The 144,179-nt window shown below is 41.0% G+C and overlaps 3 protein-coding genes across 3 annotated transcripts in view; 2 read left to right on the top strand and 1 right to left on the bottom strand.

The window, feature by feature from the left end:
- The window catches only part of Ncapg (non-SMC condensin I complex subunit G), a 39,684-nt gene extending 25,544 nt beyond the window's left edge, over nucleotides 1-14,140 (bottom strand). Inside the window, exons 1-11 of the mRNA XM_005068794.4 lie at nucleotides 13,908-14,140; nucleotides 12,782-12,982; nucleotides 12,202-12,430; nucleotides 10,276-10,421; nucleotides 9,264-9,348; nucleotides 8,377-8,569; nucleotides 7,757-7,906; nucleotides 6,199-6,339; nucleotides 4,326-4,449; nucleotides 3,149-3,232; nucleotides 2,703-2,882 (exon numbers count right to left, since the gene is read on the bottom strand). Of these exons, the coding sequence (XP_005068851.2) occupies nucleotides 2,703-2,882; nucleotides 3,149-3,232; nucleotides 4,326-4,449; nucleotides 6,199-6,339; nucleotides 7,757-7,906; nucleotides 8,377-8,569; nucleotides 9,264-9,348; nucleotides 10,276-10,421; nucleotides 12,202-12,430; nucleotides 12,782-12,982; nucleotides 13,908-14,018 (1,644 nt within the window). The 5' untranslated portion in view covers nucleotides 14,019-14,140. The remainder of the gene's footprint in view (nucleotides 1-2,702; nucleotides 2,883-3,148; nucleotides 3,233-4,325; nucleotides 4,450-6,198; nucleotides 6,340-7,756; nucleotides 7,907-8,376; nucleotides 8,570-9,263; nucleotides 9,349-10,275; nucleotides 10,422-12,201; nucleotides 12,431-12,781; nucleotides 12,983-13,907) is intronic.
- Nucleotides 14,141-18,755: 4,615 nt separating this feature from the next.
- Dcaf16 (DDB1 and CUL4 associated factor 16) lies at nucleotides 18,756-19,171 on the top strand. The gene is given in 3 exon segments (XM_021226527.1): nucleotides 18,756-19,052; nucleotides 19,054-19,088; nucleotides 19,090-19,171. Coding segments are annotated over 3 exon segments (414 nt in total).
- Nucleotides 19,172-37,672: 18,501 nt separating this feature from the next.
- On the top strand, nucleotides 37,673-140,040 carry Fam184b (family with sequence similarity 184 member B). The gene is made up of 16 exons (XM_040747055.1): nucleotides 37,673-37,973; nucleotides 77,886-78,644; nucleotides 79,476-79,611; nucleotides 80,666-80,793; nucleotides 81,432-81,635; nucleotides 88,568-88,678; nucleotides 107,764-107,867; nucleotides 109,279-109,408; nucleotides 117,811-117,961; nucleotides 119,379-119,542; nucleotides 120,833-120,987; nucleotides 130,235-130,381; nucleotides 133,815-133,932; nucleotides 135,790-135,894; nucleotides 136,939-137,138; nucleotides 138,945-140,040. Exons 1-16 carry the CDS (start codon nucleotides 37,827-37,829, stop codon nucleotides 139,036-139,038), a joined length of 2,853 nt encoding a protein of 950 aa, XP_040602989.1. The 5' UTR covers nucleotides 37,673-37,826; the 3' UTR covers nucleotides 139,039-140,040.
- The last annotated feature ends 4,139 nt before the right edge of the window (nucleotides 140,041-144,179 follow it).

The raw sequence follows: 144,179 nt of genomic DNA, 5'->3' as shown, positions 1-144,179 counted from the left end.
ACAGTGCCATTATCTCAAGCTATCCTTCTAACAATCTGCTAAGAATTATGACTATCTAGGCTTTTATCACTTTCTCATCTATTTTCAAATACTAACCATTCTAAAGACAAATACTCATCCTACTCTTTAAATATTCCTGAATCCACCATCATCTCTGAATAAGGTAGATTCTTTAATATTGACTAGCTAAGGCATTACATTTACTTGGCCCTTAACATTTTCTGACTCATCTATTACCAATCCAATTCTCTCTCCATGTAAACCTCAAGTTTTAAAGCACAAGCACCCTTTTTTAAACCCTGGGACATCACACATACAATTACAACATCTGTATTTCCTTAACTACTCATTAAGACAACACAAAGTGCTTTTAAAAGCATAAATTTTATAGTAACTATTTAGTTTGAAAGACCAGTAGAATTTAGGGGCAATAAGAATAATGAATGCATATTTGTAAAGTTCTTGAAGGGGTAATCACCTGACTAGCCTACCCCTAAATTAGGAGAGACAAATCAACCATCCTTACACTTGTTAGGTTGTACTATGTGTGATGGTTAATCCTGTAACAACTTGATTGGAATGAGAATCAGCTAGTGAACAATAGTAAAGCATACCACTGGATGTGTCTGTTAGGGTATTTCCAAAGGCAATTAAAGAAGGAAGGGAAGACCCACTCTGAATACAAGTAGCACCATCCCACAGGCTGGAGGTCTGAAGAAGAACACAAGGCAGGCAAGGAAAAAACAGCGTAGTAGTACTTCTTTTCCCTGCCTGTCAGGACGGGAGCCCTTCTACCATACCCTCTCAACCCTAATGTGCAGAAACCTCTGAAACTATGAGCCCAAACAAACACTCCTGCCCTTCCAACTTAACTAGTATCCCATAACAATGAAAAGTCTAACACATTAATGTTATTCACATCTCATGTTAATCTCTGAGGAACCCAGTAGCATTCTACATAGATTACATACCTCTCAATAAAAGTTCTAGTTTCCTAATCACATTGTTACATTAGAATTAAAATAGTTAAGGCCCCCAAAGAGGACAAAAAGACACTCAATGTTCAAAGGAAGTCAAGAGATTATTAATCAGACTATTAATCAGGTAGATTATCTTTACAAATGTTTTCCTTACCTTTTGGGGAAGGAGGGACAGACAGAGCTAAGAATCAAACCTAGGGCCTTGCATATACTAAGCAGGCACTTTCATACTGAGCTACATCTCCATTCTTTAGATTTTTGAAACAGGGCCTATGTAACCCAAGATGGCCTTGATCCAGATCTTCTTCCTCTAACTCAAAGCACTAACACTACAGAAACACACCATGACACTTGTCCAAATAGTTTCTTAATTTTAATTTTTTTGTTGTTGTTCCTCAAATCTGATAGGCTAAGATAAGCCACTGATTGCAAATAAGCTACTAACTATAAAAATAAATGAGTCATTCTCACTGGGAAAGTGAGGTGTTATGTTAGGATATATTTATGGCTAAAAAGTTTAAGGATACATGATTAATTCTAAAACACTCTTATATATGGTAAGCTTTCCTATTCAGCACTGCCTTAAGCACTCCCCAAATCAAAGTGCAATAGTAGGTACACTCAATACAAAGACAAGATCTTTAAAAATACAAAATATATAAATGGATACATTCTATCATATGCTAAAATAAATTCATGACCAAAGACACAATCCTTTTAAGAGATAATTTGTTAAATGGCTAAGTTAGAAAACAGAAAAACTTCAAATATTACTAAATGTCAAGTGTTTCATTAAAAATAAGTAACAAAGCTGTGACTGGAAAAAGGGTTATGTGATTTTAAGTACTTGGTGTTCTCATAGAAAACCAGATCCTGTTCCTAGTACCACATAGCAGCTCGTAACCATCTGAAGCTCAAGTTTCTAAACATCTGATGCTCTCTTCTGACCTCCAAGAGCACCCGGCACACATATAATATACACACGCACGCACGCACGCAAGTAAAACACTCATATAGATAGTTTTAAAAAATATACATAAATTAATTTTAAAACACAAATAAATGAACTTTAAAAAAATAACAAAGCTGTTTGATTTTTTTCTAACCATGTAAATGTACATTTACCTAAGAAGATACCAAATCTCAGTTAAAGTATTTCTTTACCAAAGATTCTTTTTTAGCAATAAAAAGGTCATGGACCTTTCACAAAAGGGAAAGATGGATACAATTCCTTTAGACCATTCCAGAAAAATAAGTAAATGAATAAAACATCTACGTAAATCACTAGAAGACTAGTGATTTAATAAAGCATTAAAATTCCAGGAATCAGCATAACAAGGGAACAAGTTCTAGATATACAAATTAAAGGTTATTTTTCAAAGTCCAAAAATGTTAGGCCTGGTGTGGTGGCATACCACTTTAATCCCAGCACTAGGGAGGTAGAGGCATAGACAAGTAGATCTCCATTAATTCAAGGCTAGCTTGGTCTACACATCGAGTTACAGGCCAGTCAGGTCTACAGAATGAGACTGTCTCAAACATTACAAGTATAAAAATGCAATAAAGAAATTTCAAAACTAAGGTTTCTTTCTTCATTTTAATTCATGGTATTGTCACAACTCCTTCCAAAGTAAATACACTGTCGTAGTTTAATGAATTAAAGAAATTAAGGTGTATTGATATAATAGTTAAAATTTACTATGAAAAATTACATACATATACCTTTTCTGTGTGGACTTCTTTAATTTCAAATTGCTCCATTTCTTTTAAAAGGTTTATTCTAGCATCTTCCAATGTTTTTATCTCTTCTTTTAATTTTGATGCCTGATCAAAATCCTGTATGGCAATGCAATTTTCCAAAGCTTCTTTAGTCTCAATAAGCCTAACTTTTATTTCAGCCATCTAAAGAAAGATAGAAATTGATCATCTACACAAAAACTAACATGAAAATGTGTCACAATATCTCAAAGACTCAGGATTGAAGCAGTCATATAGAAGATTTTGTTTTCCTAAAACAGAGATCAGCAAATGTTATGAACTGGTAACGATTTGCATACTTTTAGAGTGCAACACTTAATGACTTGACTTGATGAGAACATTTCTGAGCAGTCCAGCAGAAGGCAGCCATGACATCACTAAGGCATGTCCTTGAATTAGAAGAGACTTACCTTGAGTTCCTTCTTTCTTGTATCAGATGGATCAACATGAACATTAACGATGGGTGCACGAATCTCTGAGATCATTTCTGTAACCTGATAAAATTTTAATTTAAAATACAAGCTGTAATTCATGTTTTACATCAGTAAATAATAAACTGTTATATCAAATTCCAAGCAAATGTCATCTTTGAAGGCAACAAACACAGAATTATCTAAAAGTCATACATTCATTTGTTATACAATCTTAAGTAAAGATCGTGTTGGTTCATCTTTATTGTCCATTTGATTGGACTTGGAGTCATCAGAGGGTGTTTTCAGATAACTCGCCAAGAGGGGGACTCTTTCCAATGGACAGTCCTGTAATAAAAGATGTAGTGAAAAAGCAATACTGCCTGCCTGGAACAATTGATTTTAAAATGGTTGTGCTTAGGAAGTCATGGCTTGTAAAGGCTAATCTACATTGCCAACCTGGCTGGACCCCAGGTAGGATGTTTTTGAAGAAGTTTAACTGAGGAGAAGACACAATCTAAATATGGGCATTACCATCCCACTTTCCTGTCAGAGTCACTTGGAGTTCACTAGTCCAGAAAAGGGGTGGCTCCCATCTGAGAATAAGCAAATTATAGGTAACCACTAATTAGGAATGGTATAGAAAGGATGAATATGTAAGGAGAGGTTTGGACAAACTAATTTTGAATTAGCCATGCAAGCAAACAGCTTGGTTTTATTAATCAATACAAACCTACTTATTTTTGCTAACCCACCCCCAACGAGGTAGATCTTATTTCTGGAACTACTATAGCACATTTATTCATTTGACTTTTCTATCTATCAATGACTTTATGAGCATTAGTAAAAGGTTACATTAGTGTTTTGCAGGTGAGTAAAATAGGCTAAAAACTTGCCCAAAGCCACAACCAAGGTATACATAACTTAGTCTTCCTTTAACACACTAGTTTCCAATAGTATGAATAAAACCTCATCCAACCTGTCCTTCCTCCCATGTCTGCTGCACTGACTCAACAAATTCACAGCATGCTAATAAAGGAAGGTGTTTTAAACTGTGAGTATAGAACATGTTGGACAACACTAATACAATCAAAGACAAGGGTACTAAAGGGAAATTCAGACTCTTGGATTTCACTGATCAAAGCTTCTTAACTGTATCACAATGAAAGGCACTTACAATCTGTATCCTTCTGTTATCGTCTAAGATGATCTGGAGGAGTCTCTCAACAATAAAAGAAACTAAGGATATTGGGGTTGTAGGCAGAATTAGAGCCTCCTGCAAAATAGCCAGCAGTCGTTTCCTGTAATCAAAAAATCTTTTTTAACTTAACTATCACTATGACAAAATACATTATATACATTTTTAAACATTTTTTTTCTTTATTTTCTGGCACACTCATGCCAGGAAATGAAAGTGGAAACCAGAGAAGAAATTGCAGGAGTTAGTTTTCCTCTTCTACTCTGAGGGTTCCAAGGATAAAATGAAAGTCATTGGATTTGACAGCAAGTCCCCTTACCCCCTACCCTGACCCGCCTTGCCAACTGAGAATACATTTTTTTAACATTTCCCTTTATATTTGTTTTAGTTTTTACTTGTTTGTAACTATAGGTACGAAACTCCATACATACAAACTTTAGGGGGAAAACAACAACAAAAAAAAACCCTTCATATTCTACAAACTTATTTAGAAATATACATATAAGTTGTATTTTCATACCCTGATCTTAAAATAACAAAACACAGGGAAAAAATTAAAGGTGAATTAAATATATATAATAGATAGCACTACTTGCTCTCTCTGCAATAAATATTTTAAATAAAAAAATCAGAAATTAGTTATTCTGAGGTAATTATACTAGGATTATACTAGAAACATGCATACATATGCAATCATGTGCCACATAATGTTAGACCACATATCTGGTGGAAGTACCAAAAAATCGTAATGGAGCTAGAAAATATCTAATAGTTAATGATATCATAGCTCTAGCAATGCTGTATTTCAATTCATTCCTCTGATGATGCTGGTATAAACATACATTGTCACACATATAAGAGTGCGATTATATACCACATGCAATCATACATACTTAATGTTAAATGACTGTTACTGGTTTATGTAACTATCACAATGTATTTTTTACCATTACTGTAGAGTTTACTCAGTATACTACTACTTACTATGAAAATCGTATTTACTACAGCCTCATACATATTGTCATCTAATTATACTGAAAGACCACAAGAACAATTAACCTGTAACATCTAAATTTATACATAATACTTGCACACCAACAAAATCACCTAACAACACATTTTTCAGAATATACCCTAACATTAATTAACTATATATGTGTAAATATGTTTCAATATACAGAAAGGGGAAAGAAAATTTAATAGCACTTCTAGGCTACACATATCTAATCATATTGTAACAAAACTGTATTTAATATAGGGAATTAGCCAGAGGATCAGGAAGGAGTGATAATGCTGCCCTCTAGACAAGACTTGGCTGTTACACTCAGGAACTCACTGCCAACTATGGTTACCTGCACAAGCCCAGTCAGTCAACATTCCTGTATGGATGGGATAGGGACTCCTGAGGCTCTACCCCCACCAGCTGAGAAGCAACTGGCAGTTGATAGCTACTAAAGGAGGGAGAATCATTTTTCTTTTGGGGTGTAGCTGGTGGTATGCTGCCAATGATCTGATGGATGGCCACATAACCATGCACATGATTGGGCTCAGTAAGTTAAAAAAAAAAAAAAAAGGGTTAGGGTTAGGGTTGGGGAGAGGCAGGGTCTCAAGGTAGAAGATGTTCCCTGAGGATTAAAAAGAGTAGTAACAGTCTTGAGATGGATATAATCAAGACACATCATAAAATAAAAATTATTCTTTAAAAAACTCTAATTAATCAGAGGACATATCTTCACCATGCATAATCATTCTAAAATTAAAACCAGAATTACCTTTTAAAAATTAAACAAGATAGGTTACTAAATAAATGTAATTATAAGGAATTATATCTAATGTTAACATTTAGACATACCTTCCTCCTTCTTCACTGGTATCCAAAGATTTTATAATTAGAATCAATTGCTGACCTATAAATTCTCTTGTCATCAAATTTTCAATGTAGGAAAAATCACCTCTCTGTTCTTCATTAACTACTGGAAAGCTCTGGATGTAACTAAAATAATTAGAATAAAGTAGATGTAACTCAGTAGAAGAGCACTTACACAGCACACACAAGGCACTACAAAATAGTAGAATATTACGTACCAACTAATGATATATACAGGTCAAAGAAAACAAAAATCAGAAGCCAGTACATATATGCTATATTTTCAAAAAGAAACTTACTTGTGCATTTAAAACATGTAGAGAAAGAGATCTGAAAATGCACAGGCTAATTACTGAGCTGTTAACTCTACAATGATTGGTGGGATTGGGGAAGCAAAGAATAAATTTACCTCTACATTTGAATTCTGACAAGAGTAAGTATTTTTTTAATGTAAGCTTACAGTGAAGAAGTAGAAATTATATTGTCTCAGTTGATTTTCTAAAGGTTTCTTGAAGAGAAAATGGTTTATTTCCTATTTTATATTATATATAGTTCATCACTGAAAGAACTCATATCAATAACTCAAACAGGGCAAGATCTAAAGGCAGGAGCTGATGCAGAGGCCATGGAGGAATGTTGCTTACTTGCTTGTTCCCCATGGCTTGCTCAGCTTGCTTTCTTTAAGAATCCAGGACCGGCCGGGCGGTGGTGGCGCACGCCTTTACTCCCAGCACTCGGGAGGCAGAGGCAGGAGGATCTCTGTGAGTTCGAGGCCAGGCTAGACCGACAGCCTCCAAAATAATACAGAGAAACCCTGTCTTGTAAAACAAAAACAAAACAAAAAAAAAAGAATCCAGGACCACCAGCCCAGGGATGTCACCACCCACAGTGAGTTATGCCTTTCCAAATCAACCATCAATCAAGGAAATGTACCACAGGCTTGCCCATAGACCAATCTAGTGGGAGCATTTTCCCAGTTGAGGTTTTCTATTCCAAAATGACTTTAGCTGGTGTCAAGTTGACATACAACTAGCATAGGACATATAGTAAGACAGATAATTAAGGAAAATAAAACTCTGAAGTTATATAAGTTGTTTCATTTTATTTTTAGTTTTGTTATTAATCAAAAAGGACTTAAATTATACTAAAACTGGCTATACATCTCTACCCTATGATTCTGAAACTAGTTCAATGTGTCAAATATAATCATCATACCTGTTTTTGTACAGCTTACAAAGAATGATCTTAAAAATTTTTATTATATAAATTAGATAAAATTCAAGAAAAAGTTTTATCAGGGAAAATCACACTAATTAGCTGCTGATGTTGAGTCATTGTGACAGGGATAGTAAGACCCTGACTCTACACATTCAGTACACTAACCACACAAATTCTTTAGCAACATTCAATGAACACACCCATTTACACCTACTTGAACAACAATAGTTTTTAACTTGTTTCCAACAATGACTTTAAATACAGTAGCTATGAGATTGGCACGTGAGCAGCATAAGTATAGTTCAAACCAAAAGAAAAATTTTACCTCAGCAAATACTCTGCATATACTACAGGCTCTGGCAAAATCTGATCTAAAAACTCTTCACCTTCATCTCCTTTTGACTTCAAATATTCACAAAGGGTACACCAGTACAAAGCAAGTTCAGGAGTTAATGTTTCCACTGGGATCAACTTCCTTCGTTTAGAAGAAAATAAGACAGCATTATCTTTACATGCAGTTGAAAAGCAAAACAAGAATGGAAATTAGATATAGATTTCTTTTAATTACTACGTCTTTTAATTACTAAGTCATTAACTGACCTACTCAAAAAGTAATGAAAAGAAGAAAAAACTTACACTAAGGAAATGCAAAAAAGAAAGAACGCTTCAAATGTGCTAACATGGCAAGAATGCATATCTGAGGATGTTTTCACAATAAACATATGCAAAAATAAAATTACAAAATGAAAGGGCACAAATGAAGTAATATCTGATAAAAATAATGAGTCTTATACCAGATGGGGAAAAAGACATTCATTAAAGAAATGAAACAGATAAAAGGTACTGATGGAATAATCTCAAAGTATTGGGAGGGAAAACTAACTTTAATTTTGGAAGTTCAATTTAAATACGCTGTACAATTTAAATAATGAATTCATTCTATACCTGCCATCATCGTTTTTACAGATTCCAACCAGCTCATTGAGAGGAGTCACTGAGAATAAGGAATTGAGAACAGAGACTGCCACCTCAGAGGAATTTTCCACATCTAACCGATGAAGCAACTCCAAGATATTCCCTTCGGTGAAGCGCAGCCAGCCTTGAAGAAGATGCTTCTGCACTGCTTGTCTCACAGCATCTGGTGAGTCATTTAAAGCAGGTGAACAATGTACACTCTAGACTTTCCCCCTCTGCTATCCCGTTATAATGAGCCTTCATTGAGTCAATGTTCACATTGATATTTACAATAGATTATAGGTAGAACAAACCATGCCAACAAAAAAGATTCAGTTTTACTAAGTTATGATAATGCTTATTTCAAAATACAAATGGGAGTGCAGCAGTAAAAACCTAACTCCTGCATAGCCTAATGAAAAAGTTCTTTATACTGTCTCCTCATTGAACATCAAGCACCAGAATAAGCGAAGTCTACTATCACTTGCTGACAGACTTCTTCTATTACAAAAATTCTATTTGCATATTAAAATCACAACATACTTTACTAAACACTTTATTTCTATCATTTAAGGCAGTGGGGGCATTATATAGGTCTGGTCATTCTTAATTGTTTCTGACCCACAGAAAACATATATGTTGTATAGAAAAGCACAATAGTAATGTCTAAGAAAGATGGGATAAAAAGAAAGATTCTGTCAGACTTCTGGAAACAACTACACAGAATTTAGCACAGGCAGTCTAAAAGAAATGCCTTTCTCCTTCAAAATACCAAAGCCTTTAATCCCAAAATGTTTCATCAAATTTATGGAAATGATAGTTTTATTAACTTCAAGTCCAACTTCAAAATCCAGTATTTACAAAGATGTGTGTCTTACCTGACCTGTCATTAAGACCTTGTTGAAGAAGCTGTACTCTCTGAGCAATGGACATAGCTCTCATATGAACTTTTTCAGCTAACACCTTAAAAAGTATAAGATAGCCATTAATCCCAATAGCAATGTCTTATTTATGAATATTGCATTCTTTTTTTATTTTTCTTTATTTTATTTTTTTTTCAGTTTAAATTTAGATAAGAAACAAGGTTGCTTCACAACTCAGTTCCAGGTCCCTCTCCCTTTCCCTCCCCTCCTCCCGTGCCCTCCCCCCAACCCCCCAATATCCCCTCATTCCCCCAGGGAGGGTGAGGCCCTCCATGGGGGTGTCCATAGTCTGTCATTTCATATAGGGCAGGGCCTAGACCCTTCCCCAAGAGTTCAGGGTGAGAGTGCCTCTCACATTGTTGGGAGTCCAAAGTCCGTGTGTATACTTGGGATGGGTACTGATCTGCTGCCCGAGGCTCAATAGATTACCTAGGCCTCCTCACTGACACTCACATTCAGGGGGTCTTGATCAGTCCCATGCTGGATTCCCAGGCTGATGCCTGGGATTCAAGAGTTAACCTTTGTCAGGTCAGCTGTTTCTGGGGGTTAAACCAGCCCAGTCTTAATCCCTCTGGTCATCAGTCCTCCCTCTCTGTTACTGGATTTCTTGAGTTCAGCTCAGTACTTAACCGAGGGAGTCTGCCTCTTCTTTGATCAGCCACTGAATGAAGTTTCTGTTTCCCAGACTCTCTGGCCATGGGATTGTAGGCTGGCACTCCCCAGATCTATGTCTAAAATCCATATATGAGAGAGTACATGCCATGTTTCTCTATTGCATTCTTCTGTAAGTTAACCCAAATGTTTTGTCTGTTAATACGTGTAATACAATAATTCTCTAACTAAATTACCTATTTTCTTCTAAAGTCCTAACTGGAAAAAAAAAATCATTGTTACCAAGATTTTACCAAAATACCATAAATTGGCTCAACTTTCAAAAACATGCCTACTGAAAATATTAACTATTTACCTGATAAGCCAGCTTTCTGACAGCCTCCTTTACATCCTTTGTACGTTCTACAATTTTTGGCAAAGTCTTTGCTGATGGTGCAATACAGGATAACACTGCACGCCTAACTTCTGAATTTGAATCATTTTCGATCAAAGTAACATATGCTAAAAATAAAGCAACACATTTTAATATTAAAATTGCTATTTCATTTTTTAATAACAGAAATACCATGTACTACTCTTACATATTCACTGTTAGTAAAACAAAAAACAAACAAAAAAAATTAACAACTTTCCTTCTGAAAATGGAACTAAAAATTAGTGACTGGAGAGTAAAAATGAACACAGTCCCAAAAGTCAGGAGATGATTAGAGTAGGCAGTTTAATGGTTTTCTATAAGGATTTGTTAATTTGATTTATTTTAAACATTATTATAAAGTTACCCCCCCCCCAAAAAAATCACACACCAAAATTAACCAAACCCAATGACTATACAACTCAATGAACTTCTACAGTTAGGAAGGGAAGCTGTCAAGGTTCACATTTGACTTTACACTTTGAACCTTGAGAATAAGTGGCTCTTGTAAATTAATGTGTTTAATATACTTTTGCATTGTTTGAGTGCACTCGTATTAAAAAAAAAAAGTTGACTATGTAAGAGTATGCAAGATATACCAGCAGTAGTCTCATATAAGTTTAGTGCAACTTCTGAACTGCACCAAAAGTCAGAGTGAGTTACTCAACTTTACAATCCATTTGTCCAAGCACACTCTATGATGTTTAACATTACAAAAATCACCTAATATAACACTTCTCAAATTGTTCCACCATCCTTAAGCAACTCATGAAGATTGGTAACAATAACATACTAGATAGAGCATCAAATTTTAAAATGGGCTGAAACTAAAGAGGATATAGGTCAATGCAAACTTTTATGCCCCATTACTGAGAGTATTAATAGCTTTTTAGAATACTTTACCTACTATAATAAAGTGGAACCTATATAAGTCTATCTCTAAGTATAACTTGACAAAACTCTTTAATCTATGCACCAAAGTTTGTTTTTTCAAGACAGGGTTTCTCTGTGTAGCCATGGCTGTCCTGGAACTCATTCCATAGACTAGTCTAGCCTCAAATTCAAGAGATCTCCTGTCTCAATGTACTAGGGTTAAAGGAATGGCACTACCACACCCAACTTCTAACACTGTTTTTAAAGCAAAGTAATTGCAAACTAGAGGGGCCATTAACATGCAAAATAAACTCCATAGAACAAAACATTAAAATAGAAAAGAAATAAATATATACCATTCTAAATGAATGCTAAAATTAGAAATAATTTTGAAGGAAAAAAAACAAAAATATAGTATGATTCACCAAAAAAAAAAAAAAGGGCAGACACTGAAACAAATGTGTGATTGTTTAAAGTTTTTCAGGTGAATAAGGCAATTAACCCAATTTCGCTGTCATTATTACTGTCTCTGGAAGAAAGGGACACAACTGGAGTAGGAGCAAGGCAGAGTTATAATATTCCCTTGTTTTAAGTTGTTGGGTTGATACTTCCACAATAGAGACATGTGTAATTAAGCAAAAGTTCAATGCTAGGTTGGGGAAATGGATCTATTGGTGCAGTAGTTGCAGCACAAGGAAGCTTGATGTTCTAAAGCACAGAACCCACATAAGAACCAGGCATAGTGCACCTATCATCTTAGCACTGGGAATAAGGAGACAGGATTCCTGGGGCTTGCTGGCCAATGAGTCAGAGCAGAGGAGCTCTAGATTTAATGACAGATGCTGTCCCAAAAAATAGTGTGGAGAGCAACTGAAGATTATCTGACTCCAACTTCTGGCTTCCATATGAATGTACACACCTATACACACACACCCCAAATACTGAAAAATTAACCAAGTCAACATAATAAAACAAGATTTAGGAAACCATACATACCATCAACTACTGGGCAGTCATCATTCTTGGGATCTTGGAGTCGAGAAAGAGCCAAAACTGCTTGTATCCTTACATTTGGAATCTTATCTTTCAGTCTAAGAAGCATGGCCTCATTAATTTTATCAAACAAGTCATCATCGATTTGGGCATTTTCTGGCATACTCCCCAGAAGTTTATTAATGAGCTGGCATACTCTAAATCTGACTGCACTGCTGTTTGCTTCATGAGACTACACAAAAACAAATTTAAAAAGTTATTCCTAGAAACAATCCATTCTTAAATAGGCAATATAATCTCAAGTGCTCTGAAAAAAAAATTTGTTATATAAAAAATAAGCATAATCTTCTCTGTAGGAATTTCCTGCTTCAAGGCAGAAAACATTTCAAACAAACAGATTCTAAATAGGCAGTTAAAATTCAATACTGGAGTTATCCTTTAATCTTAATGACAGTTAAATTTTCCTATAAAAGACTTATTCACATACATTTTCTCTATCACTAATATTTCACTGTTGAAAATGACAAACATCATGCTGAAATTGTCTTCATTACTTCCCACAAAGTACCAGTTTTCACAGTACCTTTAAAAGAAAAGTAAACAAATAATTTAAAATGCCACCATCTTCCTCTTCCTCTTCTTCCTCCTCAGTTTGATGAAATGAAGTGACAAACTTGGCTGCGAAGTCTATGACCCTCTCCACAGCAGGTTCACGTTTATATACCACCATAGCATACTTAAGGTAATGAACAAACTCTTCCTGAAAAGCTGTTTTATTGTCCATCTGAAAGACAGAATTAACGCCTCCATAAACTGCATTAATAAAAATTCTTTATTCCTAACACTACCATAACACTCCTGAAAGCTTTAGCCTTAGGTCAAACTAAAATCTCTTTTAGTAAATTCTCAATTATCCAAACCAAGAAAAGGGTTAATAAATCTGCACAAACTTCTCTTCAGCATATAATTTCACTTCTAAGAAAGTACAAAGCATAAATCTGGACAATGAAAAAGTCATTGTTTTTCTTTCCACCCAATTGGACTCTCGATGCTTTTCTTACCCTATTAATGCAAAATAAGCTTCGGCAAGAATAACTCAAAAAATAAAGACTGGTTTTTGTATTTATCTTATTTGGGCTTTCCTAATATGCAACAATTTCCTTTGCGTATAACTTCCACAGATTCCATATCCTCAATCACGTTTATATTTACTCAACTTTTTTTTCCCCAACCTCAAAATAATTCATCTTCCTCAAACTCGTTGTCCTACATACAATCTGCCCACGGCTCCACTCGATGCACTTTTAGTATAAATAGGAAAGGCTAGTTACTGATGATTTGGCTATTCGGTGAAGTTAATTTGATTTAAGCTTAGGAGTTGGTTGAAATAACTTGACCGGATTTCCTACGATGAACTAGAGACCCCTCCCCCCCCCAAAGGAAAGAAGGGCGTCTGAGATGCACTTCGCAGCCTAACACTTGTCTCCAAGTCACTGCTAAACTAAAGATAACGGATCCGGGGGCCCGGGGAGACGGGTGGAGGAAACTGACGTGGACGACGCCCGGGGTCGAGATCGGGGGCTGAGGCCAGGAGGCCTCGGAGCACCTGTCCCTCGGGTCACTGCGACCCGGGTCGCGCAAGGGCCGAAGGCTGAGCCCGGGAGCGGCCGCCTGCGAGGGAGCGCGGGCGCGGAGTCCAGGCCGCTTACCGCGCCGTACGAGCGGCTCAGCGCCACCACCAGCTTCGCCTGGTTCTGGTGCGCCTGCTGCGCCAGCTGGAAAGCCTCCCTCACTGAAAGCCGCTTCTTCTCCGCTGCCATGGCTCCGGGACGAGAGCTGCGCGAGGGCGACTGGCTGCAGCCCGCAGGGACTCAGTTCCGCTCCGCTCCCCGCACACCCGCCGGCGAGCGCCCGGGCCCGCCAGAGCTTTCAAACGACTCGCGCGGGAGGACGAGATCCCGCGGGATTTTCGCGAGAGGCGGGACCCGGAAGCCGAGAGAGAGAGAGAGAGAGACCCGACCAGTCAGCCTGCTCGCACGCATGCGCCGGGGGTGTGGCCGGCTGGTTTCCCCAGGAGGAAAAGGTGTTTGTGGGAAGAGTCGGGGCGGGGGGCGTGACCGGAAGTGGTGTGGAGGAGGCGGTCGGGAGCGGGCGTTCAACTTTCTGGCCTCGGGTGTCCCGCTTGCGGGGCGTGGGGCGAGGAAGGGGAGAAGGCCGGCTGAGAGCATGGTCTCCGCTCCTGCTACCTGCCTGACGGAGGAGTCCGAGCGAAGGCGACGCCTGAGAGTCACGGAGGGCCGCTTGGAGACGCCCCAGCCTCCCGGGTCGGCTTCCCAAAGCTGCGGGACGACTCTTCGGAGCAGAGGAGAGCGCAGAGCATGCCAAAGGGCTTGGGGTCCCGGCTGAGGCCGCGCACTGAGATTACTTCAGAACGAATGCCTCAGCTGGGGCTTAGGACGCGCCTTTCCAAAACTCGAAACTTGTTGTCGCCGGGTAATTTTGCAACGCTGCAGGCACCTCTCCCGTATGCGTTGGGAGACTACGTTGGTGACGTTTATCGGGAGGAGGTCTGCCCCGGACGAACTTCTCACCGGGAGACCTCACTTTTCTTCCCTTTGCTTAACTTGGGTCACACACATTGCAGCTACGAGTGGGGCGCATGCCTCGGCTATCTGGTCTCCTCTTGCTTGTTCACCGGCCGTCCTACGTCCGTGTTTTATCGTCCTTGCGGCTAGCTTTATAGCAACCTATTCAAAATTCAAACAACTTCCCCTGCATGACAGCATCTTCTGCGAAGATGGGACATTGTTCCATTTTCGCAGAGAACTCGAACATTCCAAAGCCTCTTGGATACCTTTCGAGTTACTCCCTTCCCCTACCACAAGTAACCTGAGTGCTAGAATGTGTTTCATTTTTACCACCCAGATTTTTACTTATATCCACACGAATATTTATGAATATGAGTGAATGAATGATTGTATCCACTGGTTTTGACCATCCATTGTATAAATACCCATAAATATCAACTGGCCTTTTTTAGTGCATACTGTTTCTGAGCTTTATCCTTATATGCTAATACTAACAAACTTTATTGACTCCTTGCATGTGACAGACACATTCTAAATGCTTTACTTCATGTAATCCTTTCTGTCTCCTTTTGAGACGAATAAACTGAGACACAGAGTGCATGATATTTCATCCTAGGAATGTGCTATAATTATTCGCGTTTCATTCCTAGTTTCAGAAAATTCATAGGTACACAATTTGCTGGTTAAAGTGATGAATGTGGTGGTGGTAAGTGCCTGTAATTTGAAATTAACAACATGTCCAGCTTGAGAAACTTACTCCAGGTTGATCCCTGGGAGCAAAAACAACTCAAGAATGTGTGTTCTGAGAACGAGAAACAGGAAAAGAACACCTAGAAACTAGTTTTTAAATCAAATATACAAAATCACTAGACATATAATCAATATACATTATTAAAAAGATAACTTACATTCTTTTTTTAATCTTACTAAAACTTTGCATCTTTGGGTGTTATTTTGCCCGAGTTCCACTTCAAATGATTAGTAGGTTCATGTGGCTGGTGAACATACAAAACTGTTTTTCCGGATCAGTAGAGAAGCTGGGGAGATGGGTCAGTGGGTAAAGTGCTTGCTGAACAAGCAGAAGGAACAGAATTCATACACCCAGCAACCTAATAAAAATCAGATGTTTGCCCATCTGTCACTCCAGCACTTGGGAGTTCGAGAGACAACGGATCCCAGGGGTTCTCTGGCCAGCCAGTCTGCCAGAATAACAAGCTCCAGACTGACTGAAAGCCTGCCATAAAGTAAGATCTAATCGCTGAAAGCTTATACTGACAGTCTCTGGCATGCACGTATCACACAAAATAACTTAAATTTTAAATAAATGATAATGAAATAAGAGCCTGTGTGTGTATGTATCATTTGTTTTCAATGTAAAATAAACTGAAAAACTAAAATTTAGAACATACAACTATTTTTGACAACTTGTGGCTTTTAAATGCCTCTATGTTTTAGATGCTTGTTTATTTCTTTGTTGATAAAAATGTCTTGCATATCTTCACAGTATTTTATCTGGCTCATTCATTGTCAGTGAAATACAGGGAGTCTGGCCACTAGAGGTCAGTATGACAATGTTTTGTTTATAGAGTTGTAGGTTTTAGTAATGAATGCTATATGGGTTTCATATGTTTTTAGTGCTATAATTGGAGAATTTTTTCCAGTATGCTATATTAAATTCTAGCACCATAGTATCATTGTAAATCTTACAAAGGTCTTGACTCTTTTATTCGATGAGAAAAGAACAAATACAGACAAATTTGACAAATTTTAGTTTAAATAATAACAAAAACTAAACAATATATGTATTTTAGATCAGTCATTTTTGAAAACTAAATTATACATGAAAATGTTTAGAATATATGAGGTTAATTTGTTTTGATAAGGAAATATATTCAGAGACTATAAAAGAAAAATAGCAGTGGGATTGCTGTTTATGTAAAGAGTTTATGTCTTCTAAAGCACCTCTTTTGTTGCTTATTTAAAAATAGGGGGTTGAGTTAGCCTTTTGAAGAGTACTTTGAGAAATCTTATGAATGCAAACTATTTGAAATGAAAACAACAAAAACATGAAAGGACAGGACAATTAAAAGCCAGCCCCTCCTATCTCAATAAAATACAGGCTTAAGGTATATAACAAAATAATCTTTTCAGAATCAAGTAGACAACGTAAACTAGGTTTGAGAGCATGTTCATGTGTGTTTCTTAAAAGTAAAGTCATAAGTATTTTGCCTTGTTTTGCTGTGGCAAGTGTTCCCTTTACTCTTCTGGTAACAGAAATTTGGTGTCTTTGTAATACTATTTATTCTATCTGACAGCATGAAGTGTCTGACCTGTGTCTTTTTACATATATGTTACACATTGGTTCCTGTTTCCTTTACATGTATAGAATTTTGTTTTCTTAGTGTGAAATTATTATAATTTATTTAAAACGTTGACTAAGATTTCCAGTAGTATGTCAGACTGTCAATCATGAAGATCTTGGTTAGCCTTACTAATTGCAAAGAAGTTACAGTTCTTTCTTAGATAACCCTTACTTGATAATAACATTGTTTTACTTCTGTTAAGTAGTATTTAGAGGTTTGTAAGTAAAGTGAGTATTCCTTTATTTGATTTGCATCAAGATTTACATTTAATATGTTTTCCTTATAGAAGGAACTAATGAACATTATGCTTCCCCCAGACACTAACAGATTATACAAAATTGATCTTATGACTACTTCCTCAGAGGTTACTACAAGAATCTTGACCCCTAACATCCCAACTACTAGGACAGACCCCCCCCCAAAACATCCCAACAGACACATCTAAAGGTAAAAAGATAGAGTCTTTATGTAGAGTTTAGGGCATAGTAGATGTGCGCTTACACAAGTAACCTTGGGGATGAAAACAAACTGGTTCAGTTATATATTAACAAAGGAATAAAATGGCCCAAACCCTTGGCCAATTTTGTGACTAAAAGAGCTATTCACAACAGCAAAATTGCCCTTGGTCTGTAGGATAGAAATGGGGCCCTTGTATAGTGGCACTCACCTTTGATCCTAGCACTTCAGAGGCAGAGTCAGGTAAATCTCTGAATTTGAAGGCAGCCTATTCTGCATAGTGAGTTCTAGGTCTGTCAGGGCAACATAGGGAGACTTGGTCTCAAAAAAAAAAAAAAAAGATGAGATCATCTATAAGCCTTGTTCCGCATCCATTCTCTTGAAAGTCCTGAAATTACATAGATAGTAATATTAGTACATTCAGTCCTTAACATCATACCTCTAGTCTTTTTCACAGATTGAGGCTACGATTCTCGATAGTCCAATTACTGAGACACCATTTCAAAGGTGAATTGCCTATAGAAAACATCAGATCTTTGGCAGACAACCAAGACAGCTAATGATCTTTAATTACTAAGTAGATAACATTGTCACTTCAAACAAAACCAAGTACACAAAGTGTTTCTCCATAGTATCATTACCAGTTGAGACTACTGAGAATCAGTTTGCCTGGAGGAGAACTCTTATCTTCTTGAGCCAGGTGTGAAGGAAATTGACTGGTAAGTGACTAACACTTTTACACATTGAACTGGTCCTGGAGACTAGCATATCTTTGTTGTGCACAGCATAATCTTCAAGGACTGCACAGTGTGGGCCTGAGGCATACCTTATATATACAATGGACAGAGAGTCAATTTAAAATTCATGAAGAGATTTTTTTCTACTTACCAGTGTTAAAGGTCTGCATTCTTCTGCCTTAAAATTGTCATCTTTTTCTGGTTCTGTGCTATTTTCTTCTAAAGCAGTGGATCTCAACCTTCCTAGTGCTGCAACCCTTTAATACAGTTCCTCATGTTGTGAACCCCCATACCCATGAAATTATGTTTATTGCTACTTTATAACTGTAATTTTGTTATTGTTATGAATCAGTGTAACTAGAGATTTTTCCAAAGGGGTTGTTGCTACACACAGTTTGAAAACCACTGTTCTAATGGGTCTCAAAATTTCATCTCCCGATCACTTAACAGAATCAGAGAGTGAAGAAGATAGAATGGTCTATCTGTGTAGTAGCGTTAGAGAATGATGGGAATTCTCTGAAGAAGACTACCCCATAATGCCCAACCTAACACCTCTTGAGAGCCTTTACTGCTAGGTTAAGGACCTTTTAAAATATTCTAAAACTTGGAAACCTTTAGGTCCTAACTCCGGGTTGTATCATGCTGAACTCTTAGAACAAAACAATGCAGTCTACAAACTTCAAGAGACAGGTCTAAGACTCTCCTATTGTTTTCCATTGTGTCCCCAAACTGGATCCAATTCCTGAATGACCCTCTGGTTTCTTGTGAGGTCCCACGCTTTCAAATGCCTCTTAAAAGTCCCAGCCAGCAGGCTGAGCATTGGTGGTGAATGCCTTTAATCCCAGCACTCGGGAGGCAGAGGCAGGCTGATCTCTGAGTTCGAGATCAGTCTGGTCTACAGAGTGAGTGCCAGAATAGGCTTCAAAGCTACACAGAGAAACCCTGTCTTGGAAAAAAAAAAAGTCCCAGCCAACACTCTAGACATCATCCAGTACTCTAAATGGAGCACTGCAGATTCCTAAGCCAAATATTGAGTAGTGCCATTGCCAAAGACAGATATGTAAATCATTTGCCTGACTCTTCTTGTTGCTGTGACTGCCTGACAAAGGGAGTTAAACAGCTGCACTGAATTTTTTGACACTATTTCCTACACTAGTGTCCGGAAGTCAGTTAACAGACTCTTAACTACTTCATGACAACAGTTAGCATTTGCTTTGGTACTGGTGTTACTTATATAGAAAAGGGTACGGTATAACGGGCTAGAGACTTGGCTCTGCGTTTAAGAGCTCTTGTTATTTCAGAGACTCAGGTTCAATTCCCAGCAGCCACATGGTGGCTTAAAACTGTCCAGTTCCAGAGGATCCAGAACTCTTATGATTAACCTGGGTACCAGGAATGCATGTGCTACGTATGCAGGCAGAACACCTAACATGCAAATAAAGCCCCCCAAAAATTTAAGGACTATAAAGTAAATCACACAATATATATATATATATATATATATATATATATATATATATTTGGAAAAATGATGATGTTTTACCAAATAATATTTCTTGACAAACTGAAATACTACCTACTATTTAATGACTCAAAAATCTTGTCATCCAACTAAAGAAAATGTAGCATTTCAGCATGCCCTCTCAGAAATTATTTTTAGGGAGGAAATTGAATTATACAGTGATATGACACCTTTTAAAGGTTCTTACTGTGTTTGGTGGCAGCAGTGGCTAGGGTGGGAAATGTGGCTTCAAACCTACCCTATCCTACCCCAAGCCTAATGAAGGTAGCTCCAGTTTTGGGAGCACTGTATGTTAGGCCTCCACCAGGTTCTCTGGCTAATTTGGCCTGTAAGATCATGTCCTAGATTTAAACAGACTTCTGTAAGGAATATGTTTCTTAAATCTTGGCATAAAAACATTTGGGGGGGGTTGAGATTGGGTTTCTCTGTATTGTTTTGGAACTTGTCCTGGAACTCACTCGGTAGACCAGGCTGGTCTCAAACTCACAGAAATCCACCTGCCTCTGCCTCCTGAGTGCTGGGATTAAAGGGGTGGGCCACCAACGCCCTGCTTAGGCATCAAGACTTTTTTTTCCAAGAGCAAATAAACGTATTCAAATATTGGAAAGAGCCAATGATCACCAGAACTTGTGTTTTCAGCATTAATTGCAAAACATTCAAATATTTTACCTGTATTAATATCCTGGAACAGAAATCTATGTTTGTATCAATTACAAACATTTCACAAATCCTCTAATTATAAAAAAACCTACAAAACTATCCTGATTTGAAATTTTTATTAGCAGTATGGTTTTCTAAGTAGTAAGTTTTCTATTTTGGGGGGGGATGAATAAGGATGGTCTCTGCCCCCTGTAAATTTTCCTGCTATGTTTGTTTGAGTCAAAACAGATGTTATCATAAAGAAAATAGGACTGTTAAATCTTTTTACATACACTAAAATAGTAAAATTTATGTGTAATCCTAGATAACTGAGCATCTAAATGGAATCAGAAAACAGGTTATTAAAAATATATCATTTATCTTCTTTTGGTTTTGCTTTTTTATATGATATAGCATGAATTCTAACTGTTCTTAATAATAAAACCCAGAGTCAGATTTTGTTGTATGTATTGAAAGAAGAGAGAAGTAAAGGAGTCAGCCACTAGATAGACTTATTACCTCTACTGAATCCTCAAACCAAATAGGTAATCTTGTCTGTAGGAATCCTCAGACTGAATGCAATGAGCTCCTGTCTCCTCCCTCCTTATATTTGTCTCGCTGCCCAGCCATATCCCTCCTGTGTCTACCTCCCTAGTGCTGGAATTAAAAGCATGTGACTCCCAAATACTGGGATTAAAGGTGTGAGCCACCACTGCCTGGCTCTGTTTCTCTTGTAGACTGGATCAGTCACGTATAGCCCAGGGTGGCCTTGAACTCACAGAGATCTATCTGCCTCTGAGTGCTGGTATTAAAGGTGTGTAACACCACTGTCTGGCCCAACTTTGCACTCTGATCTTCAGGTAAGCTTTATTTGTTACATAATAAACAAAATAATCACATTTCCCCTTTTTCTGTCTAAGAAATAGAATGACATTATAACTAATACAAGAAAGACTATGCAATAAATACAATTACTATTTACAGGCAATAAATACATCAACAATATCTACTTCATTTGCATTTGACAAATTCAGAAAAATATACTATATCTATTCTATCTTGGTAAGTCCATAAAGTTGTACCTAATTCATTTTCTATCTTGAAACCTTATACACTTTATAGTTCTTAGTGAATTTCTTTTCTGAATCTGGTAACAAGGCAAACTATAACTATAACTAAAATGTCTTCAACTCAATCAGACCTGAGAAGGAAATAATATTACTTGCGTAAGCAGGAAGGGCAAGCAAGCAACTTCCAAAAAATGAGAAATGACAGAAACAGCCAGCTGCCTGGACAGTCACCCAGCATTCCTCTGGAATGTTGGGAGAATCCATCTTCGGCCTATAGGCTTAGCATATCTGACAGCTTTTGTGTGAAGTAGGATATTCTGAAAGGGTGTGTTACCTTGTCTTGGCAAAGTTCCCCAGTCCTTTCTTTTGTGTCTTGCTTGTCCAATTAGTATAGCATACTATCAGCATTCAAGGCAAGGATGATTTCTTGCCCAGTGGCTTACTTTTGCCAAAAAGTAAACTCCATGTGACATTTCTTCAATGCCTATCATCTTCTCCGAAGTAAATTGGTGCTGCCAGGAACAGACATGTCTCATTGTCATTAAAAAGAAGAAGAACCTATGTTACTAAAACATCTTAAATGCTATATTCTGTAGCTCTCTGAAGTATTTGAAGACAACATGTCTATTTAAGCTAACTCTTTTGACCTTGAAAACACACCTAATATGACTACAAATCTAATTGTAATAGGAGTCTAATTACTAACCTACATTTCCTTACTATCCTAAATAGTTGGTAATAACTTTCAAGGACTAGAAATTTGCATTACATTGTTAAATAAGCTGTATAGGCACAATACTTCATACAAGAGTAGAAATGTATATACATTATGTCCAAATTTTTGTCAATATACCAAAGTTGCATACACTATACAAAAGTTCAATCCAATGTAAAATATTTAAAACTAGTAGTTGCATTTTAAAAGTAGATTCAATAATCTATCTTTTTATCTTATCTATATCCTCCCTTTTTTATTTTCAGAGTAGATTCAATAATCTACCCTCTTACCTTATCATATCTGTATTCCCTTTTTTCTTTTCAAAATAAGAACCCTGAATCTAATATCCTTTGGTTAGCTTTTTTTCTGACCACGACCAATAACAACTTGCAACCAATCCCCCTAAACAATGAGAAATATCCATAACCCACTGAATAACCAAAACCATCCAGCCCACCTCTTTGGAATGTGTTCTTAAATTTACTTCCTGCTGTCTGGTGGTAATCTTTAGGGGATCCTGAAAAGAAAAACAAATGGGTTAATTGTCAAGTTCTGGGAGAGGTAGCAGTATCATTTATTGTCCAGTGTCTAGATTAATGGGACAGTTCAGGGCTTGTCTCAAGTCCTGGCTAGAGTAGTTTGTGAGACTGGATCATCTCAGCTAACCACCTTGAAATTGTTCTGAGCAGTTTGTAGTTCAAAGCCGATCTTTAGTGGTATGACCATAGTCCTGATGGAATCATTGTTGTGGGGTTCCATCTTCTTTTTAGAGACTTCAGAGATCGCATTAGGTCAGATTATTCCTTTTCTGGGTAATTTTTCCCCAATAGTTCTCCCTTCTACTTTGGATTTTTATTTGTATACACAGTTCTGTCTGCATGTATGCCTGCAGACAAGAATAGGAAACCAATTCTCATTACAGGTGGTTGTGAGCCACCATGCGGTTACTGGGAATTGAACTCAGGACATCTGGAAGAGCAACCAGTGAGTGATCCTAACTGCTGAGCCATCTCTCCAGTCCTCATGTTTCCCATTTTTAAATGTGGGAAAAAACTCTCTTTTAACTAATTTCTCCCTTTAAGGATTCCCAATTTTCTCACCAAATCTGCCTTTGATGATGATGAAGATATGAGGCTGACTGCTGCTGTATAGAACAGTAACGCCTGACTCATCTTCAAGGCAGTTATCTAGTTTGGTAGCATCCCAAAAAGGGGGTCCAGGGAAATCCCACCAGGAAAGAAAAAAGGAAAATGTAGCCAGTGGGCCAGTGCTCTGGAAGCTAAGCTCATTTGGTTTTCACAGCAGAAAAAGTCTACAAGGGCAAGAGAAATGGCCCCATGGCAAGGGCACTCTTGCAGAGGACCTGTGTTCAGTTCACCACACACCTCAAGTGACTAACAGCCTCCTATAAACTCTTATCTCCAAGGGTTCCCATATCCTCTTGTTCAGATACACAAACACAGTTTAAAAATCACAAAATTAAATGTGTAGAAAGAAGAAAAGGTCTGCAAATTTAGAAAGTGGTTGCTGCTTTCCAGACTATTCAAGGGAGTAATATCCTTGAAGGTGGAGGTGAGAAGCAAAATTGAAAGGAAGGGAATCTTTTCTAAGTCTATTTTTTGCCTATGTTTAGCCAGACCAGTGAACTCCTCTAGCAAAATAGAGAAGGTATATTTTCCTGAGATAAAGAACCAAACAAAATTTAGAACTGAATGGCAGTACCAAAGGTAGTCATGTGCTATACTGAAGAAAGATCACTGAGAATGCCACTATTGAGAACATTGTGGTCCTGCATACATCCTCTACCTGGCTATTATGGGCTTATATATGCACACACGCCAAACTCATCCAGAAAAGATGGTAGGGGTGCACAACCTTAATCCCAGCACTTTGGAAGCAGCAGAGGCAGGCAGATTTCTGTGAGTTTGAGGCCTATTTCTCTGGGCTACACAGAGAAACCCTTTCTCAAAAAAAAAATTACTTGAACTTGATGCTTGGAGATCTGCAACAGTGAGACCCAAAATCTACAAACTGTTCATCCAGACATACCATATACTTACTTGAACTCAATGTAAACTGATGACTAAGAATGACTAGACTTTTGAGGAAACTCCAACATTAAAACTGCCAAAGAATATAGGATGTTCTCAGATACATAGGAGAGTGTACCAGGTTTTTTCTTTTGGGCCACCAACCAGCTCCCAAATCATGGCACAGAGACTAATTTTGTGTAGACGGAAGTTACTGTCCAGCCGGCCCTGCAGCCATTCAGTCTTAAACATACAGAAACTTATATTAATTATAAACTGTTTGGCCTATTGCTCAGGCTTATTACAAATAAACTCTTGTGCCAACATCATCCAGCTAGCATTCTAAATCTTAATGTAAATAGTTGCACACTTTTTAGAAAGTAGAGCATGAAAGCAGGGATGTTGTAAAAAAGAAATTGTATCAGAATAAAATACTCCATCTGTCTAGTGGCTTCCAAAATGCTAACAGGAAGGACATTTGTCTTAGTTGGGATTTCTGTTGCTGTGATAAAACATCCTTAACAAAAAGCAAATTGGAGAGAAAAAGGGTTTATTTCATAAAAGACTTTCAAGTCACACTGCATCACTAAGGAAGATCAGAAAGGAATTCAAGGCAGGAACTGAGGCAGAAGCCATAGAGCAACCCCATGGCTTGCTCAGCCTGCTCCTATAACCCAAGACCACCTACCAGGGATGGAGGCTGGGCCCTCCCTACATCAATCAATAATCAAGAAAACGCCTGACAGAGTTGACTATAGGCCAGTCTTCTGGAGGCATTTTCTCAATTGAGAGTCCTTCTTCCCAGATGACTAGTTTTTGTCAAGTTGACATAAAACTAAGCAAGGACAGACATGAAGGAGAAAATTAAGGTTTCCTAAAACTGGCTCATTACTCTCTTAAAGATCTTATAAATTGCCTAGTACAACAGATTTTTTATTCTTTATTATTTGTCTTAGTTTTTTTCAGTTGCTGTGACAAAACAACATGACCAAGGCATCTTTAATAACCAAAGCATGTAATTTGGGGCTCATGGTTCTAGAGGGTTAGAATCCATAGACATCATTGTGGTGAACATGGCAGCAGTGTCTGAGAGCTTACATCTGATCCACAAGCAGTAGGGGGTGTTACTCCTGCTCCTATAAGGCCCACCAACTAGGGACCAAGTATTCACATATATGAGACTGTTCTCATTCAAGCCACCACATTATTATATTCAGACTGCTAGACTTAAAGAAGCTACTAAAAGATCTCAAAGAGGGAAGAAAAAACATTATTTCCAATCTAGAATTCTGTGCTCAGACAAAATCTAGCCAGGCAAGAAGCTGAAGTAACTGTGTCATTAACTTACATGGTCTTGATTTTTTTTAACTCCCATCTGTCCTTCCTTAGAAACTGGATGATGTGTTTCACCAAACAAGGGAGAGTAGTCTAAGAAGCTGGGGGGTCATTGAACCTTCACTGCACAGAAACACAGGAAAGAGCAATTATGGAGGGTCTCAGGGTAACTACTGTGAGGAGTTAGTAGAATGGGAGTCCAAGAAGAGGTCTTTAGGAAACTTAAAGTGTCTCAGTATATGGAACATGTAAAGAGTAGAATAGATGTTGGAACATAAAGAAAAGAGATGAGCACATGGGAAACTACGTGACACATTTAAAATATGCTAAATATGTATTTCAGATGACTGTCCCCGTCAGAAGAATAAATCTGAAGTTGTAATTTTTCAGAAGTATGATGTTTGTTTAATCATCAGATTCTGGAATTTTGTCATTAAAATACAATAATATATTTGTTGTTAATTTCTAGATTGATTTTTTCAGACATCTTATTCTACAATTGCATTCAGTGATATGCACACTGTAGAAGCTGTTTTCAAAAACAAAAATTTGCAGGAGGTTGCTAACAAAAGGAAGTTTGCACCTTGCTTAAGAAAATCTTTTTAACTTTCAGGAATAATGGTAAGTTTTAGTGTCTATAATCAAAAGAATTAAGAAATATCTCCACTTTTTGGATTGGCATGGATGAGACAATATCACTGATATCTCCAAGACATTTAAGGGATGTTGGATTTTGTCAAACATCTACTGAGATGATGATGTGGTTTTCCTTTTTTAGTTTGTTTACATGGTGGATTACATTGATGGATTTTTTTAATGTTGAACCCTCCCTGCATCTCTGGGATGAAGCCTACTTGATCATGGTGGATGATTTTTCTAATGTGTTCTTAGATTCAATTTTCCAGTGTTTTATTGAGTATTTTTGCATCAATATTCATGATGGGATACTGGTCTGTAGTTCTCTTTCTTAGTTGTGTCTTTGTGTGGTTTGGGTACCAGGGTAATTGTAGCCTCATAAAAAGACTTTGGCAATGGCCCTTCTGCTTCTATTGTGTGGAAAAATTTGAGGAGTGTAAGGTACATTCTTCCCACCAGTCTGATTCCAGAGCCACATAAGTCCCAAATGAACACTATATTGATTATGAAGCTGTTGACCATTTGTTATGGTTTCTTGTTGGCTATCTCTGACTTAATTATTAACCCATAAATGCTAATATGATTATTTCCACGTGGTCTTCTCTTACCAGAGAAAGGGTACAGACCTCTTACTTCTCTTGTGTCCTACATGGTGACTGACTGTGCCTCTGTTTCCCAGAATCCTCCTTGAATCCTAGTCTTACCTATCTTGCTTCCCTATTGGCCAACAGTGCATTATTTATTAACTAATAAGACAAATGTATACACAAAAGGGCTTCTCCTATCAGAGGAGTGTTGGTATTAACTCTTCTTTGAATTTCTGGTAGAATTTTGCACTGAAACCATCTGGCCCTGAGCTTTTTTTTTTTTTCGGTTAGGAGACTTTTGATGACTGCTTCTACTTCATTAGGGGCTATAGGTCTATTTAAATTGCTTGTCTGTTCTTGATTAAATTTGATGGGTGATATCTATCCAGAAAATTGTCTATTTCCCATAATTTTTCAAATTTTGTGGAGTACAGGTTTTCAAAGTATGACCTGATGATTCTCTGGATATCCTCAGTGTCTGTTGTTATGTCCCCCTTTTCATTTCTGATTTTCTTAATTTGCATGTTCTCTCTCTGCATTTTGGTTAGTTTGGATAAGGGTTTATCTATCTTGTTGATTTTCTTGAAGACCCAACTCTTTGTGTCATTGATTCTTTGTATTGTTTTCTTTGTTTCTGCTTTATTGATTTCAGCCCTCAATTTGATTATTTCCTGGCACCTACTCCTCCTGGGTGAGTTTGCTCCTTTTGTTCTAGAGCTTTCAGTTGTGCTGCCTATTCTCTAGTGTGGCTATTCTCCAGTTTCTTCATGTGAGAACTTGGTACTGTGAACTTCCCTCTTAGCATTACTTTCAAGTGTTTCATGATTTGAGGTATGTTTTGTCTTCATTTTCATTTAATTATAGGAAGTCTTTAATTTCTTTTTTTCTTCCTTGACCCAGGAGTGATGCAATTGAGCATTGTTCAATCTCCATGAGTTTGTAGGCTTTCTGCACTTTGTGTTTTTGTTGAATTCCAACTTTAAAGTGTGGTGATATGATAAGATACAGGTGGTTATCCCAATTTTTTTGTATCTGTTGAGGTTTGCTTTGTTGCAGAGTATGTGTTAAATTTTAGAGAAGGTTCCATGTGATGCTGAGAGGAAGGTATATTCTTTTGTGTTTAGATAAAATGTTCTATAGATGTCTGGTAAATCCAATTGGGTCATAACTTTTGTTAGTTCCTTTTTTTTTGTTAACTTTCTATGTGGTAGTCCTGTCCAGTGGTGAGATTGGGCTGTTGACGTGTCCCACTATAAGTGTGTGGGGTTTTATGTGTGATTTGAGATTTAGTAGTATTTCTTTTACAAATGTGGGTGCTTTAATATTTGGGGCATAGATGCTCATAATTGAGACTTCATCTTGATGGACTTTTCCTATGATGGATATGAAATGACCTTCTTCTCTTTTGATTAATTTTAGTTGGAATTCTAACTTGTTAGATACTAGAATAGCTACACCAGCTTGTTTCCTAGGACCGTTTGATTGGAAAATCTTTTCAAAACACTTTACTCTGAGGTAATGTCTGTTTTTGGAGTTGAGGTGTGTTTCTTGTATGCAAGAGAAGAATGGATTCTGTCTTCATATTCATTCTGCTAGCCTGTGTCTTTTCATAGGTGAGTTAAGACTATTGATATTGAGGGATATTAATGACCATTAATTGTTGACTCCTGTTTCTTTTTTGTTTTTGGTGGTGGTATTGTGTGTGAACTTCCCTTCTTGTTTGTTTTTGGCTGTTGGTAAAGTGGGATTATCTATTGCTTATGTTTTTGTGGATATAGTTAACTTCCTTGAGTTGGAGTTTCCCTTCCAATATTTTCTGAAGGACTGGATTTGTGGATATGTATTGTATAAATCTGGCTTTGTCATGGAATATCTTGTTTTCTCCATCTATAGTGATAGAAATCTTTGCTGGATATAGTAGTCTAGGCTGACATCCATGGTCTCTTAGTGTTTGAAGAACATCTATCTAGGACCTTCTAGCTTTCAGTATTTCCAGGGAGAAGTCAGGTGCAATTCTGATAGGTCTGCCCTCACATGTTACTTGATCTTTTCCCTTAATATTCTTTCTTCATTCTGTATGTTTGATGTTTTGATTATTATGTGGTGAGGGTTTTTTTGTTGTTGTTGTCCACTCTATTTGGTGTTCTGTAAGCTTCTTGTACTTTCATAGGCATGACCTTCTTTAATTTGGGAAAGTTTTCTTCTAAGATTTTGTTGAATATGTTTTCTGCACCTTTGAGCTGCGCTTCTTCACCTTCTTCTATACCTATTGTTCTTAGATTTAGTCTTTTCATGGTGTTCCCTATTTCCTGGATATTTTGTGTTAAGGATTTATTGGTCTTCAGATTTTCTTTGATCGACGAATCTATTTCCTCTAGTTTATCTTCAGCACATGATATTCTCTCTCCCATCTCTTGTATTTTGTTGGTTGTGTTTGCATCTGTAGTTCCTGATCATTTACCCAGATTTTCTATTTTCAGAATTCCCTCGGTTTGTGTTTTCTTTATTGTCTCTATTTCAATTTTCAGGTCTTGAACTGTTTGAATTGTTTCCTTTATCTGTTTGAGTTTTTTTCTTGGCTTTCCTTGCTTTCTTTAAGATATTTGTTGGTTACTTATAATTTTTGGTTTGTTTTTTCTTCCCTTTTTAAAGGTATTTTCTCTTTTCCTCTTTGGGAGTCTGTATCATCTGCTTTGGGATGTTCAGGTCTTGCTGGTGTAGAATTTCTAGACTCTGGTGGTTTTGTATTAGTTTTTATGTTGTTTAATGTGTCTGCAGTCTTCCCATTGCTTCTTCCAATGGGTGCATGTGGGGGGTCTCTCCCTTTTCTGGAGGATATGGGTCCAAGGCCCTCTCCAGGTGAATGCAGGTGGATCCAAGACTCAAATTGCAGCAGATGCTAGATGGCTTTCTCTTCTAGTGAGTGCCAGTCCAAGATAGGAATGGCAGCAGATGCTGGATGTCTGGCGTTTGCCTCCTGGTCTCTCACTTCCAGTGGGTCCAGGTCCAAGACTGGGATGGCAGCAAATGCTGGCTGGCTGGGTCTGCCTCCAGGTCTCTTTGGGGGTTTGGTGGTGGAACGGGACTGGGGGACATGTTTCAGGGGACTCAAGCAGGGGAAACTGGCAGGAAAAGGCCAGGCACTCACCTCTTCCTGTGTATGCTGGTCCAAGATTGGCATGCTGATGGCGGCAGATGCTGGATGGCTAGGTCTGTTTCTAGGTCTCTGGGGGTTTGGTGGTGGGACAGGACTGGGGGCTGCATTTCAGGGGACTCAAACAGGGAAAACTGGGCAGGAAATGTCCCAACACTCACCTCTTCCAGTAGGTGCGGGTCCAAGACTGGGATGGAGGTAGATGCTGGTTGGCTGGGTCTACCTCCAGGTCTCTCTGGGGGTTCCGTGACAGGACTGCACTGGGGGCCACGTTTTAGGGGACTCAAGCAGTGGAAGCTTGGCAGGAAACAGCCCAGTACTCACCTCTTCCTGTGTGTACCAGTCCAAGACTGATATGGTGATCAGGCTTGCCACTTACTATGTTGATCCTACCTATCCAAGAGAATGGGAGATCTTTCCATTTTTCTGATATCTTCTTCAATTTCATCTTTAAAGACTTGAAGGGGGAATGAGAACACAAGGGAGCAGGATGGTCAAGTGCAGGAGGGATGCAGTGGAGGAGCAATGAAAGAGATATCTTAATAGAGAGAGCCACTATGGGATTTGGGAGAAACCTAGTGCTAGAGCAATTCCCAAGAATCCAGAAGGATGGCCCCAGCCTGAACTGTAATCAGATTGGTTAATACTCCAACATAGAGCATTCTTCCAGTAATTGATGGAACCAGATACGGAGATTCACAACCAAGCACCAGGCCAAGCTCTGGGAATACAGTCGAAGAGAGTCGTAGTATATGAGCAAGGGAGGTCAAGATCAAGATGGAGAAATCTACAGAGACAGCTGAACCAAGCTTGTGGAAACTCATGAAATCTAGACCAACAGCTGTGGAGACTCCACGGGACTGAAGTAGGCTCTCCATATGTGGGAGACAATTGTGAAGCTTGGACTATCTGAGGGGCCTCTGGCAATAGAACCATGATACAAACCTGGTACATGAGGTAGCTTGTAGGAGCCCATTCCCTGTGGTGGCATGCCATGCTCATCTTAATGCATGGGAGAGAGGCTTGGCCCTGCCCCAACCTATTGTGTCAAACTTTCTTGATACCTTTTGAGAGCCCTTACCCATGAGGAGGAGAGGACTGGAGGTGAGCTGGGGGAGGAAAAGGGGGCCAGGAGGGGGTAGGAGAGAGAACTATGGTTGGAATGTAAAATGAAATTTAAAAGAATAAATAATAAAAAAGTTTTTCCATTCGGCATGTTACTATTGTTTAAAGTGAACATTTAAATATCAGCAATCAGGCTAAATTATTTGCCACAGTTGTATGTCTATCAAAAATATGTGCTTCTCCTTCTGGAGTAGAATTATGAGAAATTGCCACCCAACAGGAATTCTATTTCTCAGACTTCATAACAGCTAGGGAGTACTTGTGATAATTTATTCTCAGTGGGACATCAGTCAGTAGACTTACAGAACAAATTATTTTAGTATTTTTACACTTACACATTTGTGTGTCTGAGTCTGTTTGTGCGAACATGTGCTAGGCAGAGGACTACCTGCAGGAACTGGTTCTTTCCTTCCACCATGTGGGTTCCATGGATCAAATACAGGTCATCAGTGTTGGAAGCAAGCGCCTTTACTGGCTTAGCTGTCTTGCCAGACCAAGAGCTTTATCTGTGACTGGATCTTTATCCTCATTTGTTTTGTCATTTCTTTTTCTGATTCAGTACAGATGATCACAATTCCTGAGTGATGTGGAGTCATAAAATGGAAGGGGACAGGCCTTCATTTATTTAGCTAGGAAAGCAGGCCCCTAGGACTAGAGACTAGGGCTTTATTGTGAGCAAAAATACACTACCATGTTAAACTGCTAAACTATAGGGTATAGTTTAGCAATTAGAACTACCTTAATTTAGTATACTCACCTTGCTAACATGGCAGGTTTGTTTATCACCTTAAATATTTATCGAATGACTAACAAAATGAATATTCTTGTATCAAGAAGTGGTATTTTCAATATCAGCATATGAATAGCTAATAAGCATATAAAATGTGCTTAACATTTCCAACCATGGAAATGTAAATTAAAGCCACAATAAGATGCTAGTGTAATAGACTGCATAAAATAAAGGGCAAATATAAAAAGTGTTTGCAAATATGTATACCAAAATGAGCATCCATGTATTACTGATGGAAGAGTAAAATGATAGTCACTAAATGTGATGTTTATATAACACAGAACCATTGCTGTTGATATTTTACAACCATAGGAGTGTCAGAATAAGAAAAGGTGGTAGCTACTGTTTAGCGTGCAAAGGCCAAAGCCAGTGCCTCAGGGTAGTGTTAGATCCCGATGCCAACCCAGATCCAGACTTCACTGCAACTATAGCTATTGTAGAGTTCTTTAAAAATATGAAGTCAGCGGGTTGAACAGATGACTCAGGGGTTAAGAGCACCATTTGCTCTTCCAGAGGATCTAGATTCAATTCCCAGCATCTACATGATAGGGCACAACTGTCTGTAACTCCAGTCTTAGGAATGCAACACACACATGGTATACAGACACACATGTAGGCAGAACATCCATTCACACAAAATAAAAATACAATGTTAAAAAAACATGTTTTTTAAAAAAAACACCTTAAACGGCTGGGCAGTGGTGGCACATGCCTTTAATCCCAGCACTTAGGAAGCAGAGGCAGAAAGATCTCTGTGAGTTTGAGACCAGCCTGATCTACAGAGAGAGTTTCAGGACATACTCCAAAACTACACAGAAAAACCCTGTCTTGGAAAACCAAAAACAAAAATCATAAATAAAGAGGTTATATAACTAGAAGGAATAACTGTTGGTACTCTTATGTTCATGATTCCTACAATCCCTAGTGAAATTCTAATCAAATAAGGCAAATGAATGGGAGGTTATATGGATAGGAGAACCGTGTTCTTCCTCATTCAGTGTGATATTTAAGCACACAGTGGTTCCAAATCTTGCTTTAAATGTCCAGGTGTGGTTGCCTGTAGGAGAGAAAGCTGAAGATAAAAAAAAGAGTTTTGAAGGAGACTTCATTTGTTCATGTTTGAATATTGTACCTTAGGAACATATTACTTATTACAAAAATGTTTTTAAATGCAACAATTTATGAATAACTCCTAAGAATTGATTAGCCAAGGAAGGCAAAACTACTGAGTTTGAACAAAATTGCTACAAAGTCACTCACACAAATTGGTGAATCTGGTTGCATACTTGATTATTTAACTTAGGAAGTATTTGTTATAAAATCCTTCCCTTGAGCTTATGAATTTTTATAGATGTTTAAGTTATAACAATTATTAAATTCAGTGTTGAGATGAAACTGAACTAAAGCCTAGACTTCTGAATCACAAATTTCAAAATGCACAACTAATTTTAAAATAAGTTTCTTTTGATTCATTTAAGATATCAGAGTAGTAATCATAATACATTAGTAAAATAGGATATTCCAAAAGTTTCAACAAATGACTACTACTGTGAGAGCACAAAGATCTCTGCCTGGCATAGTCAGTCCAGTGCTATCTAGGTTTCAGGAATTGTATTTTGAGTCAGAGTTTGAAGTCTAATGGAACTGGAATAGGAGAAGGGATGAGAGAAACATTACGAAGCAGGAAAACATAGAGTGAACTGCTAAGGCTTGCTTGTGTCATTAAAGCAATATTCAAATTAGTGTTTGCAGTGCTCAACAGCAGTGTAACAGAAATAATTGTTTGTCTTGTTTGTAATTGTTTGTTTAGAACTAAGAAATCAAAGTTTCTGACATAGAGAGCCACAGTACTCATTTAATCAAGTTCCTGATGATTTGAGGATTTACTGAGAGTTGAGAATTTCCAGCTCCATGTAAATGCCCTTGGTGATTTGTGTGTGTGTGTGTGTGTGTGTGTGTGTGTGTGTGTGTGTGTCTGTGTGTATTACATTGACACTATAAAATGATTAAAATAAGGCAGTGGTCAGATCTAGAAAGAGAAACTAAGAAATAACAATTTCAGGGCTGGAGAGTGACTCAGTGGCTGTTGCACAGGACCAGGGTTCAATTCCCAGCACTCACACAACAGCACCCAACTCCCTTCTTGCCTCTGCAGGCACCAGGAATGCTATGTGGTTCATAAACATACATAGGCAAAAACCCATACATATAGAATTTATTTTAAAAGATGAAACTGTATATTAACTGCATTACTAATACTTAGTTTCATTTAAATATTTGCTTTCCATTCACTGAGGAACATTTGTCACAAATGTAACTAGAAAGTTTCAGGTTATTTCCCCTTTGAGTATTGGAGAGTGCCATTTATTTGAATTCTACAAAAAGAACAGAAATGAAACTATGGTATGCCAGATTCATTCCTCCCCGTGTACTCTAATGTCAAGTATACTTTGCAAACATTTTCTGTACTGAAAAGGTGTTTCTGCCAGTGCACCTGCCTCTCTTCTTTGTTCAGTGGGCTCCACACCTGTTGCCAATAGCACAATTTCAAGGCAGGAAGCTGGAAACAATATTACAAAGTACTTGCATGCAGTTGTTTCCAAAACAAATTGTGGTGTTCCTAATAATCATATTAATATTTTATATAACCTGATTGTATTTTTGCCTCAACATATTTTACTCCAAAATGCCATACTCTATGCTACTATATGAATATGCCTAGTGAAATCACAGTGCAAATGTTGTCATTCTGTGACAAGGTGTCTTGTTTTTGTATCTCCCTTGGGATAGAAGATTGAGAAACTATGCTTCTGGCTCAGACTGCTTGGATTTGAGGAGTTTGCCACCTTACGCAGCCCCAACACATATTTTAAAATTGGTTTAACTTCTCAACATTAATGCAAAGAAGAAATGAAAGGGATGAAATTACAGTTGGATAATATGTATGATTAATTTTATTCCAATGCAGTACTCAGGTGTCTGCACATGTTAGGAGACTCACCAGGAATGTGGCCATTGTGGAACATGTGTGTTCACCCAAATGCAATGAGTCACAGGGCTATTTTAGGAAGACAGGTCATCTTCAGACACTTCAGAAATCTACAGAATATGGCATTTAAGATGTTTTAATAACATAGGGGATTATATTATAACAATGAGACATGTCTGCTCCTGGCAGTACCAATCTACTACAGAGACGATGATGGGCATGGAAGAAATTCCACATGGCAAACATAGTCAGTGGGCTACTTTGTGGCAAAAGTAGCCAGTGAGCAAGAAAGTGTCTTTGTCTCCATTGATGACAGTATGCTGTCCAAACTGAACAAGCAGGACACAAAAGAGAGTGACTGCAAAACCTTGCCAAGACAAGGCAGGACAGTCATTCAAAAATCCTAGTTCACAGAAAAGTCTGTCAGGTATCCTAGGCCTATAGGCTAAATATGGATGCCCCAACATTGTAGAAGAACCTTGGACAACTGTCCAGGCAGCCAGCTGTTTTAGCCATTTCCCATATTTTTTGGAAGTTGCTTGCTCACACTTCCTGCTTACTCAATTAATATTAATTCCTTCTCAGGTCTCTGAGGGAGTTGAAGACTAGATATTATAGTTATAGTTTTCCTTGTTTACCAGACTCAGAAAAGAAACTCACTAAAGAGGTATAGAGTATAAAAGTTTGAGTGACATTAGCAGATAATTTTATAATGCAAATTAGAATAGAAAGTGAATTAGCTACAACACTTTGGACTCACCAAGACAGGATAGATAGCGGAGTATTTTCTCTGAATTTGTCAAAATGCAAATGGACTAGATATTGTTGATGTATTTATTGCCTGTATATATTGTATATAGTTATTGTACTTATTGTATATGATTTTTCTTATATTAGTTATAGCCTTCTCTTTTATATTAGACAAAAAGGGGGGATTATGGTGATATATTGTTTATGATCTAATAAAGCCACAGAATATAAGAATACAAAACTAGACACAGCCAAGAAGCTGGGCAATAGTGGCACGCACCTTTAATCCTAGCACTCAAGAGACAGAGGCAGATGGATCTCTGTGAGTTCAAGACCACCCTGGGCTATGTAAGAGTGAATCAGTCTAAAAGAGCAACAGAGCTCACATCTTTAATCCCAGCACTAGATGGGTATATAAGGAAGAAGCAAAGAGTCTTCTGGCAATTAGTCTCCAGCTACGTTGAGACTAGGAATGCCCCAGCCATGTTAGAAATAAGAACTCTCTGGTAGCTTGGCTGCTTTGCTTCCCTGATCTTTAGTTTGAACCCCAATATCTGTCTCTGAGTTTTTATTATCCGTGCTACACAGGGCTACTGATGTGATAATCCAAAACGATAAATAATTTTTGGTTCAGTGTTCTGGTTGCATGAAGGCTTATTTTCCTCTCATTTACTCAGTGGTTGAGTTCCTGTAAAAGTTGGTGTATTATTAAGATCCTACAGATGTCATTCTATACAACTTGGAATTAAACAGGGAGCTTGTTTTTAACTCATGGACTCCTGGCCCTGATTGCCAGAGATTTTTGTCCCAAGGAATTCTAGGATAAGGCCGAATTGTGGGTCCTATGAATGCCTGGGGAAGTGGGTATGAATCCACAATAGTAGTATCAGCGTCTCTATTTCACACCCAACTGTTAATTTACCTCACTTATAAAAATGAGTATTGTCACCTCCAGTGTGTAGGATCAGACAATTTGCAAAATAAAATATATTAGCCATGCAAATTCATAATGATGACACTATTTACACCAGAAAAATCTGACCAGGATTATGTCATGTTTTACAAAGTACATTGTTTAAAACCAAAGAAAGCCCGAAAGGATTTTTATTGTTTTGTTCGCTTGCTGCCCATCTCCTTCCCAAACGAGAGGCAGCAACTTCAACATGTGGCAGGATTCATCCTCAGGTCTGTCGGAGGTAATGGCACAGTTTGATGGGCCACTTCACTTTAAGTCCATAAACTTGGCTTTTCAGCCCCATCTGATGCTCCTTGTGCCTTCCTTTCCTACACCAGCTACCACTGTCTCTACGTTCCCGAATGAATTTTACTCTGTGTTGCTTAACCTTTGCCTACTATAAGTTGCCCGAGGCCTTGACGTTACTGGAGATCTCCAGCATACTACACTGAGCAGGCTCCTGTCCAAGCTCGGGGGTTGGGGAGGGGTGTTCCCAGTTAGTCCTACTCTGTGGTTCTGAGGCTCCAGTGCTGTCCAGTGTTCAGCTCGCATTCCAATCTCCTTGAATCAGAGTGATTAGCCCCCTATTCCCAACCCTTGCCCCTAAGCATCCCGCCTCATATCTTCACCATGGCTGCAGGTATTGGACCCGCTGTCTCACCTGTCCCATCTACTACCAATTTTCAGGAGTTTAGGGTATTTTCATTCTGACTCGCCAGTCTGCTAGGGACTAAGGCCAGCATTTTTTCCTATTAGCCTGGGCAATCCACTTGGGCTAGATCATTCCTAGCAGAGTTGGAAGCCCTGGTGCCACCCGGTTGCCCACAAAAACTACCTATCCAGGGCAAGACCCCTCAGAAGCTGTCCTCTTGCAGGTGTAACCCGTACTCTGGGAAGCATCCGCAGATCGTGAGCCCCACGTGCAGGGCTCCAGCGCCACGCTGCAGGGTGCGGGTGCCCGTGAGCCAGCTAGCCCGGGAACGAGCACGAGCAGAGGGAGGTGGGTGCGCGAGTGAGCCCGGGAGGGAGACACCTCCGGAAAAGGGAGCCACGCGGCTGTGCTGGCAGGACCGCAGTGCCACCTCTCTGGAGAAAGCCCTCACGCCCGCGCTCGCATGCACGTGCACATCCGCCGGCAGGGAGAGTGAGAGCCAGAGCTTTTCAGCGCAGGGCACCTTAAAGCGATGGCATCTGCCCTGAACAGCAAAATCCACCCGCCAGGAACCTGCACGAGCTCTAAAGCCGACGCCCGCGCTGGCTCTGGCTGGAGAATGGACTGTGATCCCGAGATGCACGTGAAAATGTGCAAGAAAATTGCTCAGCTCACCAAGGTAAGGCGGGGCGCTGCGGGAGGACCAGCTGTGTGCCAGGGGCACCCAGAGTAGGGGTGTGAGTGCGGACGCACCCCAGGGGAGACCCGCACTGAATCTCGACAAACTTTGTCTCCTCTTGGAGACCAAGGGAAGCTGTCCTATATCTGGGTGAAGTGACCTTCTGGAGATAGCATTTGGAAGCAGCAGGCAGAATCCTTGCCAAGGAAACTCCTGCAGCCTGCTTGCTGAGCAGGTAGGCTGTGCTTTCCCAAGGTTAGAGTGTGTGTGTGTGTGTGTGTGTGTGTGTGTGTGTGTGTGTGTGTGTGTGTTCGTGTGTGTGTTCATGCTGCCTCCAGTCCTCTATGCTCTACAGCTGAGGAGATCACATGAGCCCTATTTAAACACGATTCATTCAACAAATATTTGAGTCATTTGTTGAGTGCTAGCAGCCTTGTGTGGCATCCTACTAAATCTGGAAGACAGCCCAGGGGACTTACTATCAAACTGACTGCAGGCATGTGTACAAGCATAAATGGGGAAAGGTAGGATTCAGTGTATAACTGTGGGAATAGAAAAGACCTTGGGAGGTCAGCCAGGCCATCTCCCTACTTCCTCTCAGGGTCCTGGTTGAATATATCCAGGCTGTGTGTCTGAGATGTTACCAATGCAGTTAGTTGATCCCTTGCAATTTCCCAATTAGAAACAATTCCTCACAGATTCCCTCCACATTTCTGGAAATGAAAAACATCCTTCTCTGGCTTTTCCTATAGAGTTTGAGTGGGTTAAATTTGTTGTTTACTTGGGATTTTCCTTTTGGCCTCAAACTCCTAACACAATGTCTCCCAGTAGAAGAGCAACTCCAAGTTTTGTCCAGAGTACAGTGAAGGGCATGTTCTGCTTTCTTTCCTAAACATCTTCCTCTCACTTCCCATACCTGCTCTTTTGCAGGATGGATAGGCATCCTTACCACACTGCTTTGCCAGAAGGAGTACAACACAGGCTTGAAACAGAACACCAGTAGCTGTCTTCTCCTGCCCTGCCATTAAACTTCTTCATATTCTTTTCCAATGAGCCTGTCTCCAAATAGTCGCTCCTTGGAAGCCTTGGCTTGTACCGCTATGTGTAATCCATACTTACCTGGTAGCATCAATAATAATACTTAAGTTTATTAAATAAATTTTTAAGTACCTGGAAAGGCAATTAGAGTATAAGGCACCTTCCCTGTCTTCAAAATGTTAAAATGTTTTTGAAAGGGAGCAAGATTTGAAATAGCAAGGGAAATTTAAAACATATAACAATTGCTACATGTGATAGTTCAAATTATGAGTTCTATGAAAGTAGAAGTGTCGAGTATGCCACTGTTTGCAGAAACCAGGAAAATTTATGAAAGAAATTATCCTTGAAGTGTGACAGTCATGATTTCTATCCCACTAGGAGTGTATTTAAAAATATTTGCTCTTTAAAATATTTCTATTATATTTACATACATGTACATGTGTATCTGTATATATACTCCATTGGGTGGGTGCCCATGGAAGTTAGAAGAACATCTGGGCTCCCAAGGATCTGGAGTTACAGGTGACTGTGAGCTACCCAATGTGGTTGCTGGGAATCAAACACAGATCCTCTGGAAAAACAGCAAGTGCTTTTAACCACTGAGTCATCTGTCCAGTCCCATATACTGAACATTCATGCCACAAACCTAAGCACTTCCCACCCTGGCTAATAGAGTCATTTTGGAAAGTGTCTCCATAAGATTTCCCTGTAGGCAAGTCTGTAATCAATTTTTAATTACAGTTGGAGGGCCCAGCTGATTGTGGGTGGTGCCATTCCTGGGCAGATGGTCATGGGTACTATAAGAAAGCAGTCTGGACAAACCAGTAAACATTCCTCCATGGCCTCTGCTTTAGTTTCTGCCTCCAAGTTCTTCCCCTGACTTCTTTGGATGATGGACTACCAACTGTTAAGGTGAAATAAACCCTTTCTTCTTCAAGTTGCTCATGTGATAGTGTTTTATCACAGCAATAAAACCCCTAAGATACAGCCCTTTCCTCTGTAGTATGTCAAACACACAAACAGATCATTTCACTATGATTTGGTAATGATTCTATTCAGTAATTTATGGAATACCTATTATTTGCTAAGTCATGAAGACCCAGCAGTATAGAAAGCAGACACTATCCCTGGTACATAATTAACAATATTTCTTAGAGTATATTCTCCATTACAATCTCTTGATTCTTGCTGTGTAGTGCCTCTCATTACCGCTTTTCATGCTAATTGTTTAAAGTAAAATTTTTGTTTCAAAAAAACCATTCTTCTTCTGTCTACTATTTTTACTGTGTGTATTTTCCACAACTACACATTTAACATCTCTATGGGTTTTTCTTCAATAGGTGAATTTAATCCAGGTGATTATTGATATTCTTCACCATAAATTGTAGTTTTCCTTTACCACTTTTCTCTTTGCTTCCTTAGTCTCTATCCCCATGTTCTGTAAGCTTGGTGAAATGATTTATATTCTACTACTGGTCTGAGTTCTTGGGGCTTTATTAACTTAGTCTCAGAATTGTCTTTAATATTTCAACATAGTTACTTAACTATGATGTTTTCTACTAAAGTTGCCTAAGTGGATTTTCCAACAAAAAAAAAACCTTTCTTCACCTGTTAGTGAAATTCAACATATTTTTTTAGTCCATGATCCATAAGCCAAGTCTACTTGGAGAAAGTCCATTTCTTAGGCACCTTTGAAGTTAGTTCCTATTCACACCCCTTCACTAAGCAACCTTTCATTTTTTCCTGTCCTTTTCCAAAAGATTTACTTACATAATTATTCATTTACATATGTGTTGGAGTAAGTATATACACACGTTTTGTGTGCAAATGTTGGTGGCCAGAAGAAAATGTCAGGTGTCCTTCTTTATCACTTCCTGCCTATTCTGATGAGGCAAGGTCTTTTCCTGAACCAAGAGGCTATAGTTTTCACACGTAGGCTAGCATCCAGCAAATCTCAGTTATCCGTTTATCTCTACCCATTTCAGAGTTTGTGTTACAGCTCGTTGTATGGGTGCTGGAATTTGAATTCTGGTTCTCAGGTTGTTCAACAATCACTCTTAGCTACTGAGCCATCTTTCCAGCCCAAATTTCCAGGTTTGTCTCTTCTGGGCATTTCATATAAATGAAATCATACAGTATTTAATCCTTTATTTCTGACTTTTCCTTTGAGGACCATAATGTTCTATCTTATCATGTATTCATACCTTTTTATTGTTTATGTATGTATCTCTTGTATAGTTATCTCATGATTTATTTATCCTTTTCGCCAACTGATAATTTTAGAGTTCAATTTTGTGGTTATCATAAGCTGTATGGCTATGAACATTGTATATTCTTATGCAAGCCATTATGTGCCTTTGGATACAAACTTAAGAGTAAAATTGCTCATGTCTACACAAATTTCTGTTTAGCTTTCTAGGAAACTAGAAAGTTTCCCAAAGTTACTGTACAATTTCTACATTTTCCAGTTCACTTTTTCAGCAAAGTTTCCTGCTCCACACCCCTATTCCAAATTCTGAAATGACAGTAAAGTACAACTCCAGGCTTCACTTTATACTTACCTTTTATTCTTAATGCTTATTTTTAAATATTTAATTGATGCATAAAATCTGTATGTATTTGTGAGACACAGTTTGATGGTTCAAGGATGCAATATGTAATGGCTGTCTCAGGATAACTGGTGTCTCCATCACCCTGTTTCTTTGTGGTGAGATTATGCAAACTCTGTTCTAGCTCATTTCAAAGACGCGATTATTGTCCACCATGGCTTCCCTGTGGTTCTCTGGAACATTAGAAGGCAGTCTACCTACCCCAACTTTACCTTTATATTTAGTAACCAGCCCTCTCCTTCCTCCTTATTCCTCTTAGCCTCTGGTAACTACTGTTATACTTTCCACCTTCATGAAATCAGTTATTTTAGCTGCTGCATTTAAGAACATGCAGTATTCATCTTTCTGTGCCTAACTTACTTCAGTTACAGTAATGCCTCCCAGCTCCATTCCTGATGCAGCAAATGACAGGATCTTATTCTGTTTTATGAATGGATAGTACACTGTTGTGTATAGATAACACACTTTCATCCATCAGTGGGCATCTAGGTGTATTTCATGTCTTGGCTTCTTTTGTGAATACACATTCATCCTTCTGTTTTCCTCGTTTCCTTTCTTGAAATGGCTTTGTCTGTAAAAATTGGATCACATTCATCTTTTAAGTTCCCCTTCCTCTAAAAAAAAGCCTTAGAAAACCTTTTGATTTTAAATGTGCTTATTATATGGTAATTCATTTTTCTTATCCATCTGTTTCTCTAGCAGTTGACATAGTAACTGGTGCAAAATAGAACCTTATTAAGTTTGTTAAATTCTATTAAAAGCTCCTCCACATATAGGGCTGGGGAGATGGCTCAGCAGTTAAGAACACTGTTCTTCAGAGGACCCTTGGTTAATTTCCAGACCCACATGGCAGCTCACAGCTATCTATAACACCAGTTCCAGGGAATCTTACATCTTCTTCTGGCCTCTGAGAGTACTCCTCACATGTGGTACACATATTTATGTACAGGGAAAACAGCCACGTTTATTTAGAAGAAGTTCTTCCCGTGCATTTGGTTATGATTTCTTTCATTATGCTGATTCTTCATACATACATACATACATACATACATACATACATACATACATACACAAACCTTTATCCTAAAACAATAAAATCCTTAATTTTATGTATGGTAGCATAATGGTTGTATTCTACTAAGTAAATAATCAAGTGATTCAAAATCCAAAATGCACATGAAAACCACTTGGAAAGCTTCTAACAACATAGCCATTTGTTGGGTATTATAGCACATATCTATAATCCCAGTTACTTGAGAGGCCAGGGTGAGGCAAAGGCATTGCAAGTTCAAAGCTTGCCGCTGCTACATAATGAGTTACCTAGGCAACTTAGTTATCCTTGTCTCAAATTTTAATTTTTAAAAGTCTGAGGGTGTAAGTCGATGGTAATGTGCTTGCCTAACATATGCAAAGGCCCTAGATCAATCCCCAGAAACACACTCGCGCGTGCGCGCGCGCACACACACACACACACACACACACACACACACACACACACACACACACACACACGCACACTGGTAGTTATAAACTTCACAGCTAAATGAAGTGGTGACCCTAAACTGGATCCTACCCTGGTGATTTTTCATGAGTCTTCCTAGCATAAGAGATATTACAATCCAGTGTCAGCCAGATCTTAGGCCTGGCAGCCGTTTGACTTCCCATCCTCAACCTAATGCACTGTAGAGGGTGAACACAGCCAGTAAACTGAGGAGTGAACTGTTACCCGAGTAAACTGGAGAAAAGCAGTTTCTTCTGGCCTTGGAAGCCAGGAAGTACCATAAGGCAAAAGGAGTGATGCCTTTTGCCAAAGGCATTGTCTGTCACAGGCTGCTACTTGAGCTATGTTTTCTTGGTGTAAAGGAGTTACAAGTTTTATTACAGCCTCCAACTTGATTCCATCTACTTCTCTGAAAATATTCTTGTGCTTGTAGAAGCTTGTTTGGGAACAGATGTTTAAGCAGTTGTACAGATCTGTTTTAACAAGCCCACTCTGTTTGAATCTTATAATTTGATGTGCAGCCCATGATGTAAACACATCCGTCCTTCACTATCCTTTGCATCATACCATAAAAAGGTTCTTGAATCTAAGATGTTTCAATTTGGCATTGCTATGCTAGTCCTCTCTCTCCTTCCCTATCTCCAATCCACAACCTTCCTTCAGCCTTTTCTCCACACAGCAGCAGCCAGAGTGATCTCAAAGCCTCCTGCATTGCAGGTAGAAATACAAAATGATGTGGCCTCTTTGGAAAATGGTCTCAACAGTTCCCTAAATAACTAAAGATAATGTTATAAGATCCAGCAATTTCATTCCTAAGTACCCAAGAGAAATTAAAACACTTGTCTCCATAAAAATTTTTACATGAATGTTCATAGAAACATTACTTATATTTCTAAAACAATAGAAACAAACCAAATGTCTGTCAACCAAGGAGTAGGTGGATGAAATATACTATATATATTGGCAGCTATAAATGCTAAAGAATGTAGTTAAAATGTGGTATGGAGAGTGACTAAGGGTTTCTTTTCTTCTTTTTTTTAAGAGTCTCACTATGTATCCCCAACTGGTCTATAACCCACTGTGTAGACCTGGTTGGTATCAAACTCACAGAGATTACCTGCCTCTGCTTCCTGAGTGCTGTGATTAAAGGTGTGAGACACCTCATTCAGCCTAAGGATTTCATTTGAGCACAAAGCATGTTCTGAAGTTGAATGGTGATAGTTGTGTAACTCAATATACTGAATACTGCTTTGCTATATAAGGATAAGGTGCCTGGTATAAAAATTATATCTTCATGAAACTATTAAAAACAGAAACAAAAATGGAGTTATGTCTGTTCCCTTTTTAATGTAGTTCTGAATCAATTCCTTATGACTTTATCCCATAAAGAAAATCAGTCTACTTCTCTTCTTTGTGTCTACTCCCACACCCTAGTCCAAGTTGTCACCTCACCTCCTGTTATGGCATTCTCTATGATCATTCTCATCCTTCATATTGTGGCAACAACAATTTTTAAATGTAAACCAAGGCATGTAACTGTAAATTTTTAAACCAAATAATGGTTTGTTTTGAAGTGAAATCCCAGATTTACTTAGAAAAAAATTTGTTCATCTATAATAAATTATTTTCTATAATCACTAAAGGTGGCTCTTTCCCACCCCTAATGTTATCTCCTATACTTCAACAGTCTCCTTCAGGCCCCTACTATAAGATCTACTGTGTGTTTGAATGTGAAATGTTGTCCAGAGGTTCCCTCATGTGTCTAAACAAATTGCTCCCCAACTTGAGGTATTGTTTGGAAAGGTTATGGATCCCTTAGGAAGTGGAGCCCTGTTGGAGCAAGTGGGTCACTAGGAGCAGGTCTTAAGTTTTTATAGCTAAGCCCTACTTTCAGTTTACTCTCTGCTTCCTGAGTGTGGTTGAAATGTGATCAGACAGCTTCCTGCTTCCACCTCCATGCCTTCCCTGCCTGCTGCCATGTTTCCTTCAGCATAATTGCCTGGATACCTCTGGAGATGTAATCCATAATAGGCTTTTTCTCCTTTAAGTTGCCTTTGTCACAGTATTTTATCACAGCCACTTAATACTAAGATACACACCATAAAATATCTGTATTATTTTAGCAATCATGGTGCCTTTCATATGAAGACTGAGAGTATAGCACACACATGGATCGGGCTGAGTTCTTACTGCTTCTAAACCATCTGCACCCACTTGCTAATCTTCTTATACTTTTTAGTAACACCTACATTGACACTGTATTGGTTTACTTGTTTGTTTGGTGTGTGTATCAGTGTTGTTTGATATAAGCTTGTTTTTTTTAGGTCTATCAGAAACCTACAACAAGAACTTCCTTTTACATAAATATATAATTGATTTAATCTGTAATTAATTTGCATAATTATACTAATAAATGAAACTGGTATAAACAGGCAGCCTTGTACCCACCAAAAAGATGAAGGTTATCCAGTTTTTCTAAATGGGGATTGAACAAGGACTTGTGAAAGATAATCTATTGCTTGTGTATGGAAATAAATTGTCACATTAGCAGTTTACTAAGGGACAGCTGGGAAAGCCTGAATAATCTGAATGATCACAAAGTTTCCTTGAAATAGTTCCTGCCAGCATTTTTGGTTGATTCCAGTTTCTCCTCACTATAGTCAATAATACGAAGGCCTCTTGTTTGACTCTCTACCTCTGCATACTTGCCAGAGTCTTTATGGAGATCAACTCCTTTAGTAGAGCAATCTTTGCTACGGTAGGTCAGTGTGAAGATCAGGAATATTAGAAGGAAACAGCCCAGAAAGAGAAGAGAAATGTTTAATGATGTTTCAAACAACCCAGTGGAAAACATGTCCTGGGAGCCTGAGTTGTTCACTATAAACCTCACCTTTTCAAAAGATGTTTATTGCAACTCTCTCTTCTCATAATCTTAACACGAGAACAGATCTATGAGAGAATACTCTATAGTTACAGAGACAATAGAATCAAATGTTGTTGTTGATTTGTTTTGATTTTTAAGAAAGGATCTATCTATGCATCCCTCAATGTCCTAGAACTCACTATATCAGACTCTCCTCCAATTCACAGAGATCTATCTACTTGCCTCTGCCTCCTGAGTGCTGGGATTAAAGGTGTTCACCAAGCCCAACTGACATCATTACATTCAAACTACTATGGCAAAATCACAACCCAGGCTTTGGTTCACTAGAACCTTTTGGAAGCTACTTAGTATATTGTGAACTTCAAGGAAAGAGAATATACCTGGAAACAAATGAAACAAATGCTTTTCCCATATTTCAGAGACTCATTAAAAGCACACATACCAGCAATTACTTGAGAGGCAAGTCATTGGTTGATCTTGGTCTCTCTTGAAAGCCTTTTTCTTAGCTGTAGAACCTTCAAAGCAAGAAGCAGAAAGACCCACTTATCATCTTTGGCATCATTGTGAATAGTGTTTTTCCAAGACTTCTGAAGCATAAATCATGTTTTTTTAAGTTTTTCCTGAAACTATATTCTCTTGCCTGCTGAATTCCAAAAGAGCACTGTGTAGCTTTGCTCCTTGACCTCTAGACTCCTGCTTTGTTGAAATGCAAGCCCATAAAATCATTCAGTGTTCCTTCTTGCTGTGTTCTTGGTGGGTATTGTTTTCTCTTGATACTAACGACAGAAGACTAAAATAATCACACACACACACACACACACACACACACACACACTTACACATGGTGTCCATGTCAAATTCCTATGAGTGATGCATGATTGGAAAAAAAGAGTACTTCCATTTGTAATGAGGCAATGAGATGAGACCAACTTGTACTACTTGTCTGGACCCTAAATTCCATAATGTGTATCCTTATAATAGAAAGACAGAGAGTAATTTAAGGCAGAATGGGAGAAGGTACAAAGGAAGGGGAGGGAATATGAAGACTGAGGCAGAATTGTGGTGATGCACCACACATGAAAGAATTCCTGGAGCCTCCAGAAAGTGGAAGAAGTAAAGAGTGAATTGTCCCTGTGAAGCTCAGGAGGGAGCAAATTCTGCAGTCATGTGGACTTCTGGTCCCTAAAATTTGGGTAGAATAAAGTTGTTATTTTAAAATAGCAAGTGTGGCATGGTTTGATACGGCAGCAGAGAACAAACAGCCTTCTCCATCTCCCTACCATCACCAAAGACGTCTTCCTTCCCACAACACTGCTGAAGTTCTCTGGGAATCATCAGAATCAGCCATGGTTGGAGAACTCATATTTTTGGGGGGGGGGGGGTTTCAAGACAGGGTTTCTCTGTATTGTCTTGGAGCCTGTCCTGGAACTTGCTCTGTAGCCCAGGCTGGTCTCAAACTCACAGAGATCTTCCTGCTTCTGCCTCCCAAGTGCTGGGATTAAAGGCGCGCACCACCAACGCCTGGCTGAGAACTCATATTTTAAGTATGCTCTTACACAACACTGTAGACTACAGATTGATCGTTCTTTGAGATGATCAGCATTTTGGTTGTTGTTTTAATGGTTATTTGCTGTGGTTTGCATTTGACCTTTTTCCTCTTTAAATTGCCAATAGCTTCTAACACACTGCTGGGAAGTCACTCATCATTGTGAACTGATGAGTTTGAATTTCGAGATGAGGAAGTTTTTTTAAAATACAGCTTTAGCACCACCATTGATGCCAGGGCCCAGGGAAATACCAGTAAGATCCAGATTAAAGAAGGGACATGTAAGCAAAATCCCAACCTAAATGGGATGCTAAGTCACTCCTGGATGCCAGCTCACTGAAAATACCAAGAGACGCACAGATGGCAGAGTTCATCCACCATGGGTAGTGTGGGTAGTGAGTGTGCTGCAGTGCTTCAGTGAGATCTTCTCCTTTAGAGGTACACCTTAGAAGTGCCTTGTGGAATAATAAATAGGTGGTAATAAATATGCTGTTCTGTGAAAAGGGTATCTCCAGCTAACAACAGGCTTTTGTTTTACTGTGTAAAGGTGCAGATTTGGGTCCAGAGTTAAGTAGCTCCCGGAAGTTAAAAGATTTAACTCAAACCATTCTTTCCATCTTTCTCTGCTTGTTCTCTTCAAGCTTTGAAATGGGTATTGACCAAACCAGCTTGAAGGATGTTAGCTTCTTAGTTTATGTCTCTTGGTCTAGTTTTATATTTTGCAGATGAAGTGATGGGTTTATGGCAGAAACATTTGTAGATAATGACACATAGATAGGTACTAGGGACTGAGGAGGTGAGGGCATCGTTTATCGAGATAAGAGTTTGGTTAAAGTCAAGGGAAGGAAAATGAACCTGTTTCAGGCTCTGTTCATTTTCCTGCCAGGGCAGTCTGTCCTTGAAAAGCATGCCCCTCAAGCATCTGCTATTCCTTGTGCTTGCAAACTCATTAATGGCATGTTCCCAGAGACCCAGAAATAGCAAATTCCATTAAAAGGCTTATCATTAAATACAATGCAGCTCTTTATGTAGGGGAAGGGTGGCCCTTGAATAAGAGTCCATTAGGGCTCTGGGCTGGAAAAATTAGGTCAGCTTTCTTTTAAGGGAGAAATTAATACAGCAGGCAAGAGCTAGCAATGCTGCCAACATTCGTCTTGGAAAGCTTTGCCTCTTTGTACTGCCAAAGTGCATTCACCCAGACTTGCTATTCCTGTCCTCAGCCACTGGGAGAAGGCCCATTTGTTCTGTGGAAGGCTATCAAATTATCTGATAACAACCTACATAAATATGAGAGGGAAAATTACAACCAAGTATAGGGTGTGTGTGTGTGTGTGTGTGCTCTTAAATGTAATCTAAGCTAGGTCATAGAAACCAAAATTAGTCAATAGCTGATCTGTCTCTCCTTTGGAGGGTCCTATTGTTAGTCTTATTGCCAAATCCAGGGATACTGTCACTAGGAAAGACCAGTGAGGAGAGATTATTTTCAATGTAGAGTAGCAGGGTTTAAAAGGACAACCCAGTGTCCAGTTTCCTCATTGACACTTAGACAGGACAGAGAATGAGGAGACCTTGGCAACAGTCAGGAGGAAAACATACCAAACAGAATGAGAGGTGGGAAGCAAATTTAGAAATGCCATCAATATAGAATCTCAAAAGTGTAAAAAACACATGAATGAGTCAGACCCATGCCCATAGTGGGAGAGCTGTCCAGCTATGTAGACCGGAATAGTGGCTTCTGTAAGATCAAATGGACAAAAGTCAAAGGAAATGACAGAAGTAGGCAGACTCCAAATTTAGAATGGAGACATGATGACCCAACTCCACCCTTAGTAAAAGCACAGATAATTAAGGAGTGTGTAGACTGGACAGTTATACTTGTTTCAATAATCAAGTATCTACTTCCTCTTACTCCCCCTCACCAGTCCAGAGGTCCTCCCTTCATCCCATTGATGATAGACTTAATTTGTTCTCTGGAACATTAGAGAGTGTAAACATATCCAGAGACCTTAAATGAGTTTGTGAAGCTTAACCACTGCCAGGAGAAAAGTATGCTGTGAGTGGCCACTGTGCTACTACCCGGCCCTATTCTAAGCCAGCACATATAGCACAAATAATAAAAACCCAGAGAGAGATATTGGGGTTAAAGCTGAAGACCAGAGAAGCAAAGCAATCACCACTAGAGAGTTTTCACCTCTACCAATGCTCAGACCAAAGGGGCGGTCATGTCCTCTGTTTACATTCCAGACTGTACCACTCCTCACTGCCTACACTGCACTGCTGCTCAGACTCACTGAGACTGCAATGCATTCCTGTCTCCTCCTGCCTTATATTCCTCTCTCCTCCCAGTCATATTACTCCTGTCCCCACCTTCCTAGTGCTAGGATTAAAAGTGTGAGCTCTGTTTCTCTTTTATATTTAATTTACTCTCATATAGCCCAGGGTGGATTTGAACTCATAGAGACCCAGCTGCCTCTGTCTCTTTTTTTAATGATATGATGTTTTGCCATCAATTGACCTTTTCCCTTTTTTCCTTTGTTTAAATTAGAAATAAGCTTGCTTTACATGTCAATCCCAGTACTATCTCCCTCCCCTCATGCCCTGCCCCCCACCAACCCCTTTCCAATCCTCTTCTGCTCCCCAGGGAAGGTGAGGCCTTCTATGGGGGATCTTCAGAGTCTGTCATATCATTTGGAGCAGGGCATAGAATCTCCACAGTGTGTCTAGGCTGAGAGAGTAACCCTATATGTGGAGTGGGTTCTCAAAGTCCATTCATGTACTAGGAATAAATACTGATCCACTGCCATAGGTTAACCAGACTTCCAAACTGACATCCACATTCAGGGTTCGTTCAAGGGGTCTGGAACAGTCCTATGCTGGTTTCCCAGCTATCAGTCTGGGGTTCATGAGCTCCCACTTGTTCAGCTGTTTCTGTGGATTTCAACAGCCTGATCTTGACCCCTTTGCTCATCATTCCTCCCTCTCTGCAACTGGATTCCAGAGTTCAACTTGGTGGTTAGCTGTGGGTGTCTGTTTCTGCTTCTATCACCTGCTGCATGAAGGCTCTCTGATGGCATATAATATTATTATTGGAGAAGAACATTTAAGGTAGACTTTCCACTATTGTTTAGATTGTTAGTTGGGGTCAAACTTTTACATCTCTGGACATTTCCCTAGAGCCAGATTTCTCTTTAAACTATAATGGCTCCCTCTATTATGGTAACTCTTTCTTGCTGTCCTCTATTCTTCCCCTGACTCCTTGCTCTCTCATGTCATCCTCTCCCCTCCTCTTCTTCCCTTCTCTTTCTCCTAACTCTCTCTCCCCTCCACCAATGCTCCCAAATATCTAAGGAAATCTTGTGCCTTTCCCCCTTGTCCCGGGGAATCATCTATGTCTCTCTTAGGGTCCTCCTTGTTTCCTGGCTTCTCTGGCAGAATAGACTGTAAGTTGCTACTCCTTTGCTCTAGGTCTAAAATCTATATATGAGTGAGTACATACCATTTTTGTCTTTTTGTGACTAGGTTAGCTCACTCAAGATGGTTTCTTCTAGTTCCATCCATTTGCCTGAGAATTTCAAGATTCCATTGTTTTTTTTTCCGCTGAATAGTATTCCATTGTGTAAATGTACCACATTTTCTCTATCCACTTTTCAGTAGAGGGGTATCTAGGTTGCTTCCAGGTTCTGTCTATTACAAATAGTGCTGCTTTGAACATAATTGAACAGATGTCCTTGTTGTATGAATGGGCATCTTTTGGGTATATAACTAAGAGTGGAATTGCTGGATCTTGTGGTAGACTGATTCCCATTTTCCTGAGGAATCTCCATACTGATTTCCAAAGTGGCTGTACAAGTGTGCACTCCCATCAGAAAATGAGGAGTGTTTCCCTTTCTCCACATCCTCTCCAACATAAACTGTCATTGGTGATTTGATTTTAGCCATTCTGACATGAACAAGATGGTATGTCAAAGTTGCTTTGATTTGCATTTCCCTCATGGCTAATGATGTTGATCACTTTCTTAAGTGTGTTTCAGCCATTTTAGATTCCTCTATTGAGAATTCTCTATTAGTTCTGTACCCACTTTTTAATTGGATTATTTGGCATTTTGGTGACTAGCTTCTTGAGTTCTTTGTATATTTTGGAAATCAGCCCTCTGTCAGATGTGGGGTTAGGGAAGATCTTTTCCTATTCTGTGGGCTGCTGTTCTATCTTGTGGACTGTGTCCTTTGCCTTACAGAACCTTCTCAGTTTCAGGAGGTCCCATTTATTAATTGTCGGTGTTGTGTCTGTGCTGCTGATGTTATGTTGAGGAAGTGGTTTTGTGTGCCAATTCGTTTGAGAGTACCACCTACTTTCTCTTCTAAGAGGTTCATTGTGGCTGGATTTATGTCTTTGATCCATTTGGACTTAAGTTTTGTGCCTGGCCATAGATATGGATCTATCTGCAGTCTTCTACATGCCAGCATCAAGTTGTGCCAGCACCATTTGTTGAAGATGCTTTCTTTTTTCCATTGTATAATTTTAGCTTCTTTGTCAAAAATCAGGTGTTCATAGGTGTGTGGGTTCATATTAGTGTTTTCAATTTGATTCCTTTGGTCTACCAGTCTATATTTGTGCCAATACCAAGCTGTTTTCAGGACTATAACTCTATAATAGAGCTTGAAGTCAGGGATGGTGATGCCTCTGAAAGTTCTCTTATTGTGCAGGGTTGTTTTGGCTACCATGGGTCTTTTGTTTTTCCATATAAAGTAGAATATTGTTCTTTCAAGGTCTGTGAAGAAATGTTCTGGGATTTTCATGGGGATTGTATTGAATCTAAAGATTGCTTTTGGCAAGATTGCCATTTTTACCATACTGATAGTACCTATCCAAGAGTATGGGAGATCTTTCCATTTTCTTCTTTCTTTTTTAACTTTTCTTTAAAGCTTCAAAGTTCTTGTTATACAGGTCTTTTATTTTCTTTGTTAGCTTTACCCCAAGGTATTTTATGCTGTTTGTGGCAATTGTAAAGGGTGATGTTTCTTTGATTCCTTTCTCAGCCCATTTCTTGTCTGTATATAGTTAGGGCTACTGTTTTTTTTTTAAGTTAATCTTGTATCCTGCCACTTTGCTCAAAGTGTTTATTATCTGTAGGAGTTTCCTGGTAGAATTTTCAGGTCACTTATGTAAACTATCATATCATCTGCAAATAGTGAAAGTTTGACTTCTTCTTTTCTGATTTGTATCCCTGTGATGGCCTTTTGTTGTTTTATTGCTCTAGCTAGAACTCCAAGTACAGTATTGAAGAGATATGGAAAGAGTGGACAGCTTTGTGTTGTTCCTGATTTTAGAAGAATTGTGTTGAGTTCCTTTCCATTTAGTTTGATGTTGGCTGTTGGTTTGCTGTGTATAGCTTTTATGTTTAGGTATGTTCCTGTTATCCCTGATATCTCCGAGACCTTTAACATGAAGGGATATTGGACTTTGTCAAAGGCTTTTTCAGCATCTAGTGAGATGATCATGTGATTTTTCTTTCTCAGTTTGTTTATATGGTGGATTACATTGATGGATTTTCGAATGTTGAACCATTCCTGCATCCCTGAGATGAAGCCTACTTGATCATGGTGCATGAATTTTCTCGTGTGTTCTTGGATTCGATTTGCCAGTATTTTTCTTTTCTTTCTTTCTTTTTTCTTTTCTTTCCTTCTTTTTCTTTTTCTTTATTTTTTTTGGAGCCTGTTTTGGAGCCTCTCCTGGAACTCTCATGGTAGACCAGGCTTGGTCTCGAACTCACAGAGATCCACCTGCCTCTGCCTTCTGAGTGCTGGGATTAAAGACGTGCGCCCGGCGATTTGCCAGTATTTTTTTTTTTTTTTGGTTTTTACGAAACAGGGTTTCTTTGTATTGTTTCGGAGGCTATCGGTCCAGCCCGGCCTGGAACTCACAGAGATCCGCCTGCCTCTGCCTCCCGAGTGCTGGGATTAAAGGCATGAGCCACCACCGCCCGGCTGATTTGCCAGTATTTTATTGAGTATTTTTGCATTAATGTTCATGAGGAATATTGGTGTGTAGTTCTCTTTCTTAGTTTTGTCTTTGTGTGGTTTGGGGACTAAGGTTATTGAAGCCTTGTAAAAAGAGTTTGGCAATGACACTTCTGCTTCTATTGTGTGGAATACTTTGAGGAGTATTGGTATTAGCTGTTCTTTGTGAGGTTTTATGTGTGACTTGAGTTTTAGTAATGTTTCTTTTATGAATATAGATGACTTTGTATTTGGGGCATAGATGTTCAGAATTGAGACTTCATCTTGATGTATTTCTCCTGTGATTAATATGAAATGGTGTCCTTCATCCCTTTTTATTTTAGTTTAAAGTCTAATATGTTAGATATTAGGATTGCTACCCCCGCTTGTTTCTTGAGTCCATTTGATTGGAAAATCTTTTCCCAACCCTTAACTCCAAGGTAATGTCTGTCTTTGAAGTTGAGGTGTTGTTCTAGTATGCAGCAGAAGGATGGATTCTGTCTTCAAATCCATTCTGCTAGCCTGTGTCTCTTTATGGGCAACTTAAGACCATTAATATTGAGGGATGTTAATGACCATTGATTGCTTATTTTTGTTTGTTTTGGAGTTGTTGTTGGTGGTGGAATTGTGTGTGGATTTTCAGTCCAAAGTGTTTTTTGAATTAATCTCATTATACTTCCACTTACTTGCTTGTTTAGAGCCAGAAAAAGTTCTCTGGTTTTCTCTGTCTGTCTGTCTGTCTGTCTGTCTGTCTGTCTGTCTGTCTGTCTCTCTCTCTCTCTCTCTCTCTCTCTCTCTCTCTCTCTGAAACTCCCTGGAGACAGATCTCTGATCAAACATTACTTCTGTGATCATAGACTTTCCTGTTGCTGATTCTTGGGTACGGTCACCACTTCTAAGCACTCCTAGAAAGCCAATTAAGGTGGCACTGGAAGGATCTGCTTGAGAAGGAGGGTTTCTTTTGCTCAGTAATGAAACCTTCCTCAGATGCGTGTGTTTGCTTGACTCTTCTGGGTCAGGATAGAATTCTGGGTACAAAAAAATATGGTTGATAAGACTAGAATGACTGCTGGGCCAGATGGCCAGACAACATTACACATAATTCAACCCCTGAGTGCTTGGTAGCAAAATTAAGGCTTTGTTGGCAAAGAGGAGATGGCAGGGCTGAGTTCAGACCATCAAATCTTAGCTACCAAATAAGACTTTAACATTGGGTTGCACCCTGGACTACTAGAGCTGTGTATTTTTCCATTAAAACAATGGTTCTCAGCCAGCGACTATTTTTTCCTGGGTAGTTTTGGTAGCATTGAGTGATATTTTTTTTGGTTTTCACAACTGAGGAACTTACTGGAATCAAAGGTGTTCCCAACTTCCTATGATGCACAAAACAGCCAACTCCAACAAAAATCCTTCTCCAAAGCCAGCAATGCTGAGGTCACAACCTTTCATTGGCTGGGAGTGTAAGGAAAATCCTTTATCCCGTCATTCAGAAGGTAGGGGCAGAGGATACCACATCCCAAGCCAGTCTGGGTAACATAAGGAGACCCTGTTTCAAAAATGGAAAAGAAGGAAGAAAGGGGAGAGAGGGGGAAAGAGGACGGGGGAGAAAGAACCAGTGAAAGAGAGAAAGAAGGGAGGGGAGGGATGAAGACAGAAAGCAAAATATGGTTAATTGAAAAATAACTGATTACAACTGTTTGTAAAAAACATTAGCTCATTTTGGGTGACTTGACTTTTAGTGTCTCCTTGGCACCTCTGAGAATCAAGATCCATTGGGTTAAAAGAGAATTGTGGAAATTTAATCAAGAATAAAATGTACAATGATAGTGAGGATACTGTAAGACACATACTGTTTTAGGATGTGAGATGATGAAGTGGTAGGAATGCTTTTCAAAAGCCATTTAACAGTGTGTATGCTGACTCTTAAGGATGCTCACAATTCTTTCACACTTAAATTCCACTTCTGAGAATCTATCCTAAGAGAAAAAAAAAGAAAAACTTTGATGCAGATCTGTATCTGAAATACCTCTTAATTATAAGAAAGCACTAAAAATAACATTTCCAGTAATAGGTATAAGTAGTAATAATATATAATTGCAGTACGTGGTGAAACTGTATCAGTATTAGGTGTGGTATGAAAGAAAGACACGTTGCACTGCTAAGGGAAAACTAATAACTAAAAGTGAATACATACCATGATCACAGCTAAGAAAATATGTATGTACAAAAGCAACCTGGTAGGAAATACAGCAGAATATTAGTGTAACTATTCCTTTGTACTGTGGAGAATAGTTGATTTTTATTCTACTTTTGATTTTTATTAAAGCAATACGACCATTTAATTTTTGAAACATTTTTATTATATATTTAGATTAGAAACAAGCTTACTTTCCATGTCAGTCCCAGCTCCCTTTCCCTCCCCTCCACGCCCACTCCCCCCACCAGGTCCCTCAGCCCCCCACCCAATCCCCACTCCATTCTCCAGGGAGGGTAAAGATTCCTCCCTGGGGAATCTCTAGAGTCTGTGTTTTCATTCTGGGGAGGGCCCAAGCCCTCCCCCAAGAGTCCAGATTGAGAGAGCATCCCTCATTGTGGGATGGGCACCCTAAGTCCATTTGTGTGCCAGGGATATATACTGTTCTACTATCCAAATTCCCACAGATTTCCTAGGTCTCCTCACTGACACCCACATTCAGGGGGTCTGGATCAGTCCCATGCTGGCCTTTCAGCCATTAGTCTGGGTCCAAGATCTCCCCCCTTGTTCAGGTCAGCTGTTTCTCTGGGTTTCACTAGCCCAGTCTTGACCCCTTTTGCTCATCACTCCTCCATCTCTGTCACTGGGTTCTAGGAGTTAAGTTCAGTGTTTAGCTGCGGGTGTCTGGCTCTGCTTCCGTCTATCACTGAATGGAGGTTCTTGGATGGTATATAAGATAGTTGTCAAAATCATTGTCAGGGAGGAGCATTTAAGGTACTCTCTCCACTATTGCTTAGTTTGCCAGTTGGTGTCATCCTTGTAGATCTTTGGAAATCTTACTAGTGCCAGATCTTCCCTCAAACCTAGAATGACTCCCTCTATTATGGTATCTCTCATCCTGCTCTCCTCTATTCTTCCCCCAGCTCAAACTTCCTGCTCCCCCATGTCCTCCTCTCTGCTCGTCTTCTCCCCCTCTCTTTTTCCTGGCTCCCTCTCCCCTCCCCCCATGCTTCCAATCTGAATGAGACAAGATCTCCTGAGCAGATTGACACACTTTTTTTTTAAAGTAGTTAAACCATAATAAACTTACAGTGTTGAAGGCAACAAAGGCAGGACAACTAGATTGCACTGACAATTCAATTTCATATCCATTTTCATACACAGTTCTTTTTTCTAGTCTCCTCTGGCTTTTTTTGTTTTCTTTTTTGTGCTAAGGGGTTCCTGAGCTATAGTCCAAAAGATAGACATGTAGAGGTACAGTCCAGAAGGTCTGTAACTCCCTAAAACTATAGGCTATATGCATCTTTTTTGAGAAAACAAAATTTTCCATTGGGAATAATTTTTATTGTAGTATTTTTTACTTTTCATGTTGATTATATTCCTCTTTTATATGAAAAATAGAATAATTTTATCAGAGTCTCAAGGAAGCTTTATGAAAATGTAAGGTTGAAAGATCCCCCTCCTCTTACAGGAAGCTCTGTGTGGCCTAGATCCAGGAGCTTGCTTTTTTCAAGGAGTTCCCAAGGGCCTTTGAGCATGTTAAAGTACAAGAACCATTGGGCCAAGAAGAAGTAATGGTTTGTGTCACATGTTTAGTTTCTACTCCTTAAGGAACTTTATAACACTGCTTGAACCACTGCCCAAAACTGCCTACTTAATAAGATTTTTCAACACAATAGTTCTCTGTAATGACAAAATCCAATTATAACAAAGAATCCTAGGCACACCCCAAATGCTGTGGAACACAGAGCTAACTATGTAGTCTTCCTTTCTTCCTCTCTTTAACTAAATGGAGATAATTAGGAATCTTAGAAATGGGTAGGATAGATTTTTTTGCAAGGAAGGACCCCAGAAGTCCAGTGTAATAGCCTTGATGATATATTCTTTTACAAAGTTTGGTGATATGCTAATTTTTCCTTCCAAACATTGGAAAACAAGATGAATTTCAATGTGTACCTATTTATGGGGAGTTATATGTCTGGACCAAGGCAGGAAATATCTGTTGACTGCCATATGGGTCTAACAGCTATAAAGGTATAGAAGGAAGGATGCTTGGTGGAAGAATCTGCAGCCAGAACTGTAGAAAGTGTCTTGGCCAGGCTAATGAGAAGTTCCTGGCAAGTACTAAACATGAGGTGATTGTGTAAAGCATAAATAGCCCAGTTTTGGCTTCCTGTATCCTTCTTAACTTTGAATTCAGAATCATATAGCTGAAGACATCATGTTCTGCTGTCTGCTGGGACTGGAACCTGACCCACTCCAAGTTTGATATTTGCATAAACTTGTCTTGTTAATGATTTCCTGTGCTGCATAAGATTTTGCTTTTTACGAGTTGCAGGATTAGCTGGGTGGGGTCATACCCTGAGGGTACCTCTCCATTTATTCCATTTAGCATCAGGCTTTTCTTTAAGCTTCTTATCTCCTTGAATGTAGGACTTGACTCCAAAATTATATTCACTGGTGTTCTTTTTCTTGCCATACTGTTGTGCATTTTGTATTTCTCTTTGTGCCACTTTCTCCTTTTTATTGTAGATCTGCATAAGAATGATCACTTAGGACCATATGACACAGTCAATGCTAGGCTATCTTGAATCTCCTCTGCCAACAATATTAATCCAGAACTCAATTTAGCCTTATGCAGATTCTTAGGACATTGACCAAAAAGCAACTACATCTTTTGCCTAAATAGCACAAGAATGCTTTCCACCCCAGCTGCTACTATTACCATCCAAAACCTCTTGACTTGGGTCTGCATAGTTCACATTGCTCTCAGCACTATTGTCTTCCAAGCTCATACTAGAATGGCCCATTAATCCCCAATTAAAGTGTTCAACTGCTTTGCTAGTCCAAAGTACCAAGTCTTTCATATTTCCCTGAGAAAGAGCATGGTCAGTCCTGGCATAGCAATACCCATTCCAGTTATCAACGTCTGTCTTAGTTACTATTTTATAACTGTGAAGAGACACCATAACCAAGGCAACTTTTGAAAGAAAACATTTAATTGGAGGCATGCTTACAGTTTCAGGGTTAGTCCATGACCATCATGATGGAGAGCCTAGAGGCCAGCAGGTATGGCACTGGAGCAGTAGTTGAGAAAGCTCACATCTGATCAGTAAGTTGCAGGTAGACAGTGAATAAGACTAGGCCTGCCATGGGCTTTTGAGACTTCAAAGCACACCCCCAGTGATACACCTCCTCCAAAGCCACACCTCCTAAACCTTTCCAAACACTTCCACCAATTGGGGAACAAGCATTGGAACATAACGATCCTCAGGGGTCCGTTTTCATTGAAACCACTACAACTTTCCTCCTATGTTTATCAGGTCCTTGCTTGCTGTTCTGCCTTCTGTCTCAGTTAGGAGAACATGACTTAAGATTGGCCAATCAGAATCTATCTTTGGATCAGTCTTCAAACACTAGGAAAGAGAAATTTTCTTTCTACTAAACTAGTGAAACTATTAGTAATATGTGTGCTATGTGAAGAGAAGTAAATCCTGAACAGTAGAAGGGGAGGTGCAGAGGTGCAGACACTAGCCCCGCCCCCTGAAGCTCTACTGGGTACTGACAGCTCCTTCTACTCTAGGGGCTTCCTCTGACACTGGGTCAGTATATCACTTTCACTTGGTATAGAAGGCAGATTTCTAAGATGGCCCCAAATTCCCAGCCCTTGGTCTACACCCACTTTCTTCCAGTTACTTGGTCACATTCACCTAGTATTGCTATGGGGCATTGTAATTAAGGTCCCAAATGAACTTATTTGAAGTGAAGCAGATTATCTAGGCCATCCAACTTAATCACATGAATTGTTAAAGCTGAACTTAGATATTAAAGATGAAGAAATCAGACTTAAAGTATGAAGAAAAATTCAGAGAGGGAGATGGCAAAACTATATACTAAAGAATGCAATGATACTCCCGGAGCTGAGAGAGTCCTCTGATGACAGTTTTCAGACCACTTAGAACTGAATTGGTGGAGCTTCTGCTCCAGTTCCTCTAGATAGAAACTCATCTGTGCAATCTCTTGATTTCTTTCAGTCTGCAAAGCCCTGAGCAGAGTTCAACCATGCCATATCTATACTTCTGACATGCAGGTCTTACTTTATGTGGCTACACTGGCTATTTGTCAGCAGTGGAAAGGGTTCACTTGAATTTATTTTATTTACACCCAAAGAAGTCCTGACTAACAGAAGCTTAAGTTCCTTTTACTGCTGTGTCAAGACTCCTGAAGTTATTGTTTTTTCCTGCTTTCCTCGGCCATGTATCTGCTTCTAGGATGCCTTCTTTTTTTCTTTTTTTCTTTTCTTTTCTTTTTTTTTTTTTTTTTTGGTTTTTTACGAGACAGGGTTTCTCTGTATTGTTTTGGAGGCTATAGGTCCAGCCCGGCCTTGAACTCACAGAGATCCACCTGCCTCTGCCTCCCGAGTGCTGGGATTAAAGGCGTGCGCCACCACCGCCCGGCCCTCTAGGATGCCTTCTATTGGCTAGAGTTGAGTTAAGAATCCAAAAAGGGACTGGAGAAATGGCTCAGTGGTTAAGATCAATGCATGCTCTTCCAGAGGTCCTGATTTCAATTCCTAGCAACCACATGTTGGCTTACAACCATCTGTAATGAGACCTAGTGTCCTCTTCTGCCCTTCAGGCATACATGCAGGCAGAATGCTGTATGCATAAATAAATACAACTTTAAAAAATTCAAAACTTTGGGTTTGGAATGGGGCTAAGGGAGCACAAAATGACTGTTGGTTCTGAAGTGGACTGAGTACACTGAGGAATGGGGGAAGAGGAAAAAGTAACTGACTGGAGATCCAAAGAACAGCCTGGCTAATCTCTCCACTTCCGCTGCTCTTAACAGCATTAAGTGATCATCAATCAGCTTCTGTTCTGCCTCAGACACACTGCCCTCCTTGTGGAGCCCTAAATGCTCCTTTATACCTTCTGACAGCAACCCCTCCCCTCACTCCTACCTGTCTCTTTCTCTCTTGTTTATTTTAAGGTACTGTATTACAGTAAGAACACTTAGCATGGGATCTAATTCTTGGCAAATTTTAGGTATACAGTTCATTGTTGGCTATGTGTGCAAGGTTTATCACAAAAACTTTACTCTCTTGGCTGAAATTTTATACTCACTTCTCTCACTTTCTGCTTGCCTCAGATCTGGTAACCACCATTCTGCCCTTACTTTCCACAAATATGAGTCTTTTAGATTCTGCGTGACTGGAACCACGTAGCTTTTGTCCTTCTGTAATTGATCTGTTTCACTCAGCACAATGTCCACCAGGTTCATCCATGCTGTATAGGACTTAGCTCGTGAACTCTAAGGGCTAATATTTTAGGTACTTCATTTCTTACTCTTTCATCTTTGGCAGAACTTCACTGAAATATTTCTTTCTCAGCAAAGCCCTCCTTGACTGCCCTGTGTAAAAATGTCACTGTCTCCTGGCCTTATCCTTTCCTGACTGTTTTTTTTTTGTGTTAGCAATGATTGCTGTCTAGTAAATTGCTTGTTTTACTTACTTAACTTGTATTTAGTAGTTGTTTTCTGATTTCCTCACAGAGTATCAGCTTCATAGCCATACCAGGGCTCAGATTAATTTTAAGCATGCTGTCTCCTCAACACCAAGAAGAGTGCCTGCCGCACAGTGGGCCCTCAAATGTTTGCTAAAGGACTGACCAAAAGGAAGATGTGTGCACAAAGAGAGCTATAGATTACCTACGGGTATTACCATCTTTCTTCATACAGAGAAATTGGCGGTGGATCTATTTTAGAAACATAGTGAGGCCTGCATTTCCTCTAGCCCTGGGAATCCAGGGCAAGAGACAGGGAAGTTTAGCGGTTTGCTCTCTATGCAGAGCTGACAGTAAAGACTGCTGGACTGAAGAGACAAATGGTGACACAGAACACAGTTCCCCTGCAAGGCTGGGTGCCCAGAGCACCTGGGCACATGGAGGTTGGCTCTTGATGACAGTTATCATTTGTAACTATTAAGTGAGGACAACCATAAAACCACTCACTCATCCTGCCTCCCATGGAGCAGCTGTCACTCTTTCTTGTCTGTCTGTTGAGACCCAAACAAAAAGGCCAGCCGGACAGCAGCTCTATTCCCAAGATGAGAAGATAGATTTCATTTCAAGGAAGAAGTGTAAACAACAGCCCAAACATCTACTTATGTTTTATACATGTATGCCTACCACTCATTTTCTGATTTTTCTATTGCCTGAACCACTTGGTGGAAGCCCATTCGTTTGTTGTTCAGCACATGTGCTTCTGAAGCATCTGCTCTGTGTCTGTCACCATGCAGGGTATGGGAGACAGGAGGAAGGAGAAAGATAAAGAAGCTTTTTTCACTTTATTGAAATTAGATTTTTTCTCACATAATATATCTTTTTTATTACTTTAATTTTAAATAGCTTGCTTCACATGTCAATCCCAGTTCCCTCTTCCTCCCTTCCTCCCACACACCCCCAGCCTCCCACCCTATTCCCACTTCCTTCCACATAGGGGATATCCAGAGTCTGTCATTTCACTCAGGTCAGGGTCCAGGCACTCCCCTAAGAGACCAGGCTGAGAGAGCATCCCTATTTGTGTTATGGACACACAAAGTCCATTTTATGCCAGGGATAAACACTGATCGACTGCCCAGGGCCCCATAGGTTGCCCAGGCCTCCTCACTGACTCTCACACTCAGGGGGTCTGGATCAGTCCCATGCTGGCCTCCCAGCTGTTGGTCTGGGGTCCAAGAGCTCTCCCCCTTGTTCAGATCAGCTGTCTCTGCTGGTTTCGCCAGCCCATTCTTTGCCAATTTGCTCATTGCTCCTCTCTCTCTCTCTGTCACTGGGTTCCATGGGTTCAGTTCAGTGTTTAACTGTGGGTGCTTGCCTCTGCTTCCATCAGTTACTAGATGAAGGTTCTAGGATGGCATATAGGGTAGACGTCAAGTTCATTATCAGGAATGGGCATTTAAGGTGGTCTCTCCACTATTCCTTAGCTTGCCAGTTGGTGTCATCCCTTTAGATCACTAGAGGTCACACTGGTGCCTGGTCTGTCTTCTAACCTATGACTCCCTCTATTATGGTATTTCTCATCCTGTTCTCCCCCTATTCTACCCCCCACTTAAACTTTCTGTTCCCCCATGACCTACTCTCCCTTCCTCTTCTCCCCCTCTCTTCTTCCCAGCTCCCACTCTCCCCCCCCCACTCTCGCCGTGTTCCCAATCTGTTCAGGAGATCTTGCCTCATTCCTCTTCTCTGGGGTACCATGCATATCTCTCTTAGGTTCTTTCTTGTTTCCCAGATTCTCTGTCAGTGGAAGTGCAGACTGGCACTATCCTAATCCATGTCTAAAATCCATATATGACTGAGTACATACCATGTTTGTCTTTTTGTGACTGGGTTACCTCACTCAGGATGGTTTCTTCTAGTGCCATCCATTTACCTGCGAATTTCAAGATTCCATTGTGTTTTTCTGCTGAGTAGTACTCCACTGTGTAAGTGTACCACAATTTCTCTATCCACTCTTCAGTTGAGGGGCATCTAGGTTGCTAGGTAGCTAGGTTCTGGCTATTACAAATAATGATGCTATGAACATAGTGGAACAGATGTTCTTGTTGTATGAATTTGCATCTTTTAGACCTCAACATAAATCCAACCACACTGAAACTCTTAGAAGAGAAAGTGGGAGATACTCTTCAATGAATTGGTACAGGAGACTGCTTCCTGAATATAACACCAATAGCACAGACACTGAGATCGACAATTAACAAATGGGACCTCTAGAAACTAAGAAGCTTCTGTAAAGAACACAGTCAACAAGACAAAAAAGGCAGTCCACAGAATGGGAAAAGATATTCACTAACCCCACATCTGACAGAGGGCTGATCTCCAAAATCTACAAAGAACTCAAGAAACAAGTCTCCAAAGCACCAAAGGATCCAATTAAAAAGTGGGCTACAGAACTACATAGAGAATTCTCAATAGAGGAGTCTAAAATGGCTGAGAGACACTTGAGAAAGTGCTCAGCATCCTTATCCATCAGAGAAATGCAAAACAAAACAACTCTGAGATACCATGTCACTCCTGTCAGAATGGCTAAAATCAAAAATACCAAAGACAATTTATGCTGGAGAGGATGTGGAGAGAGGGGAACACTCCTCCACTGCTGGTGGGAGTGCCAACTAGTACAGCCACTTTGGAAATCAGTATGGAGATTCCTCAGGAAAATGGGAATCAATCTACCACAAGACCCAGCAATTCCACATAATATATCTTGATTATAGTTTCTCCTCTCTCTACTGCTCCCAGTTCCTTCTCACTTCCCTCCCCTCCAGATCTACCTACCCCCTTTCTGTCTTTTATTAGGAAACAGACAGGCTTTGAAGGAGTAATAAAATATAATAAAATAAAACAGAAACTAACATCTAGGAATAGAACCAAACAAACAAAAGGAAAAGAGCCAGTCCTGTGCTAAAGGGTACAGTTCTCTCATGGACCCAGCTTGGAAAATCAGCTAACCTCTATAAGCCAGGGCTTGTGGTCTGTTGTGTCCTGATTGTATGTGGAGGACTATGTTTTCTGGGAAAATAAAGTAGCTGCCACTCCAGATCCACCTGCTCTGCCATTTTACATGACTTCCTGGCTAATTGTGTTAACTATCTGTGTGAACTCCTGGATACAGAGGCCATAGGTTCCTTGTCTTTGCATTCCTCCATGCCTAGTGTTGGTGCTTCACAAGAAGGACTTTGAGGAGTGGTTGTTGAGCTGGAACTGTCTGGTTTCTGCCTGTGAGCTAGTCCACAGAATACTAATTTAATAGATAATGCCCCAGGAGATGTCATGGGGTTCTTAAAGTTCTGTAGACCCCCAAACTAATATCCTTATCCTTCTGATGAGAGTCTTTGAAGGCCAATAGAAGGAACCCTGAGAGGAAAGAAATGAAAGCCTAGTCCAAATAGACTGCATAACTAAGTGGAAACCAGTGACTGGTGGGCAAAAATCACCTCATCTATGCAATGAGAATGATGATCATGGTGATATCTTCTAGGAACATATTTCTTGCTCTTTTGAGTATGTATCAGCTCCCTTTGAACCTCGTTGTAACATCTGAGCAATGTTTGACACATGTATCATTTTTATTAAAGTCCACTGTGTCTATCTGGCACAATTGATGAGTTTCATGATTTTCTTTCCAACTTAATATGAAGACTCAATTTAGAGAAGAAACATTATACTAAAATTCTTCCCTTACAAGAGGAAGGATGTTGGCAAAATTACCTGGCCTCTTTCAGCCTCAGCTTCCTTATTGGTACACAACAGAGCTAGCACAGACTTGGTAAGAGGCTCATTCTAAGTTTAGCTCTGTGAGGTGTTCCCACAAAGAAACAGTTTTTGGTTTTTTGGGGTTTTTTTTTTGGTTTTTTTTTTTGGTTTTTTTTGGTTTTTGGTTTTTGGAGACAGGGTTTCTCTGTATTGTTTTGGAGGCTGTCGGTCCAGCCCGGCCTCGAACTCACAGAGATCCGCCTGCCTCTGCCTCCAGAGTGCTGGGATTAAAGGTGTGCGCCACCACCGCCCGGCCAAAGTAACAGTTTTACAGTCTCTCCTTTTCCCTCTCAGCAGCGGAACCGTCTTTACCTTCTGCTGGACACATGAAATCCTGGCTAGAGATGGTGCTTTCTGGCCTCTGTGTGGCTGAATGTGAACACAAAACTGAGAACAAGTAAGAGGGAAGAGAGCAAAGAAGTGTGTGCCTCCCATCACTCCCAACCTAAGCATCAGCCACTTACTCAGGACTGCCTCTGTTTCCTCCTCTTAAGATGATGACAGCCACAGGAGTGACCTTAGGCTCTGCAACAGAAGCTGCAACTTAAGGGTTGGTGAAATGCAGCAGAGCATGGTGTTCACACACCAGAGCTTTAAATCTATTCATTACCATGGCCACTACTGTTTGGACTGTTCTGAGAAAGAAAATAAATTTGCACCTTGCTTAACTAATACAGATAACAGAATCATTTTAGATTATCTTAGACTGAACTCTGCCAATTTTAGGATTAGGAACGACTTTGACTCAATACTATACAGACCACAGAATGAGGATTCTTTGCTGCTTAAGTGGGACTCCTGTTTTCTTTAACAGTGATTAGAAACCAGGCACTCGAGTCAGAACAGAATGGAATCTTGGTTTGGCTGTATTCCAGCCCTATAACTTCAGGCACATTACCAGTTTCTCTGGTCCTCAATTTGTCTGTCTATAAAATTGGTATAATGATGAGACTTACCTCCTGGGGTTCTTATGAGGATCAGATCAAAGAAAATAGATGAATATGTTAGCACGATGTCTTGAGAACCCTAAAGGACTGTTAATTGATAGTATAATTATTAGCACTGTTATCAGATCATTATCACTGCCTTATCACCATGATCTCTTCAAATCTTGTAAAAATGATTTGATGAGCACCCCAGACTTAGGAAGCTCACTGTGAGCAATCTGGGATTCTCTGGGCATCTGTGAGTCTAGGAGGAGTTTCTTGCTGTGCAGAGTCTGTGTCCTAAGGAGACCTGCTGCCCTTACATTTATTCTCATGGTACGTCATCATCAAAATGATTAAACATGACGCTTCCTGTACCCATGACATTTCACGTTGGCATTCCCTCAGGAGCCAGTACACCTGAAACAAGAGGGAGCAAATGGCAGAAACAAAACTGTTGAAATAAGAATGGATTCTTGCTTTCCACAGTTCTCATTTATAGATTTGCTTCCAGATTATGAAAAGAATACCAATGGGAAGAATGTGATGAAGAAGCCTTAAAAAAATGGAAAGCCCCTCTTTTCATAAAATATACTAGACATAGGCAAACAAAACCTCTTCACAGTTGATTATTTCAACTCTATATCATTCAAATTCATTTTCACACCTCATTCATTGATCACCCACCATCTGAATTCAGGACCATATGCCTGAATAATTGTGGTCTGCTAGGTGAAGAAACAACATTGATTAATAGCAAGCAGTCCTTACTAGTACCTCCCACTGAGGACCTACTGCCTGCTAGTTTATGACATTTGGACACAGGGAAGATTAAGCTGTGACCCCAGCATCAAAGCCAGCAGGTTCTGCATTTGATAGGTCTCCTATCTACAGTGTTCTGTGTTCAATTGTGGTTGATGAAGGGTCTTCAGAGAATGCTAAATGAGAATGTAGTTAGCCCCTTGCCTTAGAAAGAGCACTCTAAATAGACAAGGAATAAAAGAAAGGTAAAGTGAAATGGTCACAGGTAGGGCTTCTTGGAGGAATAATTGCAGAAATTTCTAGGCAATGTCAAGAGCAGGTTGCCCTTCCCTTTACAAAAGCCAAATTCCCTTATTAACACTGCTTTATTCCTTCCCTGGAGAGGTCTACATGAGGTTGAGTTCAGGAGCTCATTTCTGAAAGCACAAGGTAGCTATAGTCAACATGGGCTCCATTATTTATCTGTAGCCTGTGGTTAAGGAGCATTTTCATGCCTCATTATGTCTCAGCAAGACTCACTTAATCCCTTCTTTGAGGAACCAAGGGCCTTAATGCAAAAGAAAACACGTTTACAGTAATTAGACTGCTCAAATCCAAACAGACCACTTTTGTTTCTCAGCAGCTAGGCAGAAAGCACACTGAAGCCAAATCTTGCAGGGCAGGCCTGAAAACTTGACCCTTCCTTGTCTTATTTGTTTCTCTTCCCAGGACTTGTTTCTCAGGCACATATACTCGGAGGTTAAGTGATACAAAATGTATGGCCTCACCTTTAAAAAGGGACATTTTCCTCCTGATTATATTTGAAGTACATCTATCATGGTGAAACAGGAATGTACAAGAACAAAACAGGAGAAGACAGATTAGGTGATAACATCCAAAGATACCTAGTCAAGTTTTGTTATCTACTTGACCCTTTTGTTGTTGTAGTTGATATGAATGAAAGCATGCATTTAGAATTGTAAACTGTACTACACTGTTAGCATCAGTTATATATATATTTAAACCTTTTAACTCAATCTATTCTTGTAGTAGTTGGTTTTTAGTTGTTTTTTAAGTCCTCATCATAGTGGGCTGGCAAAAACTACGTTCCTACAGAAGTTCCTGGCAGTCAATAGATGACCTGGCCATGAACTTAACCCATAGAGGCCCCTTAGTTTCTGGGGTACAGTTTAAATGAACAGCATCTGCTGTTACCCACACATTGAAATTCTGAATGAGCACTTAACTCTTGGCCAAATGTGACCAGAGCACAAGAATAGAGCATGACTGGGAAAACAATTTGGAATGGTAGCCTACAAGTCACAAGTGCATTTTTGAGCTTTGTTTGAACAAAGGTATATAGTTTGAAACTTACTGTCTATCTGATGGTTTTGCAAAAGATACAGTAAACAGTTATAAAATGTTTAGAGCAATTGCCCCATAGACTGGTAGAGAAAATAATTTCGGATGAGCATTAAAAATATTTATATTTATCAGACTGTGAAGTTTGCCATTAAGCTACTTGTAACTGAAAAAAATGCTGTGAAAATCAATGTTAGCACTCTTTGTTGTATCAGTTATATAACTGGAAAAGTGGATATGCATACCTGTTTAAGTATGCAAGCTAAGCCTGTATATCAGTTACTTTTCTATTGTGATAAAACACTATGACCAAGGCATCTTATAGAAGGGAGTGGTTGTTTGAGGCTTATGATTCAAGAGTGATGGAGTCTATCTCCACTGTGGTGGGGATCATGGCAGCAGGCAGGCAGGAGTGGTGCAGCTGCAGAAGCTGAGAACACACATCTCAATCTACAACAAAAGGCAGAGTGATAGGGGATGTCCTTCTGTATGCTGTGAATATACGTTTCTCTTATTGGTTAGTGAATAAAGCTGTTTCAGCCAATGGACAGATAGGATATAGCCAGGCAGGAAGTATAGGTGTGGCTATCAGACTAGGAAAAAGCTGGGATGTGGAACTCAGAGAGTGGATCACCAGGAAGATGCCATGTAGCTGCTGAGGAAGCAACAGACTTGGGCATCACTGGTAAGTCAAGACTATGTGGAGATACATAGATTAATAGAAATGGGTTAATAATTAATAGAGAGCTAGCCAATAGGGAGCCTGGGCCATTAGGCAAACAGTTTATAATTAATATAAGCCTCTGTGTATTTATTTGGGACTAAACGGCTGCAGACTAGGCAGCTGTAGGACTAGGTGGGACAGAAATTTCTGACAACAAGAGAGCACAGTGGGAATGGCATGAGTCTTTTGAAACCTCAAAGTTCATCCACTAATAACACACCTCCTCCAACAAGGCCATACCTCCTAATCCTTCCCAACAAGTTCCACAACTAAAGACCAATTATTCAGACATGAACTTATGTGAGTCATTCTCATTCAAAACACAAAGCCTGCCTTTAAATTTTGGATATATAAAGTAATGCAGCTAACTGAACTTGAAGAGCTGCTATGTATACTTTTGTGCTTATGTGAATATTTTTATTGTTTTTATAAATGTATTTACTTATTTGCATGTTTGTTCATGCTTCCAAATACATACATGCCATGTTTCACATGGAGGCTCAGAGGACAACTTTCAGGAGTCAGTTCTCACCTTCCAACTTGTTGAGGCAAGGTCTCCCATTTCTACTGCTGTACTATTTATTCTAGGCAGGCTGGCCCTGGAGCTTTCAAACAGTTCTCTTGTCTTTTCACCCCACTTCTTAAAGGAATGCTGGAATCACAGATGTATGCCACCATCTCAGACTTATTACATGGGTTTCAGATCAAGCTTGGGTCACCAGGCTTGCACAGCTAACACTTTCGACTGCCTAACCATCTCCTTGGTCCACATAATTCTGTTTCTGTGTTTGTGGTTATAGGTTCTTATGTCACTGCTTGGATTGCTTTATGGTGCTAACCTTTCTGTTTATTCGTAATAGAACTATCATTTACACATGTGCATATTGATTGATCAGTTTGTACAGCCAAAGGAAAGCTCTAAACAAGTCATTTGATATTTGAGGTGCACAAAAATGGTCTCTTTCCAGGTCTTAGGTCTTTTCAGCTTATGAAAGTCCATGAAAGGAAGGAAGGCTGTTTCCAGGTATGGGTATTGCAGTGGCTCTAATTAAGAGTCTTGCTGAGAAAAGCAAAGGTCATGGACTTGCTGTTCCTTCCTTTGTGAAAACAGGTCCACAACTTTTCAACTGAGTCTCATTCTAAATTGGTTTGGGAAGCAGTTGAGTTTCAATTACTGAGAAGCTTATATCTCACAGTTCAATGACATGTATCAGGCACCTAGCAACAGCGCTCTGGTGGGTAACAGTGAGATTTTAATTAGTATCTTGGATCCATCTAGAAATTTATTCTAAGCTCATTTGCTTGAAGGAGCCCAGCCTTGTCTAGGACCTGTTCCAACCTGTTTTCACAAAGGAAGGGACAGCAAGTCCATGACCTTCACCTTTCTGAGCAGATCATCATCTAAATTCAGGGTTCTTTCTGGAAAATCAGGTAGTTCTTGTTCCTCATGTGGTGCTCAGAAAATTCAGGCTTCTGTCTTTGTATGGTGTTATGAGTCAAGGGTTTGGTGACAAGAAATAGAATGTCCTTTTCTGTGATCCTTTGTCCTGTGCTTTCAAGCTGGGGTCACATAGTCATCTTCTCACTCATCAGGACAGCAGATGCTCAGGATACTCCCCTCTCCTCCACATCATGTTTGAAAGTCACTGGCCCTGTTATTTTTTTTGTTGGCAACTTTTGAACTCATATCTCATTCTTTAACCCTGAACAAATCTAACTTTCCTATCCTGGAACTCCTCTTCTGCCTACATAGATTCTAGACTGCACACAGCTGGATCACTGTTTCCAAAAACCTAAGAAGTAGACCAATTTTGTCTTTACAGTTCCCAAGAGTCTTGTAAGAAAAACGTTCTGCATGAAATACATAGCACAGATCATCAAACTATACACTCGTGTGTCTTTCATAGATCTCTGAGGGCAAGGCCTTGGGAGTCCTTATGTTCACTATTTGCTATATAAACAGAATAAAGACTAAGTTTCTTTAGGTGGATGTTGGCCCCTCTCCTAGTAATTGCTCTATTGCCATGAGGTGACACCATGACCAAGTCTACTTATAAAGGAAACATTTAGTTGGGGACTGGCTTACAGCTAATAAGGGTTAGTTCATGAACATTAAGGCAGAGAGTATCATGGCAGGTAGGCAGCCGTGACACTGCAACAGTAACTGCTAAGAACTCACATTTGATCCACAAGTTGCAGGCAGAGAAAGGGAAATTGGGCCTGACTTGGGGTTTTGAAATCTCAAAACTCTCCCTCTAATGATACACCTCCTTCAACAAGGCCACACCTCTTTCAACAACATCACACCTCCTAATCCTTCTAGGACAGTTCCACTAACTCAGGACCAAGCATCCAAACATGTGGGCCTACGGGGATCATTCTCATCAAACCACCAATGACCCCTACCTACCTGTCCAGTGTTGTATCTTGTTGTGCTCCCTGTTCTAGTGCCCCAATAACTCTGGATCTTTCCATTTCACACTCCTTCCAACAGTGTATAGAAGGCTTCATTTTTTCATATCCTCACCATCATTTTTTCTTTTTTATGATATCTATACTAATGGCTATGAAATGCCATAACATTGTATTTTGGTTTATAATTCCCTAATTATTACAGATATTAGGTGTATTTTCATGTGCTTATTGGTCATCTCTGGTTTTGTAGCCTAAAAAGGTGAAAGAAAAGAGTTGCCCCGAAGTGAGATGGGAAATGCTGCTGAAAGAGCTGTTTGTGAAGGCCAAGTGAACAATTAGATTCAGACACACGTTGGATCTCTAAATTGATATATTGGGAAGCAACATGAGTAGCAGTTAGGTGGCAATTCAAATAGCATGGCCAAATAAACTGGGAATTACTAACAAATAAAGTATGCACATCTCATGAGATTGTTTGGAATTCCAAGGAAGTTTTCTAAAAAAGGGAAATATGTGTGACTTGAGTTCTGAGATTGAAAGATGGGAAATGAGGAGGAATTGCCTAGACCCATAAGGGCTTTATTCCAAACTACTGTGTTGTGTTGAGACCTGTCTAGATAGCTCCTGGCTTTCCAAGGATGCTCATACTCAATCTTTCCTACCCTCTCTTTGTCCCACCTATAAGATTACTCATATACACACCCACAGACAGGACTCATAACCAAGAATGTTAATTATGTATGCTGTGTTTTATATTACATGTTATGTTTCAACTCATATTTTATATATTTCCAATTGCATTCTGATTTTTTATTATTTTAATTTTAAATAGCTTGTTTTACAGAGGAGGGTCCAGGCACTCCGCTAAGAGTCCAGGCTGAGAGAGCATCCCTCTCTGTGTTATGGACACATGATGTCTGTTTGTATTCCAGGGATAAACACTGATCCATAGCTCAGGACCCCATAGGTTGCCCAGGTCTCTTCATTGACTCTCACATTGGGGGGGTCTGGATCAGTCCCATGATGGCCTCCCAGCTGTTGGTCTGGGGTCCAAGAGCTCTCCCCCTTGTTCAGATCAGCTGTCTCTGCTGGTTTCGCCAGCCCATTCTTTGCCAATTTGCTCATTGCTCCTCTCTCTCTGTCACTGGGTTCCTTGGGTTCAGTTAGTGTTAACTATCGGTGTTTGCCTCTGCTTCCATCAGTCACTGGATGAAGGCTCCAGGATGGTTATAGACATCAAGTTCATTATCAGGAATGGGCATTCGAGGTGGTCTCTCCACTATTGCTTAGCTTGCCAATTGGTGTCATCCCTTTAGATCACTAGAGGTCACACTGGTGCCTGATGTGTCTTCTAACCTATGATTCCCTCTTCCACCTATCCTACCCCCCACTCAACCTTCCTGTTCCCCCATGACCTACTCTCTCTTCCTCTTCTCCCCCTCTCTTCTTCCCAGCTCCCACTCCCCCCCCACCCCTCGCTGTTTCCCCATCTGTTCAAAGGATCTTGCCTCATTCCTTTTCTCTTGGGTACCATGCATATATTTTAGGTTCTTTCTTGTTTCCCAGACTCTCTGTCAGTGGAAGTGCAGACTGGCACTATCCTGATCCATGTCTAAAATCCATATATGAGTGAGTACATACCATTTTTGTCTTTTTGTGACTGGGTTACCTCACTCAGGATGGTTTCTTCCAGCGCTATCCATTTACCTGCGAATTTCAAGATCCCATTGTTTTTTTCTGCTGAGTAATACGCCATTGTGTAATTGTACCACAATTTCTCTATCCACTCTTCAGTTGAGGGGCATCTAGGTTGCTTCTAGGTTCTGGCTATTACAAATAATGCTGCTATAAACATAGTGGAACAGATGTCCTTATTGTATGAATGTGCATCTTTTGAGTATATGCCTAAGAGTGGAATTGCTGGGTCTTGTGGTAGACTGATTCCCATTTTGCTGAGGAATCTCCATACTGATTTCCAAAGTGACTGTATGAGTCCGCACTCCCACCAGCAGTGGAGGAGTGTTCCCCTTTCTCCACATCTTCTCCAGAATAAACTGTCATTAGAGTTTTTGATTTTAGCCATTCTGACAGGAGTAAGATGGTATCTCAGAATTGTTTTGATTTTCATTTCCCTGATTGCTAGGGATGTTGAGCACTTCTTAAGTGCTCATTTTAGACTCCTCTATTGAGAATTCTCTATGTAGTTCTGTAACCCACTTTTTAATTGGATCCTTTGGTGCTTTGGAGACTTGCTTCTTGAGTTCTTTGTAGATTTTGTAGATCAACCCTCTGTTGGATGTGGGGTTAATGAATATCTTTTCCCATTCTGTGGGCAGCCTTTTTGTCTCATTGACGGTGTCCTTTGCCTTACAGAAGCTTCTCAGTTTCAGGAGGTCCCATGAATTAATTGTCGACCTCACTGTCTGTGCTACTGATGTTATGTTCTGGAAGCAATCTCCTGTACCAATTTGTTCAAGGGTACCTCCCACTTTCTCTTCTAACAGGTTCAGTGTGACTGGATTTATGTTGAGGTTTTTAATCCATTTGGATTTAAGTTTTGTGCATGGCAATACACATGGATCTATCCACAGTCTTCTACATGCCAGCATCCAGTTATGCCAGCACCATTTGTTGAAGATGCCTGATTTTTTCCATTGTATAATTTTAGCTTCTTTGTCAAAAACCAAGTATCATATGTGTGTAGGTTAATATCAGGGTTATGAAGTTGTTTCTATGGAAATTATTCACATTTATCTGATAAATCATCATTAAGTGAATTTTACTTTATTTTTTCCATTTCTACTAGTAAATAGAATTTACTTTCCAGCTTATAAATGCCACTAGTGAATTCTCAGAAAATGACCTTAGAAAAATTAAATCTTTATAATTAATACAAGATCCTTAGGAAGAAATGAAAAAGGTATCTCCTCTTGTGGAAAAGGGGTGATGGAACATTTTTATCATAGAACTAGTTTGAACTGTTCTCACTATTTCCAAAATGTCATTTTTATTGAATATCTGCTTTCCTTCTTTGAGTTTATAACTCTGCTGCATGTCAAGTAGAGATTGTTTTCCTGAGCAGTAAAAAGCTTGGTTTCCACATATTTTTCTTTTACTTTTGAGATTACAATTACATCATCCTCCCTTCCCTTCCTTCCTTCCTCTACTAGAGTCTAAACCCTCCCACATATCTATCCTTAGCCTCTTTCAAATGCATGCCCTCTTTTTTCATTAATTGCTGCTACACGTATATATGTATCTATGTACTCCTAAATATAATCTACTCAATTGGTGTGTTCTCCCCTGGGGAAGAATATTTCCCGAATTCAGCATTCCTCAATTGCCTGTCGTTCTTTCCCCATCCACCTTGGCACATCTATTGTTGTCCTTGATCAGAGCTTCCCTCGCAGATTATTTTACATATATCGCCACATCGTCTCACTGAGTGACTTAGCTCCGGTCAGAAAGAACTCTTGGAAGCTTGCCCTCAGCTTTACTCCCAGACACCTGTTCCTTAGCTGATTTGCTGCAATACATTACAGCCATGTGTGTGAATATGTGCTGAGATTGTGGTCCTTCAGTGAGTCACCAAACTTGGGGTGGTATTTACAACCTCTGTCATAGCAGAGGAACTATCAAATGTCATACTAGACAAGACCAGGAGGTCAGAGGCTCAATGCCATAGTTCATGTGTAGGTAATGTCCAGTGCTCCCAGTGGATAGGCAAACTTTCTTTGTCATTGGGTATCAGATGCTTTTCATTTTAAATTTATCCTGTAAATTCTGAGTTTTATGTTTGTAAATGCCAGCAGGAAGACTAGGAAGGACATACACCTTTGGTAATCTTAACACCATTTGGCCCTAAGATGAAACTCATCATCCCGTTCACTCAGTTCTACTCAGATGGTCCTACTTCAGTGCATGTGACTAGGAAATGCTGTCTCTTTTGACATCTGTTCCTAGCAGCAATTGTTCTCTGTGAGAGGAGGGAGGGTAGGGTGTTCATTATTGATGATCTGTTAACAATTTCATTATGGACACTTGTTAGGAGCCTATCCTGCCCTCCTCTGCCCTCCTCTTCATGTAAAGTGCTGTGGATCAACACAGAGAAAGGAAATTGTTTTTGTGCATTCAGAAATTGACAGCAAAAGGGGACTGATCACCTCAAGACTGAAGAGACAGAAAGGCTCAATTTTTTCTGAAAGGTGTTTCCTATCAGAGTCCTGTCTCTGTTTCTATAGTAACTTGTAGTCCTCTCATAGCAATTGTCAGTATGTATTGAAACACACACACACACACACACACACACACACACACACACACAACACTTCAAATAAATATCTATACTTGAATTTATATATATTCTGTGTGTGGGCACTATGTGCATCAGTATATTCAGAGGTTAGAGGTCAATATCAGGTGACATCCTCAATCTCTTTCTACCTGTTTTTGTTTTGTTTTGTTTTGTTTTGTTTTGTTTTGTTGAAGCAAGGCCTGTCTCACAATGTAACTCTGGCTGTCCTGAAGCTTTTGTAGATCAGAGTGTCCTGAATTCAAACAGATCTGCTTGCCACTGACTTCTGAATGCTGTATGCTACCAGGCCTGACTCAACCATTAATTTATATACCTATTTTTTAGGATAGTGTCTGTCATTGAACCTGGAGCTCCTTAATTAAGCTACACTATGCAGCAAGACCCAGGGATCCTGCAATTTTTTTTCTTCCATGCTGGGATTACAGGCATGCTACAATACCCAGTTTTTATGTGGGTATTAGGGAGCCAATTTAAGTCCTCATGGCAAGCATTTTACCAGCTGAATCATTTCCACAGTCCGATGAGTATTATTTCTAAGGTTGTAAATTCAATTATGTATATTTCCAGTGCCCAGTATGGAACCTAACTCTTCCCAGGTATGCAGAAAATCCATAAATAAATAAAAGAATAAAAGAATCAGTGAAACAGACTGCAGTCCTGGGCAGTGAGTGTACATGTTCCTGATTATATTTTTTAAGCTTTCTAAAAGTTGTGTAACTTCTCTGAAACTCAATTTTCAATGGTAGAATAAAAAGAAAAAGTACCAACTTTGTGGGGTTATCATGAGGATTTCCTGAAATGAAAATGTCCCTTCCTTCTGTCTCTTGTGGAAGACCCATCTCTGTGAGAAACCCTTTTCAGGGAATTTGATCTACTACTTTTTTTCCTGGAACCTCACTTTTGGGTTCCCTGTCAGTCATTTCTCAACTTACACACAGATATATTCTAGACTTCTTTATAGCAAACAGCCGCACCTGGGAAACTCTTTTCATTCTGTAGCTCTTCGTCTCTAGCTCAGACTTCCAACTCTAAGATCTTTCCTTGGTGTCTTCTTCACAAGTTATATCTAGAGGTGTATTAAATACTGTCAAACACAATTCCCGGTTTTCTTCACCATACTCAGACTACCTTCAGGGTTTGGGGTTTTTTGTTTGTTTGTTTGTTTGTTTGTTTGTTTTTGAAGCAGAGTCTCACTATGTAGCCCTGGATAGCCTGGAATTTACTCTGTAGACCAGGTTGGCCTCAAACTCACAGAGATCTTTCTTTCTACAGATTTTTAAAATTTCAGTAAATATTTACCTGTTTTCCAGATCAACTCCCTGGGCATCATTCTCAATTCCTGGGTTTACACTGGATTCTAAACCCCTTTCATACCATTCTCCACTTGACATGTTAAGCATCTCTTGCCTTGCTTGTGTTTTAGAAGTAGAGTGGACAGGTGATCCTTGCCTTGTTCCTGACCTTCTGAAGAAAATATTCAGTCTTTCTTATTGAGTATGATTATTTTTTTTGAGATAGGGTTTCTTAGGTAGCCCTGGCTGTCTTGGAACTAGCTCTATAGACTAGACTAGACTAGACTAGCCTTGAATTCACAGAGACCCACTTGCTTCTGCCTCCCAGTGCTGGGATTAAAGGCTTGAGCCACCACTACCTGGCTGATTATGATTATTAACCATGGGTTTTTGTAGATTTTCTCTGTCTAGTAATAGTTTGCTGTATAAAACAAAATTGTCTTTTTTAACCATAGAAAGATACTGGGTTTTCCAGTCATGGTGATACATGCCTTTAATCCCAGCACTCAGGAGGCAGAAGCAGACCGATCTCTGAGTTCAAAGCTGCTCTGATCTACAGCTCAAGTTCCAGTACAGTCAGGACTACATAGAGAAACCCTGTGTCAAAAAAGAAAGAAAGATGTTAGGTTTTCTCAAATGCTTCTCCTGTGTCTATTAGGTATATTTCTGGGTTCAATTCTCTAAGATTTTATTGGATTTTTGCATCCCAAAGCATTGTTTTTCTAACAAATGAAATCACATCATTTCTTCCCTTTAAAACTCTTCCCTGGATTCCTTCTGTACTCGGGGGATTTCTTAGACAGTTCCACCAAAAATGCCCTCCCAAATATTTGTGCTTGTCACTCCTTGATCTTGGTCCCACTACCTGCTGGTCACACTGCAAGGTTCTCCTCCTGGCTTCTCCTGGGAACAATTCCAAATTGCCAAGTCTTTGCCACTCTGAAAATCCTTCTCTCTGGCAGTGCAAGTGTGAATGGATCTCAGTGTCCAGGTGAAGCATCCCTGGTCACATTACCCTCACATGTATCACCTGATTACCCTGTCGGTTGTCCTGCAGGTGATTTATGCCCTGAATACCCGCCAGGATGAGGCAGAGGCCAGTGCTGAGTCACTACGAGAAGCCCACCAGGAGGAGCTCCAGGACACAGTGGCTGAAACCAGGACCAGGCTCCTGCAGGAACAGGGCTACACCAGTGAAGATGCAGAGACCCTTCTCAAGCGCATCCAGACCCTTGAGAGTGCCTTGGAGCTGCAGAAGAGGCTGACACAGGAGGCCCTGGCTGAGTCAGCCTCCTGTAAGTTAGAAACCAAAGAAAGAGAGCTGCGGGTGGAGGCCGAGCATGCCGAACGGGTCCTAATACTTTCCAAGGAGATGCTGGAGCTCAAGGCTGATTATGAGAAGAGGCTCCAACTGCTGACTAGCCACGAGGGCCCGCAGTGGGGCCAGCTATCCCAGGAGAGCCCCGATGCCACAGCAGAGTCTGGCCAGCGACCGGAGATGCACCAGGTCCTGCTGGAAGTGGAGCGATTGCGAGCAGAAAACCAGCAGCTGAGCCAGGATTATGCCCGCAAAGCAGAGGAGCTACAGGCCACCTATGAGCGCGAAAATGAGGCCATCCGGCAGGCCATGCAGCAGTCAGTCAGCGAGGCCCTGTGGCAGTGGCAGGAGAAAGAGTCAGGCCTTCGAAAGAACTTCCAGGTCCAGGAGTCTGCCCTGCAGGCTCAGGTCAGGAAGCTGGAAGGGGACCTGGAACACAGAGGGCGCAAGATAAGTGACCTGAAGAAGTATGCCCAGAAGCTGAAAGAAAGGATCCAGGTAAAGTCTTTTCTTCCTCGGCAGGCCATAACAGGCAGAGCTGAACACCCACCACTAGCCGGGCACTGTGCCAAGCACTCCCCTCCCACCAAGACCAGTATTATTGTTGGTATCAATTCTCCCACAGTCAGCAAATATTTATTAAATACTTACTTTGCACTAGGTCTAGGTTTATGATCAGAGGATGCACAGTGAGCTAGACTATCCCACGCCTCAAAGAGCACAAAGCCTTACAGTTTACAGATGAGAAGATAATGGGGGTTGTTAATGCCTGGCCCATGTGGCCACACTGTAAATTTTTCAATTCTGGCTAGTCTAATTAATTATTTTAATTTTGTGTGTTCATTCTATAGAAAACTTGACTCTCCTAAAATCCTGAGGACATTTTTGTTCAAAGAGAGCAGACCCATTGACAAGTCAGTTTTACAAGTCCCGCAGAAGCACAGAAAGCCATCTCTCAAAGCTATGGCTAGCATTTCTATTACTCCCCAAGTATTTTTTTCTACATATTTTTCTTCTCCCTGGAGAAGGGTTAAATAACTTTCCCAGGGCCACACTGCCATTGGAGGGTGGGTAAGGATTTGCTGACAGACCCTCTAGCAATAATCTACACAGGCTTGCTGCTGTTTCTGCAGCTGCCAGTCCCTGAATCTGTCATATATAACCCAGTGTCTGGTATTCGTAGTTTCTTCTTCGGAGGAGTCTTCAGGGCTGCTAATCCTAGAGCCTCATGACCCCTGCTGTGCCGACCTCATCCACCTTTCAGATCCAGCAGCTGTTCTGTGCACTTGGCTTCTTCATCCAGAAAACTAAGAGCTTCCCTCTGTTTAGGACCTCGATGTGCAGCTGAGGGAGGCTCGGCGGGAGAATTCCGAGTTGAAGAGCACTGCAAGAAAACTCGGCGAGAAGTTGGCTATTGCCAAAGACAGATTGATGCTACAGGAGTGTCCTGTGACAGGGAAAGCTGGTGAGGTGCCCCACATTGATTCCTTTAATATGGAGGATTAGCCACCAGGTTAGTCTGGCACCAGGGGTTGTCTCAAGACTGAGGGAGCAGGAGCAGGACCATTGAATCTGACCTACTAAGGGGATGAATCAAGACTGTGCTGGGCACAGAAGAGTCAGCGTCACCAGCTCCTCACCTGGAGTGGCACAGGCCAGATAGCTAAAAGCTTTGACGCAAAGGAGCTCCTTCCCCTCACAGTGTTCTCCATGATGCCGCTTGTTTGCTTCATCTTCTTCATGACTGAGGTGGGCCTTGCATTTTTAGCAGTAATTTGTACAGTTCCTTTATTGGGTCTTCCCAATGATTTTGTGAGACAAGTGTTTGTCATTCTCCCATATTATAAATGATGAAGTGAGGCCAAGAGAGGACTGGAGGTCAGCTAAAAGTCTGGTGATAAAAGCCAGTGTTTAGACCTAAAGACATCTAACTCTAAGTGTCTTTAACTAGGATCTCACAACTAAAAGCTCTTGAATGCTTGAGCTATGACTGTGTTGATGGCAAAGGCAGGAAACATGGACTCTGCCTTTGGGAAACTTGAGACATGGTTCCATTGCAGCCCTTGCATGCTTTGGGATAGGGGTGTTGCCCAGGGAGCAGAGGACCAAGGTATCTGGGAAAAAGAGAAAAATCCCTAGGTTTATGTTGGAAACAGAAGGATGTCAAGGGTTTAAAACAGTAATATTTAGCAAGGGCACAGGAAACAGAGAAAGAAAAAAAAGGAAGGAAGAAGTTATAGTTATACCTATTGCTTCTTCTTAAACTCTGATGAATATACATATACTGGAAAACATGATCAACTTTTTTAGTTCATAGAACAAGAAAAAATATTTTTATTCAGGGGGACAGAATGTGGCAATTATTTAAGCTCAGGATACTGTTTTGAATGAGGATGAGAGTCATTGCATTGACCACACTTGAGGGCTGCAGTGGTAAGCAAGACAGTTGAGTAGCAGACCTAACTTCAGAAGACCTTGGATATGAACATCTCTATTGATGTGTAAACTTACACTTGCAGATGATGTGAAGACTGAAAGTGAAGTCCTGAGGAAAACAAATGACCTGGAAGCCTGCAAGCTTCATCCTCAGCAGGTCCAAGGCTTTCCCAAGTTGTGTCACTGCAATAAAAGAGGCTCAGAAACCCAGGTATTTTCTGACAAAACTGGGGGTGGAGAAGTCACAGACAGCTGGCATGAGCTTCAGGTAGAGGCCATCCCTCTAACTATGGTGGATCCACTTGGAACCTCAAGCCCCATTATTCAGGAATGGATGAGGCGTCATTGATTTGATTTGATTGATTTGATGTGTATGGATGCTTTGCCTGATATCTGCAAAGTCCAGAAAAGGGCACTGGATCCCCTAGAACCAGAGGTACTGATGATTGTGAGACATAATGTGGATAGTGGGAATCAAACTATGCTCTTAACCACTGAGCCATCTTTCCAGTTCCAGACAAGTTACTTGCCATATCCATGCCATTCAAACTTAGGAGAACAAAAATATAGAAGAATTTTCCCAAGTTTGTATTTACCAGAGAAAGTAGGCATTGCTTAGATCCTATTTCCACTCAAAACATCTGATACTGTGACAGCCATGTCATTCTAGAGAGCTTTCTTCTAATGGTATACACAGTGAAATCTCTTACAAATATCAAATATATAGTCTTGTAAAATGCTCCACACCATCTAATACTTGCTATGAAATCAGTATATAAATGTAGGAAAGAGACATGGACCTTGTCTCTCTCCGGCAGTCTTACAAAGTTGTATTTCCATTAATCACAGATTGAGAAAGAAGCAAGTGGTGAGCTAGAACGAATGAAGCAGAAATATGAAGAAGATCTTCGTAAAGTCAGACATCAGACTGAGGAGGAGAAGCAGCAGCTCCGAGAGCAGCTGGGGAAGCGCCTTGAAGAGCTGGTGAAGAAACACACCGTGGAAATGAAGTCGGTGCGCTCTTCTGTGGAAGTGGACAGAAAGAAGCTGAAGGTGAACTGTGCTTGCAGATTGTTCTAGGGTTGTCCCTTTCCCCCACCCTTCCCACTCCCCTTTCCTCTTTCCTTACCCAAACTTTTATTGTGCTCCTACTATGTGCACATCTAGGCAGGTTCTCTGATGACAGGTAAAGAAAACAGTCACTGCTCGTAGGGGGCAGAAGGTCACTAGGGGGCGGTAATGGGAGACACCTGATGTGGAGCACTCTAGCTTCTGGAGTTGCTGACACAGAGAAGGATTGTGTCATGTGACATTTAACTTAGGGAAATTCAATTCTGCTTACACAACAAAACCAGAAAAACTCCACTAACTGAGAAGAATTCCAACTCTGGTGCCCACAGGAAGTTATTTAGCTACCCCATCCACCTATTCTCTGAAATTCTTCTTTCCCCAAGTTTCTTATTAAGATCGTAAAAGAACCTCTCTGAGTACTGTGAGGGTTGAGGGACAGAATCCATACGAGGAAATAAAGCGTCTACTAGTGCCCTAACTCAGTGGCTGTGCTGACCGTACCTCCCACAGAGACAGGACATTGTCCACACACAATATGGGGGACCCTCCTTTGTCCTATTAGCTAGAAAAAGTGTGTCACATATATGAGGACTGTAGGGAAACTAAGGCAGAAGGATCATGAGTTCAAGGCCAAACTGGGCTATACATGGAGACCCTGCCTCAAAAAAGGGGACATGTAAATCAATATTATTATTAGCATGGGAGAAGACATCACTTGATTGAGATAAGCGTCTTTGTGGTTTGAGAGGTACCAGTGTTGAGTGTTCACTGAAAGATAATCAGATATATCTGCGGGACAGTGTTATACAGTGCTAAAAACAGTAAGTATTCAATAAATATGTATTCAATAAGTAAATATGGCACATGAAACACCCACCCTATTCGTGGGCCTACGCTTTCACTCTCCACAAGCTCTCTGACTGTGGTGTGGGCCTTAACCTCTCTAAAGACAGTGTTTGTTATTCACATTTAAATATGGTGTTACATATGAACCTTCTGCAGCAACAGTTTAACAGACAGCATCTATTAATTATCATGTGGTAGCATGTGAGATAAAAATATTAAGTACCTTTATAATTTATATTAAGTGTTCACAAACACCTTGAGTCTTTCTGATGCTAGAGAGTAAGAAACCAAGTCCAGAGATGTTAGTTAGACAGATAGTGGGTACAACAGTTTCAATTCAGGTTGGGGAGATGGCTCAGTGGCTAAGAGCACTGGCTGCTGTTCCAGAGGTCCTGAGTTCAATTTCCAGTAACCATATAGTGGCTCACAACTGTCTATAATGAGATGCGATGTCCTCTTCTGTCATGCAGGCATACACGCAGGCAGAACACTGTATACATAATAAACAAACAAATAAATCTTTTGAGAGAGAGAGAGCTTCTATTCAAACCCAACAACCTGTCACCAAAGTCTATGACTCCCCACTGTCACATGGAGAAGACAGTCATTTGAAAGCATTTTTCTTCCATGAGCTTCTGTGAACTGTACATGTCCAATCTTCTGACAAACAGACTAACACTCTATTCTGGGACCCCATTAGCAGGAGGGACAGCCACTTGCTCAAGCTGCAGGTTGCCCTGGTAACATGATGGACAAATCTGACTCTCAGTCGTGATCAGGTCACAAGTCCATTTGGGAAATAAATCACATAGAAATAAGCTGTGTTTAGCTCCTGTCACTGCTTTCCTTTTTGTTCATATTTGAATTTGGAAGTGTAAATGAGGCAGCAAATGAGGGAAACACAAAGCCTTGAAGAGGCCTTCAATCCAGGGTTTTGTGAGCTATAAATAGACACAAGTTGTCCCTGTAGCATTAGATTTGCTTTATTTAAGACTTTAGTGTGGGTACTACCCTGACATAAAGGAGCAAATGGAGGGCCGTGGGCTGGATTGGCCTGGAAGACTGCCTATCTCTCCTGGTCACAGGACTAGAGAACATCAGCATACCATCTTGGCAGATGGAACTTAGTGCATGTCCTATAATTAACATTTGCACACAGTACTTATTTGGGATGGGGTGTAAGCAGATTTACTGAGCTCTCCCAAGATCTGCTCAACATGTCTGCATTTCCCATTGCATTTGTATACTTAAGAGTCCTCCTGGGACTCAGATCCATTGGACAGTTCATCAGGAAAAGGAATTTAGTATACAGTAATAGATAGGTTTCTGGAGGTTCAGGAGATTCCACTTGGCAGCTACCAAATGGGTGATAATGTCCCAAATCCACAGAACAACTTAAGTGATATAGTTGTGTTTTGCTTATAAGTGCAGTTTGGCTATCTCTGCTTAAGCCTACTAACCTGACACTTTTACCTTCCTGTCGTATTTGTTAACTGTCTCCACTTTTACTGTTTATTTTTGATGCATTGAATTTTTGGGGTATTTCATTTTTACCCCCACTTTTGACTTCTTATGCCTCTCTTTTGCAGATGGAAAACTAATGTTTACTCAAAGATTAATAATATGCATTAAAAATTTACCAGTCAGGGGCTGGAGAGATAGCTCAGTGGTTAAGGGAACTGACTGCTGTTCAGGAGGACCCAGGTTTAATCCCCAGCACCCCATGGCAGCTAACAACTGTCCATAATTCCAATATCTGACACCCTGACACAGATGTAAATTCAGGCAAAACACAGATGCACATAAATAAAAATAAATACATTTAAAAAAAGAATTCATCACCAAAATAATACAGAGAAACTCTGTCTCGAAAAACCAAAAAAAATTTGTCAGTCTTCTTCAAATAATATTATATCTCCTCACATATGAGAACTATATTGTAATACTTTCCATTTCTTTTTTCCTGCCCTATGTATGTTTGTTGTCATATATTCTATTTTACACATTATAAATCTAATCATATATTACTTTTGCATTAAGATAAAATTTTTGAGACAGCTTCATACTATGTCATCCTAGTTGGCCTGGCGTTTTTGATGTATACAAGGCTAGTCTTAAACTCACAGAGACCTACTCTCCTCTGCCTCTCAAGTGCTGTAATTAAAAGTGTATGTCACTATGCCTGGCCTACTGATTTTAGATAGTCTAGAGTTATAGGTGGTTATAAAGTTATAACCACCCAATGAGGGTTCTGGGAACTAAATTCTGGTTCTCTTTAAGAACAATACATGCTCTGAACCACTGAGCTGTCTCTCTATCTTATATATGCATGCAGATATTCTGGGGTCACCAGAATAGAACAGAATTCACCTACTTCTGTGTTGTACATATAGTACATATGTATAGATTCATATATACACATATGTACATATATATCATTGTGTGTGCACATAGATGTGTATGTTGTACTAGGAATGAAGCCTAGAGCTCAGCACATACTCTACCACTGAGTTAAATACCTAGTTATTATTATTCTGTATTTAAAAATAACATCTAATTTTGTTGCCAGGCTGGTTTTGAATTCACTCTGTAGCCAAGGCAGACCTTGAATTTGTGATCAACAAATTTGACCCCTTTATCATGGATCAAAGCAGACCTCTTGTCTTTATAACTTACTCAGCTTTTGGTACTGTGTTATTAGCAACAGAAAACAGACTCCGGACACAGTGGCTCCTTTGCATGTCTTTCTCTTTGTTCATGCCTGCCTTCTCCCCCTTTGTCTATGGTGGTGGAAGAGGTTTTGCCATGTAGCCCAGTCTGGCTGGTCTCAAACTCCTGCCTTGGCTTCCTAAGATTTCAGGCATGGATCACAGCTCCCAGTTGTTTCTTTCCTCAAACTGCCAGTAATCGTGGACATTGCAGACAGAGAGACAGAAAAAAGACTCAGTGATGCTTGTGTCCTGCTCCTGTTAGCTACAGGGTTTCCTCCGTGTAAAATCCTGCTGCTGGGTTTATAAGAGTTCTGTGGGGATGGATCTCAGGAGAGCACACTGAATTGGATAAATCCTCAGTGCATAGAATCCTCTTCTTAGGGTACATCAACTCATATATTTGAAAACATTCTCTTTACTCCATATTCTTGACCTTGTGAAGGAGGAATATGAATGCTTCTGTTGAAATCCCCAAGGTCACTTCAACTGAGCTGGGCATGTCTCTTTCTGCCCTCTGTTCTCCAGCTGACTCAGAACTGTTTTCACAGTAGCCCACATTACCCTGCATCTTTGAGGAAGGTTATTAATGCTAAATATTACTGCTGATGTTAGTTATTTCCACCAGTAGGGGATTTTATTTCTCACTCTGGGTCCATCTGTCAAGGCACCAGCTGAAACTGTGATTGATTATGTGTACAGGAAAGTTGTGCTTTATAAAATTAAAAACAGCCCTTCCTTTATGCCAAAAGCCATCACACAGAGTGTTTTCACTGGCTATTATAGTGTGAGTATGTCTTGGCAGACTCTGTTTCCACATCAGTAAGCATGGTAAACTGAATTTTATTCAATAAAAGCATCTGTGGATGAGAAGCTAATTGGTGAAATTAAAAATACTTCCTTTTTTGTTGACTGGTTGGATGGCTCCTTAGTTTATTTAAATGTATTTAATAGCAAAGGGTAATTTATATATTGTCTTTAGGAAGCAAACACTCCCAAACCGGAAGTCCTGAAGAAGATAGCACAGTTTAACTGAAGAGAAACCACCTACCAAGTTGCCACGTCACCTAGTTCAAACAATCTAATTACAAGCTCATTTAGACTTTTTGAAAATGAATGATGCTAGGAACAGTGCTAAGGGCTAACCCCAGGACCACTTCCTGGTCTAGGCTTGGCCCCACAGAGGATGTGAAGATGCTATCCAGGTGATCAGTAGCACATGTTTTTGGATGTTCAAATCAGAAACCTGGAAATCAAATGACTTCTCTCTACCCTTCATGTATAACACAGAAGTATGTGAATTCTGTCCTACTCTGATGGCTCCAGAGCATCTGTATAGCCTACTTTTGCCTTTTTTTTGTATCTATGATTGGAGCAATTGCAGAATAACCTAAACCATTTCTCTAATCTTCTTGACTGTTTTAACCACCTGTATCTTTTAGATTAACTCAGAAAGCCCAGTTAAACCATTGATTCAACTAAGTATCCTTGCTCTTATAAAAATTATTTTCATTATGATCTGCAAATAAATTGCTCGGTGAGGAGTAGGATTTCCCCAAGAAACAATCACACTATACTAGATACAGTGGGGTCCCTTCATCTAGTAATACAGCAGGAACACGGCATCAGCTAACAGAAGGAAGCACACAGAAGCAAGGGACATTCTGGAGACAATCCTCCCTGCCCCACCCAGGCTTTGCCCCTCCAGGGTTTAACTCTGCCATTCAATGAACTGAACTCTTTAAGCTCTATTGCTGAATGTGCTCCTCTGTCATGACCACCGACAGTCATTCTGTTGGACACATGAATAAATGACAGGGCTCATCTGACACCCAGAGTTGCCCCAGGTACACAAACCTCTGACAACAGATTCCAGTGCTCTTTGTGCCTCCCCTGTAAAACGCTCTAGTTTGGACAGTTTCCCTACCCGGCTGTTGGCAGGCTCAGGTACTCTCTCGTCTTCTCTGTAGCAGAGGTGGGAAAACTTCCCAGGCAAGCATGTGGCTGAATTAAGATCCACATTTCCCATGAGAATTCAGCAAAGACATACAGCCAATCCATGTTTTCCTGGTTTAAACCTTGACATCTCACTTGCACGAGTCTTTGCACATCTCTAAGCTTTATTTCCTCTTTTTACATAATAAGCTTTAGTAGTAGAACCTAAGAAGAACTCATCTATGAACAGTGTGCACAAATGGTAATAATCACTCGGTAAACATCAGCCATGTTTAGTATGCTCATCCACTCTCAGTTAGACCAGAAAAGTCCACAACCAGCATAGAATTTCCATTCAGATCGTGTACTGTCTTATTTACAGGAAAGGCTAGAGTGAGTGGGATTTGTGTTGGAACTTCTTCTAGTTGTCTTACTTTGGCCTTGCTTTTGTTTTGTTTTTATTTTATTCATTTTAAGTGTGTGTCTGTATGTGACAGAAAGTGTAGAGGCCAGCAAAGGGTGTCAGATCCCCTGGGATTGGAGTTACAGATGGCTGTGAGCCACCATGTGGGTGCTAGGACTAGAACACTGGTCCTCTTCAAGTGTTCTTAACCACTGAGCCATTTCTTTTCACTGAGTCCTATTGCCTACATTCCAAATAAATCCCTGGAATTTAAGCTTTTTCGTTTTACTCCAGTTCTGAAAATAGTTCCCAGCATGTGGTACATACAGCTCAGCAAATATTTGTTTGATGAATAAATGGTGCAATCTAGCTAAAGGCCAGCTGAGAGCCATGGATGGCCTTTTACTCTAAGTATTTAGAGATTTTCTCCATAAATTAAGCCATATTTGAAAAGCCCGGCATCCCTAGGAATGATCATGCTTTTATCATTTACTGAACTGTTACTGTGCTAAGCATGTAACACAGTGAGCACACACGGGAGGAAATGTGCTCAGGATGACACAGCTAAGATGAGGCAGTGCTTCTCACATGGTCTTCAGAGTGTACCATAACTGCTTCATACTGATGCTGGAAGGCTGTGGGAGAGGCTGTGGAGGAGCCATCATTCTAGCTACTGTATGCTGCTGTTAAGATAGGAAGATGCCCTGAAAATGTAGCTGGGTGTTCTTTGCTGTTTGCTTGTTTTGTTTTGTACTTGTGGGACACTTGGGACATTCCTTTTCTTAAATGATGCTAGAAAATTTAGAGTTTAGGATCTACCTGCCACACTCTAGCCTATATGTATATGGACCAGGCTGTGTGGTATGAACTTAACGCTTCTTTTCTCTTGATTGGCTATGTACTTAGAATCCATGTGCTCTTCTAGTACTTCATTCTGCTGGTTTCTTTGATCCCTCTTCAGGGTAAGGCAAGGTGTGGATGTTTTCTACCTTATGTGGCTAATCCTTCTAATCCTCATTTAGGAAGTGGAAGCTCAATTGGAAGAGGTAAAGACAAAATCAGAAAGGGAAATAAAGCAACTGGAAGATGAGAAAGCTGCCCTCAGTGTGAAGCTTCAGAATTCTCTACTGGAGGTAAATCCTAAAAACACATGGATTGTAAATGGAGGTTGTGACCCCTGGGAGTTTCTGGCCAAATGAGATTGGAAGTTCACCACCTCCCTATGTCCTCTGAACAAAATAAAGGGCATCCAGCCAGGCAGGAAGGCTATCTGGGGGAGGAGGAGTAAGGCATAAATTTAGCTGCAAATAGCAGAGAGCCTGATTTATAGAGTCTTAAACAAAAAGGCCTTTAATGCCTCACATAAAAGAAGGAAGCTGGAGGCCACTGCTGTTGATTCTGTAGCTAAGTGATAGCAGGGTGGTAAATCTCTGGTCCTTCTGCTCTAAGATGCTTTGTCACCTTTGTGGGCCCAAGGCACCGTTGCCTTCCTAGGCCCCTTCTGTTATAACAAGCATATTAGAACTGTATGACTACATTGATAGATAAATGTAATCCAAACTAAGGATATTTATTTTGATTTTAAAAGAAATTAAAGCACACATTTTCAAAAGTATCGAGAATTAGAGGAAGGGGCTGGCAACAGGGTCTCAGAGCCAATGGTTATGTCTATGTTTGTGGTGTATTATTTCTTCTGACCTATGAGTATACAATTGCTGATCATAACTTTCTATAGTTCTTTTTCTATCTCTGGAATGGTCATTAAAGAATAAAACAAAAACAAACCAAATGAATAACTACTGACCATGTCCTGCCTGAAACCTATTATTTCAGGATCTCCAGTTGGCTTTGAGAGAATCTCTGCACAGATAGTTTCTGACCTAATACATTCTAAGGAGCTGCACAGCAAGGAGGCCTCTCTCTTCCCCCTTCCTCCTCTCCTCTGCCTTCCTTTCCTCTGGTTTTCCTCCCTCCTTCAGTGCCTCCCATCTTCTTACTGCTCCAATGACTACTCTGTTAGGCAGAGCTTAGGGTGTTTGAGAGCAACTAGCACCATGAAAAATGGCTTACCTAATGGAACTGTCTCCTTAATCAGGATTCTAAATTGCTTTGCATATATTAACTTTCCACTCCCAACCAGCTTATAACATAGATGCTATTATTGCCTCTAATTTGGAAAATGAGAAAACAGAGACAGAAATGGTAACTCTCCTTCCCGCAAAATGCATAATTAACAAGGAGCAAACATGAGATTCACACTCTGGCAGTGTTGCCCCCAGTCTTCTTCAGCATGCCAGTGCTACCTGTGGTGTCACCTCTGATGACTGAGGATCATCAGGACCTGTCATAAGCCATGACCTCGGACAGAGCTGCATTCTGTTCTTTGACTTCAATTGCTTCTAATGGTGCTACTAACTAACCACTTGTCAGAACTAGAAATGGAGACATCCTCTTGGTCACATCCAGTTCGCCTGGCAAATGGACTTCACACATGTGCTGTCTCCAGGGAAAGCAGTCACACGGGAAGGAGAGTTTTGGATTTTATAGAGTGGTTTTTTTTGTTAGATGGGAGAATGGCAGGAGAACACTAAGGGAAAAGGAAATGCTACAAGCAATACCGATACTCCTACTGACTGTTGTGAGAAACATCTTTTCAAGGGGACTTCTGGTCATTAGGGTATCAGGATGTTGTGATCAAGCTGCTCTGATGAGATAAGGCTCATGTGGTTTGTGAGAAGTGCAGAACGCTCAGTTTCCATTTCCCTGAAAGGGCACATTCCCACCTGGGTTGTCCATCTTGGTGTTTTGGGGGACTCCATCTTGGGCCAGCCTAACATCTCCCAGATTTCCCATTGTCAACCCCAGTCCCTTCCTAACTCCACGATCACAGCCACCCAGGTCAAACCATGTGGGTCCTATGGCTCAAGCCTGTCTATCTCCTCCCTGCTTTCTGCACAGTGTCTTGGGCAAGACTCTCAGAATTGTTTGCCTCAGTAGGTTACCTAGAGGTGTTACATAAACAGTTACAGGCTAGGCATTGGAATCACATCTGTAATACTAGCCACTCAGAGGCTAAGGCATGAGGATTGCTTAAGCCCCGGAATTTAAGAACAACCTGGGCAATGTAACACCATGGCTCTTAAAAACAATGTCAAGACAAAGCAACAACAATGAAAGAGTTGTGTGTTTCATAAACCTAGAGACATACTCTAAAGAACTTCATATATAGCAGCAGCTTTGTTGTGATATTGCCTACATTCTGCAGGAGCACTGTCAGAGGTGTTCTCCATGGACCGGTTAATTCCAGAATTCATTTTCTAGCATCAGATCCTACAATAAGGCCCATTCCTTCTTCCCTGAAATCCGTAATTCCTATTTTTATTCAAATTTTGGCTCAACTTAATTTAGCCCCATTACTCCCAAGACTCTACTCACCCTGTCTACTCTCTCAGGCATACGCTCACCAGATGGAACCTTCTTCAACCTCACATCCAACCTATTGTCACTGGAAATTTGGTGTTCCTTCATAGTTGCCAAATGATACGGGAGAGGTTGGAGTCACCTGTTTGGATTCTTAGTCTCATTAGTAAAAGACATCTAAAATAAACTCCAATGGAAACTTGAGGGCAATTTTATTAGAGTTTGAAAGTGGAAAGCCCCAGGTCAGACAAACTGCAAAGCACAGAAGCTTCCCAGAGGGGGAAGATGGAGGAGAGAAGGAAAATTTACCATGCTAGTTAAATTGGTATGGATGTCAGATGCATGGTGGGTAAGCAGCCACACAGTAGGGAGGGGAGCTTTAAAGACAGTATAAAGAACAAAGTATCAGAAGAAATATACTTACAGTTCTGTCTGGCATCTATAAAAGAGAAACCAGAAAAAGGAGCAGTTGAGCCTTTCTGATTCAGGCCTCAGACAGGTTGAAAAGCCCAGTCAAACATTGTGGTTGTTTTTAAAGACTGTGCCATGGGAAAAGGTGAGCAGGAATTCTGGGAAAGATAAGTACAGTATCTTACTGAAAGAAAAATTATTCCATTTAACTCTTTGATGTGGCTTAATGTGAGCCTGTCTTCCTAGGAGTGGTCCTTGGCCAGGTAATTGATCCAACACAACTGGAATGTTGGGCCTTTACCCAGGCCAGAGAGTCTATTCTCTTGACCAGGAGTTTTCCTTAATAGGTTTTGATTACTGCTTTAATATTAACTGCCCACTCCCATTATACCTGCTGATTCATAGAATGTCCTTTCCTACCCTCACCCCTGGTAACCTCCTACTCATCCTTTCATACCCTTAAAGTTGCTAGCCTCCCTGGGCCATTGTATTGCTTCAAATGCAATACAGTGGGAGTGTTGTGAGGACTGAAAGATTTAATGTGACTAAAATAATTGTCTTGGTTACTTTTCTATTGCTGTGACCATGACCAATGCAACTTATAAAAGAAAGTATTTATCTGGGGGTTATGATTTCAGAGCGTTAGATGATGATTATGATGGAAATCATGGCAGCAAGAAGGCAGGTAAAAATAATAGTTGAGAGCTAACATCTCAATTCACAAGCAGAAGACATAGAGAACTAACTGGGAAAAAGACAAAGCCCACCTCGCAGTGGAACTTCTCCTCCAACAAGGCTACATCTCCTATTCCTTCCCAAACAATTCTACCAACTGGAGACCCAGTATTCAAAGATCTGAGCCTATAAGGACCATTCTCTTTCAGTCCACCACAAATACTTTCATGTGTTACTGGCAGGAATACACCGCTAATTGTGGTATATTGTTGTGTGCATGTCTCCACCAAGTGTTGCTATGATTATAAACCTGTATCTTCCTCAAAATGGCGACTTAAAGACAGCAACCATTTTCACTGTCTTACAGTCTTTCCCTGACTGTGTTTCTTCCCTCCCCTTCTTGTGTCCATTGTGATAACGACAATTATGAGGGCTGCACAGGTTTGCCAGGGGCATCTGAGCTTCCCTTGTTGCTACTGGTCTCACTTTCCTCCAAGTCTGCAGAGAAAACCAATCGGTCTAATTGACGAGTTACAATTAGTCGGCTAATGATTATTGCCACAATTAAAACTTCATAATTTAACAGTGCCTTCTAGACACTCTTCTCTCAATTCTATGTGCAGTTCTTCAATGAGGCTTATTTTACCCACTAAATGTTGTTTTAAAGAAATTAAGGAATCTAATACTTATGTGCCCTAGGCATGTGATAACGTTTGTCTGTTCCTTTCTTCATTAGAAACAGAGAATGGAATAAAACAGAGCGGCCGTCCAAGCCTTTCCCACTTAGGCCTCTCTCGTTAGTTTTCTATGCTATTGTACTTCCTTCTGCCACGTGGCTGCTTTTGCTTTCGTTCTTTCTGGTTTCCTCCTCCCTCTAGTGCACAGCTGCTTAGGATTAGTTTGCCTGCCCTAATAAAATTGTCTCAAGCTTTCCTCTAAGTCTGTTCTTAAATTCTACCATTAATGAAATTAAAAATCCTGAGAAGGGCCCCTAGTTTCCCAGGTAACATGTGGCACCACAGGAAGCACTCCCAAAATTTTCCAGTCATCTTCTTGGCACTGCCTCTCCTAAGAATTGGTGTTGGGTCTAGTGCCTGGAGGACTGGGGGAGAAAGGGAGGGACACCGAGGTACACAGAAATGAGGGAACAGGAGCCTGGGGAGGCTGATGGATACCTTTCAGACTCTGCTGTACAGCATTCTCCACCTGAAGTCTGAAGTTTGCAAAAAAGCTGAACAGCAATAAAGTAAGTAAAATTGAGTATGGCTTTCTATGTCTCCTGCTGCCAAAACAGGAATCAAGAGTTGTTCTGGTCACGAACCTCACTGACCAACTCCTAGGGAATTAGATCTACTTATGAATTATATGGGGATGTTAGCAGGTGCCCTTGTTCACCTGCACTGTGGGTTAAAATTGTGTCTGAGGGAGGTGTGTTGGGATCTTAAACCCCAATCCCTGAGAAGGTGGAAATAAAGACTGGGTAGAAGTAATCATCTGAGGTCACATTGGATTGGAGCAGGTCCTAGATCCAATGACTCTTGTCCTTAGAAGAAGGCTGTGTAAAGACAAATACTTGGGGAAGGAAGCCATGACACCACTGGCAGACATTAGAGTAATGTGTCTGACAAACCAAGGAAAGGCAAAGATTGCCAGCAGCCACCAGACACTAAGGGATGTGTGGGGAGCGGGAGGGGGGGGAGGAGTGGAAGCTCGCCCTCAGAGCTTAAAAGGGGAATCAGTCCAGCCAGGACTTTTGTCATCAGATGCCGGGTCTCCAGAGCCAGAAAAGAATAAATATCTATTGTTGAAGCCAAGAAGCAGTGGAAATGCATCACTGCAGACCTAGGAAAATAATACAGCTGACTGCAAATACAACACAGGACCCAGTTTCCACCCTTAAGGGTCCCTGCAAGGACAGCTCCATAAGCAAGACTGCTAGGACATGAAATAAGAACACGGATGTGGAGGGAGAGCGGGGGCTGTGGTTAGAGCTGGGCAGATTCAAGGTCCCTCGCTTTTTTTTCCCTCTGCTAGGCAGCCTTTTCAGAAGGAGATTAATCTGACAAGCTTTTTTCCTTTTCAAGCCACAAGGATAATTCCTCAGAGCTTTATTTCCTTCATGTTTTTGCTAATGGATTTTGTGCAAAGCATTTGGCTTTGCTGAGGGGCCACATAAAGAGGCCTGTTACTGTCAGTATGTCTCACTGGGGACATAGAGGGAATATAAGTAAAGGACAAGAGAAGTATTCCTAATGAGAGCACAAAAACCTAAAGGTTACCTACCTCTCTACCATACCACTATTTCTGTGGGTTAAACCAGCCCAGTCTTAACTCCTTTTCCCACTAGTTCTCCCTTTCTGACACTGGATTCCAGGAGTTCAGTTCAGTGTTTAGCTGTGGGTGTCTGCCTCTGCTTTCATCAGTCACTGGATGAAGGTTCTGTTTCCTAGACTCCATGGCAGTGGGACTGTATGTTGGCACTCCCCTGATTCGTGTCTAAAATCCGTATATGAGTGAGTACATACCATGTCTCTCTTTTTGTGACTGGGTTATCTCACTCAGGATGGTTTCTTCTAGTGCCATCCAATGCCTGCAAATTTCAAGATCCCATTGTTTTTTTCCGCTGAACAGTACTCTATTGTGTAAATGTACCACATTTTCTCTATCCACTCTTCAGATGAGGGACATCTAGGTTGCTTCCAGGTTCTGGCTATTACAAATAATGCTGTTATGAACATAGTGGAACAGACATTCTTGTTGTATGAATGGGCATCTTTTGGATATATGCCTAAGAGTGGAATTGCTGGGTCTTGTGGTAGACTGATTCCCATTTTCCTGAGGAATCTCCATACTGATTTCCAAAGTGACTGTATGAGTCCACACTCCCACCAGCAGTGAAGGAGTGTTCCCCTTTCTCCACATCTTCTCTAGGATAAACTGTCATTAGAGTTTTTGATTTTAGACATTCTAACAGGAGTAAGATGGTATCTCAGAGATGTTTTGATGTGTATTTCCTGCATGGCTAGGGATGTGGAGCACTTTCTTAAGTGTCTTTCAGCCATTTTAGACTCCTCTTCTGAGAATTCTCTATTTAGTTCTGTATCTCACTTTTTGATTGGATCCTTTGGTGTTTTGAAGACTTGCTTCTCTGAGTTCTTTGTAAATTTTGGAGATCAGTCCTCTGTCAGATGTGGGGTGAATGAATATCTTTTCCCAATCTGTGGGTTGCCTTTTTGTCTTGCTGACTGTGTCCTTTGCTTTATAGAGCCTTCTCAGTTTCAGGAGGTCCCATTTATTAATTGTCAGTCTTACTGTCTATGTTACTGGAGTTATGTTCAGGAAGTGGTCTCCTGTACCAATTCATTCAAGGGTACCTTCCACTTTCTCTTCTAACAGGTTGAGTGTGGCTGGATTTATGTTGAGGTCTTTGATCCATTTGGATTTAAGTTTTGTGCATGGTGATAGACATGGATCTATCTGCATTCTTCTACATGTCAGCCTCCAGTTATGCCAGCATGATGTGTTGAAGATGCTTTCTTTTTCCATTGTATAATTTTAGCTTCTTTGTCAAAGATCAGGTATTCATATGTGTATGGGTTAATGTCGGAGTGTTCAATTTGATTCCATTTGTCTAGCTGTCTAATTTTGTGCCAATACCAAGCTGTTTTCAGGACTATAGCTCTGTAATACAGCTTGAAGTCAGGGATGGTGATGCCTACAAATGTTGCCTTGTTGAACAGGTTTGTTTTAGCTATCCTGGGTCTTTCAATGTTGAGAATTGTTCTTTCAAGGTCTGTGAAGAATTGTACTGGGGTTTTAATGGGGATTGCATTAAATCTGTATATTGCTTTCAGTAAGATTGCCATTTATACTATGTTGATCCTACCTATCCAAGAGAATGGGAGATCTTTCCATTTTCTGGTGTCTTCTTTAATTTCTTTCTTTAAAGACTCAAAGTTCTTGCAATACAGGTCTTTCACTTGTTTTGTTAGAGTTACCCCAAGGTATTTTATGTTCTTTGTGGCTATAGTAAAGGGCATTGTTTCTCTGATTTCTTTCTCAGCCCCTTTATCGTCTCTATACAGTAGGGCCACTGATTTTCTTGAGTTGATCTTGTATCCTGCCACTTTGCTGAAGGTATTTATCACCTGCAGGAGTTCCCTGGTAGAGTTTTTTGGGTCACTTATGTAAACAGTCATATTATCTGCAAATAGTGAAAGTTTGACCTCTTCCTTTCCAAATTGTATTCCCTTGATCATCTTTTGTTGTGGAATTGCTCTAGATTAAACTTCAAAGACAATATTGAAAATGTATGTAGAGAGTGGAAAGCCTTGTCTTGTTCCTGATTTTAGAGGAATCACATTGAGTTTCTCTCCATTTAGTTTGATGTTGGCTGTTGGTTTGCTGTATATAGCTTTTATTATGTTAACGTAAGTTCCTGTTATCCCAGATCTCTCCAAGATCTTTATCATGAAGGGGTGTTGGATTTTGTCAAAGGCTTTTTCAGCATCTAGTGAGATGATTATACGATTTTGGTTTTTTAGCTTGTTTATTTGGTAGATTACATTGATGGATGTTCGTATGTTGAACCATCCCTGCATCCCTGGAATGAAGCCTACATGATCATTGTGGATGAGTTTTCTGATATGTTCTTGGATCCAATTTGCTAGTATTTTATTGAATATTTTTGCATCAATGTTCATGAGGGATATTGGTCTGTAGTTTTCTTTCTTAGTTGTGTCTTTGTGTGGCTTGGGTATCAATGTTATTGAAGCCTCATAGAAAGAGTTTGGCAGGGACCCTTCTGCTTCTATTGCATGGAATACTTTGAGAAGAATTGATATAAGCTGTTCTTTGAATTTCTAGTAGAATTCTGCACTAAAGCCATCAGGCTCTGGGCTTTTTTTGTTGTTGTTGTTCTTGGGAGACTTTTGATGACTGCTTCTATTTCCTTAGAGGTTATAGGTCTATTTAAATTGCTTATCTGTTCTTGATTTAATTTTAGCAGGTGATATCTATCCAGAAAATTTAATAGATATCAAATTAGATCAGATTTTCAAATTTTGTGGAGTACAGGTTTTCAAAGTATGATCTGATGATTCTCTAGATTTCCTCAGTGTCCATTGTTATGTCCCCTTTTCATTTCTGATTTGTTAATTTGAATGTTCACATTCTGCCGTTTCATGAGTTTGGATAAAGGTTTGTCTATCTTGTTGATTTTCTCAAAGAACCAACTCTTTGTTACATTGGTTCTTTATATTGTTTTCCTAGTTTCTCCTTTATTGATTTCAACCCTCAATTTGAATATTTCCTGGTGTCTACTCCTCCTGGGTGAGTTTGCTTCTTTGTGTTCTAGAGCTTTCAGCTGTGCTGTTAATTCTCTAGTATAACTATTCTCCTGTTTCTTCATGTGGGCACTTAGTGCTATGAACTTCCCTCGTAGAACTGCTTTCAAAGTGTCCCATAAGTTTGGGTATGTTGTGTCTTCATTCTCATTGAATTCTAGGAAGCCTATAATTTGTTTTTTATTTCCTCCTTGACCCAGGAATGGTGCAATAGTGCATTATTCAATTTCCATGAGTTTGTAGGGTTTCTGCAGTTTGTGTTGTTGTTGAATTCTAATTTTAGCACATGGTGGTCTTATAAGGTGCATGGAGTTATCCCAATTTTTTGTACCTGTTGAGATTTGATATGTTGCCAAGTATGTAGTCGATTTTTGAGAAGATTCCATGTGGCGCTGAGAAGAAGGTATTTTTTTTGATGAAATGTTCTATATATGTCTGTTAATCACCATTGGGTCATAACTTCTATTATTTCCTTTGCTTCTTTGTTAAGTTTCTGTCTGGTAGTCCTGTCTAGTGGTGAGAGTGAGGTGTTGTAGTCTCCCACTACAAGTGTGTGGGGATTTTTAAATGATTTGAGTTTTAGTAATATTTCTTTCATGAACATGGATGCCTTTGTATTTGGAGCACAGATGTTCAGAATTGAAACTTCATTTTGGTGGATTTCTCCTGTGATGAGTATGAAATGACCTCCTTCATCTCTTTTGATTAATTTATTTTAAAATCTAATTTGTTAGATATTAGGATTGCTACCCCTGCTTGTCTCTTCGGTCCATTTGATTGGAAAATCTTTTCCTAACCCTTAACTCTGAGGTAATGTCTGTCTTTGAAGCTGAGGTGTGTGTCTTGTATGCAGCAGAAGGATGGGACCTGTCTTTGAATCCATTCTGTTAGCCTGTGTCTTTTAATTGCCAAGTTAAGACCATTAATATTGAGAGATATTAATGACCATTGATTGTTCATTCTTATTTATCTTGGAATGGTTGATGGTGGTGGAATTATATGTGGTTTTCCACCTCTTTTTTCTTTTGGCTGTTGGTAAGGTGAGATTATCTATTGCCTATGTTTTTCTTGTTGAAGTTAATTTGCTTGGGTTGGAGTTGTCCTTCCAGAACTTTCTGTAGGGCTGGGTTAGTGAATACATCTTATTTATATCTGGTTTTGTCATGGAATATCTTGATTTCTCCATCTATAGTGTTTGAAAGCTTTGCTGGGTATAGTAGTCTGGGCTAGCATCCGTGGTCTCTTAGTGTTGGTAAAATATCTATCCAGAACCTTCTGGCTTTCAGAGTTTCCATGGAGAAGTTAGGTGTGATTCTGATAGGTTTGCCTTTATATGTTACTTGGTCTTTTTCCTTTTATGTTCTTAATATTCTTTCTGTATGTTTGGGGTTTTTACTATTATGTGGTGAGGGGACTTCCTTTTGTGGTCCACTCTATTTGGTGTTCTGTAGGCTTCTTGTACTTTCATTAGCATGTCTTTCTTTAGGTTGTGAAAGTTTTCTTCTATGATTTTGTTGAATATGTTTTCTGCCCCTTTGAGGTGGTTTTCTTCACCTTCTTCTATACCTATTATTTTTAGGTTTTGTCTTTTCAAAGTGTCCCATATTTCCTGGATATTTTGTGTTAGGGATTTGTTGGACTTAAGATTTTCTTTGGTCGATGAGTCTATTTCCTCTAGTGTATCTTCAACACCTGAGATTCTCTCTTCCATGTCTTATATTCTGTTGGTTATGCTTGCATCTGTAGTACCTGACCATTTACCCAGCTTTTCTTTTTCCAGCCTTCCTTCAGACTGTGCTTTTTATTGTCTATTTCAGCTTTCAACCCTTTCACTGTTTCAATTGTTTCTTGCAACTTATGCTTTGTTTTTTCCTCTATTTTTTGCATTTGTTGGATATTTTTGTTTGTCTTTTCTTCCATTTCTTGCATTTTTTTGCACTTTTGGTTCATTTTTACTTCCATTTCTTGCATTTTTGTTTGTTTTTTTCTTCCATTCCTTTAAGGGGTTTTCTCATATCCTCTTTGAGGGCCTCTATCATTTTCATGAAGTTGTTTTAAGGTCTTTCTCATCTGCTTTATCTGCAATGGGCTGTTCAGGTCTTGCAGGTGTAGAGTCTCTAGTCTCTGGTAGTGTCATATTGGTTTTTCTGTTGGTGGGTGTGTTTTTATATTGTCTCCTTCCCATCATTTCTTCCTGTGGGTGCAGAATCGCTTTCTCTCTTGGTCGGTATGTGACCATGATTCCTTTCTGTTGGGTGGGATCAGGCCCACCACCCTGGTGGCTTTCCTCTTGCATGGATGGAGGCCACCCTTGTATCAGGGTCTTGGTAATCTCTGGGTAGGCTGGACCCTGGCCTCATCTGTCCCATGGGTGGAGAATGGGACTTGGAGCTGGCAGTCTCTGAGAGGGCTGAATCCAATCGAGCTAGGATCCACTGTGTGCAGTGCCCAGATCTCAGGTGGTTCTGTTCATGGCACCAGAAGTTAGGCTCACCTGTCCTGTGGGTGGAGAATGGGACTTGGAAGCTGGCAGTCTCTGGGCAGGCTGGCTCCTGCCTAGATGGGAGCTGCAGTGTGCAGTACCCTAACCTCAGTTAGTTGTGCACAGATCACCAGAAGCATAAATCCATTTTATAAAAGAAGAAAATGAAGGTGAAAGTAGTTAGGTGACAGGTGAATGGAACAAAAGAAATAAAAAGGAGCATAACTGCTCCTAGATATGGTAGAGGAGAAGGTTTATGTGGTAGAGCATGGCCAGAGTCAGGGACATCTAAGAGAATCCAGAGTGGACATGACCAGACTGAGCTGTGCCAAGTGAGGAGGGGAGAAGGGGAGAGAGGGGAACCAGGTGTAGGAGCCAGAAGGCCCAGAGTAGGCAAAAGGGCCAGGTGACCAAAATGGTTGGATTATATAGGGAAGGGCAGCCCAGTCCTTGGGCTGAAGAAGTTTAGGGTGAGGGCATAATATGCCAACCAAGAGGTCCCTATAACAGGTAGGGACTGAAGGATGCAGGGAGAATCTGGTGGCCAGTGTCTGTTTTCATGTGTCAAATGAGTGCCCAAGCCATTTGTCCCAGGTTTGAAACCTAACAAGTCCCAAATCCCTAGCAGATTAGCCAGGATGGAACCACTGGAGCTGACCCTGTCTTGTTCTTCCCTAGTGTGTGACATATTAACAAATCTTTCAGGGAAAAGGGCATCAACTCCTTGACCAGGACTCTCTCTGTTGCCTCTGACAATAGACTGGCAGAGAACCTTTTCCCTATATGTCATGCTAGGAGAGAAACTGAAGAATCAGAGACTACTTCCTCCCTGGGGTCGCTTCTTCCTGCTCTCAGGCTGTCCTAGTCCACTGAGGTTTCTGCCCGAGAAGCCTTCAGATGAAGCCTTCAGATGTTCTTATTCTTAGCAACTAGCCTTACATGTAGGAGTTCCCTGGTAGAATTTTTGGGATCACTTATGTATGCTATCATATCATCTGCAAATAATACTTTGACTTCTTCCTCTCTAATTTGTATCCTCTTGATCTCCTTCGGTTGTCTTACTGCTCTAGCTAAAACTTCATGTATTGAATAGATATGGAGAGGGTGGACAGCTTTGTCTGGTTCCTGATTTTAATGAAATTGCTTTGAATTTCTCTTCATCTAATTTGATGTTGTCTATAGGCTTGCTATAGGTTGCCTTTATTATTTTTAGGTTTGTCCCTTGTATCCCTGGCCTCTCCAGGACTTTTATCATGAAGGGGTGTTAGATTTTGTCAAAGACCTTTTCTGCACCTAATGAACTGATCATCTGGTCTTTTTCTTTAAGTTTGTTTATATGATGGATTATATTTGCTGATTTTCATATATTGAGCCATCCCCACATCTCTGGGATGAAGCCATGGTGGATGATCTTTATGATGTGTTCTTGGATTCAGTTTGCAAGTATTTTATTGAGTATTATTTCATCTATAGTCATAAGAGAAATTGGTCTGTAATTCTCTTTCTTTGTTGCCTTGGGTGTTCTGTCACAGAGCTGGGGAATGAGACTTGGGGATTAAGTCTGAGGGAACAGAAGGGGAGGTGTGGCCTGTGGTTTAGTGGGGGGTGCCTGCTGGAGTTGAGGATTGGGATACAATGATGAATAGGGGAAGGGAAGATGGTGGGGAGGTGATGGTCTGTGGGATCCACAGGAGATGTGGTTGAGGGGGAAGGCTCCAGCTGGTGAGGCAGGGCTAGAGATGAGGCTGGGGGATGGGTTTTAACTTTATATAGCTGAGAGTTAATAATACATCAGTATACTCCCATTACACTTTCATGTTTTAAAAGCAACTTTTTAGTTCTCCTTTATGAAAGAAACTACAACATATTTGATCTTTTTCTTATGATGGATCGATCGAGGTTGTAAAAACACTCTTCAGTGAACCTATAGACGGATATAATACATGATATATGCAGTAGGTAAACAAACTTATTGACAAACCAGCTTCCCGAGTTCTTAATGGCTGGATGACCTTAGGCAGACATTTGCCATATGTTTGTTTTAACTTTTTCATCTGTAAAATGAGGTTGATGCTGCCATCTACTTCAGAGGAGCTGTGACAGCCAAATGAATTAGTATATGTCCAGTATTGGAAACAACACTTAACATGTGTGAATAATTCTTCATGCTATAGAACTTACTCATTCTCAAGATAATGTTTATCTTTGATAGATACCACCATGCACTTTCTCAATGATGTTGGGCCAGTGCCTATTACCACTACCAGCATATGTAAGTGGTTATATCAACACACCTTGTCAATATGATGATTTCCAAAACCTTCTGAACATTGACAATCAGAGTTTTAGAATTTTAGTTCAAATATTTGCATGACAGCCCAGTGAGAAACTTTGCCAAGGTCTAAATTTCATGTGCATAACATCACATTAGCATGCTGTCCTATAACCAAGACTACAGCAACATGAATGCTACAGGGAACAAGACATGCAGAAGAACCTTAAAGGGGCTGTTCTGATGGTGGCACATGGACACCAAAGCTTAGATGCCAGTCTTCCCAGTGATGTTCTTGCTAGACTGGGGTCCATAAAATTTAAGAGTCAGGATTTCAAACTTAGGCGTTTCTTGACCTGCCACAGTATCTTAGTGAGTCAAGAGTGATAAAAATAACAATGCTAACTAAGAGTAAAATTTCCACTCCCTAAGCATGCAGAGAAGATTGGGTGTGGCTCTGAGGTGTGTCCCTCACCAAAGTTAGCTAGGGTCTAATTAAATCTTTGTCCTCATTCAGACCTGGGTGTGGCCTTGGGATATGTCCTCACCAGAGTTAGCACAAGTCCAACTAAATCTTTGTCCTTGTTCCTCATGTCCAGTATTGTGATTCTCTTAGGTCTACAGTGTCATCCATTGGTTTTCACAAAGCCAGTCTAATCTTGGTAATTTTGAAAATAAACTTTATTCTGGAAGACTCTTGGTACATAGATACCAAACTAGGAACAAAATGAGGAAGAGATTTTTTTATAGCAGTCCCTGCCTGGATTCTCTACAGAAGGAAAAGAGAGCAGCTGTTATAGCTATTAGTGAAGTCATTCCATCCCCAATAATGTGTGAGTATTTTCACTGTACAGCACTTGAGGCTGGATGCTAGGTAAATGAGACCCAGTTTTCTCCTTGGAGGGCTCAAATTCAGATGTCAGAAAACACATATTTACTTAAAGTATACCATGGTATGATGAGTGCTACAACAATATCAGAAAGGCTTGTGTACAGCCCTTAGGAGAGAGGAAACTCTCTAGGAGGGTTTAGAAAAGAACAACATCTGTTGTCATGTGCTGACATGGCATGATCTCACCAGAAAGAGTTATTCTAGGAAAAAGCACAAGATGAGATTCCCAAGGGCTGCGGGAAGTGAGAAAGGGGTACCATAGGCCTACGAAGATTCTTTTGCTCACTGGAAGCCCCATGTGGCTTGCTGATCACATACCTGAGAGATTACATGAAGCTATGAGTTATCCAAGAGGAAAACAACTGTGATGTCTCAAGTATCCTCAGGCTGTGAGGGCTGACACTGTCCATCTGGCGTTAGTCGAGGTGTCTAGTTCCATCTCTTTGCAAACAAGGCGGGATGATTTGACCTGTTAGAGAGATTCCTGGCATCGGTGGTGAATCTCCAGAACCTGAGAAAACAACATAAGGTGGGGTAGCAGTTCTCATTTGAGATTGAGATGAAGGTTCTGCCAGCTCTATCCAGGCTGGCTCAAGACCTCACACAAGTGTGAATACCTCCTCAAGAGCAGTTCCCACACATATCTCGATGGTGAATACAGACGAAGCCCTGACATGGTGTCTACAGGTCCTACAATAACCCCCAGGCACATGCTAGTATTCTCTTTATTTTATGCAGAGAAAATTGAAGCTCTATGTTACTTCTTTTAGTGAAATAGTAGCGTTACCCCCTAACCTCCATACCACAGAGATTTGTGGTAATGGACAGCAGAAACCATGTGATAGCATTTCTTGAAACCATTAAACATTCTATAAATGTAAGGTGACTTTATAGTATCTATTACAGTCCCCAGCAGTCACTTCAGCAAAACACCATTACATTAGGTGCTCTATTTTAAGATGAACAAAGTGCTACCTCTGAAAGATGGTCAACTGAACTTTAAAATGACTTTGAGTGTTCCTGTCTAGGAGATTTCCTGGGAGTGAGTTTTTGTTTAAAATAGAAGAAAAACACTCTAGATGAGGTTAAATCATTGACAGGTTTTGAATAACCACCCTTGCTTGGGAAGAAGCTCTTTGGTGGATATTTTGGCAGAGAGGCAGAGTTGTTTATTTTTCTCTGTGCACTATTTATACTTAGACCCCTGTAGCAGTGGAGAGAGCACTGGGCTGAACCTGAGAACCCAATGGAGAGCCTAAGAGAGAGATTCAGGGACAAGTAACACATGATACCCTCAGTCCCAGAGGCCAGAGTAGCCATTCCTGCTGGAGGACTTGCTAGGATGACAACTACAGAATAATGACAGCCTATTCCTGTTGGAGTTCAAAGAAGTGGACAGCTGAAACGTTTGTACTCTGGCTGGAGTTCAGAGATGTGCGCAATATTCTAACTATGTTTCTAGGCTTAGAAATGCTCATTGAGTCACCTGCTTATTGCTCTCCACAATAAAGTTCATTTGTATAATATTCAAGTGTTATACTTGAACCTTGTTTTAAAATTTGTTTTATGTTTATGTATGAAAGTGTTTGTATGTCAGTGTATAACATGTGTGCCTGGTGCCTGCAGAATCCAGAAGAAGGTGTCAGATTCCCTGGAACTGTAGCAACAAATAGTTGTGAGCCACCATGTGGGTGCTCAGAATCAAAACATGGTCCTCTGAAAGAGCAACCTGTGCTCTTAACAACTGAATCATCTCTCCAGCCCACCCCCAGCACCTTTGAATGATGTGTTTGACCTGAAAGATCAGGTACACAGAGTCAGGTGAGAGAGGGGTTCTTATGGTCTGTTGGAATTATCAAGCTATGTGTCACTTGCCCAGGCTGGATCACATGTTTGTGGGAATACCAATTGTATCTTCTTAGTTATTCTTCCAGCACCTGATGTGCCTTTAATGACTGATGCTCGACACCTTTCATGCAAACTTGTACCTGGCATGACCGTTGAATGAATGGAACAGAAAGTGTAATTCTTTAGTCCCAATAATTAAAAGGTTAGATTCAGAAACTCCTAAAACAAACCTTTGTTTCAGAAGAACCCTGGAATCTTTTTTTAATCTCTGGTGTTGGAGGCATGGTCTTGTCATTCTTTGAGGAAGATTCTGTGTTAGTCTTTTTGTGGTACTACAATGAAATACCTTAGGCATCTTTATGGTCTTGTAAGAGTTTTATCTAGCCCCAGTTTTGGAGCATGACTCAGCCCTGGGAAGAGTCTATGACAGAGGTATAGGCATGTGCAGGGCTTACCATGATGCAGAAAGCCAGAGAGAAGCAATTTTGGGGTTGTGTAACAACTTGCTCTTTCCAAACCTCACTGCATGGGACCAATATTCCCTCTGAGAGTAGGATCTCAGTGACCTAGAACTTCTCACTAGGTTGCACTTTTTAAAAGTCCCATGAGTCGCTATGCCCCTAACTATAGACAGCCTCCCAACATAGCAACTCTTAGGGGCAAACTGCACCCAAACAACAGCAGATACCTATCTCTGGTGTTCAGGAAGATGGACACCAATGAATATAAACAGAAAGAACTTTCTAGTTCACTTCCATGTTCAATGAGGAAACTAAACAACCTGCATCTCTCAGTTTGATCTGTCTGTTTACTGTAGTGAGAATACTTGTCATGTACTATACATCACTGTTGACTGTAAGTACTATCATATACAGCAAGCAGAGCTCTAGGTGACAGTCATCCTGCTTGAATGGAGCTCTCTACTTCTATCTCACCACCACAGTTCCTGAAAATCATTATTCTACTGTCTAACTTTATTAACTTGACCATTTTTTGTTTCCCTAATAAGTGGAATGATAAACTATTTGTTTTTCCATGGCATCATTATCCATGTGACATTTAATGCAATGGGGCTAGATGATACTCTAAGGCAAAAAACAACAACAACAACAAAAAAACCAAAGTCCAAGGACTTGGGTCTGGGGCATAAAAGGAGGCTGGTAAAGGGCAGCAGGTACAAGGTGGGTCAGAGAAAGTCCAGGAAAGAATTACAGTCCACTGGCCTGTACTAACAAATGGCACATATAGGTTTTGACTTGCAATATGCAAACTCTTGCATCAAGGAAAGAGAGGTTGATATCTTAGTTAGGGTTTCTATTGCTATGACAAGTCACCATAACCATATAGCAAGCTGGTGAGGAAAGGGTTTATTAGGCTCACACTTCCACATTGTTGTTCATCACTGAAGGAAGTCAGAACAGGAACTCAGCAGGGCAGGATCCTGGAGTCAGGAGCTGATACAGAAGCCATGGAGGGGAGCTGCTTAACGGATTGCTTTCCCTGGCTTGCTTAGCCTGTTTTCTTATAGAACCCAGGATCACCAGCCCAAGGAAAACTCCACCCACAATGGGCTGGACCCTCCCACATTGATCACTATTTGAGAAAATGTCTTACAGCTGGATATCATGGAGGTATTTCCTCAGCTGAGGCTCCTTCCTCTCTGATTACTCTAGCTTGTATCAAGTTGACACACAAAATCAGCACATACAGTTATCTCGAAGTCTACTACTGAGAGATCCAGTTAGCTAAGCCCTGAGAACTGACAGTGTGTTTTCCATGAGAGAGTTATCATTACCCTTACATGATGGACTTTAGTAGACATTACAGTACATGAAAATGCAGAAGGCAGTTTCATTCCAGGTCAAGTTGGGCTTGGGAGCCCAAGGGCCCACCTTCCAGCTCACACACCGCTTCCTAGCCTGGGCTCCTCGTACCTGCAATCTCAAGAACAGTTTGAAAATACAGGTGCAAGTCAACACATTTGTCTGTATTAAAAAATAAGGAGAAGGGGGGAAGGAGGAGGAGGAGAAATAGGTTTAAAAAAGGGAAGGCCTGACTCAAGGCCATTAAACTACCTTGTGAAAAAAAATCAACTTGCAACTTACTACCATTTGATGAAACCTGGGAATAAATTTGTTCCTGCCTATCTTATCCTCTGCTCTTTAAAGGCAATTGTTTTCATGATAAACAGAGAAAGGAAAAAGTCTTTGGCATCTTAGATTTCTGTGAAAAGGAGAGAAGGATAACACAAACAAATTCAATTGATTAAAAACTCTGAGGCCTCACTGGTGGGAATCATTTCCACACTCTTCCCATTTCCCAGGGTTTCCAGTCATTTGCCAAGTTCCATGTTTCCTAATCCTACATATGCTACAGTCTGGAGTATTAATATAGCAATAATCATGACTGCAGTTACCTTTGCTGACCACTGACTTGACTTCTAGAACTGCCCAATGACCTTCCCTGTGCCTCCCTAGGTCAGGCCTAACAAGGACCATTCGTGAGGCATACTTGGACTGTCTCATAAGGTAGTAAAAAGATCAGACCCAGCATGGGAAGGCTCCACTGCATATCCCATTTCAGAATTCACTGATGATGGGAACTGGGCAAGACACACTCTCTTGGGTTTATTTTATAACTGTGTGAATTATATTACAGGCTGCAAATCAGGACACAAGGGTCAGAGCCCACACTAATCAGACACCTGGCTGTGTTCTAGGTACTTCACCATCCCAATCTTACCATCCAACATCTGCCAGTGGGGTGCCCAGTGAGTCTCTGAAGACCCTTTCTCCCCTGCTTTCTGGTTTTAACAAGCCAGATTAAATCCAGGAACTTCAATTAGGCTCATCTTGTCACTGTTTTTGCCTTAGGATCCATGCTCAGTGCCAAAGGAACCTTCCCAGACACTGCCCAGAGAGGAGCACCCGGAGAAGCTGACAGCTGAAGAAGGAACCAGCAGCGATGAAGAAAAAGGGTACAGGCAGACTGGCAGCCTTTTGAGTGTGCCAGGCATGAAGACTCAGATAGGAAGGATTAGCTTGTTCATGCCTTCTGTTCTCCAGTGCTTATGGCTGACTTAACCTGATGCATAGGGGACAGATATATCTTTCATGTTCTTCTACACAGCTATGGCTTTCCACAAACTGCCGTATTTAACTTTCACACCAACATGGAGGACTTTATAAAGATTAATAATTCTGCCCAAGTCAGAAAAGCCTTTTCTTTTAATGTCAGGAAAGCAAGGGGACCTCTGTTACCAGAAGAAGCTCCTAGTATTCCACCTGCATTAGCTGCCGCTGCTTTATCAGCCATCCTCAAGATAGGACATTTACCTCATGGTGAGCTGCCTTTGAGCTTGACTTGGCCATGCTTTGCTGGGTTCACATACCTTTGGCCCCTAGCTGAGGATGAGGTGTTACGGCTCTGCCATACTAGAGTTCAAGTTTCTTACCCATGCCTTTTCAGGCTGAAGAAGTAATCCCTAACTAAGGCATATTGTTGTCATGGTAACATGACATGATGATGGGTTTAGAATATTTTCATACATTTACATCTTGTAAAGATATTTGCCTGCATGCATGTATGCAGACCTGTAGAGGCCAGCATAGGATGTCAGACCTCAGAACTGAACCCAAGCCCTCTGAAAGAACAAGTGTCCCTAACCACTGAGAATCCTCTCCAGCCCTATGCATACATATCTTATACCTGTGTGTCTGGACCTCCTTTTCTCTGCAAAGTAGAAGCCCTCTTCCTCATGCCCCTTTCACCAGGAGCTTTTACCTATTAATGCCTGGTCTCCTGGCCTAACACTAACCCTAACCCTTCACACTGTTAAACAAAACAAACACTTAACATCCCAATATAAGCATTTTAATTTCTCAGCAAGTTCCAGAGTTCAGAGTGAAAAAGTATCTCCCTGAAAGACATTTGTCAGCCTCTTCTTTAAGATGAAAAACTATTTGAGCTTTTGACCAGCTTTTCAGTTGGGGGAAACCTAATTATCATCCCCCAGTTTACACGTGGGATAGCCAGCAAAAATTATGAGCATTCTCTGAAAGTGTGGAAGGCTGGAAAAGTGTTTTGGGTTTTTTTTCTTTCTTTTCTTCCATATGTAGGAAAAATTATGAAACTTGGTTATAAAGACCTATTTTTGGAGCTTCTCGGATCCCTTAGAAGAACTCAAGTTCACAGTCTCTTATTTGTTAAGTGCCCACTACGATCAGGTAGTTCCTGCAGAACCTTGTACAGTAGAACTTAAGTCAGGTTGCTCTTTGAAAGACAAAGGTTTCTTATTCCAGTAACTACTCCAAGAGCTCCCTCCTCCAAGATAGGAGCAGTTGAAACACCTACAATCTCTAATCATTATATTATTCATATCTTCAAAGGATTGAAGAACCCCTCAAGGACGGAAGTGACCTACAACCTCCACTGGGCTCTGTGCTAAAAGAGAAGGCAATAGAGACTGAATATCGACCAGAGGACTGGCAAAGCCAAAAGGCCAAACTACAAACCCAGGTAGTAGGACAGTTCTGGATAGGATATACCTCACCCATCCCAGAGTGTACCTGTGCCTCCTCCTACAGACAGCCTTGACAAGCACACAGGGCTAGTTTCCATCTAGCTGGACAGGGTGTTATAGATCCACGGCAAAGTAGACTTCTTGGTTTTGCTTATTCATTAAAAACTTCCCATCCATATATGATCAAGCATATTGGTGCAGCACCTAATTTGAGCCACTAGGATCCATCAATGACCAAGTCAGGTAAGAGTTCTTGTATTTTATACATAGTGGGTATACACATACTCACCAAAGGTCGAGAAGACAACAGTCTGTGTCTTTGGTTTCTATATCTATAGATTCAGACAACTCCAGGTTGAATATATTTGGTGGAAAGTGCATCTGTATTGAATGTATGCTTACCTTCTTGTCATAATTTTTCTAAACAAAGCAGCTTGATGACTGTTAATATAGCATTTGGTATTATAAGTAATGTAGGAAAGCTTTTATACACATAGGAAGGTGTGTGTGTGTGTGTGTGTGTGTGTGTGTGTGTGTGTGTGTGTGTGTGTGTGTTATACAGACACTACCCTGCTGTATATGGTCATGGAATCAGTCCTCCACAGCCATAGAGAAGCAACTGTATTTTCTGTCTTATAGTAGAGCTACTGAATACTAAACACAGTACATTAGAAGAGTTTCAGGAAGAAAAGCCTCAGTAAGGAGTGAGATCTAAGGACCTATGCAAGGTTTCTTCAGCCCCTCAAGTTCTCTGGGAAGGTTCCTTCTCATCCCACAGCTCCCTCTTTCCCAGCACTCAGGGCTCTATCTGAGGAGTCCTCTGGGGCACTCATTGAAATCTTACACCCTCCCTAGCCACTCAACGCTTCCAAAGACGGATGTTCAGCAAGGATGCTGGGGCCCTGAAAAGGTTGCCTTTTAGGACCATAGTGCAGGGAGGATGTCTGTGGCAGCAGGATTCCCAGCTGTAGCAGGCTCTGCAGCAAAGTGCCTGTGACTACAGGGAAGACCTTCAATCACTTAAGCAGCTGTCAGTCCATGAGATGGAGGAGCTGCAGCAGGATCTCCAGGAGAGCCTGCAACACAGCCAGGACTCCAAGGCCCAGCTTGAGGCTGCCCACCAGCGAGCCCCGAGCATTCTTGAGAAAGCCAAGGCTCAGGAGCTCAAAGTACGGTGACCCTGTGAGATAGGCAATTCGCTGGGCATCTGCCCTACCAGTCCCTGCTAGGCTCTGATGTTCTGCACAATGCCTTCTATCCACGGTTTCCAAGGACTATGGCAACAACAAGAACATTGTTATTCTAGACCCATTTCCACAGGAAGAAAAGGCTCAGGGAGATTCAGTAGCTTGCCAGCCAGAGTCTAATCCATTGCATACCTGGTTCGCCTTTTCTCATTTTTGTATATTCCTAACAGCATAAGAACAACTTGTATCAGGCATCAGGGTGTTTATAATCCAGTACTCCGGTGGATGAAAGAGGAGACCACTATGACACTAAGGCCATTTGGACTACACGGAGAGACCGTGTCTGAAAGAAAAGGATTATCTTGTTTTCATGTGGTGCTGTGTGTGATGCATGCCAGGGACTCAGGCTCAGCAAGAGATAGCCTTAAGAGAAAGGGGAAGAGCAAGCTGAAAAAACTCAGCTGGGAAAACCTTCCAGAGGGTAGGGTAAGTTGCAGTGTGGTGGCCAGGTATTTAATCTATCAGGCAATTCAAGCAACTCCAGCACCTTGTACCCACTACCTTCTGACCAGTCCCAAGCATCACATTCCTTCCCGTTATCTTAGGAGGCCTCCTAAAGAGGTGTCTCACAGAAAGGAAGCAGACCCAGAAGATAGTACAAGTGACCAAAGCCCCATAAAAGAACAAATGGGAAGAGTTTAAGAGTCCCTGTACCACTGGACAGCCTAGAAGAGGGCAAGGTGGCTGAGGTCCCATGTGGATCCAAGCGAAAAGAGAGCTGATGGAGATGAGGACACTGTGTTGGAAGTGTTTTTCACTTTTGGAAGTTGTGACAGGGCTCAGTTAAAGAGCACTAAGCAGATCTGCTGTCAACACAACAGTGAGTAATTTAAATGAAAGCCCGCACATGGTACAAGGGAGTGCTTCTGTCATGACAGCTTATTAAGTTCAGCAGAGAAGGCGAGGAGTACACCACCTTCTGTTTTTAAAATGAGGTGACTATGAGAACTGAAAGAGAGTAGTTGTGAGATATAAAATAGGAGGTGCAAAATCCTCTACTATAAAGCCAAGATGCTCCAGAACCTGAAAAGTAATCCCAATAGAGCAGATCAGAGATGCTGTTCTCTATGATAGTAAACACCAGAAGAAGCCACCAACAGTGGACAGCACAAGACCAGGTGTGGAAAAAGAAAATGAGCCTGCTTATTTCCTTTTTGCTTAGTACTATGTGGTTCTTTATAGTAAGGAGTGGATTGCCTTTATAAAAATAAGCTTAAAAAGGAGAATGGCACCATGTGTGCAGACTGTGTGCTAGGTACCCGAGAAAAGAAGAAAAACACAAAAAAAATCAGTCAACTCCCTCCTGTTATTCTTCTGTCTCCCAAATTTGCCTGCAATCTACAAGGACAACCGGGCTCACAGGATCCTAGGTCTTTCTGTCAGCTGCTGCAACTCCAGCCTGTGTGATTGCCTGGACTTTTTTTCCTCGGGGCTAAAGACCTCAGTCTTTTAGAGGAAGTGAAGTAAAGGAAGTACCCTGTGTCCCCCATCCCTGCCCTCCCCCCTGCCCGGGCTTCAAAGTATCTGGGGATTAGACAAGGGGGATTTGAGATCCCATAAAGAGAGGATATGGTCCCAATCTGAGAGTAAAGGCACGAGTTTTGGAGACTTTGAAATAGATTCAATAGATCTTAATCGATGGCTCCAGTCAATATGGGAGTGGTTCCAGAATGAGACTAGAGAAGTCAGGCTGGGAAATATAGCTTAATGGTAGAATGGGCCTTGCAGGTGGTAAGACCAAGGTTCAACCCCAGCATTACAAAATAAAATATAATAGTGGGGAGCAAATCCTGATTAAAAGCAAACTCACCACTTACAAGGTATGGGAGCTCAGGCAGGTAACTTAGTTCCTTTGCTCCTCAGTTCCCTCATTTTTCAAGTTCAGGAAATAGTAGACTATGGGCTGGTGTTGAAGGTCAAAAGATAATCCATGTAAAGTACCTAGGCTAGGACGCAGCCAAGAGTTCAGTTTCTAAATGTTCTTCGCTTGTCACTGAAGCTCCTGATGGGCAGATATATAGCTACAGCTGTAGGGGACTGCATGGTGCTGAGCTCAGAGGGCAACATTTGATTCACATGTGTAGCTGCTCCCAAGTAACCACTCAAAGGCTTAGTATGAATTACAAGTGCTCAGCATACTTTGGTGCCTCAGGCAATAAATCAGCATTTAGCCCTGGCATCTAGATGGACTTTGGGAGCCCATTCCACGTGGAGGGATGCTGTCTCCGCCTAGACACATGGGGGAGGGCCTAGGCCCTGCCCCAGATCATATGACAGACTTTTGAGATCCCCCAAGAAGGACCTTATCCTCCTTGGAGAGTAGAGTGGGGACTGGGGAAGGGGTTGGGGAAGGATTGGAGGGGGGCAGGAGAGGAGGGGAGGGAGAGGGAGCTAGGATTGACATGTGAAGTAAACTTGTTTTTAATTTAAATTAAATTAAAAAATAAATTAAACATAAAAAAGAATGCAACACAACTTTGCATCATCAAACAAATTTTCCCCAACATAAACAAATGTAACACATCATAAACTGATATCCACAGCAGTCTCCATCTGCTGTTAAAAGAAGCTTCTTTGGTGAGGAGTGAGAGCTCACTTACCTGTGGGTTTGAGCACACATTTTAGAATGTAGTTAGGAATTATGCTGGTACAGTAAAGTAGCAGTAGTAGGTTCTGTTCTAAGGTCCATGACTTCACAAGCCCTGGAGATAAGCACCAGTCACGATTTTCCTCCTGCTAAGTGGACCTTAAATCCAGTTAAACAACTGTTGGTTACTGTGGTGGTTTGAAAGAGAATGGCCCCAATATACCCATGGGGATTGAGTGGCACTATTAGGAAGTATGGCCTTATTGGAGAAAGTGGTCACTGGAGGCAAGCTTTGAGGTCTTAGATACTCAAGCCATGCCCACTGTGGCACTCGCTTCCTACTGCCTTAAGGTCCAGATGTAGAATTCTCAGCTACCTCTCCAGCACCATGTCTGGATGCAGGCTGTTATGCTTCTCACTATGATGATAATGGACTAAACCTCTGAAACTGTAAGCCAGCCCCAATTAAATGTTTTCCTTTATAAGAGTTGCTGTGATCATGATGTCTCTTCACAGCAATAAACCCTAACTAAGAAAGTTACCATCAAGATATAAGTGCCACTACTGCACTCTAGGGATATATTGACATATATTTAGTCACATACATAAGGTACATAATGTACAAAAATCACCTAAAATTACAGGAGCCATGAAAAATCAGGCTTTGCTAGGCTTTGCTGTACATTGCACAACGCCAGTCATCCACTGTGTCCACTGTGACACGAGGTCTGTGAAAATACCATGAGTGTCTATGGCCATGGAGGATAGACGAGAGCATGTGATACCCTGGATCTGGAAGCCGGGTGCTGGGAACTGAACTTGAGTCCTCTGGCAGAGAAGCCAGTGCTTAGCCACAGAGCCATCTCCATAGCCTCAAAATCTTTGTTTTTGTTTTTTAAGCCAGTTTTGTGAATATTATTTAAAACAGACCTATGTCTTAAGAAAATCTCACCGGGCAGTGGTGGCACACGGCTGGGCGGTGGTGGCGCACGCCTTTAATCCCAGCACTCGGGAGGCAGAGGCAGGCGGATCTCTGTGAGTTCGAGGCCGGGCTGGACCAACAGCCTCCAAAACAATACAGAGAAACCCTGTCTCCAAAAACCAAAAAAAAAAATCTCATTATTTAAATCAAGGATTAAATTTTAGTTTTACATCCATGTCCTGAATATTGACCTTAGGAATTTTAATAACTTGCAATCATCATGCATGTATCAAACCTTACATGACTTATTGGAGCCTTCTATGATATGCTTAAACATTCTCATTTTGTCTTTATTTCTCTTTGTCCATTTTGGAAATAATGTGTCTTTTTTCTTAGGACAAATCCTTATTTTTCCATATAAAAGACTTTTTCAAGAAAATTATCTTGGGGGCAGTGCTGGAGAGACGGCTTAGTGGTTAAGAGTACCGGCTGCTCTTCCAGAGGACCCAGGTTCAATGCCCAGCACCCATGTAACAGCTCACAACTGTCTGTGACTTCAGTTCCAGAGGATCTGACACCCTCACACAGGCATATACGGAGGCAAAAACACCAATGCATATAAAATATGTTTAAAAAGTTACCTTTTTAACTTTTATTATCAGAAATATATTCTGATGTTTACATTTTTAATTTTTTCTCATTCTCATTCATTTCTTTTTACTTAGTCTCCTCACTTAATATTATGAAACACACTTATTTATAACTTATTTTATTTATTTATTTTTTGAGACAGGCTTTCCCTGTGTAGCCCTGACTGTCCTGGAACTGACTTTGTAGAGCATGCTGGCCTCAAACCCAGAGATTCACCTACCTCTTCCTCTGGTGTACAAGAACTAAAAACATGCCATCTTGGCAGACTTCTATTTACCAATTTTTAAAAAGAAAGCTTAATCCAAAATTACATTTTGGACATAATGTAGCAAATTAAGAACACCTGACCATACATTGTTAAACTATAAGGTTCTTCTTTGCTTTAAGTCCTAAGCAGACAGCATCCCTACATGGATTTGTAAAATGGTTTCCTTTAAGCATTTATCTTTGTCAGTTACAGGATGTTACATTCCATCAAGAGCTGTCCAAGATTACAGCTTCCAGTGTCCTTGTACAGTGAATTGTCTTGTATAAGCAAGACAAAGGCAGAAGATAAAATATACAGATGAGCCCACAAATGCAATTTGAGATACAAAAGGCATTTACTTCCTTCCAAACTTTGGGAGATCAAAAACCTTTTCACCACATATGAATAAACAGAGTCAGAGCATCTTGCCAGAACATGCCCCCAAGGAACTATTGCCAGAAATAGAGGCTCTGCCTCCCATTCTAACAGTCAGAGCTCTGAAATAAACCAGATGGAACAGGGCAGAAAGATACTTTGAAATCAGAGGCGTGAAATCATGAATAAAAACAGAGCAGAGCAGAACAAACTAAAACAGAGGCCAAAGCAAGGAAACCAAACCTAAATGTATAGCAATTCAATTTGTCAGGCAAAAGCTCCAGAGTGTGCTAGGAGCGGAGGAGGGGAAAGTCCCGAAGAAAAAGTACTTGGCTGCTGTTCTGGAGTTTCTCATCCTGGAACCGAACCCCAGGACCCAGCCCAGCAGCAATTGTGATTCCTTGTTAGCTCAGTGACATGGCAGTGAGGTCAGACGTTGTTCTTGTAGAGTTGCCAGAATGCTGGTGTTCCTGTAACCAGTTTGGAGAAGCCGGTAACCACAGAGAGAACTGAATTAGAGTCTTTCATTCTCACTTTCTTCAGAAAGCCAGTACTCCAGGAGGGCAGCAGGCTAACTTCCTAAAGACTATCGTATGCCTCATCTCTAGCCAGCAAATCCCATGGGAGAAGGAGGAGGCAGGAGACAGGCAATCATTCCAGAGCTCAGTGTTACCTGTCCAGTCAGAGGAGGAGCCACATTTCTGACACATGTAGTGTCTGTGTTTCTGCTGTTTATTTGTTCCATGCACTAGTCCCTCATTCTGCAGGTGTTTGGGCTCGAGTACTTTCTGGAATGCTGGGTCTACTCAGTTTTTACTAGTATCAACCTGCATCTGAGCTGGTGAGGAACAACTCATAACAAACAATGTTTCTTTTTATTTTGGTTTTTTTCAAGACAGGGTTTCTCTGTATTGTTTTGGAGGCTGTCCTGGAACTCACTATGTAGACCAGGATGGCTTCAAACTCACAGAGAGCCGCCTGCCTCCGCCTCCCGAGTGCTGGGATTAAAGGCATGCGCCACCAATGCCCAGCCATAACAAACAAACTTTTAACAGTGTATGTGTGAAAAGCTGTTAATAGTATGTGTGTGCAGCTTCCTTTCCATAAAATGAAATATAAATGTGTCATCATAACACAGAGTATGAAAGTGCCCCCGTCCATCCCTTCTGTTCTCTGTCAGATGTACAATGTAGGACATGAAAGCAGGAAGAGGGGAAGAAGCCGTCTAAAGGGAGGAGAAAGTGGACGTAAGACAGGGTAATGGGATGCATGTGCCGTGAAATCAGAAAAGGGAGCTACTTCAATGCAGAAAAGGGACCAGCAGAAGCATGTGTGTTTTAGGAAAGCAGTGGAGAGGGAAAAACAGAACAAAATACATGGTGCTGGAGATGTTCGTCCAGTTGATAATCAGTCACCTTACATGTCTGAAGCCCTGGGTTCAATCCCCTGCACTTCATAATTAGAGTGTCTATAATCCATTCAGAAGGTGGAGGCAGGAAGATTAATGATTCAGGGTCATCCTCAGCTACAAAGTGAGTTCTAGGCCAGTCTGAGCTACCTGGGTTCCTGACTCAAAAAAAAAAAAAACTGTCAATTATAATGAACAAACATGCCATAATGAAGCCTATAACTTTATCAGCTAGCTAAAAAACTGCAAAGTATGTGATGTAGTCAGGTCATCAGTGTTCCACAGTCTAATAAGCCCACCACAAGAGTCCTAAATAAGTCTACAATCCCATGGCCAGAGAGTCTGGGAAACGGAACCTTCATTCAGTGGCTGATGGAAGCAGAGGCAGACTCCCACAGCTAAACACTGAGCTGAACTCAAGGAATCCAGCGACAGAGAGGAGGACTGCTGAGCAAAGGGGTTAAGACTGGGCTGGTTTAATCCCAGAAACAGATGACCTGACAAGGGTTAGCTCTTGAATCCCAGGCTGATGCCTGGGAATCCAGCATGGGACTGACCCAGATCCCCTGAATGTGGGTGTCAGTGAGGAGGCCTAGGCAATCTATGGGGCCTTGGGCAGTAGATCAGTATTTATCCCGGGTATACAAATGGACTTTGGGCACCCATCCAACAATGAGAGATGCACTCTCACCCTGGACTCTTGGGGGAGGGTCTAGGCCCTGCCCTGGATGAAATGACAGACTATGGACACCCCCATGGAGGGCCTCACCCTCCCTGGGGAAATGAGGGGATATTGGGGGGGTTGGTGGGAGGGCGTGGGAGGAAGGGAGGGAAACGGAGAGGGACCTGGAATTGACATGTGAAACAACCTTGTTTCTAATTTAAATTTAAATGTAAAAATAAAATATAAAAAGAGTCCTAAATAACCACTTCATGTCTCATTCCTTCTGCTCTGCCACAGGCCACAGAGGAGCTATTGAAGGAGGAGTCCAGTCACAGCCTCCAGATCCAACACCAGGCACACCTGCCCGAGCTCCAGGTCCTAGAGGAGGCCAGACAGGAGTTGCGAGAGGAACATGAGCAGACACAAGCCCAGCAACTTCTGCTGCTTGGTACATATCCCACTGTCCACCTGGGAGAGCCCAGCTACCTGTGTGCTCTACAAATGGAAACCAGTGACAAGCAGGGCACAGAGGCCGCAGCAACAATCCCAGCTCTATTCCCAACTAAGACCTGGGGTAGGGGTGGGGCTTCCAGGCTGAGTTTTCCTTGCCTATAAAAATGTAGCTGTGATTGTCTCTACCTCATCGGATCATTGTGTGGATTTAATGGGATGTTGAATATAACATGTCTAGCATACAACATGAGCCCAGTGAACATAGACACTATGGTTACCACTCAGTAGAACTCAGATATGAGCAGTGGCACAGGTTTCATTGGATTGCCTCAATTCTGTGGGTTTCCATTCCAGTGATAAATGCAAACTGGGGGGGCGCTCAGGCTCCCAGGCTCCACTTGACTTTCTTCTATCTGCCTCAGGCTATCCCTAGCATGAAATTTAACTCTGGTTCCATTTCAACATCAAAACCCACTCTCTCGGTGTTCCAGAAGTTAGCAGAGGCAGTTAAGTTCTCTGGAATTAAACTAGGTTTCAAACTGAATTCCTACACTTACTAGCTGCTTGGCCTGGGGCAGTCCATCAGCTGTCCAATGAGGGCAACAGAAGTGTTCACCTCACAGGGCTATAATGACTTTTGTGAGTCAACTTCTCCCAGCAGATTCTGGATTTAGTCTGAATCTGCTGGATATAAGTAACAGTCTTCTGTCCCCAAGAGCCAGCCAAGAGCTTATGCTCATGGCTAGAACTTGTGAATGTTTTCTCTTTAAAAACTGACATAAAGATAGGCGGTGGTGGTGCACACCTTTAATCCCAGCACTCAAGAGGTAGAAGCAGGCAGATCTCTATGAGTTTGAGGATCTCTATGAGTCTGGTCTACAAAGATACACAGAGAAACCCTGTCTCAAAAACAATAACAACAACAACAACAAAAAACAAAAACAACAACAACAACAACAACAAAAAACTGACATAAATATCAAGATTCCTGACTTGAGATCCTTGACCCCTGAAGAGGTTCTTTGTTCTTCCTTTGATTTCCTGACTTGGTGCCCAGGCCCAATGTTGCCTCAGGATCTGGTCTAAACTGAGGCCAACACACCCTAACCTGTTACTCCTCCATAACCAGTCATCAGTAGCCACACAGGTGATTCAAAACAAAGAAGAAACACTTGAAACATAGAATTTGGCTCTACATCTTAAAGCTGTGTAGCTCAGTGTTGCTTACCCTTTCTCTTGCTTATAATAAAATCGAGCTGGTGTGGGTAGGGTCAGGGGAATGGCAGGGTGGCGGGATTATACATTCCATACAAGTTGGGTGCAGGGTACATCGAATGTCCCCTATATCATACTATTGTTTCTGTGACCCTGGAATAAAGTTAGGAAAGATCTCTCACTGTTCTTCCTTCCAGAGTCCCTGAGGCAGGAGCTGACAGAGCAGCGAGCGGCCTGCTCTGAGCATCAGAAGGCCCTGGAGCTGCTACAGAATGAGCAAAGGGTCCTGGGCCCCCTGGGGAAGTGGCAGGCCATCAATCCGTGTTCTGGGAATGGCACAGACCACACCTTTATTACAGAGGTCAGTGCCTTGCCCCTGTCCACACGGCATTCCTTCTAAGATAGCATTAGGCTCACAGAGAACAGCCCCATATGGATGAACTCGGAACTAGATCTCTTCCCTGCTGGAAATGGGGATACCCTGCTCCCATTCCTTACCCCTAGAAACACTTGGTGATCTGCAGGCTCGTCTTTGAAAAGGAGAAAGCAGACCTTAAGTGTTGCAGGTTACTTATAGTTCAGATAGCTGTTTGTACCTGGTAGCCCTCCAGGTTGCTGGCTAGTCTCGGTCACTCTTCCAATCTGTGACAGAAATATCTCAGAACACTCCCCAGACAAACTCCCTGTTTAGACCTCAGTGATCTTGTTCTCCGGACCCCAGGCAACTCTCCTGCCCGGGCTTTGCCCATCAGCCCTTTCCCTGCACATTCCTAATTCCTATTCTAGTTGGCATCACGTCGAAACAATTTGAGCCTCAAGCTTCAGGTATTGGGGTAACTCACAGCATGACTTTGTGGCTGTCAGTGAAATAAGCTCCAGATGCCGCAATGCATCATGGAAAAACCTCCTCCCCCACTGGCTACACACTGCCTCTACAGCCCTGTTCTTTCTTGGTCTCCTGACATGGGCACCCTAACCTTTGCCTCATTGTGGTACCCACCCCCCACTTTGATGTCCAGACATCTGCACACTAGGATCTCCTGACCCTTAGGACAGTGACTACAGGGAAGTGGCAAGGTTAAACGCATGGTTATCTGATCTCTTATTAAACTCTCAGAGGGCCAGATTTGGCCAACACACCAAGAAGAGACTGCATGGAAACCACAAAAGCCCTTCATTGGGAACCTGATGTGGCTTTTTCAGTAGCACCTCCGTAACTGACCACTCCCTCCCTCCCACCAGTTCCCAAATAACCACTCAGAGGCTTAATATTAATTGCAAACTGTTTGACCTATTAGCTCAGGCTTATTATTAACTAGCTCTTACAACTAAATTAACCCATTTCTATTAGTCTATATTTTACCACAAGGCTTGTGGCTTGTTACCTCACATCTTGCTTCGGCAGTGGCTGCTGGCATCTCTCTGACTCCGCCCTCTTTCTTCCTGTATCGCTGCTTGGATTTCCCGCTTGACTTTATTCTGCCTGGCTATTGACCAGATCAGCCTGTTTTCTAACCAATGGTAATAAAACATATCCACAGCATACAGAAAGACATCCCACATCACTCCTCCATGTCATGTCCCTACCTCTGAACTGGCCTTGGCACCTACTGAAATAAAATTAAATTTTTACCTACTGCCTTCCCTTCAGGATGTGGGTGTTACAGGGCCTCCTGGTTCTGTGCCCTGTGCTGCAGAGAAAGGGCTCCTGGAGGAGAATGCTCAGCTCCAAGACACTGTGCTACGCCTGCGTGCAGAGGTGGAGCAGCACCTGCAGGAGGCGCTGCAGCTGCGTGAACAGCACCGGTGAGCCTGCAGCCCCGATTCCGTTCTTTTTTTTTTTTTTCTCCAGGTTTATTTTGGTAAAAAAAAAATCAGATATAACCTTTTAAAAATAACATTAATGTTTAACATGCATTCAAATAACTTTCTTTTTTTCCAGTTTAAATTTAGATAAGAAACGAGGTTGCTTCACAAGTCAGTTCCAGGTCCCGCTCCCATTCCCTCCCCTCCTCCCGTACCATTCCCCCATCTCCCCCCCCGTTATCCCCTCATTCCCCCAGGGAGGGTGAGGCCCTCCATGGGGGTGTCCATAGTCTGTCATTTCATATAGGGCAGGGCCTAGACCCTTCCCCAAGAGTTCAGGGTGAGAGTGCACCTCACATTGTTCTATGGGAGTCCAAAGTCCGTGTGTATACTTGGGATGGGTACTGATCTGCTGCCCAAGGCTCAATAGGTTCCCTAGGCCTCCTCATTGACACCCAAATTCAGGGGGTCTTGATCAGTCCCATGCTGGATTCCCAGGCTGATGCCTGGGATTCAAGAGTTAACCTTTGTCTGGTCAGCTGTTTCTGGGGGTTAAACCATCCCAGTCTTAATCCCTTTGATCATCAGTCCTCCCTCTCTGTTACTGGCTTTCTTGAGTTCAGCTCAGTACTTAACCAGCCACTAAATGAAGTTTCTGTTTCCCAGACTCTCTGGCCATAGGATTGTAGGCTGGCACTCCCCAGATCTATGTCTAAAATCCATATATGAGAGAGTACATGCCATGTTTCTCTTTTTGTGACTGGGTTACCTCACTCAGGATGGTTTCTTCTAGTGTCATCCATTTGCCTGCGAATCTCATGATTCCATTATTTTTTTCTGCTGAATAGTACTCCATTGTGTAGATGTACCACATTTTCTCTATCCACTCTTCAGGTGAGGGACATCTAGGTTGCTTCCAAGTTCTGGCTATTACAAATAAAGCTGCTATGAACATAGTGGAACAGACATCTTTGTTGTATGAATGGGCATCTTTTGGATATATGCCTAAGAGTGGAGTTGCTGGGTCATGTGGTAGGTTTATTCCCATTTTTCTGAGGAATCTCCATACTGATTTCCAAAGTGGCTGAACCAGTTGGCACTCCCACCAACAATGGAGGAGTGTTCCCCTTTCACCACATCCTCTCCAGCATAAATTGTCATTGGTGTTTTTGATTTTAGCCATTCTGACAGGAGTGAGATGGTATCTCAGAGTTGTTTTGATTTGCATTTCCCGGATGGCTAAGGATGTTGAGCACTTTCTCAAGTGCCTCTCAGCCATTTTAGACTCCTCTATTGAAAACTCTCTATTTAGTTCTGCAGCCCACTTTTTAATTGGGTCCTTTGCTGTTTTGGAGACTTGCTTCTTGAGTTCTTTGTAAATTTTGGAGATCAACCCTCTGTCAGATGTGGGATTAGTGAATATTTTTTCCCATTCTGTGGGCTGCCTTTTTGTCTTGCTGACTGTGTCCTTTGCCTTACAGAAGCTTCTCAGTTTCAGTAGGTCCCATTTATTAATTGTTGATCTCACTGTCTGTGCTACTGGTGTTATGTTCAGGAAGCTGTCTCCTGTACCAATTCGTTCAAGGGTACCACCCACTTTCTCTTCTAAGAGGTTCAGTGTGGCTGGATTTATGTTGAGGTCTTTGATCCATTTGGACTTAAGTTTTGTGCATGGTGATAAACATGGATCGATCCGCATTCTTCTACATGCCAGTCTCCAATTATGCCAGCACCATTTGTTGAAGATGCTTTCTTTATTCCATTGTATATTTTTAGCTTCTTTGTCAAAGATCAGATGTTCATACGTGTGTGGGTTAATACCCGGATTTTCAATTCGATTCCATTGGTCTACCTGTCTATTTTTGTGCCAATACCAAGCTGTTTTCAGGACTATAGCTCTATAATAGAGCTTGAGGTCAGGGATGGTGATGCCTCCGGACGTTGCCTTGTTGAACAGGGTTGTTTTGGCTATCCTGGGTCTTTTGTTTTTCCATACAAAATTGATTATTGTTCTTTCAAGGTCTGTGAAGAATTGTGCTGGGATTTTAATGGGGATTGCATTGAATCTGTAGATTGCTTTTGGCAGGATTGCCATTTTTACTACATTGATCCTACCTATCCAAGAGCATGGGAGATCTTTCCATTTTCTGAGGGCTTCTTTAATTTCTTTCTTTAAAGATTCAAAGTTCTTACGATACAGGTCTTTCACTTGTTTGGTTAGCGTTACCCCAAGGTATTTTATGTTGTTTGTGGCAATTGTAAAGGGTGATGTTTCTCTGATTTCTCTTTCAGCCCTTTTATCATCTGTATATAGTAGGGCTACTGATTTTCTTGAGTTGATCTTGTAGCCTGCCACTTTGCTGAAGGTGTTAATCAGCTGTAAGAGTTCCCTGGTAGAGTTCTTTGGGTCATTGATGTAAACTATCATATCGTCTGCAAACAGTGAAAGTTTGACCTCTTCCTTCCCAATTTGTATCCCCTTGATCCCCCTTTGTTGTCGTATGGCAATAGCTAGGACTTCAAGTACCATGTTGAAAAGGTATGGAGAGAGTGGACAGCCTTGTTTTGTTCCTGATTTTAGAGGAATTGCATTGAGTTTCTGTCCATTTAGTTTGATGTTGGCTGTTGGTTTACTGTATATAGCTTTTATTATGTTTAAGTATGTCCCTGTTATCCCAGATCTCTCCAAGACCTTTATCATGAAGGGGTGTTGGATTTTGTCAAAGGCTTTTTCAGCATCTAGTGAGATGATCATGTGATTTTTGTTTTTCAGCTTGTTTATATGGTGGATTACGTTGATGGATTTTCGTATGTTGAACCATCCCTGAATCCCTGGGATGAAACCTACTTGATCGTGGTGAATGATTGTTTTGATGTGTTCTTGGATCCGATTTGCCAGTATTTTATTGAGTATTTTTGCATCAATGTTCATGAGGGATATTGGTCTGAAGTTCTCTTTCTTAGTTGTATCTTTGTGTGGCTTGGGGATCAAGGTTATTGAAGCCTCATAGAAAGAGTTTGGCAAAGACCCTTCTGCTTCTATTGTGTGGAACACTTTGAGAAGAATTAGTATAAGCTGTTCTTTGAATTTGTGGTAGAATTCTGCACTGAGGTCATCTGGACCTGGACTTTTTTTGGTTGGGAGACTTTTGATGACAGCTTCTATTTCCATAGGGGTTATAGGTCTATTTAAATTGCTTATCTGTTCTTGATTTAGTTTTGGCAAATGATAGCTGTCCAGGAAGTCATCCATTTCCTTTAAATTTTCGAATTTTGTGGAGTACAGGTTTTCAAAGTATGACCTAATGATTCTCTGGATTTCCTCAGAGTCTGTTGTTATGTCCCCCTTTTCATTTCTGATTTTGTTAATTTGCGTGTTCACTCTCTGCTGTTTGGTAAGTTTGGACAAAGGTTTGTCTATCTTGTTGATTTTCTCAAAGAACCAACTCTTCGTTGCATTGATTCTTTGTATTGTTTTCCTGGTTTCTACTTTATTGATTTCAGCCCTCAATTTGATTAATTCCTGGCGTCTACTCCTCCTGGGGGAGTTTGCTTCTTTGTGTTCTAGAGCTTTTAGCTGTGATGTTAATTCTCTGGTATAACTGTTCTCCTGTTTCTTCATGTGAGCACTTAGTGCTATGAACTTCCCCCCATAGCACTGCTTTCAAAGTGTCCCATAGGTTTGGGTATGTTGTGTCTCCATTTTCATTGAATTCGAGGAAGTCTTTAATTTCTTTTTTTATTTCCTCTTTGACCCAGGGATGGTGCAGTTGAGCATTATTCAATTTCCATGAGTTTGTAGGTTTTCTGCAATTTGTGTTGTTGTTGAATTCTAATTTTAAGGCATGGTGGTCTGATAAGATGCATGGAGTTATTCCAATTTTTTTGTAGCTGCTGAGGTTTGATATGTTGCCAAGTATGTGGTCGATTTTTGAGAAGGTTCCATGTGGTGATGAGAAGAAGGTATATTCTTTTTTATGTGGATGAAATGTTCTATAGATATCTGCTAATCCCAGTTGGGTCATTACTTCTATTAGACCCTTTGCTTCTTTGTTGAGTTTTTGTCTGGTATTCCTGTCTAGTGGTGAGAGTGGTGTGTTGAAATCTCCCACTATAACTGTGTGGGGCTTTAGATGAGATTTAAGTTCTAATAATGTTTCTTTAACGAATGTGGATGCCTTTGTATTGGGGGCATAGATGTTCAGGATAGACACTTCATCTTGGTAGGTTTCACCTGTGATGAGTATGTAATGACCTCCTTCATCTCTTTTGATTGATTTTATTTTAAAGTCTAGTTTGTTAGATATTAGGATTGCTACCCCTGCTTGTTTCTTGGGTCCATTTGATTGAAAAATTTTTTCCCAACCTTTAACTCTCAGGTAATGTCTGTCTTTGAGGGTGAGGTGTGTTTCTTGTATGCAGCAGAAGGAAGGGTTCTGTCTTCGAATCCATTCTGCTAGTCTGTGTCTTCTTATGGGTGAGTTAAGGCCGTTAATATTGAGGGATATTAATGACCATTGATTGCTCATCCTTCTTCGATTTGCGATGGTTGTTGGTGGTGGAATTATGTATGGAATTTCACCCCTTTGTTCTTTTGGCTGTTGGTAGAGAGGGATTCTCTAATGCTTATGTTTTTCTGGTTGTAGTTAGCTTCCTTGGGTTGGAGTTTTCCTTCCAAAATTTTCTGTAGGGCTGGGTTTGTGGACACATATTGCTTGAATCTAGTTTTGTCATGGAATATCTTGTTTTCTCCGTCTATAGTGATTGAGAGCTTTGCCGGGTATAGTAGTCTGGGCTGGCATCCATGGTCTCTTAGTGTAGGTAGAATATCTATCCCTTTCAGCGTTTCCATGGAGAAATCAGGTGTAATTCTGATAGGTCTGCCTTTATATGTTACTTGACCTTTTTCCTTAGCTGCTCTTAATATTCTTTCTTTATTCTGTATGTTTGGGGTCTTGATTATTATGTGGTGACGGGATTTTTTTTGTGGTCCACTCTATTTGGTGTTCTGTAGGCTTCTTGTACCTTCATTGGCATGTCTTTCTTAAGGTTGGGAAAGTTTTCTTCTATGATTTTGTTGAATATGCCTTCTGCCCCTTTGAGGTGGATTTCTCCTCCTTCTTCTATACCTATTATTCTTAGGTTTGGTCTTTTCATGGTGTCCCATATTTCCTGGATGTTTTGTGTTAAGGATTTGTTGGATTTAAGGTTTTCTTTGGTTGATAAATCCATTTCTCCTAGTGTATCTTCAACACTTGAGATTCTTTCTTCCATCTCTTCTATTCTGTTGGTAATGCTTGTATTGGTAGTGCCTGACTGTTTTTCAGCTTTTCTATTTTCTGCCTTTCTTCAGATTGTGTTTTTTTTAATGTCTCTATTTCAGTTTTCAACCCTTGCAGTGTTTTCATTGCTTCTTGCAATTTTCTGTTTATCTGTTCGTCCGTTTGTTGCCTTTTATGAATTTTTTTGGTTTGTTCTTTCTTCCATTTCTTGCATTTTTTGGTTTGCTTTTTGTTCCATGTCTCGCATTTTGTGCTTTGTTTCTTCTTCCATTTTCTGCCTTTTTTGGTTTGTTTCTTCTTCCATTTTTTTCATTTTTTGCTTTGTTTTTTCTACCATTTCTTGCATTTTTTGCTTTGTTTCTTCTTCCATTTTCTGCCTTTTTTGGTTTGTTTCTTCTTCCAATTCTTGCATTTTTTGCTTTGTTTTTTCTTCCATTTCTTGCATTTTTTGCTTCATTTCTTCTTCCACTTCCTGCCTTTTTTGGTTTGTTTTTTCATCCAATTCTTGCATTTTTTGGTTTGTTTTTTCTTCCATTTCTTGCATTTTTTGGTTTGTTTTTTCTTCCATTTCTTTGAGGGATTTTCCAATATCCTCTTTTAGGGCCTCTATCATTTTCATGAAAGTGCTTTTAAGGTCGTTCTCTTCTGCTTCGTTCACATTGGAATGTTGGGGTCTTGCTGGTGTGGAGTCTCTAGAATCTGGCGGTGTCATATTTGTTTTTCTGTTGCTGACTGTGTTTTTGTATTGTCTCTTTCCCATCTCTTCTTCTAGTGGGTGCAGAAAGAGCCCCTTACTGGTCTGGGGACCAGAGTTCCCTTTTGGTGGGTGCGAGCAAGTCCAATAATCTGGTGGTTCTTCTATTCCTTGTCCAAATGCTGGTCCGTGGGTGGAGAAGAAGAACAGGAATCTGGGGCGCTTAGCCTCCTACCTGGTCCCCTGGATCCTATGCTGGGTCCTGTTGTACCTGATCCGGAACAGCTACTCCCCTGGTCTCCCTGGCTCCTCTGGTTTCCTGGTCTCGTTGGTGGGAGAGAAGATCTGGAGTCTGGGGTGCTTGGCTCCCGCCAGGATTGGGAGCTCTGTGCAGTTCCCAGGTGATCTGCAGGCACTGGAACACTGGCCGGGAAGCTGGCCTGTTTACCGGATGCTGCCGGAGGGATAGCTACTTCCCTGGACTCCCAGGCTCCTCTCATTTCCTGGTCTCGATGGTGGGAGAGAAGATCTGGAGTCTGGGGTGCTTGGCTCCCGCCGGGATTGGGAGCTCTGTGCAGTTCCCAGGCGATCTGCAGGCGCTGGAACACCCCGATTCCGTTCTTTCCCTTCCCCACGTTCCTCCCTCCTCTCGTTCCCCTCTTCCCTTTCTTCCATCATTGCTTGGAGCCTCTGAGATCTGAAACAGGACTCCCCCCTTTTCTTAGACCTAGACTCAGACCCAGAAGAGACAATGAAATGGAATAGTTCAGGCAGTGTATGGCTGCATCTTGACAAAGGGACAATACCACCAAGGGTCATCTGCTCAGGGCAGTAATATGTGGGCAAGAAGCTTGCCCCCCACACCACCAAGCATGGAGGAAGCACCAGGCTGGGTGAGCTACCTGCTTGGTTGGAAGGTTTATAATACAAATTTAGTGTCTTGAATAGGACTTCTTAGGGTATCTGTTTCCTTAGGAATAAGTTTTGTCGGTTTATTTTTGTCGAGGAATTTGTATGCTTCATCTGTTTTTGAGTGTTTCACTCCAGAGTTAGTTATTCACTAGTTTTTCTTTTTTCATATTCATACACAGCTGATTATTTTCACTTATGTATTGTGAACCCTGCTGGGCCAGCTCTAAACTACTTCCCACTTTGCTTGTCCTTGGTCATTTAGTTTTTAAAGCACTTCTTTATAAGAGAGAGGGGAGATGGCTCAGGGTTTCATAGAGCTTGCTCTACCTCACACTACATGAGTCTAGAGAGACTGGGGTTTGCACTTTGGTCAACAACTGTAACTTTTCCTCTTGTGCATGACCTCAACCAAGGCTTTTAATCTCCCCAGACCTCGGTTGCCCAGAGCATCAGGCATGGCAAAGCCCAGCAGCACACAAGTGGTGGAGAAAACTAATAGAAAGAAAAGAGATGCTACATGTAATGGCAGTGCCTCTAACCCTAGCACTAAGGAGGCTGAGGTAGAGGAATCTTGAGTTCAATGCTGGCAGAAACAACATAGTGAGACCTTTCCAACTCTACCCTGACACCCCCAGAAAGGATTCCATGCCAGGCATTTGGAACAACATTAGGCACGTAGTATTGACTTAAAAGGGGGTGTCAGTTGTTAAAATTCATAAAATTGAGCTTAAACCTGGGGTCTGGGAATGTAGCTAGTGGTAGAGCACTTTACTACCAGGGACAAGAACCTGCACTTTATTACACAGAGACACACATGTACATGAATGTGCGCACACACACATATGCACTTCTCTGAACACTTTACTAAACTCATCCCTGGATTCAGTGGAGTTGAGATGGAGCCTGAAAATTAGCCTCTGAATTAGAATTAGTTAGAATTTGTGTTTCTGAAAATTTCCCAGGAGATGCTGGAGTTGACTGGTGAAATTGTGGCACCACTCCAAGCCTGTGCCTCACCTCACCCTTGCTGCTATAATAGCCAAGGTGAGGGGGTTTCCAGAACAGAGAATAAAGGCACTGGCCTCCTACAGACAGAAGCATCTAAGTAAGATGAGCCTAAAGAAAGGTGGATATGGTGGCACATCCTTGTAATCTCAGCACTTGAGAGACTGAGGCAGAATTGCCAAGAGTTTGGGGCCAGCCTGGGCTACAGTGAGCTCCAGGCAGTGTGAACTACAGAGTAAGACCCCGTCTCATACAATACAAAACAACCAATGAGTGTCCCTTAGTGGGATAGCCCTGGGTACTGGTTTCTCAGGCAGAGATACCTACCAAAGAGGAAGCCACGTTTAACAAATCTGCTCTAGATCCCACCCCAATTACAGAAAAGCTGAAGAAGGACCTAGAACCCTGAATGCTGAAGAGATATTAAGTAGTCATAATGCCTACTGATGGCGAAGGGAGCCGACCACAGCAAAATGAGTTATTTACAAACCCTCCCCACCCTGTGCACCTACATTGTTGTGAAATAACTCAATATCCATCTAACTGAGGTCATGGGCCTCCCTCCCAGGTGAACCTGAGATAGGAGTTCATCTAAGAAGAGCCAGCAGCCCATCTGGCTGAGATGGAGCAACCTAAATCAGGAGATGCACCATGTGACCCTAGGCGAGTCTTCAAGTGAGGAAAGCAATAATCCCTCACCTGGGAAAAAAAGAAACCACTAAAATGTTCACATACTGCCTGAAAGCGGACTCAGCTGTGGCCCATTAGGATCCTCTTCTAGGTTAAGAACAATGGTAGCTCGTGGTTGAAAAGGCCTTTGTGCCATGGGCTATCCCAGGTATACATGAGCTCAATTCCTCCTTGTAATGACCCTATAAGGTAGGTACCACATCACTTCCATTTAACAAAAGAGGATTCTAGGCCCATGGTCACACAGTTAAAAATAATAGCAAAAGCCAAGAACTTTAGCAGCCTGGCTGTAACTACTACTCTTTTACCTCTTCCGCCCACCTTTCTGGAAAGCCTGGAAAGTGTTCTCCTGGGTTTCAGAGTTCTATGCCTGAGAGAATGCTACCTCTGCATAGGGAGGGGGAGTATTTTCTGGTGCTCCCTCCAGATCTCTTCCTTCTTCCAAGGAAGCTAACTCTTTTGATCAGAGTTCTCCTTTGCTGATGCTGGCTGGAGTGGGAAGAGCCCAAGAAGGGTTCTCATGGTGAGGCTTACCCTGAACTTCATAACCTGGAGACCCCAGGTATCCTTTTAAACTAGGCCACCAAACAGAGAAATGAACCTCAAAGTCCAAGGGCTCAGGCTCAGATTCTGGGTGACCCTGACTATGCTTCCATCCTCACAGGTTGCTAGAGGAGGACCAGAAAGCTCAGAGAGCCATGGAGGTGGAGGCACTCCACCAGGAGCACCGGAAGGAGATGCAGGCCATGGTGGCAGATTTCAGTGGTGCCCAGGCCCGGCTCCAGGCCAGGCTGGCTGCTCTGGAAGCTGAGTGAGCAAAGTCTTGGGCTCAGGTGGGGAGGGACTAGCAGGTTACCATGTGGGGAAGTGACCAACGCATCCTAGTGTCCCTAGGCTTTCGTGGCTTTAAAACCTAGATATTCCCTGGGTTCCAGAAGCTCTTCATTTCCACACAAATGAGGATGGTTGGTCATCCCTCATTTTACTTTGTTTTTCTCACTTTTATAGTTACTTGAAAATTTCATGAATGTATTTGATCATATTCATTCCCATCAAGTATAATTTGTGCTGCCCATATATTCTTGAATGTGTGGCCATCCACTGGAGGAACATAGGTGACATACCAGGAGCTATTCTCACAAATAAAAATGACTCCCTATCCCACAGCTATCATTGCCAGTAGTCCCTCAGCTGGGTGTGGGACGTTGTGTCTGCCTCCTATCTCCATGTTGGGATGTTGCCCATCTTGAGCTTGTTTCATGCATGCTGTCACTGCCATTGCGAGTCTATATGTGACAATGCCTTGCTGTGTCATAACAGTGTTTTCTCACCACCTCTGGCACTTACACTCTTTCTGCCCCCTCTTCTCTCCTTCTCTCTCTCTCTCTCTGTCTCTCTCTCTCTGTCTCTCTCTCTCTCTCTCTGTCTCTCTCTCTCCTCTCTCTCCTCTCTCTCTTCCTTTAATTGAAAATAGATTTTTTCTTACATAACATATATTACTATAGGTCCCTCCTCCTCCACTGCTCCCCATTCCTCCTCACATCCTCTCTGATCCAGATCCATCCCCTTTCTGTATCTCACTGGAAAACAGACAGACTTGCAAGGGATAATAATAAAATATAACATAATATGATAAGGTAAAACCAAGTCTAACACATTGAAATAGGACAAAGCAAACAAACAGAAGTAAAAGTCCCTAAGAAAAGACACAAGAAATGGAAACATACATTGAGACCAGCTCATTCTCACACTCAGGAAACCCATACAAACACTAAACTGCAAGCCAGAATATATATGAAAAGGACCTGTATGGTTAAAAAAAAGAGGCAGAAAATATACATAAGTGAAATAAAAATTAAAAGTAAGATAGGAAAATAAAAAGGAAATGTTCTAACATGACATTATGAGACAAGGCCCCTCCAAACATGCTGTTGAGTGTGTTTTCTGTTGGCCATTTACTACGGGGCATGTGGCCTACCATTAAGAGGAGTTTGTTTCTCCAGTGAGACTCCCTTAGAGAAAACTAAAGTTTCATTTGTAAGTGGTTATCAATTGAAAATAGCTTCTGTATTAGGAACGGGATTATGTTCCCACTTCTCCTTTCAGTCTAGGACACCATCTGGTGCATTGGTGTGTAGACCATGCGCATGCTCCTCAGTCTCTGTGAGTTCATATGATCACAGATCCTGTTGATTTAGAGGGCATTGTTTTCCGGGTGTCCTCCAGCCCCCTGGCTCTTACAATCTTTGAGCCTGCTTCTCCGCAGATGTCCCTGAGCCCGGAGGGGATTTAGTGAAGATATCTTGTTTAGAACTGAGAGTTCAAAGGTCTCTCACCCCCTGCATAATATCTGGCTGTGTCTCTTTGTATCTGTCCCATCTACTATAGAAGGGAGCTTCTCTGAAAATGGCTGAGCAAGACACTAATATATGAGTATAGCAAGACACTAATATATGAGTATAGCAAGGTGTCATTAGGAGTCATTTTATCGATACTTTTTTTCTTTTCTTTTTTTTTTTAAACAGTAGTATTTATTTTACCCTAGATCACTGGGCAAACTAGTCTCAGGTTCTTGGTTACACTTCAGTGTTGGGTATGGGTTCCATCTTGTGGAGTGGGCCTTAAGTAAAATCAGATATTGGTTGACTATTCCCACAAGCTTTGCACCATGCTTGACTTAGTTTATCTTGCAGACAGGACACCATTGTAGATTGAAGGGTTTGTGGCTGGGTTGGTGTTTATTCTTTTCCTTTGATAGCATGCAGAGTAGCTTCCTATACAAAAGACACTAGCACATAGGGGTGAAGGCTCTATTGTATAGCAGCTCAACATCTCATGGTCAGGGAGTTGTGTAGATGTTGTCTTCAGCAATGGGGCTTTGCCATCAGTTTGTGGAGAGCAACTATATAACAGTCTATTTTCTCTGCAACTTTGACTAGTTAATTGCTTCTGTGTTAATTGACATTTACTGCAAACAGAAGCTTCTCTATGTGAGTTGAGGGATGCATTAACCTGTGAAGATTTGTTTTTATTTATGTGTTTATGTAAAGGCACTCTACCCATGTGACAGTACCCTAGAGGGCCAGAAGAGTCTTTCTTGTAGTAGCCTGAGTGATAGTGAAGCTAAAAGAAGGGATGCTTGACAGGGAGACTGGTTAGGATGCGATGCAGTGATCCTTGCTGACAGGTAAAAAATCTCTTCCACGTGATTATATAGCAGAAAGTGAGTTTAAGAACCTGTGCTGTTAAAAACCAGTTTTGACCAAAATCAGTTGCAGTGTGTCTTGCCCAGAGCCACAGGTCTGTTAATCCTCAAGCGGGAGCTGGGACAAGAGGATTGCAATTCCAAAGCCCGCAAGGGCTGTCAAATGAGTTCATGGCCGGCAAGGGCAGTGTAGTGAGATCATATCTCAGAATTTAAAAAAGGGATTGGGGAGATAGCTCAGTGCCTGTTCATGATTTTCAATCCCCAGCACTGAAAGCTACAGTGAAGTGTATCAGCCAAGTTCCATCCAGTGGGCACTTGTCATATGCCCATCGGTCTTGGGGCAGTCAATCTTCACCTCATTGGCTCTTCACAACAAACCACTGTTTCATGCTCACTTTAAAAAGGAAGGAGGTGCTGGGAGCAGTGGCACATGGAGGCAGAGACGGGTGGATGTCTGTGAGTTCCAGGCTAGCCTTGTCTATATGGGGAGGCCAGCCAGGACTACAAGATGGGACCCGGTCTCAACTGCACAACCACCTTCCTCCCTGCAGAAAGAGGAAAGAACCATGACTCCAGAAATGGTGTAATCAATGAAACAATGAAAAGCAGTGGATCCAGGATGAGAAGAGGGGTGGAGTTTTCTCACTCTAACATTCTCATTTGCTCTCGGTAGTCCTCAGCACTGGCTCTCACCATCACCATCCCTGGCCTATTTCCTTTAGGGCTGTGTCTGAAAGGGCTTCTTGACTCTAAGGACAACTCAGGCTGTACTTTGTGTCCCCATCAGATAGAGCAAGAACATCGTGGGCATCAGGGGACCCTGCAGGGTGGGGTAGAAGACTTGTTCCAGAACCAGGCCTGGCCCCAGAAGCCTGACTGCATGTAGAATCTATGTGCACACCCTTTAGTTCTGAAGGGGTGGGAAAAGTGACAGGAGCCAGATCAGGAGTAGGTCCTGGGTGGCCATGCTAAGCACAGTCTCCAGCTTGCCTGTTGAGAAACCTCTGTAGAAGGACTGACTGCCTACTTTGAACAGGCTGAAAGATTCTGGAGAGAAGCCGGGGAAAGGAACTTCACGACCCGAGGACCTGCAGCTCATAGGCCGCCTGCAGACACGCCTGAAGGAGAGAGAAGACATCATCAGGCAGCTCACGGTGAGGCCTAGACCATGTCCAGCACACACAGTAAGGGTGCTTACTTTGAATCTGGCATTTCTGTAGCTGCATAAAATGTTGCTTGTCAACACTTTATTACTTATTATTTCCCCCTATTACTAACAAGTACTCATTAAAAAAAGATACAAGCAAAAAAAAAAAAAGACACCCTATTTCCAAGTTTAACAGCATTTGGTTTGATGTTCTGTTTTTTAACCTACAGAATTTAATAAAAATCCATTCACTCACCTTGAACTTTTAGTAGAATCACTCAAATTTCCCATTGTTGATCTTCCTTTTGTAAGACCAACCACCTGTTTTCTAGTAGCAAACCCATTCCCTAGAACCTTGTAGAATTATTTCCAACTCCTTTGATTCTGTACTTCAAAATCATCAAGACTTTAATCTTTCTTCCTTAGGACCTCTCTCCCCTTGGTAAGTCTTTGACTCTTAGAATTATATTAATAAGGAATAACTACTAACTTGTTAAGTATAGGAAGTTATTGTGGTTATGATTATCTTTTTAATTCCTTCCTCTATCTATCTATCTATCTATCTATCTATCTATATTTAGGTGTGTATGTGTGCATGTCACATATATATGGGTCCCCTGGAGCTGGAGTTACTAGTTTTGTGAACTGCCTGATTATAGGCACTAGGAATTGAATTTATGTCCTCTAGAAGAGTAATAAGTGCTCTTAACCACTGAGCTATCTCCAGACCAGTTATGATTATCTTTAAAGAATAGTCACTTGCAGTGCTGGAGAAACCCACAGAAACAGTTGACTTGACCTAGTGAGAGCACGGAGAACCTAGTCATAAAGCTGGGGAACCAGCATTGGACAGAACCAAGCCCTCTGAATGTGTCTGACAGCTAGGAGGCCAGGGCAGTCTGTGGGACCTCTAACAGTGGAGCCAGTGTTTATCCCTAGAGCACAAAATGAACTTTGGGAACCCATTCCCTATGGAGGGATACTATTGTAGCCCAGATAAGGGAATGAGGGCCTGGATACTCCCCCAAATGATGAGACAAACTTTGATGGTCCCCGTGGAGGGCCTCACTATCCCTGAGAACTGAGTGGGGTGGGTTTGGGGGTCAGTGAGGAGCATGGGAGGATGGGAGGGCGAGGGAATGGGGGAATTGATATATGAATAAGTGCTTCTAAAAGCTGGGCGGTGGTGGCGCATGCCTTTAATCCTAGCACTTGGGAGGCAGAGGCAGGCGGATCTCTGTGAGTTCGAGGCCAGGCTGGACCGACAGCCTCCAAAACAATACAGAGAAACCCTGTCTCATAAAACAAAAAAAAGAGTGCTTCTAAAATAAAAAAATTAAAAATTAAAAAAAAAGAATAGTCACTTGGGTTAAGAGCATTTGTTGTTCTTGCAAGGGCCCAGGCTCAGTTCTCAGCACCCACATGTGGTGTTTCAGTGCTTAGCACCACACAAACCAAGTGTAGCAGCACATACCTGAAACAGATTGGAAGTTCAAGGTCATGTTTCTCCTTAGCTGAATAGTATGTTTGGAGTACATGAGACCCTGTTTCAAACAAAGGCAAGGGAGAGAAAGGTTGAAATTGAGTATGGGAAGGAGTGTTCATTGCTTAATCACTTTAACTTTTGGACTAGACTTTATTTTCAGATTCTCCGTAGAGTTAGAGTGTTTTTCCTTGCAAAGGCAGCTTGCTCTTTCCTTCACTGGTGATATGAAGGCCCTAGATGAAGGTCTTCAGTGACTGGCTGCTCATTGTCACTCACCTACCCTCTTCTCCAGAACTTTCCTTCTGCCCTCCTACCATCTGAACAAAACTGGTAGCACATGCCTAAGCTATCTAAGATCTGGTTGCTTTGATTTTCCAGGAAGAGAGAAGATTTCACTACGCAGCATTCCCCAGTGCAATGTCCCATCGGAATCGGTCCTTTTCTTTCAATCCTCACCCGGGATACTTGACCCCTTCCATGAAGGTAAATCAATTATAACACACCACACAACCTGCAGGTTTCTTTTCTTATCAAATAGCTATAGTATTTTGATGGGCTGGTGGGCATCAGTGGAATAGTTGCTAGAAAAAAAACCACAGGAAGGAGTCTAAACTGCTAGCAAACAGTACTGGAGGATTATGTGTGGCATGTATTTTCTATGGACTTCTGTGTTTTTTGAAACAAATATGTGTCACTATTAATAGTCCATCCAGATGATGTGAGAGAAGGATAATTGTAAGAATGCTCCATTTCTTCTCTTTATCTCTGTCTCATGTGGATTTGTAATGATAAGCATTTTCACAACAACTCTTCATCTCCTACTACAAGATCCCTAAGAGTTGAAAAGAATCAGCATTTCATAGTTCACAGAGTAACAAACCTAGGCTGAGTGGACCCGACAAGATATCACTTGTGGTTAACTTATCCATCTATTGTAGCAATACAACTTGCATTCTAGAGGCTAATGAAGATGAAGTTGAAGACCAGGCAGGGCCAGGCCTTTCTACTATATGACCTCTAAAATATTTTTAAAATGATGAAGCAAGCCTTTTCCTAAGTCTTGGATAGAGATCATAGACCTGTGGGGTTTTGTTAAAGATGAAAAATAAAGATTGGAGAAAAATGGTTTGAAGGGATGGGGGCATAGCTCAGTGGAAGAGCTCTGGCATGCTCGAAGCCCTGGATCTCAGCCCCAGCACTGCAATCAAATTATCAATTAAATTTTTTAAAACTGAGGCATGGTTTCATTATGTAGCCCTGGCTGGCATGGAACTTACTGTGTAGATCAAGCTGGCCTTGAATGCATAGAGACCTGCCTGCCTCTTCTTCCTGCATGTTTCAATTGCTAAAGGCATATGGTAATATGCTTGGCCTTACTAAAGGCATATGGTAATATTCTTGGCCCCCAAACAAGTTTTTAAATAATATATAAGTATATAAATATTTCCCCTTTTCCTTGTCCTCTTTTGCTTTTATAAGAATGCTATCTCCTGGGTGGCACTAACAGCTTTCCTGTAACACAAACAGAAAAAGAAGATGGAGGAAGTGCCCAGCCGAGTGGTCAGCGTGCCAAACCTTGCCTCCTATGCAAAGAACCTTCTGAGTGGAGATCTGAGCTCCAGGATCAATGCCCCTCCCATAACAAAGTCACCCAGCCTGGACCCAAGCCCCAGCTGTGGCCAGCCTTACAAACCCACCCAGTTACTCGATGGGAAAACTGCCACAAGGTGTGGGGGGGGGCGGTGAAGGTGTTACTGTTTCTCAAAGGGCAGGAAAGAAATTGGTGTCTTCTCAGGAACTTACCTGCTAAGTATCTGGCATCTGATCTAAATAGTAGGAGCCTGATCTCGGACAATGGCACTCTACTCAAATGGGAACACTGATGGTAGAAAGAAACCATTGTTCTTTGGAATTCTGGTGCCAGATGTTAGAAGGCCTAATTTTCATGGAATCACTTCATTTAAAGTCTGTATTCAAAATCCATTTTTTTCTTGGCTGTGTGGCCTTGGGCAGGGGACCTCTATAGTTCCCTGTATTTCTATCTTAAAAATGAATTCAGTAGCTTGGTGTTGGTGCCACATGCCTTTAATCCCAGCATTCGGGAGACAGAAGTAGGCAGATCTCTGTGAGTTCAAGGCCAGCCTGGTCTACAGAGCAAGTTCCAGGACAGCCTCCAAAACAATACAGAGAGACCCTGTCTCAAAAAAAAAAAAAAAAAAAGAATTCAATACCTACCTGATCAGATTGGTGTGACTAAAGGAATTAATTCGTAAGATATTCTCACCCTCAGACCTGACACAGAAGTGTGTGCTTTAGCTAAGGCTACTTTTTAGTGTGGATGGTACTGAGGCAATTGGAGCCTCTCGGTGAGTCTGGCTGAGTGTGGACGATGCTGTCTGTTGTACCCTTCTCATCTTCCCGAGACCTGTGGGTTCCCCTCTGTGCACTGTGTTCCTTCTCATCAAGACCTCCATTGAAAGGGCACCCTTTAAATTCTGAGTGTGAAGTCGGCATTTAGAAAGGACCTCCTCTAAAATGCTGTGGTTCCAGACTCTCTGCGTGCCAGCCTGACCATGGCTGTTTAGACTGGTGGGGAGGCAGAGACCTGACGGTTGAGCTGAGGCTAACTTGCTACCCTGAGTGAATGTAGCCCCTTTGGGTTCTGCCTGAGGAGAAAGGTCTAGAGCAGAGCATACCAGTTTGCCAGCTCCTGACTCTCATTGATAGGCACCTCTTTTTCAAGCTATTGTTTTTTTTTAATTACAGCATTTATGGGTCAAGTGTGGTGGTGCATGCCTTTAATCCCAGCATTCTCCAAGCAGAGGCAGGTGAATCTCTGTAAAGTTCTAGGTCAGCACAGTCTAGGTAATAAGTTCTAGAACAGCCAGAGCTACAAAGTGAGACCCTCAGAAAATTTACATTATTTCCTGAGGGAGGGTGGCATCTGCCATTGCACATATATTAATGTCAGAGGACAACTTTTGGAAGTCTGTTCTCTCCTTTTACCACATGGGTTCCGGGAATCAAACATGGGTCCTCAGGCTTGGCAGGCTGCCATTTTATATGGAGCTTCACAAACAAAGACTATTTAGCCAGGTGACAGTTTCATTGCCTGCTCTTTCTTCTTTTGATTAGGCAAATTTCATAGCCTCAGTAAGATGTTCATAACTAAGATTCTACAGAAGGCTCATGTTAGAAGGCTGTTTTGATTAACTATTTTTTTCAAGTTTTTAAAGTTTGGCTGTCTGAAATATGCCTCAAATATGACAATGAATCCTGCAAAATGTATGTCTTTAGTACCAAAACCATCAATCCATCACTGAAAGAATGGAGAGCAGTTGGTGGTTAAAACAAGAACTAGACACTCCCTTCCACTCTTCCTTCACAACTCATTTCCAGCTGCTAACAAAGCTGGTCATGGTCTAGTATCTTTTGAAGGGATATGGAGCACTTAGTTTCTCCTGGAACAATGGTAGGGTATTAGTTTTTACTGAATGAGTTTCAAAATCATGTACATTTTTCTTTGATTTTAGGGCACAAGATGGAGAACCAAGCCAAGCCAAAGAGGCCCCACAGAAGCAAGGCTCTCCGCATCAGGAGTGGTTTACCAAGTACTTTTCATTCTAAACTAGTCCTTGGGATCTGTTCCAAGGAGTACATTGGGATCATTTCAACCATCTGAAGGAGTGAATTAAAATCACCCAACCTGGTAACTATCTGATAGTGACTTACATGTGATAGATAGCTAAACAAAGTGTGGCACTAACATTCCAGTTTCATTGTGACACCTGCCTCATTTACAGTTCTTATAGTTAAGGCTGAAACAAGCCGGTTATTCAAAAGTATCCCTTGGAAAATGCTATTAATCTCTGATGACCAAATTACCCATTGTATTTCTAGTGCTTGTAATGTCACACTCCACTTGGTAGAATATCAGACTTTGACTGCCATATTCTGCTTCAAAAGTATTCTCATTTTTTCTTGGTCATCTCCACTCAAATAATTATGCTATATAGTTCCACATATATAAAACGATAATTTGAAAAGGCACATCTAACCTCAGTATGAAGAGGAATAAAACAAAGCCAATGAAGAAAAAACAAACTAAAAGCATCAAACCTACCAGGAATGGACTGCAGCATGCTTAGACTGCATGTTTTGACCTCCAAGGTCTAGCATGGGCCGCAAACTTCAGAGGGACAACATCTACCTCAAAAGGGACTTTTCAAGATTAAGCAGCCTGAACTAGAATGCTCAGTGAACAACCTTGCTTCACCTGCCACACATCTCAGCTTCAGTGACCATTGTGCAACAGTCTTTTGTGAAGGATTCTAGACTGTCTGTTCTCTATGTCAGACTTTGCTGGACCCCTGTCCTTTGCATCTGGATCTCCTGCCTCAGTTATATGACTTCCCCACTGCATGGACTCCCAGGAGAGCAGGGAACTGCCCATGGTGCTGAACTTGCACTCTGTCTTAACCCTCTGACAGAGCAGATCTGACACCACTTTTAGTGGGTAGATTTTTTTTTTCTCTCTGGTGCTGGCCCAGCAAGTGGCTTATCAACAGATGTCAATTCTATGCATTGTCAAATATTTGCTCTTTCAATAAAATTCTAAACTGGGCAATATAAATGACTAAGCCTTGTATAATTAGATGAAGACAGAGCTTTGAAACAAATTTTACATTAAGTTCAGATTGTCTACAAATAAAATGTAGATAATTAGATCATATTTTTTAAAAATGTAAGTAAAATGAGTTAAAAAGCAAAACAAGACTATGTTTTTTTTTCAGTGTTAGAATTTGAGCACAGGGTCTTTCTTGCCTCTGGTTAGGGAAGTGTTACACTACTGACCTACACTGTCAGTCCTGCTATAGATTTTTGAATACAAACATTTGAAATGTCATATTACTTTTCAGTGCTAACTTTTTGTCCTTCCTGCTCAGGATGAGTGTCTAACATAACTTAAAGACACTGCACTGTTGGGCTGCTATGCTAAAATTTTCAAGATGGGGTAAATTTACAGACAACAGAGATATATTACTTGAGGGCTAAGAATACCATGAAGGTGCTAACTGTGAGAAACCTATGAATCTCCATTATGGGACCTCGTGGTTTAAGTCTCTTTATAAGGGTCCCCGTCCCTTTGGTGAGCACACAGCTTCCAGTGCTTCAACACCCCCCATCTTCACCTCCTAGTACTACAGGCTAAGTGTTTTCTATCCCAACACTTGGGACCAGAAGTGCTTTAGAGTGGTGTAGCACATGGTTAGCATGTGCTAGACCCTGAGTTCAGTCCCCACTATGATAGAAAAAACAGTGAGGTTTTGTATATTTTCAGACTCATGCACATACACAAGTTATATTAAGAATGTGACCCAAATATAAACATGATGATCCCTACATATCCAACCTAGCTTTAGTGCATCTTCATTTTAACCCAATAGTATGTGGAAGTTTCCACTTACTGTGTCAGGTCAGTGCTGGGAAAGTTTAGATTTGGGAACTTTTTGGATTAGGAAATGCCCACTCTGTTCCCACTAAGTATTAAGTTCCAGTATTTGATGATTAGCAGTGAGCACTGTGTTTTTATTGAGGACCTTAATAAAGTAGCTACAGACGGTTCGGCTTTTTTGTTCTGGGCATTTTCCCAGCACTGTAACCTTTGGTAAGGAGCAGCATTGACTGCTTTTCTACTGCCCAGTGTATTATCCTTTTGATTCTGAGACCAAATGCCTGACAAAGGGAATTAGAAAATATGTATCGTTTAGGTTTGGATAGTTCAGTCCACCACTGCATGTTAGGTGTGGGGACAGGCCTGAGCTGGTCACACTGTATCCAGATGGGAAGCAGAGAGCAAAGAATCCTCATGGCCAGCTCACTTTCTCCTTTATTCAGTACTGGATCCCAGCCCATGGAATGGTGATGCCCACATACCTCAATCTGCATAATCTAGAAACTTCCTCTCAGATATACCAAGAGGTCTAGAGGCTGTCAAGGTGAAAACAGCCACCAAATGGGGTAAAGGTGGCAGTCATTCAATCTAACATGATATCTGGTAGTTTGAATGATGTGGTGACTTTATTTTGGACTGTAAATGTACCCAACGATCATAAAAGTAATTTATCTGTTTGTTATCATTTCAAGGTGAGTGACCTTTGGCCGTCTGAGCCTGTTTTCCTCAGCAGAATAACAAGGCAAGCTCTGCTGAGTGCTTTCATTTTCAGGTCTGTGCTGTCTGGATAAGGAGAGTTCAGAAGCCTGGACTAGGGTGACTGATACTGCTCCTGAGCTGGTTGCCCACTAAAGGAGTCCAGGAATGACCCTGACAGTAGCAGCCATGCTTGGCAGGCTAATACCCAAGATGGGCACATCCAAGGTTAGTTTCTGTAATTGTGTTTCATGTAACAGTGCTCTTGAAAGCAAAACGAGTGAGGGCCTTCAGGGTAGGGACCCAACTCTCAGGAATGTCATATAAGTAGTTGGATAAAGAAGCACAGAGAAAAAGGAAGATATGTTTCAGAGCTAAGTTCATGCACACAAGATAAGGAAGTGAGTGTCCATCTCATTTGTGGCCAAAGATGATCACAAGGACAATTGTAGGAGGGACAAACCGTTGTGGAGGAAGTAGAGCTGGAGACTGAATAAGGAACCAGGGAAGATCAAGAGAAATATTTAAGACAGAATTTGAGTGAGCTACAGGAAAGGGGCCAAGGACAGATTGTACAAGGGGCAGAATCACCACAGTGGTTAACCCTAGAGAAAGCAACTGGCCTGGGACCCATACAACATGTGGAAAGGCAGGTCTTTCTTACTCAGGTAGGCAACTGAAACAAAAAGGGTTTGGAAAAAATCTTCCATGAATCCGTTGGGTTACATGGGGGAGCAGCAAGCCAAGGGAAATCCCTGGGAGACATGCAGTTTGGAGTTTCTGTGTTCATTCACCAACTGGTAAGCTGCCATGTGTAAGAAGAAAGATGGCTGGAGAGATGGCTTAGAGGTTAAAAGCACTGGCTGCTCTTCCAGAGGTCCCAAGTTCAATTCCCAGCATCCACATGATGGCCCAAAATCATCTATAAATGAGATCTGGTGCCCTCTTCTGGCATACAGGCAGAAAACTGTACACATAATGAATGAAAAAAATAATAATAAATCTGAACAAAAGAAAAAGATGGATGGATGGAGCTGGTGACATAGTTCAGTAAGTAACTTTTGTGCAAGTTGAAGACCTGAGCTCAGATCTGCTGTACCAGAATTAAAAGCCCAGCAAAGTAGCTGGAAAGTAAGAGAGGCAGGAGGATCACTGAGGCTTCCCAGCCAAATAGTCTTGTCCAGTAAAGTAAGCCCCATATTCATTGAGAAACTATGTATCAAAGTGAGGTGGAAAGAGACATGGATCTCTGACTTGCACAAAAAATTCATGTTCCCTTCCCCTAAACAAGCTCACAGATACACTATATACAGAAAGGATGCTGACAAATTGACAAAATGGGAAAATCATTTTACCTGTTGAACTCAATAAAAAAGCAACAATAACTTGTATATATATATATATATATATATATATATATATACTAACTTAAAATACCTATATTGATTTCACCATCACCTTTTATTATTGAAAAACAAACCAAAATATAAAGTTTATTTAGGTTTTAGCCAAGAAATCCACAAAATGTAAAGCTGACAGTGCTTCATCAGGTGGGTGTTTTTTGGTTTTGTTTTTGGCAGGGGTTTGTGAGACAGGATCTCATGTAGCCTACAACAGCCTAAAATTTGCTATGCAGCTGAAGATGGCATTCAGCTCTGATCCTCCTTCCTCTACCTCCCAAATGCTAGATTACAAACATGCCTCCATGCCCACCCTACATTTAACATTGTTTAACTTACACATTCTAATTAAGGGGACTTGATGGCCTCAGGCTGGTTCTCATTGGTCCATGTACTAAATATCATACAACCAAGCACATACATGAAAATAGTAAAATAATGCATAATCAAGGAAATGCCTAATTCTCATGGGCATACATACTATAGCGCAAGTAACAGAGACAGCCACAATTCATAATGCCTAATGGAGAACCAAGAAAGGGAGGGAGGGAGGGAAGGAGGGAGGGGAGGAAGGAAGGAAGGAAGAAAGGAAGGAAGGAAGGAAGGAAGGAAGGAAGGAAGGAAGGAAGGAAGGAAGGAAGGAAGGAAAAGCTAAGCCCTGGGATGCAGGGAAGGTGCATCAGAAACTTCACAGACCAGATGATTGTGCCCAGGTGAGGCAGATGTAAAGAAACCAAAATGGACAAGACCAAAACCAAGCTGGAGATGCACTAACTGTTCAAGAAGTATGGAATGTTTTGTTTTGGGTAAAGAGAGGTACTCTGCTCTAAAATAAAGTAAGTAGCAAGCATATAAAACTCAGAGAGAATCCAAGGCCGCTATGGCCCTCAGATCTCACCTGTGCCTTCCTGGGACTCCATTCCTTACCCTGCACAGCATGAATGCTCTCAGCACATGTGCCCGATATGCGTGCCTTCAAGACAGTGAAGGACCCAGAAAACGGAGCTTACCCCAGATAAAATTCCAACATTAAGGCAAGCATCCTCCTGTAACACTACACTGACAGCTTATTTCAGCCTCTTCTGAGCCAACTGCAAATACGCTCACCCTGTGCCATTCTGGAAGCACAGCATTGCTGAGTCAGATTCCTTGTGAGGTAGTTCAAAAATTTTCAAACAGCAAATTCACAGATTTGCCTATACTACCATGGATGATTA

The sequence above is a fragment of the Mesocricetus auratus genome, unplaced genomic scaffold (assembly GCF_017639785.1).
Source record: "Mesocricetus auratus isolate SY011 unplaced genomic scaffold, BCM_Maur_2.0 Super-Scaffold_100006, whole genome shotgun sequence".
Lineage (NCBI taxonomy): Eukaryota > Metazoa > Chordata > Mammalia > Rodentia > Cricetidae > Mesocricetus > Mesocricetus auratus.
This window is presented reverse-complemented; position numbering and strand designations above follow the sequence as displayed.

What these genes read in the sequence shown, in the direction of transcription:
- Fam184b (XM_040747055.1), top strand. Translation starts at nt 37,827, where the DNA reads ATGGCATCTGCCCTGAACAGCAAAATCCACCCGCCAGGAACCTGCACG. An exon ending in TTCAGAATTCTCTACTGGAG is followed by an intron (nt 88,679 to 107,763) that starts GTAAATCCTAAA and finishes TTTTTGCCTTAG; the next exon opens with GATCCATGCTCAGTGCCAAA. An exon ending in ACCACACCTTTATTACAGAG is followed by an intron (nt 119,543 to 120,832) that starts GTCAGTGCCTTG and finishes CCTTCCCTTCAG; the next exon opens with GATGTGGGTGTTACAGGGCC.